Consider the following 144,179-nt stretch of genomic DNA (forward strand, 5'->3'; position numbering starts at 1 on the left):
AAATGTTACATTTTAAAGGGAAGGTAATAAGGCTTGTAGAAATCATAATTGGAAGCTACTTCCTCATTTTACCAATAAAAAAACTGAGAATTGCAGAGAGTTAAACAGTTTGTCAAGGTTTTACTGATATTTAGATTGTAACATTATAGGATCACACAATTAGAGCTAGGAAACATCTTAGAGACCATCTTGTCCAGCCATCTCACTTTATAGATGAAGAATTGATGCCTAGAGAAGTTCAGTGATTTGCCCAGTGATCTGGTCATAACTGGAAAACAACAGATTTGGAATTTAAATTTAAATCCTACATGGATAATTCTAAATCCAATACTAAACCAATTATCTTCCCACTGCAACACAAAATAAAAATGACCAAAGTAACGGGCATGGAGTCAGGAAGATTTCAATTTAAATTCAAACTCAAATACTTAAGTATATGAGCTAGGACAAGTCACAAAACCTCACAATATCTCTGCTATATCACTCAGTTGCAAAGTGGAGCTAACAGTGCCTACCTTTTAGAGTTATTGTGAGGATAAAATCATATAATATTTAGCTCTTTTTACAGAATCTGGCAATATATAGTATGTTCTACATATACTAAAACTATGCCATATATACTACAAAGCATAGTAGTCAATAACATAGATGCTATATAAATATTTATTCCTTCTTTTCCTCTCTTTCCTATTGGAGAAAAATATAAGATATTAAATATGCTATTTATGTCTAAGAAAGAAGATGTAAAATAAGAAGAAAGTTCTCATATACACAAAAAATATTTATAGCAGCATTTTTAGAGATTGCAAAGAACTGGAAACAAGATAGCTACCCATCAATTGGAGAAGGATTAAACAAACTATAGTGCAGGAATGTAATGGAATATTTCTATACTTTTAAGAAATAATGTATCTGAGAAATACAGAAAATTATGGAAAAATCTATAGGAATTGGTGAAGAGTGAAGTAAATAGAGCTAATACCTCATGCACTATTACTACAACAATGTAAATGGAAAGAACAACTATATAACAAAAGTGATGTAATAAAAATATAAAGATAAAGGAGAACATGAATGAAGAAATATGAAAGGATATCTCCAAATCACAATTTTAAGGTGTTGAGAAGATTATACATGTTACACAAAGTATCTTTTGAGGAGGGACATTTTCAATATGTTGTTTATGTTCCTCTCTCTCTCTCTCTCTCTCATTCTCTCTGTCTCTCTGTCAATACAACGTATTATATAATATGACTGTCTGGGTCATAGAAAGAGAAAAGACACTTGGGATAACTGTGGTGATGTAAGAAATAGAAGATAAAAATAAAACTTTCCATTGCAGGATACAAAATAAATCCATAAAAGTCATCTGCATTCTTATATATCACTAACAAAACCCAATAGTTGGAGTTACAAAGAGAAATTCCATTTAAAGTAACTACTGATTGTATAAAATATTTAGGAATCTATCTCCCAAGGGAAAATCAGAAACTTTATGAGCAAAACTACAAAACACTTTCCACACAAATTAAGTCTGATCTAACCAACTGGAAAAATATTAAATGCTCTAGGATTGGGCAAGCAAATATAATAAAGATGACAATATGACCTAAACTAATCTATTTATTTAGTGCTATACCAATCAGACTCCCAAAAAACTATTTTAATTACCTAGAAAAAATAACAACAAAGTTCATATGGAAAAACAAAAGGTCAAGAATTTCAAGGGAATTAATGAAAAAAAATCAAATGAAGGTGGCCTAGCTGTACCAGATCTAAAATTATATTATAAAGCAGCGGTTACTAAAACCATTTGGTATTGGCTAAGAAATAGATTAGTTGATCAATGGAATAGGTTAGGTTCAAAGGACACAACAGCCAATAACTTTAATAATCTAGTGTTTGACAAACCCCAAAACCCCAGTTTTTTGGATAAGAACTCACTATTTGACAAAAATTGCTGGGAAAATTGGAAATTAGTATGGCAGAGACTAGGCATTGACCCACACTTAACACCGTACACCATGATTATGTCAAAATGAGTTCATGATCTAGGCATAAAGAATGAGATCATAAATAAATTATAAGAGCATAGGATAGTTTACCTCTCAGACCTGTGGAAGAGGAAGGAATTTATGACCAAAGAAGAACTAGAGATCACTATTAACTACAAAATAGAAAATTTTGATTATATCAAATTGAAAAATTTTTGTACAAACAAAACTAATGCAGGCTAGATTATAAGGGAAATAATAAACTGGGAAAGCATTTTTACAGTCAAAGGTTCTGATAAAGGCCTCATTTCCAAAATATATAGAGAATTGACTCTAATTTATAAGAAATCAAGCTATTCTCCAATTGATAAATGGTCAAAGGATATGAACAGACAATTCTCAAATGAAGAAATTAAAACTATTTCTAGCCATATGAAAATATGCTCCAAATCATTACTTATCAGAGAAATGCAAATTAAAACAACTCTGAGATACCATTACACACCTGTCATATTGGCTAGAATGACAGGGAAAGATAATGTGGAATGTTGGATGGGATGTGGGAAAATAGGGACACTGATACATTGTTGGTGGAATTGTGAATACATCCAGCCATTCTGGAGAGCAATTTGGAACTATGCTCAAAAAGGTATCAAGCTGTGCATACCCTTTGATCCAGCAGTGTTTCTACTGGGCTTATACCCCAAAGAGATACTAAAGAAGGGAAAGGGACCTGTATGTGCCAAAATGTTTGTGGCAGTCCTCTTTGTAGTGGCTAGAAGCTGGAAAATGAAAGGATGCCCATCAATTGGAGAATGGTTGAGTAAATTGTGGTATATGAATGTTATGGAATATTATTGTTCTGTAAGAAATGACCAGCAGGATGAATACAGAGAGGCTTGGAGAGACTTACATGAACTGATGCTAAGTGAAATGAGCAGAACCAGGAGATCATTATATACCTCAACAACGATACTGTATGAGCATATATTCTGATGGATATATTTCTTCAACAAAGAGAAGATCTAACTCAGTTTTAATTGATCAAGGATGGACAGAAAAAGCTACACCCAAAGAAAGAACACTGGGAATTGAATGTAAACTGCTTGCATTTTTGTTTTTCTTCCCGGGTTATTAATACCTTCTGAATCCAATTCTCCCTGTGCAACAAGAGAATTGTTTGGTTCTGCACACATATATTGTATCTAAGATATACTGTAACATATTTAACATGTATAAAACTGCTTACCATCTGGGAGAGGGGAAAAATTGGAACAGAAGTGAGTGCAAGGAATAATGTTGTAAAAAATTACCCTGGCATGGGTTCTGTCAATAAAAAGTTATTAAAAAAAAACTTTCTTTAAAAATAATATGTGGAATTTACTGAAGTTTGAAAGATCTAAAGAATAGGGATAAGAAGTGAAGAGAGGAAAAAATAGGATCGTATTCCATATAGGGAGAAAAGCTTAAGCACTGAAAGGAAGAAATTAAAATTTTAGAACCATATCAGTGTAATCCTAATGAGAAATACAAAATATAAAATTACCATATTAAAACAACATACAGAAAGTTATGCATATTCTGACTAGGTTGAGTTTATAACCAGGAATGTTTGACATTAGGACACCTATGATAATATATTATATTATAATAAAAGTACAGTAAAAAATCTTATAAGCACATCAATAAATGCAGAAAAATTTGGATAAACCTTAATATCTATATTTTTAAAAATCCAAATTCACTACTCCTTAATATATAAATAGTTTTATCAAAACATCACCACTAAAACCAGGGTAAAAAAGGAGGTCCATTGTCATCATTGTTAATTAATATACTGCTATAAATGCCAACTATCACAGGAAGACAAGTTTTAAAAAAAGAGACAAAAATAGCAAAAGTATTGCTGTTTGCAAATGATATTATGGTTTTAGAAAAGCCTTCAGAGTTTAGTAAAAATTAATTGAAACAATTTCAGCAAAACAGTAAGACATAAAATAAATCAAGAAATCATCAACTTTTCTGTATATCAGCAACAAAACCCACTAGAAACAGCTAGAAAGAGAAATTGCATTCAAATAACTATAAAATGTCTACATATTTGTATGTCTACCAAAAACAAGAATTATCTAATATAATTGCTAAATATGTTTCATATCAATAAAGATAAATAGTTGGAGATTTTAATTGTTCTTAGTTGAACTATGGCAATATAATAAAGATAACAACAATACATGAATTAAGTTATTTATTGACTTATCATTTAAATTGCCAAAAGATATTTTTGTAGCTAGAAAAGCATAATTATGCTGATCAGGAAGAGGCAAAAATATAATTTCAAGGGGAAAATAGAAAAAAAAAGTATAAAGGAAGAAGACCCTCTAACACTAGATCTGAAACAATAATCACCATAAAACAACAACAACAACAACAACAACAACAACCCCAACACAACTATTTGAAACTGATTTAAAAATAGAAAAGTACATTGGAACCTATAGAAACAATTGCATATAATAATATTTTGTTTTGTTTTGTCTAAATATTAGGTATAATTTTTAGAGTATTTTTTCTTCTTGAGTATATATTTTATTTCACTGACATTTAGGTTCAGATTTGCGAAGTATTATATCATTCTGACTGTCTTTTGAGCTCTTTTGCTTTTTTTTAAGAAAATATTATTTCATCCTTTTCTGCCATTTCTAATGGGTATAAAATAGTTCTATATAACCTGTAGTTTCTTATATATTTTTTCTTGCTGAATTTTCTTTTTGTCATTTTAATTTTAATAATGACTATATATGTAGGACTTTAAAGTATAAGGTTTGTTTTCTCTTTATCTTAAATAATTTCTATAGAATAGGACAATACATTTTTTATATTTATTTTCCTTTGGTAGTGTTATTTGTTTACCTTTCCTATGTTCCTGTTATTTGGAAGTATTTACAAGGCAAAAAAAAAAAAATATGCTTAATACAGCACTAAACTGGTGAATGTAAGTAGCTAGAAAAAAAAGATGCACAACACACTTTTAAATGTATTATGCATTAATAATACTTTATCATTTTCTTAAGTTTAGATAATGAACACAATATTCAAAACAAGTTCTGATTTGAAGTATTTGCTAATTTCTGACATGTAAATTATCAGAGAATTTAACACTGAGAATTTAACAATCTGCTTTTAAAAATCAATTTTAGCTGACTAACACAGCCCTATATATGTTACTGTAGTGGCAGTAATTTTTGTAGTTGCTGTTGTTTCTATTTTGCAGGCATATTGGGGGTTCGGTGTATATCAGGTGAATTAAAATGGAGTCATCTTTGTGAGAGACAAGAAAAATAGTGCATTAATAGACAACCTTTATTGGCCTATTCCATGATTGTGAACATGCCTTTTCTATTGGCTTGAATTTTCAGAATTTATACTACCTGGTTGAACACATTCTTTCCCATACATTAATACCTGAGAGAGAAGGACTCCATTCACAGTAGGTGACAATATGTAATTAATAGTGAGGATCCCAAGAGGCAAGTCTCCTTTCTTCTTCCCAACTTAGTGCAGGTAGCACAAAGCATGGAACCGGATTTGTGCATTTGTTTTTATTTTTTGTTTTTGTCTTTTTAAGTTGAAAGTTAAGGGAAGTGAGTCCCTGCCCCAGAAATTAGACCCACAGGATTCAGGAACCCAGGAATCCAGGTCAATTGTTTCAACTTGCCCAGAAGTGAAAATCTGAGGAACAAAGGTCAAGCATAGCAGCCCATGAGCCCATGAATATGCACTTAGTGGAGAAAATGCTATTAAGAAATTCATTTAAGCTGTGAACCTAATTCCCTTTCATCCCCCAGAGACCAAGGTGATATAAGGGTATCATGTCCCTGAACTATTGGGGGGAAAATTTGAATAATTTTTCTTGCCATATCTTTGAAATAAATATTCCTTAGTAAAAGCTAATTTGATATTCATTGGTTAAATGGAATTGAAGTACTAGTCATTGGCCTTTGTAATGGGAAGAGCCCAACCAATGGAGGGTTAAGCCACAGGTATAACAGATTCCCTAACCTCTGTAATATCTTGGATAAACTTTGGGAGGAAATAGATTGGAACAGGCCTAGTCTCCTAGTCATTTAACTCAGGTTATGAGAGAAGATCCTTCCTTTTTTTCTTTTAGTTGATTGTCAGAGTGCTTTAAAAGAGAAAGATTTTCTGCTACATAAGCAAAACAAAATAAAATGAGTCAGTGATACTCATTTGCCAGATACTGAGGAAATTCTTTTAGCCCAGCTCCATGATATAGTTCAGGCTTAAGTCAGACTTGATATTTCAATTTGGGTATAAAAATAAAAAATAAGCTTCAATTTGTTCTAGATCTAGTTTTGTTCCTGTTCTAAGTTTTAGATCTTAATTCAGACTAGTAGACCTTAATACTCTGATTAATCACAATCATTACATTGAATGTTAATATTTGCTGCCTACTTAGTAGGAGCAATAGATTCAAATAAAACCCATGCAGTACATGAAATCAAAGTTTAAAACAGTATCAATCAGTATATATTTATCAAGCACTTAATAGGTGTCAGGCAGCAGATTTAACTAACAATGGCCAAGCTTCTTATGGAATAGTCATAGTAATCAGAGCACATAGTTTTCATTATTTCTGTCAAAAAATAGGCTCAAATCAAGCAGAAACAATTCAAGCCTTTACAGCTGCCCCTTATCCTTTGCTATTCTTTTCTGCTTGGACTTTTCATTACCAGACATGATTTTAATCAGTTTAGATCAGTAATATTCTTGCTATTCACTGAACTTGGTGCTATCAAATACCATTGAATTCTCATTGCTTACTGGAAGGGAGCCAAAATAATGCTGTCTAATCTAAAAATTCAGGCCACTTTTCTACAAGCCTTCATAGCTCTTCCCAAGTAGTACAAGTAGTTTATTGCATTCAGCCTAAGGCAAAGGCAAAAACTTTACTGTTTCTAATCTGCAAAGGGAGTCTTGGGAAGAGATACAAATACATTTTTCTGCCAGGGTTCTCTAAAGTGTGAAAAGGATAATATGTTAATCCATGGATGAAATAAAACTTTGAGAAAGAGCAAGTCTAGTGAGACTTGACAAAATTTTCCCTGAGAGTCATGCCTTATCCATGCAATCTGCTCCTGTATTTTGAGAGAAAGGTAATGCAAGAATTTCTGAACCTATGGTAATGAGAATAGAAAGGTGAAGAATCACCTTCACTTTTTTTTGTAGGTAGGTAAAGTGCTCTATGCCAAGAATATTTCTTCTGATGAATATATAATTTAGAGGCCATCCTTTTAGTTCAGAATAGTCTGTGCTGGACTTTCTTTTCTCTCTGTTTCTAAAAGAAAATCTAGTCCCTTGTATGTTCATCACACTTTTATCTCTTCTAGGACAGGCTCCTTCTTATCATTCCTCACTGAGACTCCCAGAAAACACACCTGTGAGTCATTTAAACTGCTAAGGGTAGTAACCAACTTTATCCTTTTTTCAGGTGGAGAAAATAGTTAAGGCATTCACTAGAGATAGTCTTGTATCTTAGCATCTAAAGTCATCATGTTGATTATTGTTTTTCAGTAAAATTTCCTTTAATCTCAATAAAGTATTATCTGTCTTCACTGATTTATTTTTAAAATTAGATAATAATATAGGAATAGTCTTTAATTACAGTTTAAAGGATGAACAAGATATATTAATTATGTCTAGTGATCTTTTCTCAGGTAAAATATCTTGTTACTTATATAATGTAGAAGGCAGTATTAGATTTGAAATCAGAAAAACCTTTTAGAACCCAAAGTTTCTTTTATTCTTTTTCCCTAGTCCTTTGGAAATAGGTCTAGTCATGATAATAAATTTAATTGTAGCCAGTTCTAGGGTATGGAGAGAAGAAAATAAAAGGAAATGTATACTTTATTATATATTTAAAAGGAATAGAAAATTGTATATAATCAATTTGTAGTTTCATGTGGAATCATTTTTTATTATACTCTTAATGGAAATGCTTTTTTTATTCCATAAACTTTTTTAAACCTACAATAGCAGAATGAGACATAAAAAAACCAATAAGATTTTAGATAATATCATTCTTTAGACATATATTAATTCTAGTGACTCCAGACAAGGGACTGAACCTCTTTCTACCTCACTTTCTTTATTTGTAAAATGAAAAGATTGAACAAGATGATCTTTGAGATGTCTCCCACCCTAAATCCATGTCCCTATTATAGTATATAGAAGGAAAAATTATGATCATTTCTTCTCTTTCATCCTCTGAGATGTGATTTTTGTGTATGTGCTACTTACTTCTCTATGGGACCTTGAACAAGCCTTTTTTCTTTTCTGGAAATATGAGAAAGAAGGACAATAACCTGCAAAATAGAGATAATAAGACCTGTTCTTTTTGCCTCACAGGGTTGTTGTGAGAAAACTGTTTGTAAGTCATAAGGGCTCACAAATATGAACCATTATTATTTGTACTGAGGTCCAAGGGAAAAAATGTGCTAAAAATCAGAGTTTAATAAAGCCAGAACTCAATTTCATTCCAAAGCAAGTAGAGAAAAATTCCAGCAGAATGACCACAGTGGTGGGTCATTACAATTCCCAGGCCTCACTTCATACATTGCCAATTTAAGACATGGTTTACTGTAGGGCTATATAGAGTTAAGTCTAGATTTGGTCAGGCAAGTCTCCTACTATCAAAACTAGTAGAGGCGATGCAACATAGTCCAGGATCTATAGTAGGAGATAATCCTAAAGCAATAAGTAATATTTTTGTAGTTTCGTAAAGTTTGCAAGATACCCTATATAATTTACTTTATTGAACCTCATTGTAATCCTGTGAAGTAAATTATCATTTCCCACATTTTACAGAGCTTAAGTACATGTTCAATATTACACAGCTTTTAAGTATTAGAAGTATTATTTGTACTCAGATTCTCCTTAATAGAAATCTAACAGGACTTAGTGACAGGAAGACATAAGTTTAGACCCAGATCTTAAACACTAAGTAATTATGAAACTGCTGGTCAAGTTATTTAACCTTTGTCTGCCTCAGGTTTCCTTGTCATTAAAATGGAGATAATAATAGCAGATACTTCCCATTATATATGTGAAGATCAAATAAGATAATATTTGTAAAGGTCTTTACAAACCTTAAAGACTTATGTAAATGTTAAGTATTGTTATTATTGTTTTTGTTATTCAAGTCTGTCTACTATCCCCTCATTTTCTTTATGCCCATATATTGCTTTTTATAAGTTTATAAACTGATATATGGTATTAAGTACTGAAAGAAAATTCAAAACATTTAATAATGAAGTAATATAATCACAGGGGACATATCTTCATATTTTCTTTAAGCTACTTTTGGTAAGTTTAAATTGTAGTAGTATGATGTAGGCATGGAAGTTTCTGATTTCATGAAATAATAATAAAATATTTTGATAATTTTATGTGGCAGATTATATTATTTTCAAGTTCCAGAAAGTAACTGGTATGTTATGATCAACTGTAATTTGGGACAGGCTCCATATTGCAGCACATTCTATTAAATAAATTGTCAGGAAACAAGTCATATTTGTGGTCATTTTAGCATATTAGTAAAGACTGAGAAAATAGCGTTCTATAAAGCATCCAAGTCCATGCATCTCTAAGCATAGAATAATATTTTCTATTAAGCAGTTATGTAATTTTACAATTTTACCTTTTTTGGAAGAAAAAATTTATAAAAGTTGTGTGTTATTATCTTAATGCATTAAAAGCCTTTGTTTTTGAAGTGGACATGGCATGAATTGTATTTATTTTATCTTGTGTAATTAAAAATATCGACATTTATTAAGTACTCTAGAAAGTGACGTGAAAGTTCAAATATGTATTTCTTCTTATCACCCATATTGGCAATGTATTTGAATAAGACTCCCTAATGACTTTCGATAAGTTTATCATGTGTTGATACTACAATCAGGAGATCAACAAAGTAAGCATGGTCCAAGACCTAGCAACCAGATATTTGGTTCCACAGAAGACATTGGGATATGCCAGATAAGCAGATTACAAAGACAGAGTGCTGAACTTGATGAATGATTAATATATAGGAATCATTAATAAATTCATAGATGGTAGACTGTGGATCAACTAAGTTTTACAAAGGGCTTTCCTCCCAAAAGAAAAATAAGGAAAGTTGACTGCAGATATTAAATATGGGAATTGCAGAAACATTTAAAAATATTTTTTTAGTCACTATCAAATTTCACCTTACCATTATGCCAAATTGGTGTGGCCTCTCTATTCAACTAGATATTAAGCCTATCTAGCTTAATAGCTTAAGGCAGCTAAGCTGCCTTAGAGTTTTATCTTAAATAAATAGGATCATAGATTTAGACCTGGAAAGAATTTTAGAAGTCAGTAAGTTGAATACCTTCATTTTATAGATCCAGAAAAGTTAAATGACTTGCCCAATGATTACTTAAGAAAAAACAGACATAATTCATTCCATGTCCACTTCAAAGGTTATTATGTATTTGAGTCAGAATTGGTATCCAGTTTCTTTCTGATTCACTATACCCCATCCTCATCCCTATTTCCAATCTCTTGAAAAGTTCTTTGTAGTATTGGAACTCTTCTTCTCAACTCAAACACTGCCATCAGTCTGGGCTATTGCAGTAGTTTTCTCTTGAATCTCCCTGCCTCAAGTCTCTCTCCACTGATCTACCCTCATTCTGTTAGCAAAGTGATTTCCCTGATGTGCAGGTTCTCCCATCAGTGATGCTTTATTATCTCTAAGATCAATTACAAAATTCTTATTTGCTATTCAAAGACTTTCATAATCTAGTCCCTTCCTACCTTTCCAGTCTTCATATACTTTCTCAGACATGTACTGTTTGATTCAATGACGTTGACCACTGTTTCACCAACAAAACACTCCATCCCCACAATACCCACAGCCTGCAACATTGTCCCTCTTCTTCTTCACTTCCTGGATTCCCTGATTTTCTTCAAGTTTAAATTAATACCCACATCTTCTATGTGAAGCTTTCCCCAATTCCTTTTAATTCTACTGCCTTCTTTCCATTAATCATTTCCTATTTATCCTTAATATATACAACTTGTATATATTTGTTGATTGTGAGCTTTTTGAGGACTGAGAAAGTGTGAGATAGTGAGATAGTTTCAAGACTATTTGAGACACTGAGACAGTGTCTACTGTCTTTTGCCTCCTTTTGTATTTCTGACATTTAGCACTATGCTTGGTTAATGATAGACACTCAATAAATACTGACTAATTGTCACCAAGACCATATAGTATCCTATACACTGTATCACAAGGTATCCATGAAATACTTAGATAGCCTAATACTAATCCAAATTGTTGATTAGTTACCTGTATAAGAATCTTATCTCCCTCATCCTTCTATTATTAACTCATTATAAACCCGAAGTCAGTTTTAACTAAAGGTGCAAAACAGCTACATTCACCAATTAACAGATTTTTGACATTTTTGAGAGCTGAATTCCATTGCCTGCTATTGATCTATTAATATTTTCTTACATTTCAAAGGTTCATCTTTGGTATTTGAAACAGGTCAGATTATTCAAATAAGCTCAATATCTTAGTCATTTGAAAGGTAATTTTCTCATTTTTTTTCTTCTGGTATTAAAAAAAAATCTTCATTTAATAGTATTTTGTTTTTCCCAATTACAAGCAAAGATAGTTTTCAACATTCATTTTTGTAAGATTTTGTGTTCCCATTTTTTTCTTCCAACCTCCTTCTCCTTTCCCCTCTCCAAGATAGCAAGCAATCTGATACAAGTTATAAACTTACAATCATGTTAAACATATTTTCACAGAGGTCATTTTGTAAAAGAAGAATCAGAACAAAAAGGGGAAAAAACATGAAAAAAAATAAACAAAAAACCCAAATGAAAATAGTATGATTTGATCTGCAATCAGATTTCATAATTAATATATACAATGTTCTGGTTCTGCTCACTGAATGCAGCATCCAGGTTTTTTTCTGAAATTTGCCTGTCCATCATTTTTAAAGCACAATATTATTCTATTACATTTTTATACCATAACTTATTCAGCCATTCCCTGACTGATGGGCATCCCATCAGTTTCCAATTTCTTACTTTTCTTCTCTTAAAAGAGCTGCTATAAATATTTTTGTACATGTAGTTTCTATTCCCTTTTAAATGGACTTTTTGGGATACAGATACCTAATACTTATATTGCTGCTTGTCCTTATGAATATAGTTCCAAATTACTCTCCACCATGCTTAAGATCAATTAACTCCAGCAATAAAATAGTAGTCTTCCAATTTTCTCATATTTCTAACATTTACCATTTTTGGTCATATTAGCCAGTGTGGGAGGTGTGAGGTGCTACTTCAAAATTGTGGTATTCACATTTCTCTAGTCATTAGTGACTCAGAGATTTTTTTCATATGATTATAGGTTTGATTTCTTTTTATAGATTTTCTTTCTATTCACATCCTTTGACCATTTATCAATTAGGGAAAGACATATTCTTATAAATTGTTTTGATGATTACCACTTTATAATTTTAAATCTGGTACAGATAGACCACCTTCTTTGGCATTTATTTTTCATTACTTCATAATATGAAAAGGATGCATTTAATATTTCTGCCTTTCTGCAATTTATTCTCAATTTTTTGTGGTCTAAAATATATTCAATATTTTTGTAGGGAGGTGCTATTTACTAATGAAAAAAGTATAGTCCTTTCTATTTCCATTCAATTTTTATTCAGTTTTCTCCAAAGATCTAACATATTGAATATTTTTTTACCTCCTTAACTTCTTTCTTATTTATTTTGAGGTTCAATTTATTGATTTCTAAGAGGCAGAGGTTGAAGTCCCCCATTAATATAGTTTTCTTGTCTGTTTCTTCATGTAATTCACAAATCTCGTCCTCTAAGAATTTGGATGCCATAGCACATGTTATATATATATATATATATATATATATATATATATATATATATATATATATATATATATATGTGTGTGTGTTTAATATTGATGTTATTTCATTATCTACAGTAACTTTTACCAAGAAGTAATTTCTTTCCTTATTTCTTTTTAGATTTATTTTTCTTTTTCACTTTGCCTGAGATCAGGATTATTGTCCTTGCATTTTTTTTTTAAAAACTTCATCTGAAGCATAATGTTTTCTGCTCCAGCCTTTTACCCTTACTCTATGTATATTTTTATGCTTCAAATGTTTCTTGTAAATAATATATTGAAAAAACTCTAATTTTTAATCCTCTCTGCTGTTTCAATGTTATGAGAAAGTTAATTCCATTCACATTCAGTTATGATTACTAACTGTGTATATTACTCCATTCTATTTCCCCCACTTTGTTTATGCTTTTCTCTTTTCACTCTATCCCTTCTTATCAATGTTTGGCTTTTGAACATCACCTCCTTTCATCTGCTTTTCCTTTTATTAGGTTCCCCTCCTTTTTTGCCTTTCCCCTCCTTCTCTAAAGAATGAAATGAATTTTTATACCAATCCTCAGTTTCTTGCAAAGCTTAATCTGAGTACCACCTCCCACTGCAGAGTTTTTCTGGTATCTCTAAATGCAAGTATCTCCTTCCCCAAAGAACTATGTGCTAAATAACTTATTTTTCTTTTTGATTGAGTATTTTCTTTGCAGAAAATGCTTTACTTTTTCTGAAGATGTTTCCCCCAGCACATTGCCTGCCAAACAGTAGATGTTTCATAAATACTTACTAATTGAATAATATTTATAGTCTCAGAGACTTCAAATCTCATTTTTTATTCTCCTTTACTTATTTGGGTATTTTTAAACTGATATCACTCAAATAAACTATCTATATATGATCGTATAGCTGCAGCCTAGACAATAAAAATAAAAATAAAAACAACAATTATACTGGGTTTACTATTCAAAGAGATCTGAATTCAAATCCTGATTTTGATATTTATTAGTTGTGGAATAGTGGGCAAATAATTTCTTTCAGTCTCAGTTTTCATCTCTAAATAATAATACCTGGATACTAACTTTAAAGGATATATACTTACCACAGAGCATTCAGTAGGTAGTACTATCACCATATATTTTAATAAGTATTTGTTCATTTACTGTCTAATAGGGCTATTCAAAGGATCAGATTTGAAATTTGAAACTTGTATAGTATGTCAATATTAGATATTACAATACATCATGCATTTTGGTCAGTGATGTTCTTTGATGATACATACATACATACATACATGTATATACACCTGAGGAAACAATGTCACAAAGTAATTAAGATATGAAATTTGCTACAAAACCACCACAGATTCTTTGAAAAAAAGAAAAACCAACATTCATTAATTATGTGGACAAGAAGCTTTCTGTCAGTTAATAATGGCAATTTTTAAGTCTGAAAGTATTTGCCTTAAGATGCTGTTTTATTAAAATAGGGCATGACAAAATAGATCCACAAAATTCTTTAATTAGAAAAAATAAAGTTTTCTAGTCTAATGCCTTATGTCATCTATTTATGTTCTCTAAACATCTGTTGAATCATTTCTAGTGATACAAAATTACCTACCTGACAAGGCTGTCCATTGCATAATAATGTAGCTTTATTTGTTCAGAAATCTTTCCTCCTAGTTAGGTAAAATTTGTGTCCTTGTGACTTCCACCTATTAGTCCTAGTTTTCCCTTCTGAGATTAAATATTTACACACACACACACACACACATACAAACACACACAAACAGACATACAATTTTATCTTTATTCTATATGACTCTCCAAATATTTGAAGATACTATATATGATTCCTTTATGCTGAACATTAATCTGAAAAGCCATGTTCTAAAGTTTCTTTAATATTCTTGTCACTCATTTGTGGTTATGCTACAAATTGTTTCTGTCCAAATTGTAGTACCCAGAGCATAATACTAATGATGTGGTCTGACCACAGCAAAGCATAGTATCACCATTTGCTCCTTAGTTCTGAATATTATTGCAATCTTTTTTTAGGGGATATCTTTTGTCTTTAAGAAAGCTTGGATATATTGAATTGGTCTGTTGTATAATAGGAGATAATAGGAAGGGATTAAAGATGAATTGAGTACTGGGAACAGTAAGAAAAGTTCCAAAACCCCCCCAGAAATTAGCAAAGAATTTTATAATAGTCAGAAAGCAGTAAAGAGAAATAGTGAACATATTTAAATAAGCAAACCACCAAACTTTTCTTCATGTTAAAATTAAATCGTTACATGAGGAGTATCAATAATATTAATATAGATAATTATTGTATTACATAGACTACTTGATTGCTTTTAATTTAATTCAAAAGAATGCCACTCTGTTTAATGGATATCTCCCATGTTTCTGGATGTTCCTTAAGTCAAGAAAAATGAGTTAATCCCCAGAAAGTATTCAGGCCTTTCATGAAGAATTCAAATACTATCCTAAGTATCCATTAGATATGTGATCCTGGAAAAGTAACTTGACATAAGTCTACCTCTGTAAAAAATGGATATTAATAGCATCTACCTCCCAGGCTTGTAGGACTGGGATGGGATGGAACTGGGATGGTAGGATGAAATGAGAATATTTTTCAAGTACTCTGAAAATAATGTGTCCTATAAATTGAGCTATGAGAATGATGACAAATATAATGATGATGATGATGATGATGATGATGATAGAAATAATATTCTCCTTTATAACTCCCAATTTACTAAAAATAATAGGGTTAGAAATGAAAACCTACTTGTACTAGGACTAGCAAAATACCTAAAATACACTTTTAAATTGTTCTGTTATACTTCTTGTATTTGAAAAATTGTCCTAAGATATTGGACTTACATGTTGAGTTTATCAGAAGGATATGTCTGCTCTTATCAAAATAGATACATAATTTTTTTTTCTAATGAGATTTTTAAAAAGTTAATTTTGAGTGATTAAAAGTGGAAAACAAGAAGCCCATGACTATAGATTTATAAATAGTTTTGATTTCTATTCTTATGACATCTGAACACATACATACACTTTTAGGTATTCTAAAAGGTACCTCAGAAATGTTTAACAAATTAGTCATTAGCTTTTGTGATAACTTATAGAAAAAGAAAACCAACTGAGTGGGTTAAGGTTGAAAATGGCTATATGTTTTAAGGATTAAACATATAAGATGGGAGTAATCATTTATATAGTGCCAAGCACTATGCTAAGTATTTTATAAAATATTATCTCATTTTATCTTTACAACAACCTATGATTAACAATATTTTACAATTGAGGAAGCTGAGGCAAAAAGATTTAAGTGATTGCTCAAGGTTACACAAATTTTAAGTGTCTGAGACTGGATTTGAATTCAGGTCTTTATGTGAGACCCAGTATTGTGTTTATCCATTTTGCCATTTAGCTGCTTTAACATAACATTGACTGTATATATGTATATTGCTATGATATGTATATATATATGACTATATATATTTATGAAAAGAAAAACATAGCTCCATAAATGAAGCCAAAATGCTTAGTATCATTGACAATATTATCATGTGATCGAACAGAGAAGATAATAGCAAGAACAGATTTGATGTTTTGAAATTTAGCCTTCTCTACTAAGATACTCATTTTCCAATTTCTGCTTTTGTCCTTTCTATTTTTTGCTTCCATTTTTATCTTTATCTGTCCTTATGATGAGCTGTTTCTCAGATAAATTATTACAACTACAAGTTCAATATGAAAGAAAAAAACTATTCCATAACAATATGCCATCTCTATTGTTTGTGTTATGGGACAGTTTTAAACTTTCATGGGCTTCCTGACAGTAAACACTGTCAAATAATAGCTCCATAAGAACTGAGCAGTCTCCATTGTATATTAACTAACAAATAAAAGAAAAACAGAGTGATGTCCTGAGAGAAAACTAAATGGAATCAGGATGTGAAGTTACAGCAGATGAGTCAGCATGCTTGGAACATGAAGATTTCATGTGCAGTTTTAAGAGGAGGAAAATGGAAGGGATATGTCATGGTTACTTTCCATTCGTTGCACCAGGACAAAATGAAGTTGGATAGAGCTGATAAAGTGTCTTATCTGTGACAGGCACAAGCAGTGGGCACAGCTTACAGACAGATCATTGGAATCAATCTCTGAAGATATAATGAATTGAGAAACATGTCTGTGTATGATTCCTGATGACATCTGGATCAGGGAAGTGTCTTAGGAGATTTAACAAAGTTTGAATTCTAGCATATCAGAAATTGAGAACTAGAAGAAATGCCAGAACCATCTAATCTACCAATATATGAAAAGAAGCCTCACTGTAGCATGAATGATAAGTGACTGTCTAACTTCTGCTTGATGATCTCCAAGTGGGTGGAGGAGAGTAGATATATCTGATTAGATTTCTAGTAAATATGATATTATGATAAAAATGAATATCCCAATCAGCCAATGGATCTACACATCTATGAATAATATCCTCTTTTTATAGTTTTTTATTAAAAAATGTTTTGGAAATCTTCTACCCCAGACAAGCCTGGAATACCATTAATTTAATCATCACCATCACCACCATCCCAACTACCACCACCAACAATAGCAATACACAAATGCAGCCCTATAGTAGGCTCAGTTTTGTATAGAAACCATACTATCTTTAGAAGCTTCTTAATCAACATAATGACCATCCAGTATAAAATATCATCAAATTGTGATATAGTAACTAAAATACTGGTTTAGGAATCATGCATTTAAATTTTTGGCTCAGACATTTGTTACCTTTAAAGTTGTGCGTAAAGGGCTGAAACTCTGAATCAGATAAAAGGGCACTTAAGGCTACCTATTCAATGTGAGACAATGGCTCTATTAGTATATATTTGGATGATTGCTCTCCTCACCATTGGTGCTTGCTGAATTTTTGGTGGTAAGATAATTGAGGGCAAGGATTGGAGGGTAAAGGGGGAGAAGGGAGAGGCTCTTGGTGGCAGGAGGAAGAGGAGAGAGACTGGATACTCTGGACTCCAGGATCCAGGAGACATCTTTGTCAAGCCACATGGTAACTTGCCTGCCTCCTTCACTTTTCCCCCTAAAGACCAAGGACTTTGATTTATCCTGACTCTGACTGACCCTGAGGCCCTCCAGGGAGCTAACCCATACTTTACAGTTATCAACAAATCATTTAGGACACTATAGAGTGCTGTGGAAGATAATGCACTAAGCCAGGGATCAGGAAAATCTGAGTTCTAATGTAGCCTCAGAGATTTCCTCTGCAATTCTAGACAAATTGTTTAATCTCCTTTGTTATCAGTATCTTCATCTGTAAAATGGGATAATGATGGTACCACATCTCATAGTTGCTGCGAATATAAAAAAAGATAAAATTTATGTCTAAGCAAATATTAAACATTATTATTGTTGTTACTTTATCAAACTCCCATTTTTCCTTGTAAAATAGTATGTGTATATATATTATATATATGCATAATGCATATTTGTATATGCATATGTGTGTATACCTCACTGTCAAGCAGGGTTGTTAGGAGAAAAGTATTTTAAAAATATATATATATATATATATATATATACAGATGTCTGTGTGTGTGTGTATATATATATGGTGATCATTAGCATTGCCAACTTGGAGCTTCTAGAAAAGGATAATAAGTTTTTGCTCCAAGGACTTAGTCTAATTTTAATTGAGAATTACAATTGCTCATTGGGGAAAAAGGCATATATGTACTCTATGCAATTCGATACATATTTATTTAACAGTCAGTATGTTTAAGGTATTGTGCTGGGTGGAAGGGGATACAAAGAAAAGGCAATTTAAAATTTCTGCCCTCACAAAGCTTGTGTTTTACTGTTCACTACAATTGATAAAAAAATACAAAAGTGATGCTATCACTCTGACTGGCATTATCTGAAGGATGGATAGATTAGATTTTCACCATTATTCTCTAAGGTTCTTTGGTACCCAGTTTGGAGAAAATTATTCCATGTCCAACTGATAGTATATCTTCAATTAGCATGAAGAGGTCTTATTCATTTATCCATTAACACTGAGATTAGCTTTTACAAAGAATTAAAAAAAAAAAAAAACTACAAATATACAAACTTGCTCCTCCAAGAAGTGGAAAGCATATTCCCTCTGTATGCACTCTTCATATTACTTCAGTCTCTGAGGAGGGAAAGGGGATTAGATTCATAGTTTAGTTCAGTTTCTAGAGAACACGGACCCAATTTCAAATCCAGCCCACCATTCACATTTTGAGTTCTAAGCACTCTAGCTTTTCAGGGCTTCCCTGCCAGCTTACATGACTGCATCACCCCACCCAGAATCCTGTTTACAAGTTTGTCATGGCTTGTGCTTCTGTCTCTAAGGGGGATCACCCAGAAAGACCCTGAGGTCAGCCAGCAACTGAAATTGAGAAGGGCAAATGACACAGAACAAGTACAAGTACCCGTGGTCTCAATACTCTAAGGTGAGGTATAAAAAAGAAAAAGTAGGGACAAGAAGTGCTTTCTCTCTTACTGATTGAGGTCATGGAACCTTTGCTATGGATGAACTGTGATTCTCACCCTTTGAGCACAAGAAGAAGACTAAGAGCAGATACACACACACAAAGACAGAGATAGTGAGAGGGAGAGACAGAGACAGAAACAGAGGCAGAAAGAAAGAGATCAAGGGATAGTCAGAGATAGAGATAGAGAGAGAAGAAAGAAAGAGAGAAAGAAAGAAAGAAAGAAAGAAAGAAAGAAAGAAAGAAAGAAAGAAAGAAAGAAAGAAAGAAAGAAAGAAATGAAGGAAGAAGGTTGGGAGAGAGGGAGGGAGGAAGGAAGGGAGGAAAGAAGGAAGGGAGGAAGGAAGGAAGGGAAGGAAGGAAGGAAGGAAGGAAAGAGGAAGGAAAAAAGGAAGGGGGAAAAGAAGGAAGGAAGGAAAGAAGGAAGGAAGAGCGATAAAGAGAAGGAAGTTGGGAAGGAGGGAAGGAAGACAGACAGACATCAGATAGACAGACTGTCTCATTCTCATTAGTCAGTCAAAGGAGGCTACACTAACTTTTTGGCAAGGGTTGAAGAGAGCCTCCATCTTAGGAGAGCTGGGTATACTCAGGCCAGACACAATGTCACCTTATGTTAGATGATCTTGGCATATTCCAAAAGCCCCATTGCACAAGCAATAAAACATCTAAGTAAATACTACATGGGAGATAGAGAAAAAAAACTAACAACTGAGGGAGTGAAAGGGTTTTTAGGTAGGATATCACATGTGACCTTAGTCTTGAAGGAAAATATGGAATTTACAAAGTAGAAATAAGGAGGAAATATGTATTTAGGGATGGAGGAGCAACGTGGTCATAGGCATGGTTGCAAGGGAAGATATAGTTAGTTGAGAAGACAGGGAACATACCAGTTTTACTGGAAAGCAGTGTTTGGGATGTGGAATAATATGAAATACTGTAGAAAATCTAGATTGCAAAAATCTCTTAACATTTAACTGAGAACTTGGTGCTTTATACTAGAGGAAATAAGTGGAGGGATAATCACTAAAACTATGATTTCACTGATTTAGGGAATTTCAGCATAAGAAATTGCTACCAATAAAGTTCACTTCCATCCATGCCATTACTGTCTACAGGAATGTTGTGAATTCATTTTCAGATAAATTGAGATGTAAACAAGACACACTTCCAGACTCATAATATAAAATTATGGTTATTAATCAGAAAAATAAATAATGCAACCATGATTAAAGATTTGATTAAAAACTTCAAGGATCTACTTTTGAATAATAAAAGTACTCACACTATGGAAAAAAATAATAGTATATGGGTTCTGGAGCTGTGAAAAGAGTGAAATATATTTTCCTATCTAGTTTTCCTTTCTCCTAATACTCTAAGATTAGGCCAAGCAAAGTAGGTGTAGGCAGGAGAAATATTTTCCTTCACTGCATAAAAAATTTTGTGGAGGTGGAAGTATAGAAACTTCTAAATTAAAGAAGTTAGTAAACTTTGTAAAATAAGACATATTTTATTTTTACACAATCCCCTTTATCATCCTTTGCTTATTAAAAAAATAAATATATGAAAAGGGAATGGAGAGTTAGCAAAACAAAATAACATAATTTAAAAAAATCTATTACTATATACACTATTCCATACCTATAATACCCTATCTCTGCAAAGAATGGTAAAAGTGATCTCTTCATACCTTTTCTTTGGGGGCAAGTGTGGTCATTGTTTTCATAATATTCAATTCCTAAAGCTATATAGTTCTTTCCATTTATATTATTATTTTAATCATTTATGTTGTTTCCAAGTTCTGCTAACTTCATTTTGCATCATTTCATAAAAAGTCTTTCCATCCTTCGTATCACATTCATTTATTTTTAAACAGCAGAATTATATTATATTACATTTCTAGGCTAAAACTAATCCATTCTGTAATCAGTGGGCATCTACTCCCCTCATCTAATTTTTTTTTTAATATAACAAGTGAAACTGCAAATATTTATTGTATATGCAATATTTCTTTTTGGCAAGAACTTCCTAGAGACATATGGCCAGATGATAGGTTCTATATATCAAAGGATTAAGACCAGATGTCATGAAACTTGACAGATTAGAAAAGAAAAGTATTATAGGTATAGGGTAACCAAAGAGAGATAAGTCTAAAAACACTCTTTATATTAATGAGAATCCAAAGAGTACTTGGGAAGAACACTATAAGTCTAAAGTAGTCATGAAAAAACATTGGCTTTCATTTATGGAGGTGATATTGGTGTGATATATTTACCCTTGTCAGCTTCTCTGTTCAGTACACATTTTTAATTGTTTGCTTTATCCTCAGGTATCTTTTATAAAAGAGAGCAGCTAGATTAGTTTAGTGCTTTTTGACCAAAAATGGCTACTGTTTCTATGTGTGAATGCCAGGTCCTCTCTTGATTACTATTGCAATTTAGAAATTCAGTAGTACTGAGGTAACATATATCAACATGCTCCCAACAGGGATCAAGTTTTCTCCCTTGATATCTAATTTTCCTTCCTTAGAACATTTTCTTCCTTAGGTTTGGAGCTGAATAACAAGAAAATCTTTGCTTATTATAGTTAGTGACAATACTTCTCTGAGAGTTGGGCAATGAATCTGTATCTTTGAAAACACTTTTAAACTGATCAAAATATAGGTTTTCCTAACTGCTAACATTTTGACAATCAAAATGGAAAGAAAACTAGGAATTGAAGGCCAAATTCCCCAGGAAGTTTTAATTAAATCTTATATAGTAGAAGTTTCCATTAAAGATAGTTTCCATCTTTATCATGTTAACTTTCCTTAATGTCTTCTCTCAGTTCCTTGAAAGCAAACCTATCTCTCTTTTTTGATATTTAGGGGGTTCTTTTTTATTATTATTATGACAAATATCCCTAATCTTAAACCTGACAATGCAGCATCTATAAGGAAACATTATGGTCATTCCCAAATAATATTGAAATGACAACAGCATCTAAGAAATTTAGACAGAATGTATAGTTCTTTTTTTTTTTTTTGCATTCTTTTCTGCTTAAGTGGTTATTTTATTATGCAGTATAGGAGATGGAAATAATAAGGTGTGTTATCATGATGAGATAATTTCTATTTTTATTAGCTAGTATCTTTTCCAAGAAAATCCCAAAAGGAGTAATAAAAAGGGTGACGTAACTCAAAACAATTGAACAATAAAAATGTTATTTTATATTTTGTAAGCAAAGAAGTACAGAGACAGATTTTTGCATTTACTCAAAATGACTTTTGAAATATAAATAAATTACTTTAAAATAAATATCAAGGCTGGGATTAATTGGATTGTGATTCTTTTAGCTTTCCATTTTTTCTAGTGAATTTATTTACTTAAGTCTTGATTTTTATTTCTTTCATTGGTTGAATAGTAATAGCTACTATTTTATAGTTTTTCCAGGTTTTCAAAATGCCATATATGCATAAACATATTATATATATATATATATGTGTGTGTGTGTGTGTGTGTGTGTATGTGTGTGTCTGTGTTTGTGTATACACATGAATATATCAAAAATGTCCTATATGCACATACATAGTTATACAAATATGGAACATACACGTATATATACTATGTCACATATAAAATATGTAATACAAAATATACTGTGGGAATCATGACAAATTGAAGGAAGTATAGATGACAGTAATGAATGCAATTAGCATATAGTTAAAGCAACAAGTATGTAATAGATGTAATAATGTTTCTAAATGGGTTGACCTTGGTCCAAATGGGCATTCATCATGCAGCTTTCCGTTTTTCTATGTGTATTCTGGATACTTTATCCAAGGATATATAAACCCAACATGGTGTCCTACTCCATATAGCCTTTTTCCTATTTATCTGATATTCCTTTTACTTTCTTGATTCATTTTATTCATGAGTTTTTTTTATCAGTCCCTGATCATCATTAAAGTTCATAATTGAGCTTTTAAATAAAAGTAGATTTTTAACATTTTTTAAATGGGTGCAAGAATTAAACAAAACATGCATTCATTTCCTAGTCTAACCTTTCAAAAGAAAAACAAAAAAAAAATCCCTAATTTTCGTGTTTGAACAAGTTTCCTTTACCTTTAGCTTCTTGGCTGCAGAATAGGAATGGGAGGGAGCCAACTAAGAATTTAAGATTTTTATAATAAAACAATATTTATTACACATACACACACACACACACACACACAGTCACACAAGGGAAGATCATAGCCATCTCTGTTATGGATAAATATTGGACTGAGCTCAATACTTCTCTACTGTGTTGCAGCAAACACCAGAAAATCAGGATTGCCACCTCCAGGATTACTTTATCTGTGGTAGAATATTTACCTTTCATTGTTCAGGAACAAAGTTATCCTTTTCCTACTCAGCCTATTGCTGATCTGATAGCTGTCAGAGCAGAGGAGGAAGGATAGGAAAATCTTTATGTATAGATTCAAGAAATAATTTTAACTTCTCTGGTTTTCCTAATTACCATTTTCCTCTGAACTTTTTACTCCAAAAATCTCACATGGAGCTCTATGTTTGATGTCTTCCCCTTCATTGACCAAAATGTCTACCCCATCCCATGCATACCTCATTTTGGGAGGCAAAAGCACAGATGAAGTTTGATCAGAATATTAGATTACTAGCAAAGGGTTAGGGTTACATAGGTACTTATTACACAGGTACCCTGTATAATTGCACACATTTTCAAGATCAGAAGAATTCCATTCTGAAGAAAAATGGGCACAAGTTATCTTTGAGGAATGATGAAGAAAATATTCCATTTTTATATGGAAGAGTAGGGCAAATTTAAACTATAGCTGATTATTTTGGTGCCAAGGGCAAGTAGTCCCAATGAGGCTTAAGTCAGCTTTTTAAAAGAAAAATGCACCTGGGCATGGGAAATGACTTCAGGGAAAGATCTTGAACTTTAGGACACAAAATCTTCTGGAAGAAGAGACTGTCGGTCACTGTTGGGAATAGAGTATATTGGGGTCAAGATAGATTGTAGCTTGCTTTGGGTGTGGCAACAAGGGAAAAAAGCACAATGACTAGTATTTTACTATTGTGACTAATTATTTCTCATGACAAGTTAAAATCGTTTTTACCTGCTTAAGGAATATATGTTATCAATAATCTGTGAACTGTAGTGACCAATATAAAAACCTCAGTCCCTTTGCCTTAGTTATTACACTATTATAAATACAACTAATGGTTTTTAATAATAATATCTAGCAAAATTAAAGTCTGGTTTATTAATCAAACATTTGTTGAGTACTTAGGGAAGCACATTAGAAATGTAAATACTAAAAATCAGCATGTTTTACTAAAGTTTAAGTATATTAAATTAGTTTCTTAATCTAGTATTATTATTGTCTATGAGACTCATGTATCAGAGAAATATTATAAGCATTCTGTTCTTAGATTTCTGTAGAGAATTTGCCATATTCTCTAATTGCAACCTTTTGAACAAGATGAGAAAATGAAGTTTAGATGACACTATAATTGAGTAGGTATTTTAAATGATGTTTTGGAAACATGTTAAACTCAATAAGTCTAAAATGGGAATAACTTACCTATGAACCTCCCTCTTCTGGACTTCCCTATTTTTGTGAAAGAATCTTTAAGTTCATAATCTAGGTATTATCTTCAATTCTTCTCTGCATTTAATTGCATATATTTAATTAGTTGTCAAATTTTGATATTTCTATCTTCACAAAAGCTACTTCATCCTCATGTTTCTCTGTACTCATGCACTTCCCATCTTAGTTCAGAGCCTCATTATGTTTGATCTAAATTATAGCAATATCCTCCTAATTGGCCTTTCCTATCTCAAGACTCTCATCAATATAATCTATATTACACAATGTTGTCAAAGTAATTTTCTTTAAGTGTCATCTAACTGTATTACTGCCCTCCCCAACAACTTCAATTGACTCCTTTTTCCCTATTAAAAATGAAATTCCTTTATTTAATTTTCAAAACTCTATATAACTTGATCTCAACTTATCAGGGGATATTGCTTTGGGATTCAGCCAAACTAGTGTACTTATTCATAGGACTCAATTCAGGTATCTGTGTCTTTTCTTGGTTATTCCTCATTCTTTAAAATGTGTTTCTTTGCCTCCACATTAGAGTCTCTCCCTTCCTTAAGAAGGAATTTTGTGGAGGACAAATTCCAGGATAAGCCCCTGGACCATGAAAACCTATTACAGGAAATCAAACTGATTAGAGAAATGTAAATTCAGACAACTTTGAGGTATTACTACATACCTCTAAGATTGGCTAAAATGACAGAAAAACATAATGAAGAATATTGGAGGTGATGTGGGAAAATTGAGACACTAATGCATTGTTGGTGGAATTGTGAACTGATCCAGCCATTCTGAATTGCAACTTGGAACTGCTCAAAGGGATATCAAACTGTGCATACCCATTGATCCAGCAATGTTTCTATTGGGTTTGTATCCTAAATAGATCATAAAGGAAGGAAAGGGACCCCTGTGGCAACCCTTTTTATAGTGGCAAGAAACTGAAAACAGAGTGAACTCTGTGGGAAAATGGCTGAATAAGTTATGGTATATGAATGTTATGGAACATTATTATTCTATAAGAAATGATCAGTAGTATGATTTTGGAGAAGCCTTGAAGCGATTTAATGAATTGATGCTAAGTGAAATGAGCAGAGCCAGGAAATCATTATTACAGCAATAGCAAGATTATATGATGATCAATTCTGAAGGACATGGCTAACTTCAACAAAGAACAAACCAGTTCTAATGGTTTTGTGATGGAGAAAGTCATTTGCACCCAGAGAAATGACTGTGGGGACTGAGTGTAGGATCGGAACATAGTATTTTCACTCTTTTTGTTGTTTGTTTTCATTTTGTTCTTTTTTCCTTTTTGATCTGAATTTTGCTTTGCAGCAGGACATTTGTGGAAATATGTATGGAAGAATTGCATATATTTACTATATTGTATTACTTGCCATCTAGGGGCAGGGGTGGAAGAGAAAAAATTGGAACACAAGGTTTTTCAGGGGTGAATGTTGAAGATTATCTATGCATGTATTTTGAAAATAAAAAGTTTTAGTTGCATATATGTATCTATGTACATACATAGATACATATAATCAACGTATAAAATGAAAAAAAAAGCCCTATCAGAGGACATTGAAGGAAATCCAATTTCTTGAAGAGTGGAAACAAAGGAAAAGGACAGAGAGATGATGTGGAAGTTGGCAATGACAAAATGGGTCCATTTTTCTAATTTACACTAAATATTTCTATTTATCTGGAACAATTTCTATACTTTATATATATATATATATATATATATATATATATACTTTATATACATATATACATATATATATTAAAACTTTAAATTATAAGGTCATTTCCTAGGATTCATTTATTTATATTACTTTGGATCTAATTGTATTGTAAACACCAACAGGCCCTTGGCCCAGCTTTACACATAAAAATCTGGAGCAAGATCAGCCCAATATAGTTATAAACTTGATGACTGACACTCCCAGTTGATTTTTCTTCTGTTCCTCTATAAACCCCCTTTTTATTTACCTGAAATCAGCACTGGAACAACAGGGGGCTAGATATTCTTGGAATCCACAATTAAAATAGAGTCCAGGATATATGTTTTTCCCTTAAGCAACACAACCATTCTGTTACTTATTCATATAACAACTTTCAAAAAGAACAATAAAAATGATCATTTTCCCATAGGAGTAAGATATCCTTGCCCACTCCCTTTCAGTTTTTTTTTTCTGTATTATTTCCCCACATTATATTGTGAGTTCTTCAAAGGTGGGAATAATCTTTTGTATTACTAGTGTATATATTTGTGTTATAGCACAGTCCCTGGCACATAGTAGGTACTTAATGAATATTTATTGAATGAATTACAAGAGATGGGAGTGAACTTGCCTACTTTTTACTTATTCTATCTCTTCCCAGACAACAGTGACTACTAATTTCTTTGAGCCTGAGGGTCAAGATTCTCCAAGCCAGCTATGCTTCAGAAAGTTTATCTAAAAGTAATAAATGAACACTGGGAGATTCTTTCTTATTTGCATAAAGCCCCATAAGGGGGAAAAACTCTGGAATTTTAGACCAAGGTTTAAACCTCTTTTTTAATATATACCTTTCTATACCTACTATGAGTTCTAGATCTCTTGAAATCAATCTATTCATAAAGATATAAAGATATAGAGATAGATAGATAGATAAAACATACTTATGGTTGATTTGATTTTATCTAGCCAGAAAATGTAAACTATTTAGACAAAAGTAAATGATAAAACTAATTTTAGATAGTAAAGATAAACTTTGGATCAGTTTCTGCCACATCTGGACACTGAGAAGGGAAAGATAATTTATAGCATGTCACGATTTTTTTTTTCAGATCTCCTGGAGAAAAATGAGTGAGTTTCAGCTTTTTTAAACTCTTCAGATTTCTAGCATCGTTTGAAAGCAGCCAATGAAATCAAGCTGCCCCACTATTCCTACATCAACTAAAAAACTGACAAATTCAATTTGTCCTTGTTCTTGCTGAGGCAATTCTATTCAATACTCATTATAACTTCCTAATCTCTTCCAGGATGGGAAGAAACAATACTGCCTGGATTTCTCAAAAGTTTACATAGTCTCTGAAATCTCTCTTTCTATCCATATATCTCCAAAAACACTTTTTCCCTTCCACATACTCTGAAAATCATTGATACTGATCCCTTATTTTTCCTTACACATAACATTTGATATTCTCTCATGACTACCCCTCATGTCTGGAATTTTCTCCCTCCTCATCTCCATTTCCTAGATTCTCTTGATTTATTCAAGTACCAGCTAAAATCCCTGTTTTGACAAGATACTTTTCCCAATGCTTCTTAATTCTAGTAACTTCTCAAAGTGGGGAATATCTAATTTTTTCATTTATATAGCTTATTTGTATAATAGTTATTTGCATGTTATTTATTTTATTAGATTGTGATCTTTCTGAGATCAAGGATTATTTTTATTTCTTTTTTGTATCCCTAGTGCTTAGCATACTTCACATTGCCTCTTGAGTGATTGACAAAAGACTATGCTGCCTTTCCAGATTTATCTGAAATTAATCCCCTTTATCAACTCTATAGTTCAGACAAATTGAAGACTGTTTTCTGAACCTGAAATTTTTTCACCTTTTTTCATAGTCCTTATGAATTGAATGAACTCTTCCCCTATATCTTTCTACCATATTGAATCTTTTTCTCCTTTCAAGCATCAATTAAAGTGCAATTTCCTCTTTGAAATCTGTCCTGACTACCACATGCTCCCTTCATTTTTTAGACATTCTCTTTCCTCCAATTATCTCATATTTATTTATGTTCATGAAATACACTCATTTCCTTGAGGGAAAAGACTTTATTTTTGTCTTTCTATTTCCTACAGACTACATTGCCTTTCATAATTGACTGATAATTAATTAATGTGGGCGAAAATGAATTGAATTGAATAGTGGACATGCAAAGAAAAACCTTTTATTAACTATGCAAGTGTTTTTGCTTTTGTTTTTGATTTTTTTTTTTTTTTGACAAGACAATTGGGGTTAAGTGAATTGCCAGAGTTACTCAGCTAGTAAGCGTTAGTATCTAAGGTTAGATTTGAACTCAGATCCTCCTTCCTGACTTCAGGGCCAGTGCCCTATCTACTGAACCATCTAATTGCCTCCAAATCCTTTATTCATTGAGAGGAGTGGGGATATCAACAAAAAGCTGGAGGGGAGAAGAGCTAATTAATATATCACTACTTTACTCTACATTTCTGGAGGAAAAAAAAATTACTCAGGAGGAAAGATTTCCTTTGAGACAATAGGGATCCTCCACTCAGAAAGTAAAAATTCTAAGCTGGGATTTTATCCCATCAATTGAATCTTTCCTGTTTTCTATCTCATATAAATACACTACATGGGGTCACAAAAATGATCAGAAATAAATAAAAGTTATTAACTTATTCATATACTTTGATTAATAGTTTATTACTAGGTTTGTTTAATAACCAAGGAAGTTAGTAACAACAAGAAATGATTTATATTTCAACAAAGTTAAAAGAATTATTAATTGTAATTAAAATGTGGAAATAAAATACATATGTGCCATTCATGGGTGGCTGAAAAATTATGACTCATAAATATAGTGACAAATTATTGTGCCTTAAGAAATGGCAAATATGAAGAATTCAGAAAACACAGGAACACTTGCATGTAATGATATAGACTGAGGAAATTAGAAACAATAGATCCGTTTTCATAATGATAACAATGTGAATAATCATAGAAAGGCTGAAAAAATGATCAAATGATCATTTGAAATCATCAAACTTAGTGCCATATTGTCAAAACTTTAAAGGATACATCTCTACCTTTAGTTCATGACTAATTAATGGGCCTTTGGGGAATATATGCTTTGGTGGTATTGTCTCAAAAAAAAAGTATCAATATTAAAAAAGATAGATTTCATGGAAACTTCAAAACCCATTCTCCTCTTAACCTAATAAAAGGATAAAGCTGTTCCTAAAAGAATTGGAACAAGAAATTAAAAAAAACAAAAACAAAACAAAACATGGACTTCTGGGAAGGTCCTCTCTGTTTCAAATTTGTGATTTTTCTAAAATTGTATTGGCAAAACTTAGATGAAATTTATTATCATCTTCTGAATCCACAGTCATTATGACAAGTCTTGTTTCTCCTTTGAACAGGTTGGTAGTTGACAATAGCAGATAGAAAGCCAGACATTTCACTCTAATGATCAGGTAGAAATGTAATTGTTATTATTTTTTTTTAATTTCTTTTTTTTTTATATTTTTTTTATTTAATAGCCTTTTATTTACAGGATATATACATGGGTAACTTTACAGCATTAACAATTGCCAAAGCTCTTGTTCCAATTTTTCACCTCTTACCCCCCCACCCCCTCCCCTAGATGGCAGGATGACCAGTAGATGTTAAATATATTAAAATATAAATTAGATACACAATAAGTATACATGACCAAAACGTTATTTTGCTGTACAAAAAGAATCAGACTCTGAAATATTGTACAATTAGCTTGTGAAGGAAATCAAAAATGCAGGTGTGCATAAATATAGGGATTGGGAATTCAATGTAATGGTTTTTAGTCATCTCCCAGAGTTCTTTTTCTGGGCATAGCTAGTTCAGTTCATTACTGCTCCATTAGAAATGATTTGGTTGATCTCGTTGCTGAGGATGGCCTGATCCATCAGAACTGGTCATCATCTAGTATTGTTGTTGAAGTATATAATGATCTCCTGGTCCTGCTCATTTCACTCAGCATCAGTTCGTGTAAGTCTCTCCAGGCCTTTCTGAAATCATCCTGTTGGTCATTTCTTACAGAACAGTAATATTCCATAATTTTCATATACCACAATTTATTCAGCCATTCTCCAACTGATGGACATCCATTCAGTTTCCAGTTTCTAGCCACTACAAAAAGGGCTGCCACAAACATTCGTGCACATACAGGTCCCTTTCCCTTCTTTATAATCTCTTTGGGATATAATCCCAGTAGTAACACTGCTGGATCAAAGGGTATGCACAGTTTGATAACTTTTTGAGCATAGTTCCAAACTACTCTCCAAAATGGTTGGATTCGTTCACAACTCCACCAACAATGCATCAATGTCCCAGTTTTCCCGCATCCCCTCCAACAATCATCATTATTTTTTCCTGTCATCTTAGCCAATCTGACAGGTGTGTAGTGGTATCTTAGAGTTGTCTTAATTTGCATTTCTCTGATTAATAATGACTTGGAGCATCTTTTCATATGACTAGAAATAGTTTCAATTTCTTCATCTGAGAATTGTCTGTTCATATCCTTTGACCATTTTTCAATTGGAGAATGGCTTGATTTTTTATAAATTAGAGTTAATTCTCTATATATTTTGGAAATGAGGCCTTTATCAGAACCTTTGACTGTAAAAATATTTTCCCAGTTTATTGCTTCCCTTCTAATCTTGTCTGCATTAGTTTTGTTTGTACAAAAACTTTTCAGTTTGGTATAATCGAAATTTTCTATTTTGTGATCAGTAATGATCTCTAGTTCTGCTTTGGTCATAAAGACCTTCCCCTTCCACAGGTCTGAGAGGTAAACTATCCTATGTTCCTCTAATTTATTAATAATTTCATTCTTTATGCCTAGGTCATGAACCCATTTTGACCTTATCTTGGTGTACGGCGTTAAGTATGGATCAATGCCTAGTTTCTGCCATATTAGTTTCCAATTTTCCCAGCAATTTTTATCAAACAGTAAGTTCTTATCCCAAAAGCTGGGATCTTTGGGTTTGTCAAAGACTAGGTTGCTATATTTGTTGACTGTTTTATCCCTTGAACCTAATCTATTCCACTGATCAACTAATCTATTCCTTAGCCAATACCAAATAGTTTTGGTAACTGCTGCTCTATAATATAATTTTAGATCTGGTACAGCTAAGCCACCTTCATTTGATTTTTTTTTCATTAATTCCCTTGAAATTCTTGACCTTTTGTTTTTCCATATGAACTTTGTTGTTATTTTTTCTAGGTCATTAAAATAGTTTTTTGGGAGTCTGATTGGTATAGCGCTAAATAAATAGATTAGTTTAGGTAATATTGTCATCTTTATTATATTTGCTCGCCCTATCCAAGAGCATTTAATATTTTTCCAATTGGTTAGATCAGACTTAATTTGTGTGAAAAGTGGTCTGTAATTTTGCTCATAAAGTTTCTGATTTTCCCTTGGCAGATAGATTCCTAAATATTTTATATTATCAGTAGTTACTTTAAATGGAATTTCTCTTTGTAACTCTGACTGTTGGATTTTGTTAGTGATATATAAGAATGCTGATGACTTATGTGGGTTTATTTTATAACCAGCAACTTTGCTAAAGTTGTGGATTATTTCTAATAACTTTTTAGCAGAATCTCTGGGGTTCTCTAAGTATACCATCATGTCATCGGCAAAGAGTGATAATTTGGCTTCCTCATTGCCTATTCTTATTCCTTTAATCTCTTTCTCAGCTCTTATTGCTATAGCTAGCGTTTCTAATACAATATTAAATAGTAACGGTGATAGTGGGCAACCTTGTTTCACTCCAGATCTTATTGGGAATGGTTGCAGTTTGTCTCCATTACATATGATGCTTACTGATGGTTTTAAATAGATGCTGCTGATTATTTTAAGGAAAAGTCCATTTATTCCTATACTCTCAAGTGTTTTTAATAGGAATGGATGTTGGATTTTATCAAATGCTTTTTCTGCATCTATTGAGATGATCATATGGTTTTTGTTAATTTGGTTATTAACATGGCCAATTATATTGATAGTTTTCCTAATATTGAACCAGCCCTGCATTCCTGGTATAAATCCTACTTGATCATAGTGTATTATCTTGGAGATGATTTTCTGTAGTCTTTTTGCTAATATCTTATTTAAGATTTTAGCATCAATATTCATTAGGGAGATTGGTCTATAATTTTCTTTCTCTGTTTTCAGCCTACCTGGTTTAGGTATCAGTACCATGTCTGTGTCATAGAAGGAATTTGGTAGGACTCCTTCATTCCCTATTTTATCAAATAATTTATATAGCATTGGGGCCAATTGTTCTTTAAATGTTTGGTAAAATTCACATGTAAATCCATCTGGTCCTGGGGATTTTTTCTTAGGGAGTTGTTTAATTGCCTGTTCTATTTCTTTTTCTGAAATGGGACTATTCAAGCAATTTACTTCCTCCTCTGTTAGTCTGGGAAGTCTATATTTTTGGAGGTAGTCATCCATTTCACTTAGGTTATCAAATTTATTGGCATAAAGTTGAGCAAAATAACTCCTTATTATTTCTCTAATTTCCTCTTCATTGGTGGAAAGTTCTCCCTTTTCATTTTTAAGACTACTAATTTCATTTTCCTCCCTCCTTTTTCTAATCAGATTTACCAAAGGCTTATCTATTTTATTGGCTTTTTCATAGAACCAACTCTTAGTTTTATTAATTAGTTCAATAGTTTTTTTACTTTCAATATTTTTAATTTCTCCTTTTAATTTTAGAATTTCCAATTTAGTATTTGATTGGGGGTTTTTAATTTGGTCTTTTTTTAGTTTTTTTAGTTGCAAGCCCAATTCATTAATCTTTTCTTTCTCTGTTTTATTCAAGTAAGCCTCTAAGGATATAAAATTCCCTCTTATTACCGCTTTGGCTGCATCCCACAAATTTTGGTATGATGTCTCATCATTGTCATTATCTTGAGTGAAATTATTAATTGTATCTATAATTTGCTGCTTCACCCAATCATTCTTTAAGATGAGATTGTTTAGTTTCCAATTACTTTTTGGTCTATTTCCCCCTAACTTTTTGTTGAATGTAGTTTTTATTGCATCATGATCTGAAAAGAAAGCATTTACTATTTCTGCTTTCTTGCATTTAATTTTGAGGTCTTTATGTCCTAATATATGGTCAATTTTTGAATAGGTTCCATGAACTGCTGAGAAGAAAGTATATTCCCTTCTATCTCCATTCAATTTTCTCCAAAGATCCAACATACCTAATTTTTCTAATATTCTATTTACTTCTTTAATTTCTTTCTTATTTGTTTTGTGGTTTGATTTGTCTAATTCTGAGAGTGCAAGGTTGAGATCTCCTACTATTACAGTTTTGTTGTCTATTTCTTCTTGCAACTCTCTTAACTTCTCCTTTAGGAAGTTGAGTGCCATACCACTTGGTGCATATATGTTTAATATTGATATTGCTTCGTTGTTTATGCTACCCTTTAGCAGGATGTAGTTTCCTTCCTTATCTCTTTTAATTAGATCAATTTTTACTTTTGCTTGATCTGAGATAAGGATGGCTACCCCTGCTTTTTTGACTTCACCTGAAGCATAATAGATTTTGCTCCAGCCTTTTACCTTTACTCTATATGTATCCCCCTGCTTTAAATGTGTTTCTTGTAAACAACATATTGTAGGGTTCTGACTTTTGATCCAGTCTGCTATCTGCCTCCTCTTTATGGGGGAGTTCATCCCATTCACATTTACGGTTAGAATTACTAAATCTGTATTTCCTGCCATCCTAATAACCCCAGATTGTGCTTTACTTATTCTTGCCTCCCCCAACCCTCTTTCCCCCTTTTAAACTTATGTACCCCTCTTGTATCACGATACTTATCCTCTTTATAATCCCTCCCTCCCCCCCTTTGAGTCTTTCCCCCTTCCTTCCCTTATTACTCTTTTTCTTTTCCCTTTTCCTCTCCCCCGTTTTTAATGAGGCGAGAGAGAATTTTCTCTAAAACAAATGTCAATTATTTTTTCTTTGAGCCAACTCTGATGAGAGTAAGATTCACACAATGTTCCTCCCCCTCTCTAAATTCCCTCAGATATGATAAGTTTCCTTAGCCTCTTTGTGGGATGTGGTTTCCCTCTTTTTATCCCTCCTTCCCACCTTATTCTGCCATCATCCCTTTTCCATATCTACTTCCCTTTTTTATGTTATATCAGTACAATCAAATTATACATGTATTCTTTTTGTATATCCACAACAGAAATACAATTCTCAAGAGTTATTTTTACCTTTTCTGCATCTCTTGAGTTCTATTCTTGGAGATCAAATTTTTTGTTTAGTTCTGGTTTTTTCTTCAGAAACAAATGGAATTCATTTGTTTCATTAAATGTCCATCTTCTTCCCTGGAAGAAAATGCTCAGCTTAGCTGGGTAGTTTATTCTTGGCTGCATCCCAAGTTCTTGTGCCTTTCGGAATATCATATTCCAGGCCCTTCTTTCCTTTAATGTAGAGGCAGCCAGATCTTGGGTGATCCTTATTGTGGCACCTCGGTATTTAAATGGTTTTTTTTTGGCTGCTTGTAAAATTTTTTCCTTAATCTGATAGTTCTGAAATTTTGCCACAATATTCCTTGGGGTTTTTATTTTAGGGTTTCTTTCAGAAGGTGTTCGATGAATTCTTTCAATGCCTATTTTACCTTCTGATTCTATTACATCTGGGCAGTTCTCTTTGATGATTTCTTGTAAAATAGTATCTAGGCTCTTTTTTTCATCATAGTTTTCAGAAAGTCCAATAATCCTCAGATTATCTCTCCTAGATCTATTTTCCAAGTCTGTCGTTTTTGCAAGTAGATAATTCATGGTTTTTTCCAGTTTGTCATTTTTTTGTTTTTGCTTGACTGATTCTTGCTGTCTCAATGAATCATTAGTTTCTATTTGTTCAGTTCTAATTTTTAAAGAATTATTTTCTTCATTAGCTTTTTTTACTTCTTTCTGTATATGTCCAATTGAGTTTTTGAATGTATTGTTTTGGTCTGTGGAATTTTTTTCCATTTCACTAATTTTTTTTTTTAGTGAATTATTTTCTTTTTCCAATTCACAGATCCTACTTTCTTGCGTGTTCTTTGTCTTTTCCAATTCACGGATCCTACTTTCTTGCGAGTTCTTTGTCTTTTCCAATTCACAAATCCTACTTTCTAGTGAATTCTTTATTTTTTCCAATTCACAATTCTTACTTTCCTGAGATTTTTTTACTTTTTCCAATTCGTTTTTCAGGAAGTTGTTGCTCTCTTGTAAGGCTTCTCTTTCCTTTCCCCATTTATCTTCTAACTCTCTTTTGAGACTTTTAATGGTCTCTTCTATGAGAGCATCATGTAAAGGAGGACAGTCTGATGCATTTTTGCTGTTTGAGGTCTCTTCAGGTTTGCTGACCTGCTCTTTTTCTGCATAGAAGCTGTCGATCATTCTTTTCATCTTTTTATTCATGTTTTAAAGCTTTTAGTGTAGGTCTCCTAGGCAAGGGGGTTACCAGCTTCCTTTGCAGAGCAGGGAAAGATGTAAACCGATTTCCGGCTCTGAGGTATGGGAGTGCTCTGAGTGAGAGTTTTCCCTTCCCCCAACAGGAAGTGGATTCAGCACTGGCCGAGCTATCAAACTGCTTAGTAGGGCTGTGTGGGTTAGTGATTGCCCTTGGCTAGAGACTAAGGGATGAAAGTGTCACTGCCCCAAGCCGGAGCCTCTTGTGGGACTGTGAGTATTAGCAGCTGACCACAGACCGCAGACCGCAGACCGCAGACCGCCCCGAACTCTGCCCCAGTGTCTCTGCCCAATGCAAATCGTCCCCGGAAAAGCTCTATGGCCCCAAGCCGAGCTCCCCACTGCGCAGATTGGAGGCTAACCCGGGCTGTGTCCTCCTGCCTTGCAGGATCACAACTGCCCCAAGGAAAAGCCCGGTACTGCGGGTTGGGGCTGTGGCTTGTGCTGAGATCTGTGCTTTCACTTTCGGTTTGAGACTCTCCTCGGAACCTAATTTCTCTCCCTGTCTGGGCTGATCTCCCCCCTGGCCCCGGAACCAACCTTTTTTGGCGAGTCTGCAGATTTTCTTCGGCCGGTGAGTTCTACTTCTTATCTTTACAAATTGTGGCAGTCAAGACTATTTTTGAGGCTCGATATAATATTGATAAAGAGGGTAAGAGAAGAGCTTAGAAAGTCGGGTGTGTCTTCTCCGCCATCTTGGCTCCGCCCCCTGTAATTGTTATTTTAACAGTAATAGATGATAGCCTAATCAGTAGTTCAGAATGTTTTTATTCTAGACTTAGAAACAATTACTACTGGGTTTAAACAGTTCTTACTTTGGACAAATGAAGACAATGTGTAAAGTAATAGATGTCCCAAATTTTCAATAGGTTATTAATCAATAAATATGTCTAGGATCAGGAATTAGATACATGACTAAAACTGAGAGAAATTATGAATGATTACAAAAAAGTGTTGTATGCAATAGAGTGTTTGTCTTTAATGAATTTGTGGATTAAATCTAGTTTAAGTATTCCAACAGTATTTTTTGTTTTTTGTTTGTTTTGTTTTGTTTTATGAGTTATGTTGGGAGAGAAGAATCAGAAAAAAAGGGAAAAACCATGGGAGAGATTGAAAAAGCAGAAAAAAGTAGTGAACATAACATGTGTTGATTTACATTATCTCCTTAGTTCTTTTTCTAGATACAGATAATATTTTTTTGTCCAAAGTCTATTAGGATTGCTTTGGATAATTGAACTATTGAGAAGAACCAATCCTTTCACAGTTGATCATCTCACATTCTTACTGTTATTGTGTACAATATATTCCTGATTCTGATTGTTTTGGTTAGTATCTATTCATGTAAATCCTTCTAGGCCTTTCTATAATCAGCTAGTTCATCATTTTTTAAAGCAAAATAATATTCCATTACTTTCATATACCATAATTTGCTTAATCATTCCCCAATTGATGGGCATCTATTCCTTTCCAATTATTTGCTACTGCAAAAAGAGCTGCTACAAACATTTTTTGCAAATGTGGTTTCTTTCTCTCCCCTTTATAATTTCCTTGGTATATAAACCCAGTACTAGCACTGCTGGGTCAAAATGTATACATTGTTTTATAGTCTTTTGGGCATATTTCCAGATTGTTCTCTAGAATGGTTGGATCATTTCCCAACTCCACTCCATTCATTAGTGTCCCAGTTTTCCCCCATCCCCTCCAACATTTATCATTATCTTTTTTCTGTCATTTTAGCCAATCTGAAAGGTGTGAGTTGGTACCTCAGAGTTGTTTTAATTTGCATTATTCTAATCGATATTGATTTAGAGCATTTTTTCATACAAATACAAATGACTTTAATTTCATCACCTGCAAATTGTCTGTTCATAGCCTTTGAACCTTTATCAATTGGGGAATGACTTACATTCTTATAAATTTGACACAGTTCTTTATATATTTTGGAAATGAGATATTAATCAGAAATATTGGCTGTAAAGATTTCCGCCTTCCCCCAGCTTTGTGCTTCTCTTTTAATCTTGTTTTTATTAGTGTTGTTTGTACAAAATCTTTTTAATTTAATGTAATCAAAGTTGTCTATTTTGCCTTTCATAATGGTTTCTAGCTCTTCTTTCATCAAAAATTCCTACCTTCTCCAAAGATCTGATAGATTAATTGTCCCTTGTTCTCCAAATTTGTTATGGTATCATACTTCATGCCCAAATTGTGTATATATTTTGGCCTCATTTTATTATGGGTGTGAGATGTAGGCCTATGTCTAGTTTCTGACATATTATTTTCCAATTTTCCCAGCAATTTTTGTCATATAGTGTTTTTATTCCAAAAGCTGGAGTTTAGGGCTTTATCAAATATATATTGTATTGTGTGTATCTTATCTTTTCCACTGATCCACCAGTCTACTTCTTAGCCAGCACCAAGTGGTTTTGATTACTACCACTTTATAATATAGTTTTAGGTTTGGTACTGCTAAGCTACCATACTTACAATTATTTTTCATTAAGTCCCTTGATATTCTTGGCTGTTTGTTCTTCCACATGAATTTTGTTATTATTTTTTCTTGTTCTGTAAAATAATGTCTTGACAGTTTGACTGGGATGGCACTGAGCAAATAGATCAATTTAGGCAGAAATGCCATTTTTTATTATATTAGCTCAGCCTAGCCATTAAAAATGGATATTTTTCCAATTGTTTAGATCCTATTTTATTTGTGTGAGAAATATTTTGAAATTGTGTTCATATAGTTCTTGGATTTGCATTTTTTTTTAGTAATCTGTGGCTCTTCATGATTCTATTTGGGATTTTCTTGACAAAGATATTAGAATGGTTAGTCATTTCCTTCTTCAGCTCATTTTACATGAGAAAACTGAGGCAAAAAGGGTTAAATGACTTATTCATGGTCATAGTTAGTGTCTAAACATTTTTTAAAAGTAATATCTTTTATGAAGAGAGACATTATGATGTAAATAGAATAGCAGAAGGACTGGACTCTGAACCAACCGACCAAGAAATAAATCCTGCTTCTTCCAATTATAGGTAGTGCATTGTGGGCAAATGACTTAATTCATCTGAGCCTAATTGGCTCTATACTTCAAATAGGGATAATAATATATTCTTTGCATACATCACATGGTTGGCATGAAGCTCAAAACTGATCTTGTCTGTATGGGACATTGTAACCACAAAGAAAAAGAAAATACAACATGTATAAGTTGTATTCAGACACATCTCCCAAGTCTATCAACTATCAACTGAGAAACCAAAACACTTCCCAAAAAAATGAGTTTTAGTGAATAAAATTTGCTTATATTGTGAAATGTACAGCTGAATTTGATAGAGTAGGCCAAGATGACGAATCATTATTTCCATTTCTCTCAGGCTGTGTATGTTCAAAAGACACCATTTGGAGATGCATTTGTGATAAAATATTTTCTGTTAAATTTGCAGTTGATTACTAATGACAGTTTTTAAATCCAAAACCCACAAGGCAAATTGCACTGATCCACCCACAAAACATAGACCAATAACAGATGCATACAAGGCATTAAATTAAGCTACCATAATTTGTGTTTGACACCTCCACACCAGATATAAACCAGAGGTTTTCATGGTGTTTTTGGTAATTAGTTCTATCTTGCCACTTTTTATGTTTATGTAATATGCTGATTTAATGTAAAGCTTTCTTGTCTCAATATTTGACTTAAGGGAAAAAAAAAACTCATTGAAATCAAAACATTGCTGTGCCTGCCAGTTACCCAAGGCAGGGAGTAAGAAAACCTGGATTGTAGTCCCAGCTCCACCATTAATTAGTTGTATGATCTGAGAAAGAAATTCTACTTTGGACTTGCTTCACTTTTTTCCAATGTAAAATGAAAGAATTTGGACTAAATCTTGCATAGATGATCCACTCAGTGATTTGGCAGCTTCCCTCTAGGTCTTTTAATATCTTGCTGGCAACAGTGACAGCACTCCAATTGTCCATCTGTTCCTCTTTATTGTCACACACCATTCTTTTCAGTCACTCTCCCAGACAGGTTATCATTGATAATGTGCTGCAATCTACTTATATCCACCATGTGACTTTACATTGTTTTGGAGTCTCTGGAAACTGCAATTCTGTTCCAGAGTTCATCGTCATAGAGCATTGCTGGAAAAATATTGGAACTAAAATGATAGATTGTGGGGGCAAGATATTATACTGATGGCATAAGCCCTGGAATATACCAACTCCAATTGAGATGAATCATCTCTCAAAGAAAACTAGCCTAATTATCTAAACAGGGAAAATTAAAAGACTGAAAATGACTACATCCAGATGTATATAAAATTGGAATTACTCTCTCAGTCCATATATTTTGAACAGATGCTAAAATATATTTTCATCCTTTCAGTCTACATAGGATAACAATACTGATATGATTCTCAATTTCTTCTATCTCACTTTATATAAAATAAAGTAATAGTAAATTAATAACAATTACATGTAAAAAGCACTTTAAGTTTGCAAAACATTTTACTTTTGTTATTTCACATGATTCTTACAATGTTCCTGGGAGGTAGGTACTATTATTATCCCCATTTTGTAGATGAAGAAACTAAGACCAAAAGAAGTTAAATGATTTATCTTGGGTCATATAGGTAATAAATGTCTGGGGCAAGATTTAAAATCAGATTTCCCAAAATTAATTCAAACATTTTGTCCACTGAAAATCTTGTCATTTTTTATCTTCTTACAATTCATTTCTATACACTTTTCACTTCTCAAACATCCAGCACTTTAGTTATCACCTCTTAATAATAGTCTCACCATTGGTCTTAAAGTCTTTGTTATTGCTGCTATTGTTGTTTTCCATACATTTTACAAAATGGTAGACATAAAGCTAATTCAAATATACCACATTGTGTGGGTCCACAGTCACCCAAAACCAAAGCTAATAAGTCTTAGTTAATGAATATATTTATATCTGCCAACTAGAGGGCATATTAGCTCACTAAATTAATATAGCAAATAAGGTGACAATAAAATCTCTTCCCATGAATACAAAAGTACATTTTCCTAGATATCACTACTGAAGAAGGACACAAGCACAGGAACATGTATAACCAGTGAGCACATGTGGAAGACATACATGTGGTGGATATATTTGTAATTAGGAAAACATCAAAAGGTACTTATCAAATACCAGGGACAATGGCCAAGAAATGTGGATAAGAGGCAGGCATGTAGGGACATTGTGTGACCATGGCAACTAATGCTTCTAAAGCTGCAGAGCTGATGATGTCCTCTGGTAATATCATCCCACTGCTCTCGGCTGGATATTGAATTGAGTATTACATCTCTGCTCTTCAGTGGGCAAAATGTTTTCTCTGTTGGACATTTCCACTGCTCTAATCACCAAATTAATTTTTTTCTTCTCCTCTCTGCTGAGTTTCATTTCTTTGAGCACTTCAGGATCATCAACTAGTATTCAAGTGGCTAAAAGGACTATCCTTGACAAGGGTGCATTGATGATCTTTTAGTGAATGGCTAAGGACTATAAGCCATCACATTGAGTTGGGCAATCAGCAATCACTAGCAGAAACCTTCAAGCTAAGATGTTTTAATATTTTACTACTTTTTCACTGGTGGCAGCTTAGGGTCCCTGATCCAAGACAAGTTTTCAACCTATAGTAAGAAATTTCTTTCTAATGTCTATCAATTCTAATTGTGGTATTTGTTATAAGTCATTGTGAGATATGGTACACACCTCTCAGAAGACATATTAGTTCAAAGCAAATAAATGATGCTGTTGATGAGGATAATGAAAATGGTAATAAGGAGGAAAATAATGGAATACTATGGTAAAGAAAATATTCTCCCCAATCCTAAGCATATTTTCCCTAAGATTATCATGCTATTTAAGAGTGCTGAATTTACACACATACACTAACACAGATACACACACACACACATACACACGACTAAAGAATAAACATGGAGGGTACAAATATAGTGAATGGGGCTAATTGGATGAAGTATTTCTCAGTACATGACTTGTGGGAGACACCCAACATTGGTGAACATTGGTCAAGGATGGTTACATCCTTTTAATCTATCCAATAAGAAGCACTCGTGTCTTTTGCCTTTAAACCCTGGATAAGCGGGAAGTTGGTCAGGTTCCAGGATCACATGGTGGGAGTTGGGATGGCTCCTAGGTGTGTTTGGGCCACTTCCTGTAGGGAATAAATAAATGCTTTCTCTTTGTACCTGAAGCTGTCTCTTGAACCAGACTTGTCTCACACAAGAGTAAACATATGTCCATGGAATAGGCAGAAAAAGGTACCTATGAAGACTTATGCATATATGAGCAGCTGTTATTCATATAGTAAATAGATACAGGATACAGGTAGTCAGAAAATATATAGGAACAAATCATACCTCTGATATTGCAGAGCACCATAAATTACATGCTGATGTATTTTTACTCTTTTTTGAAAGTAATTGAATTGGATAGTATATATTACAAATTGAGTGACAAATTGGCTCTTCTAGGGATCTCTGCAAGTCTTCTTTTAGTATTTTTTTTAGAATTTCTGAGTTTCTTCCATTTCTTGTCCAACTGCTATTCTCTGCTACCATCTTCCTGAGTGCAGTGTCTATAAAGCCTCTCTCTAGCAGGAAAAGTCATAACTTTTTTAGGGATCTTTTAGCAAAGCCCAAGCTTTGGGGTGCTACATTCAGGCATTCTAGGTAGCAAGTAACTAATATAACTCTTTGACTTCTGACTGCTATTTTATTATGAATGAGAAGTTTAATTATAATTTCTAATAAGACCCTGATTAGGAATCTGCAACCTTAAAGATCTTTTCTTAGATCCTACCAAAAACAAACAAACAACAAAAACAACCCTTAGGGGAGCTATACTGTATAGTGAAATGGATGTTTAAGGTACCTTTTCTTATTTTTATTTTTTTGGGGGCAAGACAATCAGGCTTAGGTGACTTTCCCAGGATCACACAGCTAGTGTCAAGTGTCTGAGGCTGGCTTTGAAACTCAGGTCATTCTGACTCTAGGGCCAAGACTTTATTCAGTTCACTTTTTGAGAGTGCCTGAGATATTCTTTTAAAACTTAATCTAAAGTATTAACCAAATTATAATAAATCAAAGATACACTTATGTTACTTTCCCCTAAAGGGAAGTTTGAAATAATGAGTCAAAAGAGAGGGGCAGAGGGGAAAAAATGGAGAGAGGAAAATGAAGAAAAGAGAGAGAGAGGAAGGAAAGGGAAGCAAAAAGGGAGATAGGGAGGAAAGGAAGAGAGGGAGGAAGGAAGAATTATAGAGAAAAAAGAGGGAGGAAGAACAGGAGGGAGAGAGACAGAGACAGAGAGACAGAAAAGAAAGGGGGAAACATTCAGTGAGAGACAGAGATGATGTGAACATAGACAGTTTCCTTTAGCTTATTATTTTTTTTTATTTATATAAGATGTACTAATCTATACCCCATTGTGAAAAAGGAAGTATTTAATTGGTGTTTATATGGGGAGAATTACGTGAGTTTCACTATCTTTTGTTTCTAGAGTTCTATAGATATGTTAAAGGCAAAAGAGATAACTGAATAGTGAATAGCTAAGGACTATGAGCCACCACACTGGAGATAGGACATTTGTTATTCATCACAAAAAATCTCTCAGTCTCAGGTTTTTCTTTCATTGGCACAAAACTTTCCAGATCTTAAAGTACAAAATTATTATGATTATTCAAATTTATATTTCTCATTTATTTTATAACTTTGAGAGAATCAGTGTAGAAAAAGCCAACAATTTATTGTTCTTCAGATCACTAAAAAGATGGATACTATTTTTTGTTTGTAATAGAATCAAGTATTACATTAGAAGCAAATCTAAAGGTTCACTTAAGGGATCTTCTTGTGGGGAAAATCACTTTTATTAAGCTTATTATCATGAATCTCTCATTTTCAATGGTATTAAAATAGAAATAATAAAGGGTTGTCACTATTCTGCTATGATTTTTTTTAATACTTAATTCTGTGGATTATTTAGTAGATTGATTAAAAACTAGAAAATAATTACAAATACTATTTGTATAATGGAATGGAAATATTGATTTGAGTTCTCTTTTTAAAAAAAAAAGTTTTTTACTGATGTCATTGTTATATTGATGAGGTATGGATCGTGGCAGGAATATGGGTTGGTCTCCAAAACACCAAGTTAGGGCGGGTTCAGGGAGACATGCTACCCAAAAGTTTGTGATAAGAAAAGACATTTTATTAAAGGAAAGACCCCAAGATGTTCTCTTAGTGGGCAATATCAAATAATTGCAAAGAGACATTTTCTCAGGGCTTACTTATATACAGAAACAAAACAATTTGGGTTTTGCATCTGAAAGGAACATACTTGAGACAGGGTGTGGGAAAAGAGTCTTTCCCAGGGAATGTAGGTTTTGCATCCAAAAGGTGCATAATGTGTGGGAAAAGAGTCTTTCCAAGGGAATTCAGATGCTCTTCTGGATGAGGCTGTATTGTCCTCATCAATATCATCATAATTACCCCCAAGAGAAGTATCCCATATAATAAATAATATTTTAAAGACAAAAATTATTGAAAAAAAAAAACATACCACATTCATGTACCTTCCACCTCTACAAAAATCACTTGAATAGTTAAATTCCAAACTGCTTTACAAAATAGCTGTAGTAATTCATAGATCCATCTTCCCAAAACCCAACCAAAATTGACTGTTCTCAACCATTATTATTGTGATCAATTTGCAGCATGCAAGGTAAAATCTTGGGGTTCTTTTGATTTGCATTTCTCCTAATAGTGATTTTGACCATTTTCCCATATTTTTAATATTTTATAATTCTTCTTCTAAGAACTGTTCATATATTTTGGTAGGTAATCTATTAAGCAATTTGAGTATAGATAAATGCATATTAGCAACACATGTCCATAAACGTAGATGCATATATTAAACATACACATATGCACATATATACACACAAATAACAATATATATATATTAATGTGTGTAGAGTACTATCATTACATACATACATATGTCTATATACACTTATATATATGTGTGTCTATAGATCTCTATATGCAAATATACACCTTTTAATTCATTGTTTTTGCATCTTAAATGCTATTGTTTATAAATCATAGCTATCAGGCCATTTTTAGTGACTGGATACCAAGATTACTTTTCCAATTCTTTTCCAATTTCATTTCTTGTCCTAAGAGCATTAACTTTCTTCAGAAGCTTTTCAGTTTTATGTAATCAATTTTATCTTTCCCAATTGTTTCTTTCTCTTGTTAAGAATAGTTATGAAGTCTTTGTGATCTCTTTTTCTTCTAATTTTAATTAAATAATATTTAATATTAAAGTTATGTATATATTTTGAATCTATTGTAAAATAAGGTTTTAGATATTTAAGATAGGGCTAATTTTTTTCCTCTTCTTTCCAATTTTTATTGTTTTTTAATTAAAGCTTTTTATTTTCAAAATATAGACATAGATAATGTTCCATATTAATTCTTACAAAAACTTATATTCTAATTTTTCCCTTCCTTCTCCCCAGCTCATTCACTAGATGGCAAGTAATCAAAGAGATATTAATTTTTCTATACATATTTCCACAAATATCATGCTGTATAAGATAAATCAGATCAAAAAGGAAAAAAAATGCAAGCAAACAACAACAAAAAGAGTGAAAATACTATATTGTGGTCCACATTCTGTTCCCATTGTCCTCTCTCTGGGTGCAGATGTCCTTCTTCAATCCAAGAACATTGGGACTGGACTTAATCATCTCCTTGTTGACAAGAGCCATGTCTATTAGAACTGCTCATTGTATAATCTTGCTGTTGCTGTGTATGTTTGCTTTGTTCCACTTATGTCACTTAGCATCAGTTCATGTAAGTCTCTCCAGGCCTCTCAGAAATCATCCTACTGATCATTTCTTATAGAACAATAATATTCCATTACATTCATACACTATAATTTATTCAGCCATTCTCTAATTGATGGACATCCACTTAGTTTCCAGTTTTTTGTCACTACAAAAAGGGCTACTACAAACATTTTTGCACATAAGGGTCCCTTTCCCTCCTTTAAGATCTCTTTGGGATACAAAGCCAGTAGAAACACTGCTGGATCAAAAGGTATGCACATTTTGATAGCCCTTTGGGCAGAGTTCCAAATCCCTCTCCAGAATGGTTTTCCTGTCATCTTAGGCAATCTAATAGGAGTGTAGTGGTACCTCAGAGTTGTATTAATTTGGGTTTTTCTGACCAATAATGATTTAGAACATCTTTTTTCATATGATTAGAAATGGTTTTAATTTCTTCATCTGAAAAATTGTCAGTTCATATCCTTTGACCATTTATTAATTAGAGAATGGCTTGAATTCTTATAAATTTGAGTCAATTTATTTTATATATTTTAGAAATAAAATCTTTGTCAGAATCCTTGAATGTAATTTTTCCCCCAGTTCATTGAATCCATTCAAAACTTGTCTACATTGGTTTTATTTGTACAGAACCTTTTTAACTTAAAATAGTCAAAATTATACATTTTGTATTGAGTAATATATTCCAGTTCTTCTTGGGTCACAAATTCCTTTCTTTTCCACAAATCTGAGAGATAAACTGTCCTTTGTTTTTCTATTTACTTTTACTTGCTTACAATGTCACTCTTTATGTCTAAATCATAAACCCATTTCAACCATATCTTAATATATGGTGTTAGGTATGGGTCAGTGACTAGTTTCTACCATACCAATTTCCAATTTTCACAACAGTTATTTCACAAAAACTTATCCCAATAACTGGGATCTTTGGGTTTGTCAAACTCTAGATTACTATAGTCATTGATTACTTTGTTCTGTGAACTTAACTTATTCCACTGTTTCCCTACTCTGTTTCTTAGCCAGTACCAAATGGTTTTGATGACCACTGCTTTATAAGATAGTTTTAAGTCTGGTACAGCTAGACTACCTTCATTTGCATTTTGTTTCCATAATTCCCTTGAAATTCTTGCGTTTTTCTTCTTCTAGATGAACTTTGTTATTATTTTTCTACATCTGTAAAATAATTTCTTGGAAGTTTGATTGTTATAGTACTGAATAAATAGATTAATTTAGGTAGTAGTGCCATTTTTATTACATTAGCACAGCCTTTGTATGAACAGAATATTTTCCCAAGAGATTAGATCTGACTTTATTCATGTGGAAAGTCTTTTGTCATCATGTTCATATATTTCCTGACTTTATTTTGGCAGATAAACTCCCAAATATTTCATATTATCAACAGTTGTTTTAAATAGAATTTCTCTTTCTATCTCTTGCTGCTAGACTTTCTTGGTAATAAATAAAAATTCTGATGATTTATGTGAATTTATTTTGCATCTTGCAACTTTGCTAAAGTTGTGAATTGTTTATTACAATTTTTAGTTGATTCTCTAGGATTCTCTAAGTATACTATCATATTATCTGCAAAGAGTGATAATTTGATTTCCTTATTACTTACTCTATTTCCTTTAATTTCCTTTTCTTCTCTTATTGCCAAAGCTAACATTTCTAATACAATGTTGAATAGTAATGTTGATAGTGGACAGCCTTGTTTCATCCCAGATCTTCTTGGGATTGGTTCTAGCTTATCCCAGTTGCATCTGATGTTTGCTGATGGCTTTAAATAGATGATATATATCATTTTAAGGGAAACTCCATTAATTCCTATACTATCCAGTGTTTTTAATAGGAATTGGCATTGGATTTGATCAAATACTTTTTCTGCTTCTATTGAAATAATTTTATGGTTTTTTATTAGTTTGATTATTGACATAGTCAATTATGTTAATGTTTTTCCTAATATTGAACCAGTCCTGCATTCCTAGTATAAATCCTACTTGGTCATGGTGTATTATCTTGAGGATAATTTATTTTGCTAATATTTTATTTAGGATGTTTCCATCGATATTTATTAGTTGGTCTATAATTTTCATTCTCTGTTTTCACCCTACCTAGGTAAAGTATAAGCACCATGATTGTGTCATACAAAGATTTTGGTAGGATTTCTTCTTTCCCTATTTTTCCAAACAGTTTGCATAATATTCAAATGAATTTTTTAAATGTTTGGTGGAATTCACATATAAATCTATCTGGCTCTGAAGTTTGTTTTTTTTTTCCCCTTAGGGAGTTGGTTAATAGCTTGTTCAATTTATTTTTCTAAAATGGGAATATTTAAGTAATTTATTTCCTCCTCTGTTAATCTGGGCAATCTATATTTTTGCAAATACTCATCTATTTCACTTACATTATCATATTTATTTGCATTCAATTGGGCAAAATAGCTCCTAATTATTGCTCCAATTTCCTCTTCATTGGTGGAAAGTTCATCCTTTTAATTTTTGATACTAATAATTTGATTTTTTTCTTCCATTTTTCTGATCAAATTAACTAAAAGTTTATCTATTTTGTTGATATTTTCATAAAACCAACTCAGTTTGGTTTATTAGTTTTATAGTTTTTTTTTAAATTTTCAATTTTATTAATCTTCCCTTTTATTTTCAGAATTTCAAATTTGGTATTTAACTGAGGTTTTTTAATTTGTTCTTTTTCTAGCTTTTTAAGTTGCATGCCCAATTCATGCTTCTCTTTGTCTATTTTTATGCAAATAAGTATAATGTGTGGGCTAGCTCCCGGGAGGGCCTCAGGATCAGTCAGAGTCAGGATCAGTCAAAATCCTTGGTCTTTAGGAGGAGAAGTGAAGGAGGAGGGCAACCTGCCATATGGCCATATGGCCATAAAGATGGATGCTGGACTAGGGAGTCTGGAGCCTGAAATCTTTCTTCCTGAGCATGCTGCAGCAGAAGAAAGAGTCTGATGCTCTGCCTCAGTGCTCCAATCCTTGCCTCTAATTACCTCATCACAACACATTCAGCAAGTGGGAATCATAAGGAGAGCCATCACATCACCATATGTTTATAGAACCATTATCATACAGTGAGTAAGTAATTAGCCTTAAGTGCTCTGCTCTCTTAGATTCAAATACACCTTTCAGAGCTTCATTCCTCTACAAGTAAGCATCTAGAGATATAAATTTCCCCTAAGAATTGTTTTGGCTGCATCCCATAAATTTGGTTTGTTGTCTCATTATTGTCATTCTCTTGGATGAAATTATCATTTGCGTCTATTTGTTGTTTCACCCACTCATCCTTTAGGATCAGATTATTTAGTTTACAATTAATTTTGTCCTATTTTTCCCTGACTCTTTATTACATGTGATTCTTATTGCATCATGATCTGGAAAAGATGCATTTACTATTTTTGCCTTTTTGCATTTGTTTTTGAAGTTTTTATGCTTTAATAAATGGTCAATTTTTGTGTAAGTTCCATGAACTGCTGAGAAAAATGTATCCTCCCTTCTGTTCTTTCGAGTTTTTTTTTTTTTAAACAATTTTTATCACATTGGAAGTTTTCTTTCCAAAGTATTTTGTGTTTTCCAATTTATCAAATATTGGGTTATTGATCACTATTATTTCTATTTTGTCTTATTTACTTTTCATCACCTTTTTTTAATTCAATACAGGATGCTTTTGTGAACTCATGTTTCATTCATTTATTTATTTTATTTCTGAGGCAATTTGGGTTAAGTGACTTGATCAGGGTTACACAGTTAGGAAGTGTTAAGTGACTGGGGCCAAATTTGAACTCAGATCCTTCTGATTTCAGGGCTGGTGTTCTATCCACTGCACTACCTAGTTGCCTCTGAACTCATGTTTTATAATATAATTTGCATTCTGTTTTATCCTACTTGTTCCTATTAATTATTTCCTTTGACAATCTAGATTTTTTAGTTTTTCCAAATTTTCTTCTTTTTTAGTTTATTAATGTTTTTGTGCTTTAGGTATATTACTTGTGAACAACAAATTGTGGGTCTTTTTAAAAATCTAATTATTTACTCTTTTTGTTTTATTGGATTATTTCATCCATATACCTTTTAAAATGACTTGAATTATGTTTGTAATTTCCATCATCTGTCTCTAACATTGTTTTTCATCAGACTGGGATTTTTTTTATGTTTTATCCATAATAAATGCAGCAGTTTTTTTTATGTGAATCTTGATTAATTATTAATATCTGTGTTTCTATTAGCTATCACCCTCTTTCTCTCAAGTTATTGTGCCTCCCCCTCTTTTGATCCTTTTTTCACCCTTTGTTCTAGAGTTTTGTTTAATTAAATAGTTCCATTTTCTTTCTTTTATGTAGCTATTTAATTCTTCTCCTCTTTTTATTTTGCTTCCATCAATATGTTTGCTCTTACGTGAAATATTTTTTTTGTTACCTATGCTTAATTTATCAAATTTTTAAAAAAATGTTTTTTGTCCTTTTCTCTTTTGTTGCATTAATTATTAATTTGTTATTTATTATATCTTTTTTAGGAATTTTGGACTGGAGTTGTGATTCTTCTCCTGAAGTAGAATGAGTGGTATCTCTCTGTACCAAATTTTTGCTGACTCTGTTAATTGTAAAATTCCCATGTAATCTGACTAACAAAATGAAGGCTAGATTCTGTCTTTCTTATTCAAAATTCCTCAAACCTCTGTAACATTAAATTTGTGCCCAAGAGATAAAAACAATTCCATCTGCCTCCATGGTCTGTCACCAAAATCATAATAAGGTAAAACTATGTTAAACTAAAAGCAAAGAAAATTCCCAAATACCCTTATTCAGCCCTCTTCTCCAATGAACCACCATCAGTCAGAGACCTACAAGCTAATGCATGGGATTGTAACAGAACTCAACTATGTTACCCTTTTCCCCCTGTACCATAGAAAACCAAATAGAAGCTTGATCAGGTTGGGACAACAGTGAAGCAGTGCACTGAGCTACAGTAGATCTCTCAGATAATGGAAAAACACAAAGAATTAAAGGATGACATCAGAGTATGTGGCTGTATGGTGCTCCATTAAGCCTGAGGAAAGGAGCTCAGTGTCCAGACACAGTCAGCTCTACCACCTTCATCAATCTCCTTTAAAAGAAGTCACGTGGAGCAAAAACTGAGGTTCATAAACATTGAAATTTCCATAATAAGAGGAGGCAGAGCTGCAGTATAGAGAAATGCAGTAGAGAAAAGTACTGGAATTGTCATCTGAGGAACTTGAATCCAACCTTAACATTTATGTAGCAATAAGATCCTGGCAAGTAACTTAATCTTTTTCAGAGTCAATTTCCTCATCTGCAAAATGTGAATAATAATAACACCTTCCTCCTAAGTAGTTGGGAAGATCAAATGAGAGAATATATATCAAATGCTTTTGCAAACCTTAAGATGGTATATGAATGCTAGTTATTATTATTATTGTAATTCTCAAAGAGGAACAACAAATGACTAATTTTGAGCAAGAACAATTGGTGTTAAGAATTGAGATGTGATAACTGAAGGATTGTGACAGGAAGGTACAAAAAGAAATGAGGAAGAAGAAATAGCAAGAGATAGCAGAGAATGAAATTTGAGGTAGTAATCACAAAGTGTAGATATTTAGACGGAAGAGAAAGAGAATAACAGAATATTAGAACTGTTAAGGCAACTTTTTGTTTATTTTGTTTTTCATTTCCAAGATATGCCTCATTCCAGAACTTCTAGGACCAAAAGTATTTACTTGACTTATGTCAACACTTTTTTTCCCTGATTTTCATTTGCTAGCAATTGCCCTTAGAGTCACAACATATCAAGACCATCTCTAGTTCATTTTCATATTGAATGCAATGAGTTAAGATTGTTAGCAGAAGTCATGGAAGATAGAAATATTCATATGAAAATGCAAAAAAAAAAATCAATCAGTTTTTATGAGGTCCAAGATGTTATATAAATGTGGAGAAAATACTCAGATGAAATGAAATTAAAAAAAAAAAAACAACTTTGCAAATGAATGCTTGCTATAATTTTAACCTAGCTATAATTTTTGATTTGTAATACTTTTTGCTACTGGATCTCCAGGGACTCTAGGACTGGAATTATTATAAATTCTTCTAGGCAATTGTCTCATCCAAAAACCTTACCAGTCTAGTACTAGTAGCTTTTTAATAGCCATTAAATGATTTTTCTCTTTGGAATTTGGCAAGAAAGCCAGAAAAGTAAGAACCAGAGAGATATAAAATTTATAATCTAAGCTCAAAAAATTAAAAGGGGGAAAAAAAGAACTTTGCCAGCTTTTATAACTCAGATTAAGCAGATGAAATGGTCCTATGGAAACATTTCACTTTAGTCAGAAGTTATATTCTATCAAAAAGTAAAGGCTCATATATTGGTATGTTAATGAATATTCTTTGATAGGATTGATGTGACCTTCTTTCATCATTTTCCAATTCCCACTATTCTTTATTGATTCTTTTTAAATGACATTTTGGAAGCTACAAAATACAGCATAATCAAAAGTTGGATAGAGGAAGGAATTAAACTCTTTGCTTATTAAAAACTGCTTTCTTTTGAAAGCTTAGGCCTTTGTTTACTTATCTGGCAGAAGACAATTCTGAATAGTTCTCAATGCTTCCTTGTGACAATGAACATTTTCCCCTAAATTTAATTAATAAAATGTAGTTCCTATCTTAATATATGGCAAAGATTATTTCTGTCATATTTAAATTCCACCTAAAGCCATTGTCTGAAGCAGAGAACAGTTTATAATATTAATCAGTAGCTTATTCAGAGCTCCTAAAGATATGTACATATAATACATAATTCTGCATACAATGACATTATAGTGAATTCTTCTAGAACATTGCTGAAATCAAAAAAGACCAGACAAACTATAAAACCCAACCCTACAGTAAATTAATTAAATTTGGTAAGAACATTACTATGTTATTCAGGCATAATAAAAAATTTCATGACCAGAAGAAAATGGGTAAGCCATCTCACTTCTAAATACTTTCTAGCATATAATTATTGTTCTCTCATGTTCATGCTAAATATGTATGAGGCAACTGAGAGGGAAAAAATAGACAAATAATTGGACCTGAGCAATTTTATTGCAATGGTAAAATATTCAAATCATAGTAATAACCATAATGACCAATATTAAAATATGACCAAAAACTAGTGACTTGTCTAGTCCTAGTTATAATTCGTGTGAGAAAAACAAAAAAGCAAGAAACTCACTGGGGAGAAAAAATTTAATAAATGTAGGATGAGGATACCTCTTGTTTTCAAATTTCTTGTTGCCAAGGCCTTTGCTATTCCCATTCATTAAAACTCTGAAAAGATTAAAAATTCTCCAGGCATCATTCGCCACTCATTTGGAAACAGCTTCTAGTATCAGAATATTAAAAATATCTATCACTTCAAAGTAGACACTCCGTGTGTCTTTGTGAGCTCTTTAGAAAAGTACAAAGAAGGGGAAAGCTAAAACATCAGGACAAACTTATATCCAAAGAATGTCACTTTGGGAATGGGAGTAATTGAAAGAAAACACATTTAAGCATGTCTCTGTTTCAGATTTTAAGTATGATTTCTACCTTACATCCAAGTATTGTAATTATTGAAGTGCTCTTGGAGAAACCAATTAGATATACATATTTTTAGATTCAATAAGTAAACTTTCAACGTACTTACAATTCAATGTGTAAAATGTAACTAAGTTTAAATTTCTCTTAATTTTTCTCCATCCTTCCTTCCCTCTTCCCACCCTTCTCCCCTTTCTTCATTCCCTCTGTCTCGCCCTCCTTCTTTCTTTTCTTTCTTTCTCTCACTCACTCCCTTCCTCCCTTCTTCCTTCCTTTATTAGATCGAAGACTATTGGTAGGGAGTAAAGTGTAAGAAGAATAGAATGATAGGAGACATCTAGTTTATAGACTTTAAATGCCTAAGAAATAATTTTAGTTTTGATCGGGTGATAGAGAATGACTGCAGTTTACTGAAAAGGAACTAACATGGTTGGATCTGAAACTTTCAAGAAGCTCCTCACATATTTTATTTTTGGGTGAATTTATTTAAATAAACACTAAATGATCAAAAGTGTCTATATTTCAGCAGTTCTATCACCAGGCAATTACAATCACAATATAAGGAACCAGTAAAGGCTGTTAGGTGTCACTTGGAAAAGTGAGTATTTGGGATTATTGTTTTTAAGAACATGTCCATGTCCAACTCTTTATGATTGCATTTGGGGTTTTCTCAGCAAAGATATTAAAGTAATTTTCTATTTCCTTCTCCAGGTTATACTAAAGAAGGGGAAACAGAGATAGAATAGACTTAAATGACTTGCCCAGAGTCACACAACTAGTAACTGTGTGAGACCAGATATGAATTCAGAAAAAAGTTTTCCTAATTCCAGATCTGACACTCTATATACTTCACTACCTAGCTTCCCTTCAATATTTGGAGCATCACATTCAATATAATAAAAGTGGGATAAATAGGTCAAGAGAGAAAAGTTTTCAAATGTGAATTGGGCCATAATAATCAAAAAGATTTGTAGTAGTACTTTGTCACATAATTGTCTTTTGAGTTTCTTTGGTTATTAAATTTAAAGAAGACTACACATATCTGGTCATCTTTCCTCAACCTGTTCAGCTACTTGATAAATGTACTTCATAGACTCTGTCCAGACTCACTTATTGTAATTATCCTTCAAGCATGCCTTTTCTAGTTGGATGGGGGTAATTCTTTTGAATTATAAGTTCTTCAAGAAAAAGTGTTATTTTACTTTTGTGTGTGTATTTGCATTTCCAACTCCTAGCACCCCTAGCATAAAGTATGCATCTTATATGTGTTGAATTTATATGGAAATCCACATATCCTGGGGGTTTAGCTCTCTAGCAAGATGTTTTTTATTACTGTTGCCCACTGGAAGGCCACATCACTCTTTGACTATATGGCAATTGATTGTTATTTCTGCCCTTTACAACATAGGTATTGAGTTGTTGGAACATCTTTTTTGAGCCTAGACATATGATTTAAGGAATTATAATTGTTCTGTAAGTAAATGTCTTACAGAGTTGATGTGAATGTGCCCTGAAAGGTTAAATGTTTTGCCTATGATCAATGGTTTCCTTTAAGTCTCTGCTGAAGTCCCATCTTCTTCAAGAATCCTTTCTCAGACTTCCTTAATCTTCTTGTCTTCTCTCTGAAATTATCTCTGGAAAGCCATTTGGTATTGAGTCACTCTGAAACAACCAGTCTAGTCCATAGACAAGAGATGATTACGTAGCATCCTTATCTTATTTAGTGTCTGTCCAAATTTGTATGACCTCAAATCAATGTCTGAAAGAAAAGCCTTTGTAAAGCCACAGCTATCTCTATATCATGATAAGGCATAAGGTTAAGGCTTCAAAATACTTAAATATAATGATAATAATATTTCATACAACATTTAGCACAGGAATATCTCCAGATTCAGGAGTGTGCTGGAGATGACATCTAAAAGGTCACAAGAGTTAATTGTTATCTATTTTTTGAGTTTAAGTATTTACACCTCAGAAATCAGCAAAAAATTAGAAATGGGACTTTTAATTGTTTTGTTGATTGTCTGAATTTAATAAAGTGATAAAGAAAATGCTATTAATGCAGTTTAATCTCAGAAATATGTCATGCATATATTTTACCCCAGAGTCAATTACTAAATATATATCCTTGTTAATTTGCTTTTTAAGATAATATTAATGACTTACTAGTGATCCTATTCATTAATAGCTTACTTCAGTGTCTCTGAGGCAACCTAAAAATTATCTCATGTTAGTTCTTTGCCAAAAAATATGAATATCTTCCATTGTTTTTCAAAAGATATGAATTAGTCATAATTTGAAAAAACTGATTTACTATATGTTTATATGTGCATAATGTTTTGGGCACACAAACTCTGAGAAAATGGTCGATTGACAATGTCATCATTTCATTTCTATAGCATGCTCAACACAGGGTATTTAGAGATAAAAATAAAATTATGGTAATTACTATAATGTCATTATCACATTAATCATTGCAGTAGATTTGAAAAAAATAGTAAACATTTTCTTAGTGTTGAAAGTGAATTCATGTATTAACTATATTGTTTATATAGCTAAATGAGAAAGAATTCAGAACAGTATCGATTTTAATGGATGTTTTTATTCTATACATTGTTTTATACACATTGTATTATGTGCATACTATATATGTATTTTATGTACATTATTAAACCCATTCTAATGACTACCTAAAATAATTGATTTTCCAGTTTTTTATTAGTATATACATAATCACAATTTTTTACAAAGTTACCAAAGTATTATTAAATATGAGAGAACAGAATTCTCTGGAAAATGTAAACATTTCAAATGCCACTTATATTTAATATTTGAAGAAAAGATGTATCCACCATTTTAACTGTTCATCTTGTTCTTGATTTGTACATCTCCTAGGCTTAAAAATGACTGCAGCAGAAGATTAAAGGAAATAAAGCTAAAGTTAATTGCTTCAGGCTAGAAATGAGGCATCCTGAGGGCCTTTACAGAATCCTGCTGGCACTTGACTCTATCTTTAGTTTAGCTTACTAAAAACATCACAATATGTCCTCATTTCTGGTAGACTGAGACCTTATCAGCTCTTTCAGGCTAAAAGGATATTTAAAATATTTTCAGGATATTTCAGGCTAATATTTTATTTTAAAATTTCAAGCTAAATATCATTTGAATTGAATACTACATAATGAGAAGACTTGTAAAGGATCCACTAGAACCATGAACAGTCATTCTATTATTTAACAGCCATCCTATTTTTTCATGCTTTAACACTATCAGGAACTGTGCTCTCTGATGAGTTGCTTGAATAGATTGAAAATTGAATAGAAAAATCATTTATTATTATTAGTGTAAGAAAAAAACAGTTTTAATTTCTTTTAAAAATGCAGTGAAGAGAAAGGGGGTATAATGATTATGAGCAGTATATTTAAACTGCTAGAAAGAAGAAAGAATTAAAAAAACATAAAACTGGTGAAGATAGTTAAGACAAGGAAGGTAGCACTGATTTGGGAATACTAAACTCATAGAAGCAGAGAATTTTAGAGCTGAATAAAATATAGAAATCATTTAGTATAGCTTTATTCCTTGTTTAAGAATAGGAAAATGAGGCCTCAAGACAATTAACTTTATGCAGTGAGATAAGTTCAGTTTTAGACATGTTGAGTTTAAGGTGTCTACCAGGCAAAAGTTCAAGATGTCCAATAACTAATTGGAGATGTAAAACTAGATAACAACAGAGACATTAGAGCTAGTTAGCTAGATAAATACAGAGATGAAACTTTAATCTATGGTAGTTTATGAGATTATCATATAAAATTGCATAAAGGGAAAAGAGAAGAGAGATCAAGACAAAATCCCTCTGGGATTTCCAAGTTTATTAGAAATGATCTGGATAAATAACTGGCAAAGGAAAATAAGGAATGACCAAAAATGTTAGAGGAGAAAAGAGTTTCATTAAAACCTAAAGAGAAGAGAATATCAAAAAGAAATTGATCAAGAGGTCAAGAAGGATTAGGATTGAGAAAAGACCATTTCAGTCATGATTAAGTCTTTGTGACTTCTTTTTGGATTTTCTTAGAAAAAATACCAGAATGGTTTGCCATTTCCTTTTAAAGAAGAGGCAATTAGATTTGAATATTAAAAGATTCATAATGTGCAGAAAGCAGTTTCAGGTTGAATGTTAAGTCAAGAAGGCAGAATGTAGAACCCTTAGAAGAGAGTAAGGGAAAAAAAAAAGAAAATGTACACACCTATGAGAAAGGAATTTCTTAAGAAATTTAGCCACAAAAGGAAGAAATGTAGAAAGATAGCTAGGGTATGAAGTATCAAGTGAAGATTCTTTGAGAATGGTCGAAATGGAGATACACTTGCAGGTAATAAGGAAGCATCCAGTAGATAGAATGAGATTGAAAATAAGCAAAAGAATGAGGAAGATAGAAGAAACATTTTGTTGAATAAGATGGTTTGTAATGAAGTCACTTTCACCTGTAGACATGTGGAAGAGTTTGTTTTGACAAGGAGAAGGGCCATCTCTTTATATGAGATCATGGCAAAGAAGAAGACATTGGTAGAAAGCATCTTAGTCAAGTGAGATGAAAGGAGGAATAGGGATTTGCTCTCAGAAAATTGTCTCAATTTCATCAATAAAAGCCCAAAGTAAGGGCTCAAAAACTAGTTTTTAAAAATCAAATAAGAGAGACAGAAGAAAAAGTGGGAAGAGAAATAAGAGTGATGCAAGAAATTCATTAAAAAAGAGTCAACAGCTTGTTACAGGAGACATAACACAAAATATTTTTTTAAAAATAACCCCTTAAAAAAAGAAAATAGGTCAAATGGTAAAAGACAAAAATTCAATAAAGAGAATTCCTGAAAAAGTAGAATTCACCAAATGGAAAAAGAGGTTAAAAAGATCACTGAAGACAATAATTTCTTAAAGTTAGAACTGGGTAAGTGGAATCTAATGACTTTATGAGACATCAAAAAACATGAAACAAAATCAAAAGAATGAAAAAATGGACGAAAATGTGAAATATGTTATTGAAAAACAAGTGACCTGGAAAATAGATCAAGGAGAGAGAATTAAAGACCTGTTGGACTACATGTTAAGTCATGATCCAAAAAGACCCTAGACTCATCTTTCAAGAAATTATAAAGGAAAACTTCTCTGATAGTCTAGTATCAGAAGATACAATAGGATTTTTTAAAAAAAATTACTGATCTTTTCCTCAAAGAGATCCCAAAATGAAAACTCAAAGGAATATTATAGCCAAATTCTAAATCTCCCTATCAAGGAGAAAATAATGCCAGCAGCCAAAATAATAATTCAAATATTATGGAACCATTGTCAGGATAAAACAATATTGAGTAGCTTTTACATTGAAGGATCAAAATATTTCAGAAGGCAAAAGAGCTAGGATTACAACCAAGAGTCACTTACTCACCAAAATAGTATAATCTTTCAGGGGAAAAAATGGATATTCCATGAAACAGAAGACTTTCAAATACTATCAATGAAAGAAATGTAAATTAAAACAACTCTGAACTAGTACTTTATACCTGTCAGATTGGCTAATAGGACAGAAAACTAAAATTACAAAGTTTGGAGGGGAAATTAAAACACTAATTTTCTATTGGTGAAGTTATATATTGACTTAAGCATTCTAAAGTGTAATTTTGAACCATGTCCAAAAATCTATAATACTATGCATATCCTTTGCCCAAACAATGTAACTACTAGGTGTATATCCAAAAGAGATAAAAGGAAAATTAACAATGTGTACAAAAGAGAGACAATTCTGTAGGATTTACAATGTCAGATGCCATCTCTCTGCAAAGAAAGAATTGGTAGAGCCTGAATGCAGACCAAATATACTTTATTCCCCTTTATTTTTCTTGTAGGTTTTTTTTAATGTATTTTTTTTTCACAAAATGATAGACATGGAAATGTTTTGCAAATGTATGCATATATAACCTATGGCAAAATATTTTCCTTCTTGATGGGGGGGGGAGGAAAGAGTGGATAAGAACTTGGAATTCTTTCACTTTAAAGTTTTTTTGGTGAAAAGTTCAAAGTAGAGGGGGGAAAACTGTGAAATATAATTAAAGGGAATTATTCTGGGAAAATTGTGGCATAGGTCAGAAAACTTGTGGCTCTCCTAGTTTCCTGCATGAAAAAAAATAACCTCTGAGTGAGCATAGAGCAGCAGGAATAAATACAAATCAGAATGTTGTTTGTCCTTTGTTTTTTGAAAAGGACTGATGACATCAGGTGGGTGCTGTCTTGAATTGCAAGTGAATTGGATTTAAGTGAGGCAGAATTGTACAAAGTTATCAGCTTCACTCTCTCTAGAGTTTTCTGAATCCAATAGCAAGACATAGGTTAGGATGACTGGAGATGGAGTCTGACACCAGGAGTTGGGATAAAGTTGCTGCCCTTCTAAGACAACTTGGGAAGACTTCAGGAATGACTTGACCTCAAGGTACTGAAGTTTAGAAGTCAACTCTGCAAAATTAACCCACAAAAGGTAGCTGAATTGAGAAGCAACCTTAGTCTCAGGAACTTTCACCTCACAGACAGTGTGGGGGTCGAACAATGACTAGAAGATTGAAGTGTCCCCATCAAGTGTGTCAAGCACAATTATGCTAATCTCACTGGAGATTCTGGGCCTGGAGGAAGTTGTTGGGGGAAGAAGGAGCTGGCACACACATAGTAAATGTTGCAGTAGAGAAGGTGGGTATCCTACTGGCTGTGGATATATGCAGCGGAGTAATGTCTCTGGTTTCAGTACCAGGGCACAGGAAACAGTTAATGTTTGAAGACCCTTGGGACCACAGGGAGCAAAAGCATTTGTGGGACACAGGGCTGGGGGCTCTGGACAGAGTTTAGGGATAAAAAAAGTGGTATACACTGGGCCTCAGGCATAGGTGTGAGTTGCATATGAAGGGATTAAAATCTAAACCATAAAATTAAAGGCTGAGAGAGTAATGTACTAAGAGAAAGTGAAAGGGAGAGGTGAAATGGTGCAAATTATCTGGCATAAAAGAGGCAGGGAAAAAGCTTTTACAGTGGAGAAGAGAGGAAGGAAGAGGAAGTGAGTAAACCTTACTCTTCTCAGAATTGGCTCAAAGAAGAAATAAAAAATACACTCAATATGGATATAGAAATCTATCATGCCCTGCAGGAAGGGATAAAAGGATAGCACCTAAGGGGAAGGGAGTGCAAGAATAGGGAGGGTCATAGAAGAGGGGCATATTAGGAGAAAGGATGGTCTCAGAAGCAAAACATTCTTGAAGAACGACAGAAAGAATAGAAGAAGAGGTTAGAAAAATTGAGGTAAATTAGCAATAGTAATTGTGAAAAGAATTTTGAAGCAAGTTTTTCTGATGAAGTCTCATTTTTTATACATATAAGGAATACTCATATATATGAGTCAAATAAACAATAAAAGCAATTCCTCAATTGATAAGTGATAAAAAGATATGATCTATGCCCAAAGGGCTACAAAATCATACTTATCCTTTGACCTAACAATACCACTATTAGACATGAATTTCAAAAGAGATTTTTAAAAAAGAAAAGGAATTATATGTACAAAAATATTTAGAGCAGCTCTTTTCTGGGGCAAAGAGTTGAAACTTGGGGAATGCCTATCAATTAGGGAATGTCCAAATAAATTGTGGTATCTGATTATGATGCAATATTATTATTCTATAATAAATGATGAGCAGAGTGCTCTCAGAAAAACCTGAACTTGGGTAAAGTGTAAAAAGTGATAGCAATGTTGTTCAATTATCAAGTATGAATGACTACTATTCTCAGCAATACAATGATCCAAAACTACGCTAAAGAAACATAATCAAAAATACTTTGCATACCCAGAGAAAGAAATGATTATATGTGAATACAGATTGAAGTATACTTTTTTAAACTTCATTTTTCTTGACTTTGTTTGTTTCTTTGTTTGGAAGGAGGAAATCTATGTTTTATTTTGCAACAAGTTTTATGGAAGTATTTTGCATAACTTCACACAAGCCTTTTCCATGGGGGTAGGCTAATGAAGAAGGGAAAGAATCTGGAACTCAAAATTAAAAAAAAATGCTAAAAACTGTTTTATATGTAACTGGGAAAAATAAAATATTAAATAAATAAGAAAAAAAGGTTGGGCACTGGAACAGAGCTCAGAAGACAAGAATAAAAATGACTTGAGGTCTGAGCCATCATTCACCACACCTTAGATAAAACTTGATTATAGTAAAGGCTGCCAACAACAAAATAAAAGTAAAATTTAGTAAACAAAGAAGAAAGAACTCAAATATAGATAGCTCATATGGAAGCACAGAAGGTCTAGCTTCATATTCAAAGGAAGATAAAAACTAAAAAGGTACTCCTTTTTTCTTTTCTTTTTTATTTATTTATTTAATAGCCTTTTATTTACAGGTTATATGCATGGGTAACTTTACAGCATTAACAATTGTCAAACCTCTTGTTCCAATTTTTCACCTCTTACCCCTCCCCCCCTCCCCCAGATGGCTGGATGACCAGTAGATGTTAAATATATTAAAATATAAATTAGATACACAATAAGTATACATGACCAAACCGTTATTTTGCTGTACAAAAAAACTCAGACTCTGAAATATTGTACAATTAGCTTGTGAAGGAAATCAAAAATGCAGGTGGGCATAAATATAGGGACTGGGAGTTCAATGTAATGGTTTTTAGTCATCACCTGTAGCTGAACCTGTAGCTGGTTCAGTTCATTACTGCTCCATTGGAAATGATTTGGTTGATCTCCTTGCTGAGGATGGCCAGGTGCATCAGAACTGGTCATCATATAGTATTGTTGTTGAAGTATATAATGATCTCCTGGTCCTGCTCATTTCACTCAGCATTAGTTCATATAAGTCTCTCCAGGCCTTTCTGAAATCATCCTGTTGGTCATTTCTTACGGAACAATAATATTCCACAATATTCATATACCACAATTTATTCAGCCATTCTCCAACTGATGGACATCCATTCAGTTTCCAGTTTTTAGCCACTACAAAGAGGGCTGCCACAAACATTCGTGCACATACAGGTCCCTTTCCCTTCTTTATAATCTCTTTGGGATATAAGCCCAGTAGTAACACTGCTGGATCAAAGGGTATGCACAGTTTGATAACTTTTTGAGCATATAGTTCCAAAGTACTCTCCAAAATGGTTGGATTCGTTCAAAACTCCACCAACAATGCATCAGTGTCCCAGTTTTCCCGCATCCCCTCCAACAATCATCATTATTTTTTCCTGTCATCTTAGCCAATCTGGCAGGTGTGTAGTGGTATCTTAGAGTTGTCTTAATTTGCATTTCTCTGATTAATAATGATTTGGAGCATCTTTTCATATAACTAGAAACAGTTTCAATTTCTTCATCTAAGAATTCTCCGTTCATATCCTTTGACCATTTTTCAATTGGAGAATGGCTTGATTTTTTATAAATTAGAGTTAATTCTCTATATATTTTGATAATGAGGCCTTTATCAGAACCTTTGACTGTAAAAATATTTTCCCAGTTTATTGCTTCCCTTCTAATCTTGTCTGCATTAGTTTTGTTTGTACAAAAACTTTTCAGTTTGGTAAAATCGAAATTTTCTATTTTGTGATCACTAATGATCTCTAGTTCTTCTTTGGTCATAAAGACCTTCCCCTTCCACAGGTCTGAGAGGTAAACTATCCTGTGTTCCTCTAATTTATTAATAATTTCAATCTTTATGCCTAGGTCATGAACCCATTTTGACCTTATCTTGGTGTATGTTGTTAAGTGTGGATCAATGCCTAGTTTCTGCCATATTAGTTTCCAATTTTCCCAGCAATTTTTATCAAACAGTAAATTCTTATCCCAAAAGCTGGGGTCTTTGGGTTTGTCAAAGACTAGGCTGCTATATTTGTTGACTGTTTTATCCCCTGAACCTAACCTATTCCACTGATCAACTAATCTATTCCTTAGCCAATACCAAATGGTTTTGGTAACTGCTGCTCTATAATATAGTTTGAGATCTGGTACAGCTAAGCCACCTTCATTTGATTTTTTTTTTTCATTAATTCCCTTGAAATTCTTGACCTTTTGTTTTTCCATATGAATTTTGTTGTTATTTTTTCTAGGTCATTAAAATAGTTTTTTTGGGAGTCTGATTGGTATAGCACTAAGTAAATAGATTAGTTTAGGTAATATTGTCATCTTTATTATATTTGCTCGCCCTATCCAAGAGCATTTAGTATTTTTCCAATTGGTTAGATCAGACTTAATTTGAGTGAAAAGTGGTCTGTAATTTTGCTCATAAAGTTTCTGATTTTCCCTTGGGAGATAGATTCCTAAATATTTCATATTATCAGTAGTTACTTTAAATGGAATTTCTCTTTGTAACTCTGACTGTTGGATTTTGTTAGTGATATTTAAGAATGCTGATGACTTATGTGGGTTTATTTTATAACCAGCAACTTTGCTAAAGTTGTGGATTATTTCTAATAACTTTTTAGTAGAATCTCTGGGATTTTCTAAGTATACCATCATGTCGTCGGCAACGAGTGATAATTTGGTTTCCTCATTGCCTATTCTTATTCCTTTAATCTCTTTCTCAGCTCTTATTGCCAAAGCTAGAGTTTCTAATACAATATTGAATAGTAACAGTGATAGTGGGCAACCTTGTTTCACTCCAGATCTTATTGGGAATGGTTGCAGTTTGTCTCCATTACATATGATGCTTACTGATGGCTTTAAATAGATGCTGCTGATTATTTTAAGGAAAAGTCCATTTATTCCTATACTCTCAAGTGTTTTTAATAGGAATGAATGTTGGATGTTGTCAAATGCTTTTTTCTGCATCTATTGATATAATCATATGGTTTTTGTTAATTTGGTTATTAACATGGCCAATTATATTGATAGTTTTCCTAATATTGAACCAGCCCTGCATTCCTGGTATAAATCCTACTTGATCATAATGTATTATCCTGGAGATGATTTTCTGTAGTCTTTTTGTTAAAATCTTATTTAAGATTTTAGCATCAATATTCATTAGGGAGATTGGTCTATAATTTTCTTTCTCTGTTTTCAACCTACCTGGTTTAGGTGTCAGTACCATGTCTGTGTCATAGAAGGAATTTGGTAGGACTCCTTCATTCCCTATTTTATCAAATAATTTATATAGCATTGGGGCCAATAGTTCTTTAAATGTTTGGTAGAATTCACATGTAAATCCATCTGGTCCAGGATTTTTTCTTAGGGAGTTGTTTAATTGCCTGTTCTATTTCTTTTCTGAAATGGGACTATTCAAGCAATTACTTCCCTCCTCTGTTAGTGTGGAAGTCTATATTTTTGAGGTAGTCATCCATTTCACTTAGGTTATCAAATTTATTGGCATAAAGTTGAGCAAAATAACTCCTTATTATTTCTCTAATTTCCTCTTCATTGGTGGAAAGTTCTCCTTTTCATTTTAAGACTACTAATTTCATTTTCCTCCCTCCTTTTCTAATCAGATTTACAAAGCCTTATCTATTTTATTGGCTTTTCATAGAACCAACTCTTAGTTTTATTAATTAGTTCAATAGTTTTTACTTTCAATATTTTTAATTTCTCCTTTTAATTTTAGAATTTCAAATTTAGTATTTGATTGAGGGTTTTTAATTTGGTCTTTTTTTAGTTTTTTTAGTTGTAAGCCCAATTCATTAATCTTTTCTTTCTCTGTTTTATTCAAGTAAGCCTCTAAGGATATAAATTCCTCTTATTACTGCATTGGCTGCATCCCACAAATTTTATATGATGTCTCATCATTGTCATTATCTTGAGTGAAATTATTAATTGTATCTATAATTTGCTGCTTCACCCAATCATTCTTTAAGATGAGATTGTTTAGTTTCAATTACTTTTGGTCTATTTACCCCTAACTTTTGTTGAATGTAGTTTTTATTGCATCATGATCTGAAAAGAAAGCATTTACTATTTCTGCTTTCTTGCATTTAATTTTGATATATAGTCAATAATTGAATAGGTTCCATGAACTGCTGAGAAGAAAGTATATTCCTTTCTATCTCCATTCAATTTTCTCCAAAGATCTAACATACCTAATTTTTCTAATATTCTCTTTACTTCTTTAATTTCTTTCTTATTTGTTTTGTGGTTTGATTTGTCTAATTCAGAGAGTGCAAGGTTGAGATCTCCCACTATTACAGTTTTGTTGTCTATTTCTTCTTGCAACTCTCTTAACTTCTCCTTTAGGAAGTTGGATGTCATACCACTTGGTGCATATATGTTTAATATTGATATCGCTTCATTGTTTATGCAACCCTTTAGCAGGATGTGGTTTCCTTCCTTATCTCTTTTAATTAGATCAATTTTTGCTTTTGCTTGATCTGAGATAAGGATAGCTACCCCTGCTTTTTTGACTTCACCTGAAGCATAATAGATTTTGCTCCATCCTTTTACCTTTACTCTATATGTATCTCCCTGCTTTAAATGTGTTTCTTGTAAACAACATATTGTAGGATTGTAGGGTTCTGACTTTTGATCCAGTCTGCTATCTGCCTCCTCTTTATGGGGGAGTTCATCCCATTTACATTTACGGTTAGAATTACTAAATCTGTATTTTCTGCTATCGTAATAACCCCAGATTATGCTTTACTTTTTCTTGCCTCCCCCAACCCTCTTTCCCCTTTTTAAACTTATGTACCCCACTTGTATCATGATGCTTACTCTCTTTAGAACTCCCCCCCTTTGAATCTTTTCCCCTTCCTTCCCTTATTATCTTTTTCTTTTCCCTTTTCCTCCTCCCCTTTTTTAATGAGGCAAGAGAGAATTTTCTCTAAAACAAATGTCAATTATTTTTTCTTTGAGCCAACTCTGATGAGAGTAAGATTCACACAATGTTCCTCCTCCTCTCTAAATTCCCTCAGATATGATAAGTTTCCTTTGCCCCTTTGTGGGATGTGGTTTCCCTCTTTTTATCCCTCCTTCCCACCTTATTCTGCCGTAATCCCTTTTCCATATCTACTTCCCTTTTTTATGTTATATCAGTAAAATCAAATTATACATGTATTCTTTTTCTATATACACAACAGAAATACAATTCTCAAGAGTTATTTTTACCTTTTCTGCATCTCTTGAGTTCTATGCTTGGAGATCAAATTTTTTGTTTAATTCTGGTTTTTTCCTTAGAAACAAATGGAATTTATTTGTTTCATTACATGACCATCTTCTTCCCCGGAAGAAAATGCTCAGCTTAGCTGGGTAGTTTATTCTTGGCTGCATACCAAGTTTTTTTGCCTTTCGGAATATCATATTCCAGGCCCTTCGGTCCTTTAATGTAGAGGCAGCCAGATCTTGGGTGATCCTTATTGTGGCACCTCGGTATTTAAATTGTTTGTTTTTGACTGCTTGTAAAAATTTTTCCTTAATCTGATAGTTCTGAAATTTGGCCACAATATTCCTTGGGGTTTTTATTTTAGGGTTTCTTTCAGAAGGTGTTTGATGAATTCTTTCAATGTCTATTTTACCTTCTGATTCTATTACATCTGGGCAATTCTCTTTGATGATTGCTTGTTAAATAGTATCTAGGCTCTTTTGTTCATCATAGTTTTCAGAAAGTCCAATAATCCTCAGATTATCTCTCCTAGATCTATTTTCTAAGTCTATCGTTTTTGCAAGTAGATAATTCATGGTTTTTTCCAGTTTGTCATGGTTTTTTCCAGTTTGTTTTTGCTTGACTGATTCTTGCTGTCTCAATGAATCATTAGTTTCTATTTCTTCAGTTCTAATTTTTAAAGAATTATTTTCTTCATTAGCTTTTTTTACTTCTTTCTGTATATGTCCAATTGAGTTTTTAAATGTATTGTTTTTGTCTGTGGAATTTTTTCCATTTCACTATTTTTTTTTTCAGTTAATTATTTTCTTTTTCCAATTCACAGATCCTACTTTCTTTGAGTTCTTTGTCTTTTCCAATTCACAAATCCTACTTTCTTGTGAGTTCTTTGTCTTTTCCAATTCACAAATCCTACTTTCTAGTGAATTCTTTATTTTTTCCAATTCACAATTCTTACTTTCCTGAGAATTTTTTACTTTTTCCAATTTGTATTTCAGGAAGTTGTTGCTCTCTTTGTAAGGCTTCTCTTTCCTTTCCCCATTTATCTTCTAACTCTCTTTTGAGACTTTTAATGGTCTCTTCTATGAGAGCATCATGTAAAAGAGGACAGTCTGGTGCATTTTTGCTATTTGCTGTCTCTTCAGGTTTGCTGACCTGCTCTTTTTCTGCATAGAAGCTGTCAATCGTTCTTTTCATCTTTTTATTCATGTTTTAAAGCCTTTAGGGTATGCCTCCTAGGCAAGGGGGTTACCAGCTTCCTCTGCAGAGCAGGGAGAGATGTAAACCGGTTTCCGGCTCCAAGGTATGGGAGTGCTCTGAGTGAGAGTTTTCCCTTCCCCCAACAGGAGGTGGATTCAGCACTGGCCGAGTTATCTAAGTGCCCAGTTGGGCTTTGTGGGTTAGCGATTGCCCTAGGCAGAGACTAAGGGGTGAAAGTGTCACTGCCCCAGGCCAGAGCCTCTTTTGGAGCTGTGGGTATTAGCAGTTGACGTAAACCCTGATTCTATAGGAATTCTGCCCCGCAGTCTCTGCTCCAGTGTCTCTGCCCGCCAAATCGGTCCTGTGAAAGCTCTATGGCCCTAAAACGAGCCCCCACACTGTGCAGATTAAAGGGTAACCTGGGCTGTGCCCTCCTGCTGTGCAGGTTCGCAACTGCCCCAAGGAAAAGCCCCATACTGCGGGTTGGGCCTGCGAGCTTGTACTGAGATCTGTGCTTTCACTTTCGGTTTGGGCTCTCCTTGGAACCTAATTTCTCTCCCAGTCTGCGCTGATCTCCCCTGTAGCCCCGGAATCAACCTTTTTTGGCAAGACTGCAGATTTTCTTTGGCTGGCGAGTTGTTCTACTTCTTATCTTTACAAATTGTAGCAGTTAAGACTATTTTTGAGGCTCGATATAATATTGATAAAGAGGGTAAGAGAAAAGCTTAGAAAGTCAGGTGTGCCTTCTCTGCCATCTTGGCTCTGCCCTTTGGTACTCTTTTTTTCAGTGAGGAATGTCAAATGGTTCCAAACCCAAAAGGAATTCTTGGAAGAACTTTAAAAGAATTTTAAAAATTAAATAAAGAAATTAAGGAAAAAATAGAAAAAAAATAAGAGGAACCTAAGAAAATCAATAAATTAAGAAAAAATAAACCAACTGAAAATTTAAAAAAATCAAAATCTTAAGGAAAAATAATTCCTTAAAAGCTATAATTGGACAAGAGGAAGCTAAAGACCTTATAAGATACCAAGAAATAATAAAACAAACCAAATGAATGAAAAAATTAGAAGGCAATATGAAATATCTTATAAAAAACCAACTGATCTGGGGAGAATAGATTGAGGAGAGACAAGATATGAATAGTCAAACTATCTGAAAAAGATGATTGAAAAATCTTGATATAGTATTACAAGATATAAAATAAAATTGCCTTGAAGTTTTAGAACAAGATAATATAACAGAAATAGAAAAAAAATCCACTAATCACAATTTGATCCCTGGAGGAAAACTTACAAAAATGTCATAGCAAAGTTCTAAAAACTCCCAGGTTAAGAGGAAATGTTGGAAGTAACAAGAAAAAAAACATCAAATATTATGGAGCTAAGATCAGGATTACACAAAAACCTAGTAACTACTATATTGGGGGTAAATAGGTCTTAGAATACTGTATTTTATATAACAAAAGACCTGAGTAACTTACCTAATATATATATATATATATATATATATATATAATCCCAAATGTTTTTTTTTATTTGTTTATATATATTTTTATTAAAGCTTCTTAAGTTTCAAAGCATATGCATGGATAATTTGTCAACATTAACCTTACAAAAAACTTGTTTTCCAATTTCCCCCACTTCCCCACACCTCATCCCCTACATGTCAAGTAATCCAATATATGTTAAATATGGTAAAAATATAGGTTTAATCCTATACATGCATATATATTTATACAGTTATCTAACTGCACAAGAAAAATCAAACCAAAAAGGAAAAAAAAAATGAGAAATGAGAAAGAAAATAAAGTACAAGCAAACAATAACAAAAAGAGTGAAAATCCACACTCAGTTTCCACAGTTCTCTCTCTGGGAGTAGAGTGCCATCTTCATCACAAGACTTTTGGAATTATCTCATTCTTGTAAAGAGCCATGTCAATCAGAACTGATCACCATACAATCTTATTTTTGCTGTATATAATGATCTCCTGGTTCTGCTCATTTCAATTAGCATCAGCTCATGTAAGTCTCTCCAAGCCTCTCTGAAATCATCCTTCTAATCATTTCTTATAAAACAGTAATATTTCATAACATTCATATACTATAACTTATTCAGCCATTCTCCAATTGATGGACATCCACTCAGTTTCCAGTTTCTTGCCAATACAAAAAAGGTTGTCCCAAACATTTCTGCACATGTGGATCTCTTTCCCTCCTTTGAGATATCTTTGGGATATAAGACTGGTAGAAACACTGTTTGCACATTTTAATAGCTCTTTGGGCATAATTCCAAATTGCTCTCCAGAATGGTTGGATTAGTTCACAACTCCACCAACAAGGTATTAATATCCGAGTTTTCCCACATCCCCTCCAACATTCATCATTATTTTTTCCTGTCATCCTAGCCAATCTGACAGATATCTAGGGGTAACTTAGAGTTGTCTTAATTTGCATTTCTCTGATCAATAGTGATTTAGAGTAACTTTTCATATGACTAGAAATGGTTTTAATTTCTTCATCTGAAAAGTGTCGGTTCATATGCTTTGATCATTTTATCAATTGGAGAATGACTAGAATTTTTTACAAATTTGAGGCAATTCCCTATATATTTTAGAAATGAGGCCTTTATCAGAACATTTGATTATAAACATGTTTTCCCATTTTATTGCTTCCCTTCTAATCTTGTCTGAATTAGTTTTGTTTGTACAAAAAATTTTTTAACTTAATATAATCAAAATTATCTATTTTTTTGTTTAAAAAAGTATTCCAGTTCTCCTTTGGGCATACATTCCTTCCTCCTCCATAGTTTGGAGAGGTAAATTATCCTTTGTTCTTCTAATTTGCTTATTATACCACTCTTTATGTCTAAATCATGAACCCATTTCAACCTTATCTTGGTATAAGGTGTAAGGTGTGGATCAATGCCTAGTTTCTGCTATACTAGTTTGCAATTTTCCCAGCAGTTTTTGTCAAACAGTGAGTTATCCCAAAAGTTGGGGTCTTTAGGGTTGCCAAAAACTAGATTACTATATTCATTGACTACTTTATCCTGTGAAACTAACTAATTGCACTGATTGACTGCTCTCTTTCTTAGCTAAATGGATTTGATAACCACTGCTTTGTAACATAGTTTTAAATATGGAATAGGCCACCTTCATGTGTGTGTGTGTGTTTTTTTTTCATTAATTCCCTTGAAATTCTTGACCTTTTAGTCTTCCAGATGAACTTTGTTATTATTTTTTCTTGATTTGTAAAATAATATCTTGGGAGTTTGATTGGTATAACACTGAATAAGTACATTAATTTAGGTAGTATAGTAATTTTTATTATATTTGCTTGGCTTACTGATGAACACTTGATATTTTTCCAATTGATTAGACCTGAAATTATTGGTATAAAAAGTGTTTTGTTGTTATATTCATATATTTCCTGACTTTGGCTTGGCAGATAGACTCTCATATATTTCAAAATTTTGACAGTTATTTTAAATGGAATTTTATTTGTATCTCTTGCTGTGGGGCTTTGGTGGTAATATATAAAATGCTAATGCCTTATGTGGATTCAGTTTGTATTTTGCAATTTTACTAAAGTTGTGAATTGTTTCTAGAAGTTTTTTTAGATGATTCTGTAGTATTCTCTAAGTACACCATCTAAGTATCATCTGCAAAGAACGATAACTTGATTTCCTTATTACCTAAACTAATTCATTTAATCTCTATCTAATCTTCTTGTCAAAACTAATATTTCTAATACAATATAGAATAGTAATGGTAATTTGGTCAATCTTGTTTCACTCCTGATCTTATTGTGAATGGTTCTAGTTTGTCCCAATTATATATGATGTAATGGTTTTAAATAGATGGTACTGATCATTTTAAAGAAAATTCCATTAATTCCTATACTCATTAATGTTTTTAATAGGAATGGATGTTGGATTTTATCAAATGCTTTTTCTGCATCTATTGAGATAATCATATGTTTTTTGCTGATTTGTTATAGATATAGTTAACTATGCTAATAGTTTTCATAATATTGAACCAGTCCTACTTTCCTGGTATAAATCGTACTTGGTCATGGTGTATTATCCTGGGGGTGATTTTCTATAATCTTTTTGCTAATATTTTATTTGATATTTTTGCATCACTATTGATTAGGGAGATTGATCTATAATTTTCTTTCTCTGTTTTGATCCTACCTGGTTTAGGTGTCAGTACCATGTCTGTACCATAAAAGAAATTTGATAGGACTTCTTCATTCTCTATTTTTTCAAATAGTTTATATAGTATTGGAGTTATTTTTTCTTTAAATGTTTGGTAGAATTCACGTGTAAATTTATCTGCTCCTGGGGATTTTTTCTTAGGGAGTTGATTAGTAGCTTGTTCTATTCTTTTTCTAAAATGGAACTAATTAAGGAATTTATTTCCTTTTCTGTTAATCTGGACAATCTATATATTTGTAAGTATTCCTCCATTTCACCTAGATTTTCAAATTTATTGACATGTAGTTGGGCAAAGTAACACTTAATTATTGCTTTAATTTGCTCTAGATTGGTGGAAAGTTCTCCCTTTCCATTTTTGAGACTAACAGTTTGATTTTTTTCTTTCCTTTTTCTAATCAAATTAACTAAAGGTTAATCTATTTTGTTGTTTTTTTTCATAAATCCAATTCTTAGTTTTTTTGAATTAATTCAATAGTTTTCTTACTTTCAGTTTCATTAATCTCCCCATTTTTTCGGAATTTCAAATTTGATATTTATTTGAGGGTTTTTAATTTGTTCATTTTCTAGCTTTGTAATATGCAAGCTCAAATGAATGTTTTTTTTTAAAAGGACATCTAACAAACTTAAAGACTTTCAGGCAATTCAAAAACATCAGAACTTAATGGAAAATTTGCCATATACAGAAGAAAATATAAGGCAAACCCTAAAGATCATTTATAAGGCACTTAATAAAGTCAGAACGTTTACTACTTTTATGTAAAAATCTTATCTGTACTTTTATGACTGTCATTACTATATTAGTAGTTTGAAAAAAAGGCAATACTGTGTAAGGAGAAACAAAAAGAAGTAATTATGTCATACAAATAAGACATTAAAGGAAAAATTGACACAGAAGAATGATAATGGGAGGATGGTGCTGGAAATTTACGCTAATCTGAAATTTGTTAATTTCAATTAACAATTGAATGATGTGTATGTATGCATACATACATACATACGCCTTCATGAACATCTTCTAAATTGAGAAATAAATAAGAGGATGAGGGAGTAAGCTAGGGAGAGAAGATAAAGGAGGGACTCTTAATAAGATAAGTAGTTTCAGGAATGGAAGGGCAAGATGGTGGGCAGAAAAGTAACAAAGTAGTGAAGAGAGATACAGTAAATTGGATGAGAAGGATAATGAGAAAAAAAAAAGGAAAGAAGGACATATACAATAAGAATTATAATTTAAAATGTGAAGGAGATTAATTAATAACCCTGAAAAAGAAATGGATAACAAATCAAAAATCTGAATTCAATAAATATATTGCTTTCAGAAAAAATAATAAAAATAAGAGATACATGTTGGAATCTTTACAAACTGTTAAGTCATTAGAGTTGATAGAGACAATAATCATCTAATTTAGCATGGTTCAGTATGGTTGAACTGATCCTACGAGGAGGTGTTATGGGCCAGAACTTGAAACAAGGTACTAAGTATAACTGATAGAAACAATGCTTGTGTTCACACCTTTAGAGAACTCATATTAGCAAGAAGTATTTAAGTACTCATTGGAGTTCACATGTTTGGGAAATTTCAGGGTTTAGTATGAGATATCGGAATTCACACCTCCCTTGAAGCTCTTAGGACCAGAGAGCATGCTGGGAAATATCCCACAATCCCATTCTTTCAGAGGAGGAGTTAACTTTTGGGAGATTATATACATAGAGGAAGCTCTTAGAGCTGGAAGAGAGTTACTTGGGAACATTCCCAGGGGTCGGAGAGGATCACTCTGGGAGGAAGCCTACAAGCCCTCTCTCAAAGGCAAGAGAGATTCATTGCATCTGCCATCTTGGTGTTGGCTGGAGGCTGAAGAAAGCAGAGGCAGAAGCCAAGGACAAAGCTGCAAGAGCTCTTTGAACCAAGCAGAGAGATAGGCCTTAACTAACCGGGCTATTTTGGAAGGAGAAAATAAACGTTTGCATTTTTACCAGCTGGCTGTGATTTTGGGCGATTATTTACTTTTAGCTGAAACTAAGGCTGCCTCCAAAAAACCTCCCCAAGAAACCTCTCCCAGAGAGAACCATCATATTATTATATTTTAAAGAAGAAGATCACTACAGATACACACAAAAATGAAATAAAGAGCTTCAGTGTAATTTGTTTTGTTAAAAAAAAAAGCAGGGGTGGTAAAATATAATTTTAGGATGGAAAGAATGCAAGAAATTGGGCAAAACTTTCATAAAAAATTCCTCAGATATAATATGTGTATGTTGAAATACTGCTGTGTTTTTAGACATGATGATTTGGTTGATTTAGAGAAACCATGGAAGGTGTTAGACTTAGAAAGGAAGGTGCTATCCATATCTATAGAAAGGGGTAACAAGTGGACTTATAGTACAGCCTTACATATAAGTGTGTGAATGCACATATGTATATATTTTTACATATCTATTTATATATATACACACCCATTATTAATTATAGCCTTTTTAGCGTGGAGTGGGGAAAGAAAGGAAGGATTAAAAAAAAATAAAAAGGACACAATAGAGAACAGAAGAAAACCCAGAAGGAAGTAAGGAAAAGCTGAGAAGTTTTGAAATCAGTGTATAGTATTTATTATATAGATTTTTGAAATGGAAATTTATTGCTTGACATTGAAGCTTCTCTTATGTTATGTTATGTATATGGAATTTTTCTTGTTTTTTATTTAAGTTCAAAATGAATAAAAGATTTACCAAAAACAGAACCTTAAAATTAAAAAAAAAAGACATAAAATTACAGGAGTAAAAAAAAAAATAAACTGGTAAATATGCATCCGTCTACAACTGGGAGAGACTAAACTTGGATGAGTGGCAGCTAGATGTTGCAGTAGATAAAATGTTTGACTCTAGAATCAGGAAGACTCATCTTCCTGAGTTCAGATCTATTCCTATGTCTATATCTAAATGTACTAGTTGTGTGACCCTGGACATATCACTCAACCTTGCTTTCCTCATTTGTAAAATTAAGTGGAGAAGGAATTGACACACAACATCAGTATATTTCAAGAAAACTCCAAATGGGTCACAAAAAATTGAATGCTTCTGGAAAAAAAGACTCAACAACAACAAAATGGATGATGGTTATTTTTTATTAGGCTGAGTTTCTCTCATTTCATAAATATCATTGAATGAATGAAATATAATGGAGGCACTGAAAAGTTTGGTTATATTTTGATGATCTAAAACAAAAGGAAGGAAAGAGAGGTAAAAGAAATGTATTAAAGAAGGAAGGTTAAATAGTAGGGGAATTGATCTTACAAAATTAGAGGGCAGGCTGAACAAGTTGTGGTACATGAAGGTCATGGAACAATTTTATTCTATAAAAAATGATGAACATATTGATTATTGAAAGATTTACTTACTGGAAAGATTTACATGAAGTGATGCTAAGTGAAACTAGCAGGACCAGAAATACATTGTACACAACAACAGTAAGAATGTGAAATGAGCAACTATGAAAGACTTGGTTCTTCTCAGTGGTTCAGACATCTAAGGTCAATCCCAATAGACTTTCAACAGAAAATGCCATCTGCTACTAGAAAAAGAACTTAAGAGACTGAATGTAGATCAACACATACTATATTAACTTCTTTTTTCTATTTTTTAATCTCTCCCATAATTTTCCCTTTTGCTCTGATTTTTCTTTTCTAAAATGATTCATAAATTAATGTGCATTAAAATAAACTTACTACAACAAGAACAAAAATAATCAGAGGCCACAAGAATATACAAATAAGAGGGATGAGTGATGGAACTTGCATCATTTGAAACCCATTTTCATCTGAACTGACCAAAGATAAAATATATACCTAGATTTGTATTTAAGTTAATAGTGTAATAAGATTCTAAGAGAATAGGGAAAAGCGGGAAGAAATAAGAATGAGGTTGATTCAAGGAAAGATAGTCTTAAATGAAACAATTTCTAACTTCAGCAAATACAGTGTGGTAAAGAAAGAGTGGGTATGAACCTGACATTTTCCTCTAGATAAGTGAAAGAAAAGATGAATGGAAGTCTAGAAGCAGATTTCAACAAACATAGAAGTCTAGTACTGAAAACACTCCTCTCTTAACATGGCAGTAGGGTGTGGCTATGCTTATGGTAACAGTCACCATCATAGTCACAGTCATGATATTTTAGGGCATCCTGGGAAGAAATTATTTGTAAGGCAGTATAAAAGTGCCCCAGACACCCAGATTTTCCAGAACAAACTCAGGATCCTTTTAATGGCTAATGTAGAATTTCTGGAGAATAGGCACCTTTCAACCTTGAGAATTGCAGGTTTCTGGTGTCAGTGTAGATTATAATGTCTGAGCCATGGTTTTAGTGAATTTAAGGATCTTTGGGCTGTGTTGAATGACTATACATTATTCCATAAGCTCTGACTATAAGTAAAGTGCAACAGTGGCTCCACAAGAATTATAAAAAGCCCTGGGGATCATGGAATTTAGATTGAGCCCCAAAGCAGTGATTTAAATTTTAAAATAATACAGCACCAATGGAAAAAATGACTTTTGATGATTGCATTGCTAGTGACATAAAATTTGGAGCTTTCACTAATAATTTAAGAAGGGATATAGCACAAAGTGTTGTGTATTTCCTCTATGAAGTTTTTATAGTGTGATTAGTCTCTATATCAAAGGAAGAAGATGGTAGACATGATAAACTTTTTTATTTTCATTTTGCTTTGTTTTTATTTATATGTCATCTGTAATGTATGCTACTTAATGTTAACAAATTCTCAAAGACTCATAAAATATTATTATTTTATATAAAATTAATGTTTGGGAAGATTTTTTAAGTGCTTATGTAAAACTAATTTTAGTAACTTAACATCAGTCCTAATAAATCATACTTTGAGTTTGGACATTTCCATGAGCAATTGTTAATAATGCTTTTTTTGTTGTTTGTTTTCTATGTATAAAACTCTTTCTTTTTTTAAAAACTTAATTGTATTTTATGTTTTCAAATTACATGCGAGCATTCATTTTTATAAAATTTTGAGTTCTGATTTTTTTCTCTCTCCTTTCTTACCTCTCCTTTTTCCAACACAGAAAGCAATCCAATATAGGTTATACATGAACAATCATTTTAAACATTTGCATATTATTTATATTGTGAAAAAATTAGAACTAAAAGGAAAAACCATGAAAAAGAAAAAAAAAAACAAAAAAAAAGTGAAAATAGTATGCTTTGCTCTACAGTCTCCATCGTTCTCCCTTGTGTTGTGAATAACATTTTCTGTAACAAAGCTGTTGGAATTGTCTTATTGTATTGCTAAGGGAAACTGAGTCTATAATAGTTGATCATCACACAGTGTTGCTATTATTGTTGTAGAGTGTTCTCCTGGTTCTGTTCATTTCACTCAACATCAATTCCTATGTCTTTCCAGATTTTTTTTCTAAAATCCACCCACTTAGTATTTCCTATAGAGCAATAATTTTCTATTACATTCATATACCAGAACTTTTGTAACCATTCTTCAATTAATGAGCATCCCCTTAATTTCCAATTCTTTGCCAGCACCAAAAAAATAAAGCTACTACAAACATTTTTTGTACATATGGATATGTTTTATTTTCTTCTTAAGCTACTATTATGTAAATTTAAGACGGTAATGTGCTTGAGTTATTTTCTATTATGATCTACTAAAGCATTTTAATGGGAAAAGGAAGGGTAAGAAGCAAAAAAAAAAATAAAAATAAAAGGGAATAGTATAGACTAAAATGTACAATTAATAATTATAACTATGAATGAGATAATTATCCATATAGTGGAAGAGGATAGCAGAATAGATTAGAAAGCAGGAACCAATTAATAATAAACATGCTTGAAGTGATGGACTGAAGATGCAAAATGAGATGCATTTTTTTTGACATTGTTAGCATGGATATTTGCTTTGTTTAGCTAGCATATTATTATGAGGATTTTTATTATTATTTTAATTTTCTGTTAATTTGAGAAGGGAGGCCAAAGAAAATAAATTTTCATTAAAGAAAAAAGAATGATCCTAATTTCAAGGTCTTCTTACTTCTGTTGCTTAATTATAAATATTCTAGTTATTCTGTGGATAATGAACTATTCTCTTACTTTTTTATAGAAAGTTATGTATTTCTTAACTTTTCATCTGATGACAAGTTTTTCTTTACATTTTGGTCCTAGATACTGTTTTACATGGTGACCTGATGTACATGATTTGTCACTACCAAGCAGCTGTAAATGGGAGAATGATGAATATTAGGAATATATATAATCATATATAAACACTAAAGATTAGTTTCTACTTTTTTAAAGAAATAGTATGGAATAGTAGGATTCTTATCTTAGAGATAATGTTGGATTTGAATTGCTTCAAGCAGCCAGATAGTACAGTGGATAGAGTGCAAGGCCCAGAGTTAATAAAATTTAAATTTAAATCCAGCTTCAGGCACTTAAAAATTTTGTTACTGGGGATATCATTTAACCCTTTTAGTTTCTTCATTTGTAAAATGAGCTGGAGAAGGAAAGGCAAACCATTCTAGTATCTTTGCTAAGAAAACCCAAATGCAATCACAAATAGTTGTACACAATTGAAACAACTAAACAACAAGCACTAACCATCCCCTAATAAATACTTTGAATAAGTCACTTACCTTTTTATTTCCTCAATTGTCTGAATTTGTAAAAAAGCAAAATTTGGATTTTATGGCTCCAGATATCCCTTATAAGTCTGAAACAATGTTCATATAATCTCCAAAGAAGTGTCTTCTAATTCTGCACTCTCCATAGTGTTTTCTCCCTCTAAAAATTACCTACTTGCACAGAAACATTTCAAGACTTACATCCTACTCCCAGTACAATGTAAACTTCTTGATATAGGGACTATTTTATTTTTGTCATAATCAATCCAGTCCCTGAAACAATGCCTAGCATATACTGGGTATTTAATACATGTTTGTTATTGAACTAATTTGTTTTCTTTCACCAATATCCTATGGTGCAGGTTCAGTAGAGTATGGGAATGATACAAGTTATCATATGAACAAAGTAACTTTAGTGGAAGATCAAGGGGACCAAGCTATATAAGATGCTTTAACTCTATGATTAAAAAAAGCATAGTCGATTTATGAATTATGTAAAAGAAATCAATATGTTTTAACCTTAGTTAGTTTCCTACAGAAATAATGTAATAACCCTAGATTCTATCTTTATACATATATATCCTTTTTCATGATAAAATACATTGATAGTCTGACTTATCCACAGAGAAAGCTAGGGAAATCAATATGAATGCAAATTTGTTACTACTACCAAATTCAGAAATTCAATTAAAACATCATCTTGACAGTGAGTCAGAAGTATTATCACCACATGGGGCGGGGGGAATGACTAGTGAGACTATAGGAATTTGATGTAAGAGATGGAAATGTCCTGGAGAATGAAAATGAATGATTAAGTGATTTAGGGGGATTAATAAACAAAGTTGAATAGAAAATGATATACTTGATGAAAACTCAGAAATTAGATGTGATTGGAGCTTTCAAAATGGTAAAAGAGATATGGAATGTCAAATTAATCTTTGAAATTCACATAATTAAAGTAATGTGGACCTCTTAGAAGACTATTTCTCAAGCTCAATTCAAATAACAATGGAAATGCTTTGTTGTAATGTTCTGGTTTGCTTTCTGGAGGTCTTGGGACCAACCGTGTTTCAGCAGAGTAATCACCACAAAAATAGCCAGGAATAAAGTCTAAAAGTCTGTATTGTCTTCTTCACAGTCTGTCTCTTTGCCTGGGGCCCAGGTTAGCTCTCTGGAGGCCCTTCAGAGGGTCTTGGTCTCAGCAGGGGAAGCAGATGAGCCACCATGAGGCTGAAGAAGATGGAATGTCTCTCCTCCAGTCCTTCTTGGCTCTTTTATACTCTATTATAAGTACATCATCGTAGGTGTCAATCTTGTAGAATAGTTATCAATCTTGTAGAACTATATTAAGTACTCAGTACATATACTGAACTAGAGAATTATTAAGCATCATAATAAACTAGATAATCCTTGTCTTATCAATTCCACTGAGTTATCACCTTTTCAAGTATACTTCTCCAAAGTTCTGCCCTTTACATTTGTGGTTCACTTAGAGGTCTGTAAGTAGAAGATGAAACTTTGAAGAAGGCAAGAATTATGAAAAGGATGTGGCAGATGGAATAGTTTGAAGGAAAAAAATGCCAGTAGTTAATTGGAAATAAGGACAAAAAATAGGCATTGCCCCCCAATTTTTTGTGAAAATAAAGTCTCATCTGTGGGATTGGAGTAAGAAAGGGGAGAGCTACTATCAAAGGGAATAAAAGTAGCTGATTATAAAAAAATGTCTTCATAGTGCATTGGAAAAAGTTTTCATTTAGCACAATTTTTAGCTTCTTTAGATCTTGTTTGACATTCTAAATAGTATGGATCTAAAGAAAAGAAAGAACATATAAAGACAATATATGGGAATTTTATGGTTCCAAGGGGGATTGGATTGAGAAATGAAAATGCATAGAAAACAACTTGGACATGAATTCTAAGGTCAAACAATTTAATAATTCTTTTCTAACTTGAAATTTTAAGAGAAACAAGAACGATCAGCATAGGGGTAAAGAGGGGAGAGAAAAGTAAGAGTTTTTCTCCTATTGCAGTTCTTGTAAATAAATATACATAATAAATGCAAAAATGTGGCTATGAGGTTATTAGTCAATGAATTTTCTTCTTTCACTTATAATTTGCTTACATTCATATGCATATTAATTAAAAATCTTGAAATGAGCTGGACTTCAATGGCCCAAGCAATATAATACATATAGCTTGTATGTGTTTGTTTGTGTGTGTCTTTGTGTGTGTGTGGTGTTGGTGTGTTTTGGAGTGTGGAGGCAGTAAAGTCCCTAAAATGAGTTTTCAAAGGAACAGCATATTCGCCAGGGATTAAGCAAAACTTTTTTTCCTGCCTATTTTTTAAATTAAAACTTTTTATTTACAAAATATATGCATGGGTAATATTTCAACATTGACCTTTGAAAAAACTTGTGTTCTAAATTTTTCTCTTCTTCCCCCTATTCACTCCCCTAGATGGCAGGCAATCTAATAATCTAATATATGTAGAATATGTTGAAATATATGTTAAATCCAATATATGCATACATATTTATAAAGTTATCTTGCTGCACAAGAAAAATCAAATCAAAAAGGAAAGTAAATGAGTAAGAAAACAAAATACAAACAAACAACAACAAAAAGAGTGAGAATATTATGTTGGGATCCATATTCAGTTTCTACAGTCCTCTCTCTGGGCATAGATGGCACTCTTAATCATAAGATCATTGGAACTGGCATCAGTCATATCAGTCATCTCATTGTTGGAAAGACCCACATCCATCAGAAGTGATCATCGTATAATATTGATGTTGCCATATACAATGATCTCTTGGTTCTGCTCATTTCACTTATCATTAGTGCATGTAAGTCATTCCAGGCTTCTCTAAAATCATCCTCCTGATCATTTCTTATAGAAAATAATTTCCATAACGTTGATACACCATAACTTATTCAGCCATTCTCCAATCAATGGGCATTCACTCAGTTTCCAGTTTCTTGACATTACAAAAAGGGATGTCACAAACATTTTTGTACACATGGGTCCCTTTCCCTCCTTTAAGATCTCTTTGGGATATAGGCCCAATAGGAACATTTCTGATTTGGTTGATCTCATTCCTGAGGATGGCCAGGTCCATCAGAATTGGTTATCATATAATATTGTTGTTGAAATATATAATGATCTCTTGGCCCTGCTTATTTCACTCAGCATCAGTTTGTGTAAGCTTCTCCAGGCCTTTCTGAAATCATCCTGTTGGTCATTTCTAACAGAACAATAATATTCCATAATATTCATATACCACAGTTTATCCAGCCATTCTTCAACTGATGGGCATCCACTCAGTTTCCAGTTTCTAGCCATTACAAAAAGGGCTGCCACAAACATTCGTGCACATACAGGTCCCTTTCCCTTCTTTATGATCTCTTTGGGATGTATGCCCAGTAGTAACACTGCTGGATCAAAGGGTATGCACAGTTTGATAACTTTTTGAACATAGCTCCATATTGCTCTCCAGAATGACTGGATCCATTCATAGTTCCACTAACAATGTATTAGTGTCCCAGTTTTCCCACATCCCCTCCAACAATTGTCATTATCTTTTCTTGCCATCTTAGCCAATCTGAGAGGTATGTAGTGGTATCTCAGAGTGGTCTTAATGTGCACTTCTCTGATCAAAAGTGATTTACAGCATTTTTTTATATGACTAGAAATGGTTTTAATTTCTTCATCTGAAAATTTTATGTTCATGTCCTTTGACTATTTATCAATTAGAGATTGGCTTGGATTCTTAAAAATTTGACTTAATTCTCTATATATTTTAGAAATGAGGCTTTTATCTCTTAAACTCTTAACTCTTAAATGTAAAAATGTTTCCCCAATTTATTGCTTCCCTTTTAATCTCATTTTCATTACATTTGTTGGTACAAATTTTTTTCAACTTAATATAATCAAAATTATATATTTGGTGTTTAATGGTGAGTTCCAATTCTTCTTTGGTTGAAAATTCTATACTTATTCACAGATCTGAGAGGTACACTACTATCCTCTGTTGTTCTAATTTGCTTATATCACCCCTAATGTCTAAATCATGGATGCATTTTGATCTTATTTTGAAATATGGTGTTAGGTGTGGGTCAATGCCTAGTTTCTGTCATACTAGTTTCCAATTTTCCCAGTATTTTTTGTCAAATAGTGAGTTCTTATCCCAAAAGTTGGGATACTAGATTGCTATAGTTATTGACTATTTGTCCATTATTCCACTGATTGACCACACTATTTCTTAGTCAGTACCAAGTGGTTTTGATGATCACTGTTTTATAATATAGCTTTAGATCTGGCACAGTTAGGTCACTTTCACTGACATTTTCTCTTCATTAATTTCCACGAAATTCTGGACCCTTTATTCTTCCATATGAACTTTGTTTTTATTTTTTTTCTAGACCTACAAAATAATTTCTTGGGAGTTTGATTGGTAGCACTAAATAAGTAGATTATTTTACATAGTATTGACATTTTTATTATATTTTCTCAGCCTTTTCATGTGCACTTGATATTTTTCCAATTGTTTAGATCTCACTTTATTTGTGTAGAAATTGTTTTGTAGTTGTGTTCATATAGTTCCTGACTTTCCCTTGGCAGGTAGATTCCCAAATATTTCATATATCATCAGTTATTTTAAATGAAATTTATCTTTGTATCTCTTGCTGCTAGACTTTGTTGATAATATACAAAAATACTGATAATTTATGTGGATTTATTTTATATCCTGCAACTTTACTAAAGTTGTGGATTATTCCTAGTAGTTTTTTAGTTGATTCTCTAGGTTCTCTAAGTATGCCAATATATCATCTGCAAGAGTGATAATTTGGTTTCCTCATTATCTACTCTAATTCCTTTATTTTTTCTTCTTTTATTGCCAAAGCTAACATTTCTAATACAATGTTGAATAGTAATGGTGATAGTAGGCAACTTTGTTTCACCCCTGATCTTATTGGGAATCATTCTAGTTTGTCCCTCTTACATAAGATGCATGCTTTTGGTTTTAAATAGATACAACTGATCATTTTAAGGAAAACTCCATGTATTCCTATACTCTCTAGTGTTTTTAATAGGAATAGGTTTTACTAGGAATAAAATTGGATTTTGTCAAATGCCTTTTCTGCATCTATTGAGATAATCAGATTATTTTTGTTAGTTTGGTTATTGATATAGTCAATTATACTAATAGTTTTCCTACCAGCCCTGCATTCCTGGTATAAATCCTACTTGGTCATTGTGTATTATCTTGAGGATGATTTTCTGTAATCGCTTTGCTAATATTTTAGTTAAGATTTTTGCATCAATATTCATTAAGGAAATTGGTCTCTAATTTTCTTTCTCTATTGCCACACTAATTGGTTTAGCTATCCACAACATATCTGTGTCATAAAAGAAATTTGGTTGGATTCCGTTCCCTATTTTTTCAAATAGTTTATATAATATTTGAATTAATTGCTTTTTAAATGTTTGGTAGAATTCACATATAAATCCATATGGTCCTGGAGATTTTTTCTTAGGGAGGTGATTAATAGCTTGGTCTATTTCTTTTTCTAAAATGTGACAGTTTAAATAATTTATTTCCTCTTCTGTTGACCTGGCCTACTTATATTTTTGTAGATAATCCTCTATTTCATTTAGATCATCAAATTTATTGGCATATAGTTGAGCAAAAATAACTCCTAATTATTGCTCGAATTTCCTCTTCATTGGTGGAAAGTTCTCTCCCCCTTTTTTTTAGAGACTAATAATTTGATTTTCTTCTTTCCTTTTTCTAATCAAATTAACCCAAGGTTTATCTATTTTGCTGGTTTTTTCATAAAATCAAGTTTTAATTTTACTTATTAATTCAACAGCTGTCTTACTTTCAATTTTATTAATCTCCCCTTTTATTTTCAGAATTTCAAATTTGATATTTAATTGGAGGTTTTTAATTTGCTCTTTTTTCTAGCTTTTTAAGGTGCAAGATCAATTCATTGATTTTCTCTTTCTCTACTTTATGCAAGAAAGGATCTAGAGATATAAAATTTCTCCTTATTACTGCTTTGGCTGCACCCTACAAATTTTGGTATTGGAATATTTGGTATTCATTATTGTCATTCTCTTGGATGAAATCATTGATTGTATCTATGACTTGCTGTTTCACTCATTCGTTTTTTAGGATTAGATTATTTAGTTTCCAATTAATTTTTGGTCTATTTTTCCCTGGCCTTTTATTGCATGTGATTTTTATTGGAATCATAATCTGAAAAAAATTACACTTAATATCTCTGCTTTTCTACATTTGATTTTGAAGTTCTTATGTCCTAATACATGTCAATTCTTGTATAGGTTCCATGAACTGCTGAAAAAAAAAACCAATAAACTCCTTTTTGTCTCCATTAAATTTTCTCCAAAGATCTATCATACCTAATTTTTCTAAAATTCTCTTGACTTCCTTAATATCTTATTTATTTATCTTGCAGTTCAATTTATCTAGCTCTGAAAGAGCAAATTAGAGATCCAACACTAGTATTGTTTTGCTGTCTATTTTGTCTTGCAACTCTTTTAACTCCTCCTTTAGGAATTTGGATGCTATTCTACTTGGTGTATATTTGTTTAGTATTGGTATTGTTTCATTATCTATGGTACCCTTTAGCAAGATACAGCAAAAATTGATCTAATTAAAAGAGATAAGGAATTTCCTTATCTCTTTTAATTAGATCAATTTTTGCTTTTGCTTGATCTGAGATTAGGATCACTAACCTTGCTTGTTTTTTTTTTTTTTTTTAACTTCACCTGAAACATACTAGATTCTGCTCCAGCCTTTTACCTTTACTCTTTACTTATCACTGTGCTTTAAAAGTGTCTCTTGTGAACAACATATTGTGGGATTCTAGTTTTTAATCTAGTCTCCTAGCCACTTCTGTTTTATGGGAGTGTTCATTCTATTCACATTCACAGTTAAAATAACTAATTCTGTATTTCCTGCCATCTTATTTACCCCAAGTTATGCTTTTCTCTTTCTCTTCCCCCTTTCCTCCTCCCCAGTATTTTGCTTCTGACACCACCTCTCTCAGACAGCCCTCTATTTTTAGAGCCCCTCCCCCTTTCTTGCACCTTTCCCCTACTACTTCTGTTTTCCCTTTTACTAGCTTCTCCTTTCAGTTCCCCTTTTCCTCTCCCACTTTCCTATAAGGTGTTTTAAGTTTCTCTGTGAAATCGAGTATGTCTGATGTTCTCTCTTGGAGCTAAATCTGATGAGAGTAGGATTCACACCATGCTTACTCCCCTCCTTTCTTTCCCACAATTATAATAGGTCTTCTTTGACTATTCATGAGATGTAAATTCCCTTTTTTTACCTCAATTTTCCTCTTTTTCCAGTATACTCCCCTTTCTGGGTCTTGTTACTTTTTCATATTATGATAATAAAATCAAATTATACCCACACTCTTTAAATATAACCATAACAGAAATATAGTTATCAAGGATTCTTTCCTTTTTACCTTGTTATGCTTATCTTGAGCATATTGTATTTGGACATCAAATTTTTTTGTTCAGTTCAGGTTTTCCATCAGGAATAGATGAAATTTACCTGTATCATTGAATGTCCATCTTTTTTCTTGAAAGATAACACTCATTTTAGCTGAATAGTTTATTCTTAGCTGTAATCCAAGTTCTTCAACCTTTCAGGATATCTGGTTCCAGTCCCTTTGATTCTTTAAGGTGGAAGCTACAAGGTCCTACGTAATCCTGATTGTGGCCCCTCAATATTTGAATTGTTTTGATTTTTTTTTTTGGATGCTTGCAATATTTTTTTCCTTGGTCTGATAATTCTGAAATTTAGCCATAATATTCTTTGGGGTTTTTAATTTGGTATCTCTTTCAGGAGATGATCAGTGAATCCCAGTTTCATTTAATAATTGATATGGATTAACTTTTACAAAGGGATAATTGATTCTAAGATATAGCTCAAACACATGTACAAGTATTTTTTCCTCTTTGTTCCCCCATTCCTACATTTACCTTTGTTCCTATAAATGTGCTTCTTAATGAAGGTAGAGAAAATTGCAGAACCAATTTGATTAGTTGTGAAAATTGAATGAGTTTAGTTTCTCCAGAGTTAATGAAACTTAAATTAGAGAAATGAAACTTAAATAGGAAAATAAAGAAACTGAAAGCTAAGAAATAGAATCTAAACTTTGGGCCAATATGAAATAAAGGGGGGAAAAACTTTATGGGGAAGACATAAATTAGAATAAGAAACATTTTCTAAAACTTAAGCCAAGATGAAGACTCAGACTCAGGAAGGAAGATGTAGTCAGGGGTGGGGACTTATACTCATTGGAGGGAAGATGTAATTAAGAGTGGAAACTTATGTGGGGAAATTAAGCTTTTCAGATAGCCTATAATCATTATAATACCTAGCCAATGGGAAATCATAAAAGGGACTGAACTATGTCTAAGAAGTTGAAGGCCAAGAGGAGATGTAATAAGGGGTGGATATTACTATAAGAAAATTAGAAACTTTGGATAGACTGTAACCTCTGTTGTACCCAGTCAATGGGGAAACAGGAAAAGAACTTGCATTTTGGGATAGGAGATTTAAAAAAAAACAACAACTGTGCTTTAACACTTCAAAAGTGTACCTACTAGCTTAGATACCTGTTCTAGAACATTAAAAAATAAAATCTTTTCTTAATTCATCAGTGACTCAGTGGAGTTTTTTTTTTTTTTCTTACATAGGATCAACTACGGATTTATGTTAAACAACTTCAACCAAGCTCTCTGTATTCTTAAGCAATTCTTTCTACACTGGACTTATCAACTCACTATCCCATGGTTCACAGCAGTTCTCCCCAACGGTCTCATTTTTTCATAAGCATTTTCATGAGAATTTCTCTCTTTTCAAACAGCATATGACACCTATTCACCTTATCCCCTGAAGAAAGTACCTTACCTCATATTTTAAAGGGGCTGTCTCCAAAATAGAGTTTTGACTCTAACTCCTAGATTTCTATGACTTATTCTCCTAACTTTTAGAAATTCAAAAGATCACACTTTTAGAAACGAATGCTCATTTCTTTGATCCACATGGTTTCAGTGGGTAGAAGGCTCTAAGTCTTCCTCTCGTACACCAAGGTCTCTCACTGACCCTGTAAGTGAAGGAGTCACTGAATGAAATAGAGATGGCAATGCTGATGAAAACCTTTTTAAGAAAGCACTGTTTTCTCTTTCTGGATGAAAAGTCAACTTTCAAAAGATATTCCCAGTCATGTGGGAATGAACCATGTACAAAATATCAGTTCATGCTCTATAGTCATCCTTATATATCATAATGAATCACCCAGAAATAGACATGCCAGCTTTTCCACATAGATAAGTTCCATCAGCCAACAAACCCAGACTTTGGTTACATAAGGAATTTCTATCCCTATCAAATCTATTTTTGGTAAAATAGATTCTGATTACACACCAGATATAAACATATAATAACCATTGCTGGGTTCACGGGACTGGAGTTATGTGCTCTCAATCTTCATTAAGACTTCCTTTTTCCTGAACTCATGAAAGTGGTAGACCAGGTTAAATCCTAATTGCTAACCACCAAAAAGACTCCTTTCTTTATAATATTTGCCTTGTTGTATGCCTATTTGCCAACCTTGAAACTTCATATAAATTTACTTAAAACTTTGTTTTGTCTCATACCTAAGTCTTCTTAAACATTAGAGCATAAAGATACTCAATCTAAAATGTAAATCAGGTATGGAATAGAAATTTATTTCCTTTATGAAAAATGAATGTTTGATGCACACAAAAGCCTCTAGATAAGCATTGACAGAGAGACTTAAAAGAATACACACTAATAAATTTGACATTGATATAGTACTTACTTTGTGCTAGATACTACACTGATGACTTTATTATCTTATTTGATTCTTATAACAACATTGGGAGATAGGTGTTAGAATATAACTATTCTTAAATTTTTCTAGATGGCTGATAGTAAAATGACCAAAACATAAAACATTTCTCTAGCAAGACTATAAAAGGAAAAATTAATTTAATTACAAAGAGAAAAAGCATAAGATTTGGGGACCTCAATTTATCCCTCATAAATTGAAATAAATTTAACCAAAAAAATGAAGAAATAGAAGAAAATTTTAGAAAACTTAAATATGATAGATCTCTGAAGAGTACTGAAAATGTATAATAATAAAAATATGTCAAATAAAATAAATTTGAAACGATGATTAAAAATTATTTGGAAACTAACAATCCAAAAAAAAAATGAGTAGGTGAAAAAAGCGAATCATAAAAATTACTATTAATGTCATTAAAGACAATTACAACTGAGGTGGAGCTAAGATGGCAGAGTAAAGGCAGAAATTGCGCAGCCTCTTCCACAAACTGCTCCAAATTCCTTTAAATAATGATTCAAAACAAATTTTAGAGCATCAGAACACCCAAGAAGATGGAGTATAATATTTTCCAGCCTAAGGAAACTTGGAATTTTGCAGAAAAGGTCTGTAACATCAGGGTGGAAGTCCAATGTGCAGTCCCAAGATAAGGTGTGCCAGCATAGCCCCACACCCACTCCAGCCTTGTCTATTCTTGACCTCTAAATAAGAACCAGAATTGGTGATTTCCAGACCTCTCATCCCAGAAACACCAAAGAAAAGCAGAAAAAGGTCTGTGGAACCAGAGTAGAGGCCAGTACACAAATCTAGCTCTGGCTGAGACACCAGCATCAATGAGGGGAGATCTCTGAATCACCAGTGGTGCTGGAGGTTTCTGGACCTCTCAGCCACAGGGACACTAGGGAAGACTCAGGTCAATAGAGAGGACCTAAGGCAATTTGTGGAAGTCTGATGTGTACTGTAAACACAGCCCCTTCAGAAAAGCCCCAGCCCCAGCCAGCACACTAGATCTTACAGCTACAGTGGGTCAGGGACACAATTAAATAGCTCTTGGGCAGAAAAGTGTGCTTATGGTCAGATCCTAGAAAAATTTCTGAAAATAACTGTACAAAACTCCTGAAGCTTGGAACAGTGCACATCCCACCCTGGGAACAGAGACCTATTTTAACAAAAAGTTAAAAGCAAAGTAATGAGCTAGGAAAATGAGTAGAAAACAAAATAAAAATGTTTCTGACCATTAAAAGTTATTATGGTGACAAGGAGGATCAAAATGTATACTCAGAAGATGATAACAAAGTCAAGAGAGATAGAGGAAATAATAGGGAAAGAATTGAGAGAGGTGCTAAAGAAAATACAAAAAGCTAATGAGGAGAAGAATACATTAAAAAGCAAAATTGGCTAATTGAGAAAGGAAGTACAAAAGCTCACTGGAGAAAATAATTCCTTAAAAATAGAATTGAGCCAATGGAAATTAGTGACTTTAGAAGAAATCAAGATAAAATAAAACAAAAAATAAATAAAAATAGAAAAAATATGAAATATTTCACTAGAAAAACAGCTGATTTGGAAAACAGATCCACAAGAGATAATTTAAAAAAAATAATCAGTCTATCTAAGTCATAATAATAAAAAAAAGAGTGTGAAGATGACAGGAAAAGATAATGATGAATTTTGGAGGGGATGTAAGAAAACTGGGACACTGATACATTTTTGATGGAACTGTGAATGGATCCAACCATTCTGGAGAACAATTTGGAACTATGCTCAAAAAGTTATCAAACTGCATATCATTTGACCCAGCAGTGTTTCTACTGGGCTTATATCCCAAAGAAATCTTAAAGGAGGGAAAGGGCCCCACATGTGCAAAAATGTTTGGAACACCCTTTTTGTAGTGGCTAGAAACTGGAAATTGAATGGATGCCCATCAATGGGAAAATGGCTGAATAAATTGTGGTATATGAATGTTATGGAATATTATTTTTCTGTAAGAAATGACCAACAAGATGATTTCAGAGAGGCCTGGAGAGACTTACATAAAATGATGCTAAGTGAAATGGACCAGGAGATCATTGTACACAGGAACAACAAGATTATGAAATAATCAATTCTGATGAATGTCGCTCTCTTCAACAATGAAGTGATTCAAACCAATTCCAATTGTTCAGTGATGAAGAGAGCCATATACATCCAGAGAGAGTACTGTGGGAACTGAGTATGGACCACAACATAGCATTTTCATTCTTTCTGTTGATGTTTGCTTGCATTTTGTTTTCTTTCTCAGGTTTTTTTTTTCCTTTCTTGATCTGATATTTCTTGTGCAGCAAGATAACTGTATAAATATGTATACATATATTGGATTTAACATATATTTTAACATATTTAACATGCATTGGACTACCTGTCATCTAGGGGAGGGAGTAGGGAGAAGGAGGGAAAAATTTGGAACAGAAAGTTTTGTAAGGGTCAGTGTTGAAAAATTATCATGCACATGTTTTATAAATAAAAAGCTTTAATAAAATTTAAAAACCCATATATTTGAAGACATTAAATACAAAAAAAAACTATAAAAAAGAAAAGAGCCTGGACATAATTTTTCAAGAAATTATCAAGAAAATATCAGGATATTCTAGAATCAAGGGTAAAAATAGAAAATGAAAGAATCTTCTTTTCACCAACTAAAAGAGATCCCCAAATGAAAACCTACAGGAATATTATTGTCAAATTCTAGAATTCTCAGGTTTAGGAAAAAAATATTGCAAGCATCCAGAAAGAAACAATTCAAGTATAGTGGAGCCACAGTCAGAATAACTTTATTTTAGCAGCTTCTACATTAAAGAACCAGAAGGCTTATATTTTGATATTTTGGAGAGCAATGTAGCTAGGTTGCAACCAAGAATCACCTACCCAGCAAAATTGAATATAATTTTTCAGATAAAAAGGAGTTCATTCAGTGAAACAGAGGTTATTAAAACATTGATGATGAAAAGACCAGAGATGAATAGAAAATCTTGCTTTCAAATATAGATCTCTGGATAAGTATAAGGAGATAATCAGAAAAGTGATATCATAGGGAACTTAATAAGGTTTATGCATTTAAATTCCTACATGGAAGAATGATAGTTGCAACACATTAGAACTTTCTCATTATTATGGCAGTTAGAAGGAGTATATATAGACAGAGGGTGCAAGTGTGAGTTGAATATAAAAGGATAATATCTTTTTTTTTAATAAAGAATGATGAAACAGGGGTGAGAATGGAATGTTTTGGAAGAAAGGGAAAGGGAGAAGTGATACGGTGCAAATTATCTGCCATAAAAAAGAGGCAAGATAAAGCTTTTACAGTGGAGGGAAAGAGGGGAAGAAGATGGTTAGTGAGTGAAGATTACTCTCACCAGAACTGATTCAAATAGGAAATAACATACATACTCATTAGGGATACAGAAATCTACCTTACCCTGTATTGAAATAGGAGGGCAATAGGATAGATGGGGGAGTGATAAAGGAGAGGGGAGTGATCAGTAGCAAACCTTGCAGCTTGAATGATCAATGTGCCAAACCAATTAATTACATTTTAAAAAATTAATCTAAGATTCCATAAAGATTCAGATGAGAACAAGATTATCAAGTGGGTTGCATAGGCCCATTATCTATGACTAATGGCTAGAAATATTCATTAACAGTCGTAATTGCATTTTTCTGGTTCCCCCTAAAACCATTAGTCCACTTTGGGGAGACTATGCATATGTCAAACATATTTTAAGTGACCTTCTTTGAGGCTTATATGTTGACCATAATGAATCAGATCTTGACTCACTCTGGATGGAACCCAGTTCATACATGAACCTGGATTAGGGGTTCCTTAGCAGAAAGGGATGGTAAATGTTCATCTATTCATCTGAGACATTATTCATCTGTTATACTAAATGATTCAGTTTTCCACCTAGAAATATCTCCCTTTTTATAAAGAATAGAAAATGTATGGACAAAATTAAAATAGAAAGGTATTAGAGATTAAGAATAGAACAAATGGACAATTTTTAAAATATTCCTTTTTACCAAAATCAGTAAAATATTTTTTATTTGAGGAAAAAAAAGTTTTTTTGTTCTTCTTTTAAACCCTGTGAGAGATGTAGGAGACTTTCAGCCTTTAAAAATAATATTTTTCATGAGGTTTACTAGATCAGGGTAGACCAGAAAGTCAAATAGGTAAAGATAATACACACCAGGGGTGGAAAAATATATATAATAAATAATATGTATTGGAATGTGTAAATAATATAATATAAATACACACACACAAACACACACACACACACATACCCCACATTGAGAGAGTGGGAGTAAAGGGATTAGCTACTTTATCATAATCACAAAAAATGAGCTTGCATAGCTCTTGCTTCTACATCTTCTCTTTTCAGGTTATATAGCTAAATAGAGTTTTCTTATTCCCAAAAAAGATCGAAATGGATGCTAAATGTCTCAGTTGATTCATCATTTAGATAGTATTTATTCCAATATTTTGAATAGTCTTAAATAGAAAAGAATTTCAAATAAGAATATCAAATATCAAATTTCAAATGACTTTTCAATATCCTTTAATAGAAAAAAGACAAAAATGAAAATTTGTCTCTATCATAGTAAGAATTTTTAATTTCTTTTTAGATTTTTCTTTTTTAAAAATAAGCTTTAATATGATTAGTCAATCTGAAATTATTCACTAATATGACATAATGATTGCCTAGATCATCTTGATTTCACTATTTGACAAGTTCTTGAAAGGCAATCTGGTCTAATGGAAAAAGCAGTGGACTTCAGATTATTACTAGAAGGATTTGATGATAGCTTTGAGCAAATTTTTTAATTTCTCTAAGCCTGGTTTTCTCATATATAAATAAGATGGCAATACTTTTTTTCTGCCTTCTCCTGTGGTTGTTTTTTTTTTGTTGTTGTTTTTGTTTTTGTTTTGTTTTGAATGAGTACCAGTGATTTGCTGAACTGGCTCCAGTACTCATTCTTCATCATGCAGTGGGAGTATTTGCACCTCAGAAAACAGGAAATACCACAAATCACTAGTTGATTTGATGGTATTTTGGTTATATGGGCTTAATAAATTTCATTATTTTAATATTATTAATGTTAATAATTGATTAATAAAGTGTTCAAAAAGGAGATTAAACTGAACTATGTATCCTGTGCATATTTTTCTTTGTTTGGAGTGGTAATTGTTAAACACTTTTGACTGGGGGACAATGTGAAAACTTTTTGCTGCTCATAATTTTAAAATTGAACTTTAATATTTGTGTATTGCCACATGAGGCAATTCAGTTGAGATTAAGATTCACTTTTCTTGGATGGAAAAAAGTGGAAAGAGAATATAATCAAAATCAATAAAGTCATAAATAGTACAGTTGAGAATATTACATTTTTTCAAGTTACACTGCTAGAACAAGAGAAAGTATTCCTTAAAGTTTGAAAGCAGCAAGTTTATTGCAATCAGGCAGTTCAGACCAGAAATATAAGTATTGCTCCTCACACTTTCAAAATGTTTAGATATATTATAGAAAATAGATGTAGAATAGTTTCTTAAGATAAGGTTAGGGTTAAATTCCCATTGGAAAATGATTGGGAAAATATGTTATATGAATAAAGTGGACTCCTCTTTTGTACAATGTGAAATGGCAAATATGAAGAAATTAAGGAAATGCAATTTATATGAACTGATACAGAATGGAATGACTAGAGCTAGAAAATATGTCATAAAAGCACAATAACATAAAAAATTAAAAGACAACATAACAATGAAAAGTGATTAAAATTCAGTGGACTGTTAGTAAAGACTACTTCTTTTTTTTCTCAGGGGAGAGAAAGTAGACAATATATTGGGAATAAAGTTTTATTTTTTTTCAGATATAGTGTATAGGTGTCTTCATTTGTACTTTATTGTAAGAGAGGGTCCTATGAGGAAGAGGAAAAGTCAATTAGAGATGATAGTGATATAGAAAAAAAAGAAGCATTATAATAATAATTTAATTTTGTTTAAAAAGTTATTTTTTTTGCCTGGTTATAATCAAGAAAAATAATGTAAGCTCCCCAAGGTGCCCTTGTGTGTACCATGATTTAAAAAAAATCACTGAACTGGATAAATTATGTTGTGACAATTTTTTTTTTGTTTGTTTTTCTTTTTTATTGGAAAATGTGATCTGAAAGCTAACAATATAGATTTAGTGATTTTGCTTTTGGTTTAATAGTCAATTAATTTGTTTTGATATCTAACCCAATCCCACCTCCCAACCATGGGTAATCTATTCAAAAATTATTAAACTCAGTGAAAATATCTATTATTCTATTTGATTGACTTGATATAGAGTAAAAAAGTGACTGTACATTTTCCATTTTCCAAACTATTGTTTTGGTATCATGTTTGCTCACCTCTCAGATCTTTTTTCTTCCTGGTGTTCAGATCAAGGTAAATGTGCTGTGGGATGTCTTTAAAAAGAAATTAAACAGTGAGGTTCTCAAAGGAAAAGCGACAATCACATAATTGAAAGATTATGCAATCTATCCCTATTGCTGCAATGGAGAGGTTTTTAACTGGCATCCAAGGAATCCCTGGATAGATTTCAGGGAAATTATGAATTTGAATGGGTGAAAAACAATAACCTTTTTATATTTTTTTTCCTTTTTAGTTCCTTGGCAAACCTATTTCCTTTTATTTACTTAAAAATATTTCTTGTAAATTGACCCTTAGATTTCATCTAATTTTTGTCTATGACAAAAAAGATTCAGAACCCCTGTTGCAGTGTAATATGTTTCTTGAAATTTTGTTTTTGACCACGTTATCTTTAGGCAGACCATCCAATTTTAAAATTTATTGCTAAATTTCCCTATTCTCTTAATATTATTATATTCTCTCTTACTAGTATAAGACCTTAATCTATTTACTATTGTTACAAATACCTTCACATGCAGAAATTTCTCTAATTCTGCTAAATTTCCATTCTTTCTTTTCCTAAAACAATAGAATAAATAGGAAAATATAGTTTTATGGTAAATTTGCATCTAATTTATTTGACTTTCCTGCCTTTAGATTAGTTTTTCCTCCCTTCATTTCTTCATGGCTTTATTAACCTCCTAAAAATAAAAATGTCTATGTTAGAAAAAGAATCAAGGCTTATGGCTCAAGTATACATCAATCTAAATATATTTTTACTTAATTTGGAGTCAATATGGTACAGTGGATAAGGAAAGCTGTAATTAGTCATTTTTATGCCTGAGGCCAATTGAAGGAGATAGTCCTCAAATGCTACTGAGGAAGCTACCAAGGGAATGGGGATAGATTAGACCATAATATTAGAGATGAGTTCAGATGGAGTGGAACCCAACTGGGGTCTATCTGCTGACAGACACCATCTGGTAGTTTACTATTTTATCAGATTAACCTTGCTATGCTCCATTGTTTCTATGATGCTATGTGATCTATAACAATGTACATATCATCATTAATACATTAATACATTAATACATAAAAAGAACAGACTGGTAAAAACATAGTATTACATTTTGACAGTGCTGAGAAATCCTTGGAGAAAACTAAATTATTTTATACTTTGTCTTTAGCAACACATCTGGTGATACAGTAGAAAGAGCACAAGGGAGGGACAAAAAAAAATGGAAATCAAAATTTTATAAAAGTGAATGTTGAAAGCTATGTTTACATGTAACTGGAAAACATACTACTAATTGGGAAAAAATAAAGAATGGACTAGATAGATAGATACATAGATATAGATATAGATATGTTTCTTTATTCCCCAAATTCTGCATAGAATCAATGGGTCCAAAATGATTCAATGGATTTGAAACCATGCAAAAAAATTCCATTGTTTTTAATCAGAAAATATTCACTAATACAATAAAATTTAGGGTTCATAATTTATAAAGTAATTTTACTTACTATAATCTTTGTATGGACTGAAGGACTATATGATAAGATTTGCTTGCTGACCAAGGAACCTTGAATAACCAATCTTAAATGCATAATGTCTTTGGAAAGTCCTACATATGTTTGTGATTTACCTTTTTTCATATTGTTTCAAAATTCAGTTTACTTTTTTAATTAACAAAAATCTAATATATCTCCCTCAAACCACTCCCTACCTTGGAGAAAATAATAATGGTACATAGGATTTATATAGCATTTGCTATGTATCAGGAATTATACTAAGACATTTATAAATACTGTCTTATTTTATCTTCCCAACAACCTGGGGAGGTAGGAGCTATTAATATTCCTATTTTATGGTAGAGAAAACAGAGCCAAACACAAGTTATATGATGTTCACAAGATTTCACAGCTAGTCAGTATTTGAGGTTTGCTTTGAATTCAAGTCTTCTTAACTCTGGGCCCACTGCTTTATCTACTGTATCACCAAACAAAATAATATTTATAGCAAATAAGCATAGTCAATCAAAAAAAACCCCACAGATTATAACCAAATATCCAAATCTATATTTATTCTTCAACCTGAGCCTATCATCTATTTGTAGGGATTCAGAACAACATTATTTATAATTAGCTTTCTGGAATTGCATTGTTGTTTAAAAATTCTTAAATCATTCAAAGTTGTTTGACTTCCCAGTGTTCTTATTTTGTGAATTGTTTTGATTTTTCTCACTTTACTCTGCATCAGTCCATATATGTTTTCCTATGTTTCTTTGAAACCAACCTTTTGCAATTTCTTTTTCTTTTCCTATAGCATAATTCATTCAACAATCTCCCTATTGAGAGGGTATTACTTTCCTGCTCACCCCAGTTTTTGGCTATCACTCACACACCATTCCCCCTCTCACATACCATTTAGTATCACTAAATACTTTTGTTAATAAGTCACTTTCTTTGGTGGATAAACCTAATAAATGTATAGGAAGATCAAATGATATGCTCAGTTGAACAATTTAGTTATTAAATATAATTCTGAATTGATGTCTAGAAAACCTAGACCATGTCAAAACTGCATCAGGAGATCCATTAATGTTCCTTTTTCCCCTTTAGTATCTTCAACATTTGAAATTATGGGAAGAAAATGATTAAAGTACTTATAACTTTTAACCCAGATATTTCATTGCTAGGAGTATACCCAAAGAGAGTCAATAATAAAAAGAAATGTCCTATGTAAAACCAAAATATGTTCATCAGCACTTACTGTATTAGTAAAGATCTCACAACCAAATAGATGTTCATTAACTGCAGATAACTTTTAGGTACACAGAAAATAGTGTTGTTGTTCAAAAAGTTAAGAGATGTTCAAGTGTTCAGTAATAAGAACTGTTATTGCTTTTCCAATTCCATTCCTCCTAAAGACTCCCTACTATCTGATAAAGCCTACTCTGGTTTGAATATCTCCCAGAATTATAAGGTTATTCTCTTTAGATACATTGATGATGGAGATTTCCAGTTCTTCATAAAATTTTTCTTGGATCTCATGTAGGTTTGCCATGAACAGACACACTGATAATGCTACATGGTACTTTCCTTCAAGTGTTAATCACATCATCATGAATCTATTGTTCATTCCTTTTGGAAGTCATACAAGATGGTTGACTAGGTTACAATTGATTGTGAAACCTCTGCCAGATTCATAGTGCTCCTCATCACTGCAGCCATTCCAGAAAAAAAAAAATGTGTATCAAATTCTGGTTTTAACAACAGGGATCTCATTTTCCAGCCTTGTTCCACTCAAGGCTACTCTTTGGATGCAATACTGTTTATGGGATTTTATTTTATCCATAAATGTGCACGTGTTCCTTGTACTAATAGTGAGTAAAATCATCTTCACAAAAGCTTTTGTACATATTTTTGTGTTTTAACCACAGAGTAGGATCTGCCTACCATGGCAAAGAGACCAGATTTAAGTTAGGTGAAGTAGACAAATTTTAGTATACCTTTTCTATCTCCTTTCTCCTGCCAAAAAGTAAACAGTGCAATCCTTAAAAAGAGCTCTTTCAGACACTCAAAAAGCTGCCAAATCCTTCTGTTTCTTCAGTCCTGCAACTACCCTATGGCCTGGGTCACCTGTGTCGTGTTGTGAATACAGCTCCTGGCATATCTACATCTGATGCCTTGTCATTTGTTAGTCACTACAGGACTTTGAGGTAGAAAAAAATGGTAAAAATGTTATCAATGATATCTTTTGGCTAGTATATAAATTGAATTCAAGTGAGGCATAAATAACTGCATGAAATTGCCAGATTTACTTTTCCTTCCAGTCCTTGAATTCCATTAATAAGACAAAATTCTGATAACTGATAATGACAGAGTACAATGAATGACCTTGGAGTGCTTAATGTCTAATCATGTTCTAAGTTCTTCAGAGTATCTGCTTCTACAATCTTCTTAGCTCATTGACACAAATTGTTAACATCTGGCTGGGGATGTTTTTATGTTCTTGAGATAAACATCCTTCTCCCAAATTTACCAACAGGTTTGAGGACCTTTGATTACTCCCAGCCTGGTTTAGACACTCTGTTTACTAGGGTATGACCCTTGTGCATGCAACAACTTCTTAGAGCCATAGGTGAAAGCTGGCTCAGATGAACACTAACGGTGAAGGCAGCTGAAAGGGGGGTTTGGCAGCCCTTACACCAGAAGTAATAATCTTTGCTGGACACCTGTTCACTCCCATATATAATAATCACTTAATAAATGCTTTTTGACTTTGCAAATCCCAACTTGTGTTACTCATATTGCCTTTCTCCTTTGATCTTATCTATGCTCTATTCAACAGTTAGAGGAAGTCCCCCAACCAATCTACCTAGGTCCACTACTATTTAGTATTATCTAGTTTTAAATAGACCCTCACTGAATTAAGTCTATCCTTTATCCATCATTTATTTCTCTTTAATTAACTGAGTTTCTAATCTACTCACTATAAAAGCTATTTCCTCCTCAAACTTAGGTTACCTTTTCTTTATTACTTTAGTGGTAAGAACTGTTGCTATTGCTTTTTCTAACTCCATCTCTCATTTAAGGAACTAATCATATTCTTAGACTAAGAAAACAGAAGTCATTCTTTAAGAATTGTTCCTTTTCCTATTCTTTACATGTTAATCTCTAAAAGAAAGTTCTTGTAAGTATTGCTTTCCTTACTGTGTTCTATAGGACCTGAAGATTTCAGAGCGGTTTATCCAAGTCAGGTTCCTCATTTCTCTTTTTCTTTCATAGGCCATGTGATATGGGAAAGATCAATGAATTATAAATTAGTGTTCTAATGTTTCTATATTTCTAAGACATTGAATTATAAGTTCAAATCCTAGTTTGTAGTTTAATACCTTAGTGACCTTGGACAAACCATTTAAAATATATGGACCCTAGCATGTAAAATGAGAGAGTTGGATCAGACTATTTCTATAGACAATTCCAATTCTAAAAACTGTAAAAACAATCCTTTTTATTATTCTCTGCACTATTGCTCACAATATTTATTTTTAAATAATATTTTATTTTCCCAAGTACATGCAAAGATAGTTTTCAACATTCCCCTCTGAAAACTTTGTATTCCAAAATGTTCTCCCTCTCTTCTCCTACCCCTTCTTTAAGACAGAAAGCAATCCAACATAGATTAACTTTTTGCAATTCTTCTAAACATATTTCCATATTCATCAGGCTGCATAAGAAATCAAATCAAAAGGAAAAAAAATGAGAAAAATAACAAAACAGCAAAAAATACTCTGCTTTGATCCAGATTCAGTCTCTATAGTTTTCTCTCTGAAGAGAACTTGGCTCTTTCTATCACAAGTCTTTTGGAATTGTCTTAAATCACTTCATTATTGAAAAGAGCCAAGTTCATTAGAATTGATCAAAACATAATCTTTTTGTTGCTGTATATGGTGTTTTTTTTTTGTTTGTTTGTTTGTTTGCTTTTTGGTTATGCTCACTTTACTTCATGTGTTTATGTAATTATTTCTAGACTTTTCTGAAATTAGCCTGCTTATTATATCTTATAAAACAGTAATATTCCATTATATTCATATACCCTAACTTATTCAGCCATCTCCCAACTGATATGAATATAAGTATATTTGTAGGTATCCACTCAATTTCCAATTCCTTGCCACAGCAAAATGTTGCCCACAACATTTCCAGTACTTGGGGTAACCTTCTTCCTCCTCTCTGACTATCCAAATATTGCAAATCTTAAAAGATCCAGGTCATATTTGGAATCATTTAAAGAAAAAACACTTTCCTCTGAATATGGTAGCCTATACTTATTCCTACTTTCTGTATTAAGAAGATATTTTGACATAAAACAGGGTTATTATGAGAGAAGTAATTATCTTATACAGATGAGAAGCCTGAGGTCTAGGAAAGGGAAATAAGATGCTCAAGTTGCAAAGATGGTAAATGGCTGAGTAAGGATTTCCCAACTAGGTCTTCTGATTGAATGAAGATTGTCTCTTTTGCCTAGTCTACATGTAATTGCCCCATTTAAAAAAAAACAACTCTCTCAGGTTCAAAATTAAAGGCATGTTCCAATTTAGTACTGGATTCCCAAGATAATTCTCTTCCTGAATTACCTTTTATATTACTTTTAAATAATTAAAAATGTTTTTCAGCAAAGGAGGCCCCAAAGATAAAAAAAAAGGTTAACTTCAAAGCAACATTACTTACTCATCTAGACAAAATAAAATTCATAAAAATCAAAATACTTGAGAAGAATATAGTTACATTTTTTAAAAAATGGATATAATTTGGGAAGAAGAAAAAAATTCACTAAGAATTTGTAAGTTTTCTTTTACTCTTCCCCCAATTATAAAATCTCCATTCTTTTCCTTCCATTTATTTATTTTTTGGGTTCTTTTTGTTTGTTTGTTTTGCTGCTGAGGCAATTGGGGTTAAGTGACTTGCCCAGGGTCACACAGGCAGGAAGTGTTAAGTGTCTGAGGCCGGATTTGAAGTCAGGACCTCCTGACTTTAGGCCTGGCACTCTATCCATTTTGCCACCTGGCTGCCCCCTTTTCCGTCTATTTAAATGCAGTTAGAAGTATTTAAGAATCTGAAGACTAACAGAACACAGGAAACAATAAAAATTAGCCACTGAAAATAAATTTCAAAAAACTTTGTTGTTCTTTCCAGAAAATTTGATATATATTTTTTAAAAAGTCACTGCTTAAATAGGACTTCAGATTGCTCTGCATTTTCCTTTTGGATATGTCAGAATGAAATGATGCTATCAGAAAAGAAAAATGCTCATTTAAATATTAAAAAATAATTGGAACCTCATTTCCCAGTTTCCCCTCTGCTCTTGTTCCTTTCCATACAAAGTAATTTTAGGCAGAATGAGAGGCTTTATTGTCACTATTCTTCCAGACTGAATGTCAACTAGGATAATAAGGTTTCCTGAAAGGTTAATAAATTATAATATGAGAGAACTATTAATACTTATAACTACAATTAGAAGCTGTCCAAATTACCATAGTGTTTATTTATTTATTTTTTTTTAACTTTTTCCTCTGATTAAATTAATTTGCTTCTGGCAGAGGTTATCTCAGATAGCATTTGAGAAGCAAAATAACTAATTAAAATGCAAATATACATTCCAAGTCTACCTAGAATGAAACCAAATATAGTAACACACCAGTCTTGCTACTAAGCAAAACAAAATGCTGATCATGCAATGTTGCAAAGGAAACTCTACATCTCCACTCAACCTGCCCCTTCTACCTCCCTCCTTTCTGTTAATGGAAATACCATTGGCCCAAGTCATTTAGCTTTAAAACTACTGAGCCATCAGATGTTCTTGATTCTTCTTCACCTCCCAATTAAAGAAATAATGATAATAATACAGTGTTATCTAACATTTATGTAGTGATTTAAGGTTTGCAAAGTATTTTACATATGACATTTCATTTTAATATTTCAATGACCACTATCCATATTTTATATTTACATATATATATATATATATATATATATATACACATATGTTCTCATTATATATTTTACTGTGTGCCAGATACTATATTAAGCTTCAGGATAAAAAAGCAAACAAAAGAAAAGAAAAACATTCCTTGCCCTCAAGTACTTTAAATTCTAGTATAAGATACACAGACACATAGTATATGTCAAAAATAACTTGGTAGGGGAAAGGGTATTTAAGCTGTTTTGTTTTGTTTATTTTTGATGGGGGGATCTGTCTCCCTAACTCATTAAGGCTAAAAGCACAGCAGACACTCACAATTCAATCCAAATATTAATTGGCATGGGAGCACTGACCTACTCTGTTTTTCAAATTTGGGCAAGTTTACTTCTCTTTAGGCAGCCTGGCAATCTCTGCTCCCAAAGGATCACCATATTGGCACCAGATTTTGTGGCAATCCCAGATTGTCTTTAATGCTATTATAGCCCAGAACTCCTAAACTTAAATTATATACTGGCCTCAGTCTCTCATCAGAGAATTCAGGCTCATCTTTTGTCTTTTCTTTTAACTTAATCTGAGTCTTGAAAGAAAATAGTAATTCTAAGAGGCAAAAATGAGGAGTAAGAATGTTCCAGAAGTAGAGAACAGACTGTATTAAGGAGGGTAGGGAAGAGGCCAAATATTATGGAAATAACCAAGTAATCTGACCATAGGGCATGAAAAGGAGAAATGGATTATATGTCTGGAAAGACAGGTTGGAGTTGGAGAATAAAGAATTTTAAATGTCAAATGGAATAATAAAAAAAAAAAAGTCTAGCTCAAAAACCCATTTTGGCCTTCTCTTGGTATACCATGTTAAATGTGGGTCAATGCCTAGTTTCTGCCATACAAGTTTCCAATTTTCCCAGCAGTTTTTATCAAATAATAAATTCGTATCCCAAAAGCTAGGGGTTTGGGGTTTGTCAAACAGTAGATTGCTATAGTCATTGACTATTTTGTTCTGTGAATCTAACCTATTCCACTGATCAACTGCTCTATTTCTTAGCTAGTACCAAATGGTTTTGATGACCACTGCTTTATAATATAGCTTTAGATCTGTTACATTTAAGCCACCTTCCTTGACATTTTTTTTTCATTAATTCCCTTTAAATTCTTGATATTTTGTTCTTCCATAGGAATTTTGTTGTTATTTTTTTTTTAGGTCAGTAAAATAGTTTCCTGGGAGTTTCATTGGTATAGCACTAAATAAATAGATTAGATAGTATTGTCATCTTTAATATATTCAATCTACCTATGTATTATTCTGGTTAGCTTTCTGGAGAGCCTTAGGAGCAGCCTTGGTTTCAGCAGAGTAATCACCATGAGAATAGTCAGAGGTAAAGTACAGAATAGTCAGCAATAAAGTCCAAAGTCTTTATTATCTCCTTCATAATCTGTCTCCTTTGTCTGGGGTCTGGCTAGTTTTCTGGAGGTCCTCCAGATTGTGTCTTGGTTTCAGTGAAAAATTGTAGGAGGCAGGGGAGCCAACACAAGGCTTATCAAGATGGAATCTGTGTGACTAACTTTGTCCTCAGTTTAAATATTCTGTTACAAGTACATCATCATAGGTTTCAATCTTGTAGAATAGGTGTCAACTTGTAGAACTATACTAAGTACTAAGTACATGTAAGCTAGAGAATCATTATCTTAATTCTACTGAGTTAACACCTCCTTGTAGGATTAAAACAATTATACTGAGCCTTAGGTATATTTCTCCAGAGTCCCTGCCCTTTACAGACCTCTCCAAGAGCACTTGATATTTTTCCAATTATTTAGATCTGACTTTATTTGTGTGAAAAGTGTTTTTGTAGTTTTGCTCATATAGTTCCTGACTTTCCCTTGGCATATAAATTGCCAAATATTTTGTACTATCGACAGTTATTTTAAATGGAATTTCTCTTTGTATCTTTTGCTGTTAGATTTTGTTAGTGATGTATAAAAATGCTGATGATTTAGTGGATTTATTTAGTATCCTGAAATTTTGCAAAAGCTGTGGATTATTTCTAGTAGTTTTTAGTTGATTCTCTAGGGTTCTCTAAGTATACCATCATATTATCTGCAAAGAGTGATAATTTGGTTTCCTCATTACCTACTCAAATTTCTTTAATCTCTTTTTCATCTTTTATTGCCAAAGCTAGCATTTCTAATGCAATATTAAATAGTAGTGGTGATAATGCACAATCTTGTTTCACCCCCTGATCTTATTAGGAATGCTTCCAGTTTACCACCATTACATATGATGCTTGCTAATGGTTTTAAATAGATGCTACTGACAATTTTAATGAAAAGTCCCTTTATTCCTATACTCTCTAGTGTTTTTAATAGGAATGGATGTTGGATTTTATCAAATGCTTTTTCTGCATCTATTGAGATAATCATATGTTTTTTGTTAATTTAGTTATTGATATAGTCAATTATGCTAATAGTTTTCCTAACATTGAACCAGCCCTGTGTTGAACCAATACACCTTGATCATGATGTATTATCCTGGGGATTATTTTCTGTAATCTTTTTGCTAATATTTTATTTAAGATTTTTGTATCAATGTTCATTAGGGAAATTGATCTATAATTTTCTTTCTATGTTTTTGTACTATTTGATTTAGGTATCAGTACCATGTCTGTGTCATAAAAGAAATTGGTAGGAGTCCTTTGTTCCCTAATTTTTCAAATAGTTTACCTAGTATCGGAGTTAATTGTTTTTTCAATATTTGGTAGAATTCCCATCTGGTCCTGGGAATTTTTTCTTAGGGAGTTGATTAATAACTTGTTCTATTTATTTTTCTAAAGTGGGACTATTTAAGTAATTTATTTCCTCTTCTGTTAATCTGGGCAATCTATATTTTGTATGTGTTCTTCATTTTCACTTAGGTTATCAAATTTATTGGCACAAAGTTGGGCAAAGTAACTCCTAAAGCTCTAATTTCTTCTTCATTGATGGAAAGTTCTCCCTTTTCATTTTTGAGACAATTTGATTTTCTTCTTTCCTTTTTTAAATCAAATTAACTAAAGGTTTATCTATTTTTTAAAAAAATAAAACCAACTTTTAGTTTTATTTATTAATTCAATAGCTTTTTAAATTTTCAGTTTTATTAATCTCTCCTTTTATTTTTAGAATTTCAAGTTTGGTATTTGATTGGGGATTTTAAATTTTTTTTTCTTTTTCTAGCATGTTTAGTTGCAAGCCCAATTCATTGATGTTCTCTTTCTCTATTTTATGCTAATAAGCATCTATAGATATAAAATTTTCCCTTATTATTGCTTTGGCTGCATCCCACAAATTTTGGTATGTTGTCTCATTATTGTCATTCTTTTGGATGATTAGTTGTGTCTATGATTTGGTGTCTCTTGCATTTGGTCTCACTCATGCATTCTTTAGGATGAGATTATTTAGTTTCTAATTATTTTTTTGGTCTATTTTCTCCTGGTCTTATATTGCATGTGATTTTCATTGCATCATGATATGAAAAAAAATTTACTATTTCTGCCTTTCTGCATTTGATTTTGAGATTTTTATGCCCTAATACATGTTAACTTTTGTATAACTTCCATGAACTTGACTGAATTTATTCAATTTTCTCCAAAAATGTATTATACCTAACTTTTCTAACATCTTATTTACCTCTTTAACTTCTTTCTCATTTATTTTGTGGTTTGATTTATCTAGGTCTGAGATAGCAAGATTAAGATCCCCAACAAGTATAGTTTTGCTGTCTGTAATAGCAGTATTTTCATTTTGCATGAGCTCATGGAGAAATTTTCAAGTTTTTCTGAGAGCATCCTGCTCTTCATTACTTATACAATAATATTATTCCATCATAACCCCATACCACAATTTATTTAGTTATTTCCCCAGTTGATAGACATCCCCTCAATTTCCAATTCTTTGCCTTGAGAAAAGAATTGTTATGAATATTTTTGTAGATAGAAGTCTTTTTCTCTTTTTTAAAATCTCTTTTTGGATACATGTCTAATAATGGTATTGTTTGTTCAAAAGCTATGCATGGTTTTATAGCCCTTTGGGCAGAGCTCCAAATTGCTCTACAGAATGGTTGAATCAGTTCACAATTCCCCCAACAAGGAATTAAGGTCTCATTTTCCCCATCTGACCTCCAGCATTTACCATTTTCCTTTTATGACCCATTAGCCAATCTATTATATACGAGGTAGTATCTCAGAATTGTTTTAATTTGCCTTTCTCCAATCAATAGAGTATTTTTTAATATGGCTATATATAGCTTGATTAGTTCATCTGAAAACTGCTCATATTTTTTGATCATTTATCTATTAGAGAATGGCTTTTTTTTTTAATAAATTTGACTGAACTCCTTATAGATTTGAAAAATGTGGTTTCTTTAGAGAAACTTGCTTCAAAATTCTTTTCACAATTGCCAACTCCATTTCATCCTATTTATTCTATTCTCTCATTTCATTCTGTCCCTCCTCAAGTGTTTTGCTTCTGATCAACCCTACCTTATTGATTCTTTTCAAGAACACTGGATGAATAGCAACAACAACAATTCCTTAGTCCCCCAACAAATACTCTTCAATCCAGATGCATTGGCCTATTCGGTTGTTCCTCCAACACATGACTCTTGGTTATGGACATTTTCTCTGACTGGCTCCCATTCCTGGAAAGTCTCCTTCCTAAATAACAATTCCCAGGGTTTCTTTAGGTCCCTACCAAAATCCTACTTTCTACAGTAATTCTACCTCAACTCTTAATTCTAGTGTCTGTCTTTACTCTGTTAATTATTTCTTATTTATCTTGTATACAATTTGCTTTCTATTTTCTGCCTCATTATAAACTTTTTTTAAAGCAGGGACTGTCTTCTGTATCAAAGCCTTAATAGTAGGCATTTAAAAATGTTTATTGATCCCTTGTCTGATACTCTTGGATCCAGTGACTCTGGCTTCCCAACTATTTCATTAACAAGACACATTCTCTCTTGGCTTTGAATATTTTCTCTGGTTCTTTTTTAAGCCTGGAGTATCCTCCTTCCTCATGTCTGCCTCCTGGTTTCTCTGTCTTCCTTTTAGTCCAAACTAAAATGTCATTTTCTATATAGTGTTTCCCACCTGCTCTGAATTTTAGTATTTTTATTCTCTAAATTATGTATTTATTCTGCAAGTAACCTTTTTTGTATATATTTCTGTCCCACATTAGATAGTGAATTTCTTGAAAGTAAGCAATGTTCCATGATAAATGTGGAAATATGTATTATAGAGAAATTTCACATATTTAACATATATTGGATTACTTGCTATTTAGGGAAGGGGGTGGGAGAAAGGGAAGGAGAAACATTTGTAACATAAGGATTTGCAAGCGTGAATGCTGAAAACTCTTTGCATATATTTTGAAAATAAAAAGCTATTAAAAAAATGTAAGGGCTATCTTTTGCCTGTTTTTAGGTTCGCAGTACTTAGCAAAATTCCTAGTATATTGTGAGTAATATTATTTTTCTTTCTTCCTTTCTCCCTTCCTCCCCCTCTTCTTTCTTTCTCTCTCTCTCTCTCTCTCTCTCTCTCTCTCTCTCTCTTTTCTTTTCCTTATTCCTTCCCTCTCTCTTACTTCCTTCCTTTCTCTTCTCCTCCTCCTTGTTCTCTCCTTTTCTTCCTTTTTCTTTTCCTCCTTCTTCTCTTTTTTCTCTTCATTCTCCTCTGTATGAAGTTCTGGTATGTAAATACATAATATATATACATATGTGTATGTGTGTGTATATATCTATATAGATATAGATATATATGAATGGGAATGATTGGATGAAGTTTTCTCATTTTATGAAACTAATATATGAGACTAGACCTAAGTGGCATGATCCCTATTCCCAGAGCTAGATAAGACTTGGGCCTCAGTTTTCAGGAAGTCACATGATCTCTATTCTCTGTCTTTAACCCTAACTTGCAGGGAGTCACGTAGTCTCTGAATGCCAGACCCTCAAGTGATGTGACCCATAGGAAGCAGAGAACATTTGCCAAGGATGGTTATGTCTTTTTAGTCTGTTCAGTAAAAAGGCTCTGGTCTTTTGTTTTGTAAATCTTGGACAAGCTGGAAGGTGGTTAGGTTCCAGGGGTACATGATGGGAGTTAGGATGCCTCCCTGGTGTGTGTCTGGCCTCTCCCTGTAGGGATTAAATGAATACTTTTTCTTTGTACCTAAAGATTTCTCTGATTAATTAATTTGGGAAAGGGCTCTGGCACCCATCTCACAGAGTTTACAGGGTCTTGTCCAGGATCTGTGGCTTCCCAGAGAGATGGTTGGGATCCTGATTCAAGGCAGGTGCTATGTTGGGTTTTCTCTGACTGACCTTGAGATCAAATTCTCATACTGCCCTTTTGTGAAGAATGGGCCTAGGAAAGACACTCAGATAGAAATAGAAAGCACACAATCTTCAAAGATGAAGCTTGGGTAAGAGAGATCCAAGTAACTTATGCATGCATAATCCACGTTGGCACTGTCTGTTAATATATTCTTGAACTGTCCTTAAGTGAGTGGGCCCTGGGATCATCATATCTTGGATGATCCAGGTTAAGGGATAGTGCCAGGAAGAAAGTTCTGTTGATAGCACAGGACTGGGGTTCTCTGGGGCCAAGAAGGTAGGCAACTCCTTCTGAGCGTGATCTGCTGGGTCACAGGGTAGAAGGGAGGGAAGGAAAGGGGGGGAGGGAGGGCTTTGCTCTGCATTTTGCTGGAGATCAGGTTATGATGAAATTGGATACTCTGAGAGGGGGAAGTCACACTGAAATCTTCAAAGCAAAAAAAGGAAAAAAGAAAGTGCACTTGGATATTTCTGTTGTGTGTGGGGAAGGAATGGCTCTCCTCCATTAATTTTTATCTGTGTGCAGAATGTCTTTGCCATGTCTGTTCTGTGAGCTAGAATTTGTTAGAGAGAGGGAGAGAAAGAGAGAGAGAGAGAGAGAGAGAGAGAGAGAGAGAGAGAGAGAGAGACCTGATTTTCCTGTAGATTCTAACTCTGGCCAAAGTTGGAACTTCAGGAATGTCCATTGAGAGTAATGATTGAGGAATTTGGCAATTGGTCATTTCAAAATTCCAAAACAATTCAATTAAATTGGGGCTTCTTAGAGGAGGATAATACACAGTGTAAAGATGATCTCTTTCTTCCCCTTTAACCAGTTACCTGACTGCAGCAGAGACACATGGGGCCAAAGGCAGAGAAAGAAACTATGCTCAATCAGTTTAGTGAAATTTGTTATTTGAAATATGATAGCAAAGGCAGTTTTATGTTATTGGGAATTTGAGAAATTTGGCAATTGGTTATTTCAATATTGCAAAGGTGCTGAAAAAATGCTGGTAGTTTTAACTTCTCGTTGGACTCAATTTTAATCCGTTCATACTCATTTGAAAGAAAAAAAGGAATAGGAAATAAAGTTTGCCTGCTTTTAAAATCTTGCAGGGAAGCTTGTTAGAAAAAAAGGGGGCAATAAAACCTTATCTGATTCAAATTGCAGCTCTGCCTGGGTGGGAGGTAAGAAACAAAACAAAATTGCTTTGGATGAAAAAAAAAAAAAAACAAAACTCTGCCAAAAAAAATAAATATCCTCTTTATCTAGTCAAACTTCTGAGAATCAATTTAAATATATATATACATATATGTGTGTGTGTGTGTGTGTGTAGATATATCTATATACACACACATATATATGTATATATACAACCAAATGCTAATTCAATTTGTCTATGATTAGAATTTAGGATTTAAGTGGGAAAAAGCCATATTCTTATGGCTTGTTGGTCTATTGAATTTTGGGAGTTTAGTTTTTATTTAAAGTGGTACTGTGATTCTGAAATTGTTGGAGATAACTACTATTCCCTTGTGTATGTTAGATTAGTTTATTCTGGGTATAAGACCTTAGGAATTTGTTTGAATATTGAACCATTACTACTGACAGACAAAACTTTTTAAGTCTATTTTTGATTTAATTCATTTTAAAATATAGGTTATTAAAACAAAATGCCAGTAGCTTACCTTAGTGAAGGTCATGTTTGTATCCCCCTAAATAGATGGCATGTTGCTTTCTAGAAGTATTGGATAATTTGTAAAATGATGAGTTATGCCTTAAAATTTTCTTAGCTCTGCTGGATACATCTTTTCTATGTATAAGTTTTATGAAATTTGGTTCAAAGTTATTTAATTGTGAATCTTATAGTTTAAAATTTTAAAAAGAAGTGATTTACAGACAAGGGACAAGAAAGGTTGATTTGGAAAAGCAATTAATAGTTTAAATGGAGCATCTATTTAGAAGGGTTATTGGTTTGGGAGTATGTTTAAAAAAGGGGGAGAGAAGAGTGTGTCAGAAAAGGAATGAGAATGTTGGCATTGGGAGGAGATAGAGAGAGATGAGATGGGACAGGGGAAGAGATGGCTTGAGATAAAATGGAAGAAAGGGAAAGGAAAATGGTTTGTTGGAAATTGTAATGTTCAGGCTAGCTTTCTGGAGGTCTCAGGACCAGCCTTGATCTCAGCAGAATAATCACCACAAGAATAGTCAGGAATAAAGTCCCAAATCTTTATTATCCCTTTCACAGTCTGTCGCCTTCACCTGGGGCCTGGTTAGCTTTCCAGAGGTCCTTCAGAATGAGTCTTGGTTTCTTTGGAGGAATGTAGGAGGCAGGAGTGTCACCAGGATGGTGGTCAAGTCTTCTCTGTCAAAGTGCAGGAGGCAGGAGAGCCACTATAAGGCTGATAAAAGATGGAATTTCTGGGGCTGACTTTGTCTTCAGTTTAAATACCCTATTACAATTACATCAATTATAGAACTATTACATCACCATGCTAAGTACTAAGTATATGTAAACTAGATAACTATTGTCTTATCAATTCCATTGAGTTAACACCTTGTAAGAATCCTTGTTTCAAGTACATTTTTACAGAATTCTGGCTCATTACAGGAAATATGGGACAGAAAGGCACAAGCTCCTCCTGAACTTGCCATTTGCCAGGGGAAAGGATGTTGGGTTCTGCCTTTTGCAGGCAGATTAGGTCCTGAGAGACTTGGAACCCTAAAAGGGATAGCTATGAGTAGTGAGGGTCGGGAAGCATGGTGGAGTGGGGGGAAGGGTACTTTGTCAGATTAGATTGTCATGTAACAATCTAGTTTCCTCCTTCCCATATCAGGTGTGGTGCAGCTGCTTTGCAACAAACTGCAGCTCTTTGCTGATTGAAACAATAGTTGCCTATATTGTGTAAAGGAACAGTCTCCATTTACATGATGTTAATAACTGAAAATTTTATTTTTATTTTTCAAGGGGGGAAAATATAGCTGCTCTATATCTATAGCTATAGCTGCTATAGCTGCTCTAAGAGGTTTGTTGGAACTGCAAGTTTTCCTAAAGTGACTTATTTGTACTAAAGTATTCCATCTGTGTTCAGCAAATTAGTTAATGTTTATCTAAGTGCATAATGACCTCCTTGTTTAAAGAATATGATTAAAAACAAACAAACAAACAAAAAAAAAAACCTGGAGCGGAATTTTAACCTGATCTGTTATTTCCATAGGGTTATTTGTTGATAGGGCTATTTCCAAAAAGTTTATAGGGACTCCTTAATTGAAGGAAGTTTACTTAAGATTTTGTTTTTTTAAAAATGAAGATATTGTTAACACTGATAAGGTTCTTTTATGTGAAATTAAGATTCTATATTCTGTATGAGTTTTAATTGATTGTATTGAATCATCTTAAAGTTGTACCCATTATTTAAAGAAATTCCGAGGATAACAGTTTTTGGCTTTGTCCCTTTGAAAATGTTTCTGTTATGGACATGATGAAATTTAGAATTTTTCTATGTATTGTGTATTTTAAAAGCAAAATGATCTGTATAAAGTTGAACTTAAAACCATCTACTTAGATATGAAAGATAAGCTGTGAACTTTCTAGGATGAATCTATTATTGTGATCCTTGAGCTAGATTCATTTGAAACTTTGATTAATGAGAATTGCTATTGGAGATTAAAATCTCTTGGGGATTGCAACTGATATTTATTTGGAGTTTTAAATTCAGGTATGATTGTTTCATAGATCATCACGTCAGTAATCTCCCACATGAAAGGAATATGCCATAAGCTAATCAGAAGGATTTGTTACAGGTGAAAGTTAGTATCTGGAAACAAATTAGGAAGACAATCTTGGCCTCTGCTGAAGGTAAGATCTTTCTGACTCAATTTTCTAGTGGTCTTTTAAATGTGAACCCACCTGATTATTCCTGAGTCTGGTTAAGAAAATTGTTAAATTACTTAAAGTAAAACTGCTTTAAGGATGCTTTATCCTATATGTGCTTTCAGGGCAAGACTTAAAGGCCCAGTTTTGATACTATTTAAATCATGTCCCTGATTTTTCCTTTTATAGCAAATTTCTATAATCAGAGGAAATGGTCAGTGGAAGATATACAACACAATACAAGTAAGTATATAGATGATGTTCTGATTTTCAACCCAGACCTGGAGGATTCTCCGGTCTTTAGCTTTAGCTTTAACATCTTTTAGCTTTAATTAGAGAAATAATAAGAAGTTATTTTGCCCAATGTTATGCCAATAAATTTGATAACCTAAGTGAAATGGATGACTACCTCTAAAAATATAGACTTCCCAGATTAACAGAGGAGGAAGTAAATTGCTTAAATAGTCCCATTTTAGAAAAAGAAATAGAACAAGCTATTATTAATCAACTTCCTAAGAAAAAATCCCCAGGACCAGATGGATTTACATGTGAATTCTACCAAACATTTAAAGAATAATTGGCCCCAATGCTATATAAATTATTTGATAAAATAGGGAATGAAAGAGTCCTACCAAATTCCTTTTATGACACAGACATGGTACTGATACCTAAACCAGGTAGGTTGAATACAGAGAAAGAAAATTATAGACCAATCTCCCTAATAAATATTAAGCTAAAATCTTCAATAAGATATTAACAAAAAGATTACAGAAAATCATCCCCATAATAATACGCTATGATCAAGTAGGATTTATACCAGGAATGCAGGGCTGGTTCAATATTAGGAAAACTATCAATATAATTGGCCATATTAATAACCAAATTAACAAAAACCATATGATCATCTCAATAGATGCAGAAAAAGCATTTGATAAAATCCAACATCCATTCCTATTAAAAACACTTGAGAGTATAGGAATTAATGGACTTTTCCTTAAAATAATCAGCAGCATCTATTTAAAACCATCAGTAAGCATCATATGTAATGGGGAAAAACTGTAACCATTCCCAATAAGATCAAAAGTGAAACAAGGCTGCCCACTATCACCGTTACTATTCAATATTGTATTAGAAATGCTAGCTTTGGCAATAAGAGTTGAGAAAGAGATTAAAGGAATTAGAGTAGGCAATGAGGAAACCAAATTATCACTCTTTGCTGATGATATGATGGTATACTTAGAGAACCCCATCCTGCCATCTGGGGGAGGGGTGGGGGTAAAGAAGGGAAAAATTGGAACAAGAGGTTTGGCAATTGTCAATGATGTAAAGTTACCCATACATATAACCTGTAAATAAAAGGCTATTAAAACAAACAAACAAACAAACAAACACATTTTTAGCTTTAATTCTTTGGCTTCCTGGGTCTAGAGTTTCTTTATCTAAAAGCCCACTTCACCTAGTATCTGGGGCCACTCCCACTTTCTCTTTTGTTCATTGAGAGGAAGCAGGCAATCTTATCATGCCCAGATCAGGGTAAGGTTTTTTTTTAAGAACCCTGAAAGCTAAACTAATCTGCCTAGAGCCTTTTATACTGTGTTGATGGAAAGCAGGGCTAGTTCCTAAGGGTCTCTGGAACCCTATCCTAGACCCCTTGCTTACTTCTCAAATATGTATATTGACTTCAAATGCATTTTTCATGTTTTGTATGATCAGGTGGCTATCTGGGAAAGAAAAGGGATTTTTGACAGCAAACAATTCGCCATTAATTATTCAGGGAAAACAATTACTGCCAGCTGCCTATGGACAGGTTTCTGTTGTTTCCTAAAGGAAGGGGGATTCACTTCAGTGGAGGGAAGCAGGCTTACAGATCAGGTCTCCATGTAGTTTATTGTTGCCCCTGACAATGGCAACTTAATTCCCCAATTTCTGACTCCTGCATTTCCTCATACAGCTCCCAGGGAGGTAAATCCTGAATGGATTATTAAAAGGGTCTGCACATGTGTCCCATGCAAGGGCTTCAAACTGCTTTCAGTTTTGTGAAGACCTGTATTAATTAGATAAAAACCTGCCCTTTTAAGGCTCTAGGGTTTTTCCTGGGAGAGATCATACTCACTGAAGGTCCCATTGCACCTACTCCTTTGAGGAAACAAAAGCAAGAATTTGGGGAAAGCATTCTTTGGTATTTATCCTAGGAAAAACTGTTTGGACAAGAGGCATTTATGAGAGTTTCATCTCCACTCCCACCCCCACCCCCAGCCTTCCTTTGGATGGGTTTCTGGTTATTATTACTATCACTAGTAACCTCCATATTAACTCTACTTTTGTTTATTCTTTCTCTTTTGCTCATATTTAGTCCTTGTATTTTTAATATAATTGTGAGAGTTGCTTCTTCCAAACTCTGAGTCATGAAATTCCAACCACTTGGTCAACCTGAAATCACCTGAGGCCTGATTCTGACAATCAGCACCGGATGCTGCTGCCACCACCTACAAGTCACTTGTCTTCCTTCTCAGTCTAGACCTCACTGGGGAGGGCCAGCTATATGCCCTTTTGTTAGCCTGAAACAACTCCAGAAGATGAGACCTTTGTCCCTTTGTCTCAAATGAGTCTGGGTCTGGACGGCAATGGTGTGACAATGGCTTTGAGGAGCAGGCCTCCACAATGCTGTAGATCTACAGATAACTGGCTGCCAATCTGTTCTGTGATGACTGTTTCTAAGACAGATAGTGGGAGTTGGTGGAAGTGGGGTCCCTGATTCATGCCCATTGTTATAAGTAGCAATATCCTGTCACCCACTTGCTCATACATTTAAGCAGTAGAGAAGTTCAAGATTTAGCCAGTTCAAGAGTAGTTAAAGTGGTTGCTGAAAGCTTCCACTGATATGCAGGTGTTGGTTCTAAATGATAGAGGCCAGATTATGTTAGTACTGAAGAGGGACCAATCTGAAGGCCTAGATCACAAATATGCCCTAGTGGAAGATACACACACACACACACACACACACACATATCTATATATATGTGTGTATATATATATATATATACAGACACACATATGTATATATATATATGTGTCTATATATACATATATATGTATATACAGACACACATATGTATATATATGTATACATATATATATATTGGGGTGAGAAATCTTCAATGGATGAAAAAGAGGGGGGACTGAATGGGACTCATTGGATAAAGTTTTCTCAGTTTATGAGACTAGGCCAAAGTCATATGATCCCTATTCCCAGAGCCAGAAGATGAGGTATTAGGCCTCAGGTTTCAGGAAGTCACATGATCCCTATTCCCAGTATTGAACCCTGGGTTGCAGAGAGTCACATGGTCTCTAAAGGCCAGACCCTTAAGTGACATGACCCACAGGAAGCAGAGAACATTGGTCAAGGATGGTTACATCCTTTTGATTTATTCAATGAAAAGACTTGGGTCTTTTGCTTTTTAAATCTTGGACAAGCCAGAAGCTGAACAGGGGCACATGGCAGGAGTTGGGATGGCTCCCAGATGTGTGACTGGGCCTCTCTCTTCAGGGATTAAATAAATGCTTTCTCTATACCTGAAGATGTTTCTGATTAGTTAATTATATATTCTCTTCATTAGCAATCCTTTTCCCCCTTCTCTCAGGAAATTAAATGTCATCCATTAAATATGGGCATTTTTATGGTAGCAGGTCAATGGTGACTAAGAAGAGCCTAGACAACTATTTCCTGTCACTTCTGGTCTCTGATAGATATATTTCAGTATGATGGAACATGTTTCCTTGATGTAATTGAAAAACCTCAAAGAATCTAGGAAACTACAGTTTATGAAATCTTGAGAAGTTTTTATTGTTCCTAGAGAGTAATAACATTGAAAGTTTGCCATGTATTCTTGATGATTAAAGAAAAGAACTGCATAATTGCTTTTGTCCACCTGGGAAATAAATGAGTCTCATAATTTCTAGTTGTTTTCTGTTTATTGTTTTGTTCAGATGGAATTAATTCAAATCTATTCTTATTTAATAATTGCTCCTTTCTTACCTCTAATAATAAAAAATCTCTGCAGTCAATTTAAGATCTTTTTAAAAAGGTGTCACTATTAAGATTATCTAACACAAAAATGTCTTAATATTTGATTTAACAGGAAATGATTTGTTTTATAACATTTTCCTTGAGAGATTTTATTAATCATAAAAAATGCATTTTCTTTTGCAAGAAAAAAGTAAAAGTAAATGGCAATTTTTTTTTTTTTAAATTCTGGTGAAAAGCCTTATTTCTGGACTTGCCTCATGGGGTAATTTTTGTGTTAAGATAAGAATAAATAAATAAGATAAGATAAGAATAAATAAATAAAACAGGAGGAACAGATTAGATATTTTGTCTGTATGCAAAAACCTGAAAGGTAAATAAAAGACTTTTAAGGACCTAAAGTAGATAATTTATTTTGAGTTTGTTACTCTAAGATGTGCTCTGAAGTAAAACAGTATCTAATTATTATTGATGGCTAAAAATTTGAAGTTGATCTGATCAATGTCATCAATGGTTTTGGGGTAAGACAACAAAGGAGAGACAATTGATTATAAGTGATCAACTTTAAATTTCTTGTCAGTCATCTTGATGATATAATCTAAGAAGAGGAAAAAAAAAACATTATTGGAGATGTAGGTGACAGGGGAGGGAGTAAGACTTGGAAGTTATGGGAATGTTAAAAATGCAATCTCTTTTTTCCCCCCACTACTAAATTGAGTTTTCATCTACTGAATCTTCAGCTGTAAGTTCTTCACAACACAACTTATATGATGAAGTCAATGCCTCTGGCTCACAGTAAAAACAATAGAAGTATATTTTAAAAGAGATAACTTTTTTTTGTATTATAAGCTCAATAAATGCAGAAAAAGCTTTTGAGAAATACAGGAAGCTTTTCTTAAAATAATAAGCGGTATCTATCTAAAATAAACAGCAAGCATTATTTGTAATGGAGAGCATATTTGGCGCATTCCCAATAAGATCAGGTATGAAACAAAAATGTCTATTATCACTACTATTATTCAACATTGTACTAAAAATGCTGGCTTTGGCAATTAGAAAAGAAAAAGAAATTAAAGGAATTAGAATGCACAATGAGGAAATAAAACCATCACTCATAGCAGATAATATGATGATATACTTAGAGAATCACAAAATATCATCCAAAAACCTACTGGAAACAATTCACAGCTTTAGCAAAGTTGCAGGATATAAAACAAACTCACATAAATCCTCACCATTTCTATATATTACTGACAAAGCCCTTCAGCAAGAGAAAAAAAAAAGAGAAATTCCATTTAAAATTGCAGTAGACAAAATAAAATATTTGGGGGTTCTCCTGCCAAGACAAACCTGAGACCTATATGATCACAATTACAAAACCCTTCTCACACAATTAAAGTCAGATCCAGACAACTGGAAAAATATTAGTTGTTTATAGATAGGCTAAGCTAATGTAATAAAAATGACAATTCTGCCTAAATTAGTCTACATATTAAATGCCATACCAATCAAACTATCAGAAAATGTTTTATAGAAGCAGAAAAAATAGTAATAAAATTCATCTGGAAAAATCAAAGAACAAGAATATCAAGAGAATTAATGACAAAAAATATAAATGATGGTGGCTTAGCAGTACCAGTCAAAACTATATTATAAAGTAGCAGACATCAAAACTGGGACTGGCTCAGAGGTGGGTCAATGGAATAGATTAGATACATACAACACCATAATCAATGACTATAGTAATTTAGTATTTGATAAACCCCCAGTCTTCAGCTTCTGGAATAAAAACTCACTATTTGACAAAAATTGCTGAGAAAACTGGAAAATAATCTGTCAGAAACTCGATACAGACCTATATCTCATACCACAAACCAAAATAAAGTCAAAATTGATACATGATTTGAACATAAAGGATGATACCATAAATAAATTAGGAAGGCAAGAGATAACTTACCTATTAGATCTTTGGAGAAGGGAAGAATTTATGTCCAAAGAAGAACTAGAAAATATTATGAAAGTCAAATTGAACAACTTGGATTACATTAAATTAAAAACCGTTTTGCACAAAGAAAATCAACAGAAACAAGATTAAAAAGGAAGTACAAAGCTGGAAAAAAATCTTTATAGACAGTGTTTCTGATAAAGGTCTCATTTCTAAAACATAAAGAAGTGAGTAAAATTTATTAGAATACAAGTCATTCCTCAATTAATAAATAGTCAAAAGATATTAACAGACAATTTTCAGATGACAAAATTAAAACTATCTGTAGTAATATGAAGAAATGCTCTAAATCACTATTGATTAGAAAAATGTAAACAAATTAAAACAACTCTGAGGTATTATTTCACATCTTTCAGGTTGGCTAAGAAGACAGGAAAAAATAATGGTAAATATTGGAAGGGATGTGGGAAAACTGGGATACTAATGAATTATTGGTGGAGTTGGGAAATGATCCAACCATTCTGGAGAAAAATATGGATATATGCCCAAAGGGCTATAAAACAGTGCATAACTTTTTATTATTATTATTTTTTATTATAGCTTTTTGTATACAAAACATATGCATGCGTAATTCTTCAACAATGACCCTTGCAAAAACTTCTTTTCCTCTCCTTCCCTCCACCCCTCCCCTAGATGGCAGGTAGCTATTCATGTTAAATATGTTAAAGTATATGTTAAATACAATACACACACACACACACACACACACACACACACACACATCTATACAGTTATATTGTTGCACAAGAAAGATTGAATTTAGAAAGAGGGTAAAAACAACATGAGAAGAAAAAACAAAAATGCAAACAATAACAGAAAGAGTAGAAATGTTATATTTTGGTCCATACTCATTTCCCAGTGTTCTTTCTCTGGGTGTAGCTGGTTCTGTTCATTACAGATAAATTGGAACTTACTTGGATCTTCTCATTGTTGAAGAGAGCTACATCTATAAGAATTAATTATCACATGATATTTTTGTTGAAGAGTATAATGATCTCCTGGTTCTACTCATTTCATTCAGCATCAGTTCATGTATGTTTCTCCAAGCCTTTCTGTATTCATTCTGCTGGTCATTTCTTACAGAACAATAATTCTATAACATTCATATACCACAATTTATTCAGCCATTCTCCAATTGATGGGCATCCATTCAATTTCCAGTTTCTAGCCACTAAGAAAAGTGTTGCCACAAAAATTTTTGCACATTTGGGTCCCTTTCCTTTTTTTAAATATCTCTTTGAGATATAAGCTCAATAGTAACACTGCTGGGTCAAAGGGTATGCACAGTTTGATAACTTTTTGAGCATAGTTCCAAATTGCTCTCCAGAATGGTTGGATCTATTCACAACTCCACCAACAATGCATCGGTATCCCAGTTTTCCTACATCTGCTCCAACATTCGTCATTATCTTTTCCTGTCATTTTAGCCAATCTGACAGGTATGTAGTGGTATCTCAGAGTTTTCTTAATTTGCATTTCTCTGATCAATAATGATTTGGAACACCTTATCACATGACTAGAAATAGTTTCAATTTCTTCATCTGAGAATTGTCTGTTCATATCCTTTGACCATTTATCAAGTGGAGAATGGCTTCTTTTCTTATAAATTAGTGTCAATTCTCTCTATATACTGGAGATGAGGCCTTTATCAGAACCTTTAGCTGTAAAAATATTTTCCCAGTTTATGGCTTCCCTTCTAATTCTGTCCACATTAGTTTTATTTGTGGAAAAGCTTTTTAATTTAATATAATTGAATTTTTCTATTTTGTGATCAATAATGACCTCTAGTTCTTTTTTGGTCACAAATTCCTTCCTCTTCCACAGGTCTGAGAAGTAAACTATCCTTTGTACTTCTAATTTATTTATAATCTCATTCTTTATACCTAGATCATGAACCCATTTTGATCTTATCTTAGTATACGGTGTTAAGTATGAGTCAAAGCCTAGTTTCTGCCATACTAATTTCCAATTTCCCAGCAATTTTTGTTAAAATATGAATTTTTATCCCAAAAGCTGGGATCTTTGGATTTGTCAAACACTAGATTGCTATAGTTATTGACTGTTTTGTCCTGTGAACCTAACCCACTCCACTGATCAACTAGTATATTTTTTAGCCAGTACCAAATGATTTTGGTGACTGCTACTTTATAATATAGTTTTAGATCAGGTATGGCTAGGCCACCATTATTTGATTTTTTTTGTTCATTAGTTCCTTTGAAATTCTTGACTTTTTGTTTTTTCATATGAATTCTGTTGTTATCTTTTCTAGGTTACTAAAGTAGTTTTTTGGGAATCTGGTTTCTATAGCACTAAATAAAAAGGTTACTTTAGGTAGTATTGTCATCTTTATTATATTCACTTGACCTATCCAGGAGCACTTAATATTTTTCCAATTGTTTAGATCTGACTTTATTTGTGTGGAAAGTGTTTTGGAGTTTAATTCATATAGTTCCTGACTTTCTCTCAGCAGATAGATTCCCAAATATTTTATAATATTGACAGTAATTTTAAATGGAATTTCTCTTTCTATCTCTTGCTGTTGGATTTTGTTAGTGATGTATAATAATGCTGATGATTTATATGGATTATTTTGTTTCCTACAACATTGCTAAAGTTGTGGATTATTTTTAATAGTTGTTTAGTAGAATCTCTGGGGTTCTCTAAGTATACCATCATATCATCAGCAAAGAGTGATAATTTGGTTTCCTTATTACTTACTCTAATTCCTTCAATTTCTTTTTCATCTCTTATTGCTGAAGATAGCATTTCTAATACAATATTGAATAGTAATAGTGATAGTGGGCAGCCTTGTTTCACTCCTGATTTTATTGGGAATGGTTCCAGTTTATCACCATTACATATGATGCTTACTGATGGTTTTAAATAAATGCTACTGACCATTATAAGGAAAAGTTAATTGATTCCTATACTCTCTGATGTTTTTAATTGGAATGGGTCTTATATTTTATCAAATGCCTTTTCTGCATTTATTGAGATGATCACATTTTTTTTGTTAATTTGGTTATTGATATAGTCAATTATGCTAATAGTTTTCCTAATATTGAAACAGTCCTGGATTCCTGGTGTAAATCCAACTTGATCATGATGTATTATCTTAGAGATGATTTTCTGTAATTTTTTTGCTAATATTTTATTTAAGATTTTTGCATCAATGTTCATTAGGGAGATTGGTCTATAATTTTCTTTCTCTGTTTTTGTCCTACTTGGTTTAGGTATAAGTACCATATCTGTTTTATTAAAGGAATTTGGTAGAACTCCTTAATTCCCTATTTTGTCAAATAAATTATGTAGCATTGGAGTTAATTGTTCTTTAAATGTTTGGCAGAATTCACATTTAAATCCATCTGGTCCTGGGGATTTTTTTTTTTTAGGGAGCTGATTAATAGCTTGTTCTATTTCTTTTTTTAAAATAGGACTATTAAACCAACTTACTTCTTCCTCTGTTAATCTAGGCAATCTATATTTTTGAAGCTATTAATCCATTTCATTTAAGTTATCAAATATATTGCCATAAAGTTGGGTAAAATAACTCCTAATTCTTTCTCTAATTTCCTATTCATTAGTGGAAATTTCTCCCTTTTCATTTTTAAGACTATCAATTTGATTTTACTCTTTCCTCTTTCTAATAAAATTTACCAAGGGTTTATCTATTTTGTTGTTTTTTTTTCATAAAACCAACTCTTTGTTTTTTTATTTATTTTGTTTTTTTTTCTTTCAATTTTTGTGATCTCATTTTATTTTTAGAACTTCAAATTTAATGTTTGATTGGGGTTTTTTAATTTACTTTTTTTCTAGCTTTTTTAGTTGTAAGCCTAATTAATTGATTTTCTCTTTATCTGTTTTATGGAAGTAAGCCTCTAGAGATATAAAATTTCCTCTTATTACTGCCTTGGCTGCATCCCACACATTTTGCTAGGATGTCTCATTATTGTCATTCTCTTGGGTGAAATTATTAATTGTGTCTATCATTTGCTGTTTCACCCAATCATTCTTTAGGATGAAATTATTAGGATGAAATGAGATAGGAGGCGTTTCCAATTATTTTTTGATACATTTCCCCCTGGCTTTTTATTGAATGTAATTTTTATCACGCTGTGATCTGAAAAGGATGCATTTACTATTTCTGTCTTTCTGCATTTGAATTTGAGGTCTTTATGTCCCAGTATATGGTCAGTTTTTGTATAGGTTCCATGAAATGCTGATAAGAAAGTGTACTTCTTTTTATCTCCAATCAATTTTCTCCAAAGATCCCATTCTATTTACCTCTTTAACTTCTTTCTTATTTATTTTGTGATTTGATTTATGTAGTTCTGAGAGTGCAAAGTTGAGATCTCCCACTATTATAGTTTTGCTGTCTATTTCTTCTTGCAACTCTCTTAACTTCTCCTTTAGGAATTTAGATGCTATACCACTTGGTGCATATATGTTTAGTATTGATAATGCTTAATTATCTATGCCACCCTTTAGCAAAATATAGTTTCCTATCTTATTGCTTTTAATTAGATCAATTTTTCCTTTTGCTTGATCTCAGATCAGGATGGCTACCCCTGCTTTTTTGCCTTCACCTGAAGTATAGTAGATTCTGCTATAGCCTTTTACCTTTATTCTGTATGTATTGCCCTGCTTCAAGTGTGTTTCCTTCACACAACATATTATAGCATTCTGGCTTTTAATTCAGTCTGCTATCCACTTTTGCTTTATGGGGGAGTTTGTCCCATTCACATTTATGGTTAAAACTACTTATTCTTTATTTCCTGACATCTTATTACCTCCAAATTATGCTTTTCTCTTTCCTTTCCCCCTTACCTCCCTCCCCAACATTAGACTTATAAGCACCACTTGCTTCACACAGCCCTCCCTCTTTAGGATCCCTCCTTCCCCACTTAGAGTCCCTCCTTTCTTAAACCTTTCCCTTACAATTTCTGTGTTACCTTCTGTTTATCCTACTTCTTCTCTTTCTGCTTTTCCCCTCCCATTTTTCCATGAGGTGGGAGAAGTTTCTCTATAAATGGAATCTGTCAATTATTTTCTCTTTGAGCCAATTCTGATAAGAGTAAGATCCACACTATATTCGTCCGTTGTTTTTAATATAGATAAGTAGCTGAGACAAACAATGTTAAATGACTTGCCCAGGATCACATAGCTACTAAGTTCTTGAAGCTAGATTTGAACTCAGGAAGATGCATCTTCCTAATTTCAGGTCCCAAACTTTATCAACTACATTAGCTAATTGCCCCAACTATTGTTCTACACATTGTTTAATGGTTATTTTTTTTTCAAACACCCAGATAGGAATCAAACTTGTCTATATGTTCAACAGCTCAACTGCTCCCAAAGCATTTCTGTACATGACTACTAATTAAACTATATATCCAGAGTCTAAAACATCTGAATACTATATATTCATGACATGATAAGAACACTAGATGGGAAAATTAGAATTGTTTGAGAGTATCAAATATTCAAATCTTTGACAAGAATACCAAAATGTAGTCACAAAAATTTAGAAAAGCTGAAATGACTAAACAACAAAGAACAATCTACATAGTAGATGTTCATTCTTTACTGTTTGGATGGATAAACACTGATGATTCCCTTTTTATAATTAGAAAATCAAACAGTTTATTTTGGGGAGGAAGGAGTTAAAAGTATGGGAGCTAGACTAAATGATCTCATAGACTTTTTCAGTTCTAAAACTTTCTGAATATTTAGCCATAGACTTACTTGACAATATTAATTGGTTTTGTAAAAATGGAATGTCAGGAAAAATAGCATTGCTTGGGTATTCCAATGAATGGTGGGAAAGATGGAGACAGTCATCAATAGAGCTTATTTTTATGCTTTAAAGTTTACAGTACATTTTAGAAAGACAGGAATTTATCATTAGTTGATCAAAGCTAAAATCCCAATTGCACAAAAATAAATAGCTGTGGTGATAGTTGAGAATGAAAGAAATATTTATGCAGGACTTAGAAACATATAGAATTTCAAAAGGTTTTCCAGTTTGTTACACTTATATAAATTCATTCAAATGATTCATAAAAGAAACAAAAATGATATTGAAGAAAATAAAGATGGGAAAATCGGTAATTACAAAACTTGATAGAACCAATTATATTAAATACTGTTATCAAAATATACATAAAGAATGATGACATTGGAAATAATTAATTTTGAGGGTGTTAAAAGATTAATTCTCAGGGTGTTTGAAGCAGGGAAGATAACAAAAGTGTGTGTGTGTGTGTGTGTGTGTGTGTGTGTGTATGTGTGTGTGTGTGTTATTCCAAACTTTATTATTACTAAATGATAAACAAAAATCAACAATGAGAATATCAGTAATGACTGATCCATAAACCTACTTTCCAATCTACATCAATGATTTTTATGAAAATGATCTATAGATACATCAAACACATCCTTTACAAGACTATTCAAAGACAAGAGAATTTTTAAAACATCATTCTTTAGGAAACTGCACCTTTACCATTACAAAACTGACTGAACAAAATAGACACTATGCAATATTCTGTATTTTAATTCATTTGCTAACTATGAGATTTTTGTTTCATAAAGTAAAATATCACCTTACAAGTTTTCTTTCAACAAGATGTTTATAATGAATGTGAAATAATTATGTAAGATTAAGTCAAAATCTAATAAGTTAAAATTCAATAACAATGGAGGAACAAAACAGAGAGATATAAGCTTATTAAAAGTATTCACCTCTGTTCTGAATGAGATACAGTACAGATACAGTTAAGATTTTCTAGCAATGGAAAGACCTTTCAGTTGCTCCTGCTTTCAGATGATTTTGTTTTGGTGCCAGAAAAACCAGCAGTTCTGCAGATCCTCTTAAGTGAGACCCATCACCACTTAAAAAAAAAATGTGCCCTAACTAGTCACATAGGAAATACCAAATTATAAAAAAAATTGTACATCATCTAGACTGATTTGCAATTAGATGGACAATCTTTAGAGTTCATGCATCTGTTTAAGTGTGTACACACATACACATATAATGTGTATATATATACATGTATACACGTATATGCAAATATACTTAAATACATAGTCTATGAATAACTCAAAGTAATCTTTTTTAGATACACAAAATAAGATATGTCGATTTACCAAGGCAACCAATTTATTAAATAAGTGTATGAAATTAAAAAAAAAATGTTACCAGGCCACTCCTACTCTAGACCTTATGTTGCTATGAAGATATTCTTTCCCACTTCTTTCCTTTTAATTACATCATTGTCTCTACTTGGAATGGCTTAATCCCTTATCACCTGCAAAAATACCAGGCATTCTTATAAATATGGCTATTTATTATTTATGTATGTATGTGTGTTTGTATAAGGTATGGGATAAAATGTTACATATCTATAAAATGAATGTACATATGTATCTATATAATATGACATAATATGTTTCTACCTGATGGGCCCATTTTTAAAATATTGATTTTCTTCTAGTCATGTTATATGTACTATTAGAAAAATTGAAATAGACAATCATTCAAAGATAATGTAGATATGCATGGTATACATGAGCATCATGTTACAGACAAAGAATTAAGGCAGAGTGTACAAGGTGTTATCAAAAAATACTTGATTAACTCAAATACAGCAGGAGGAAGCAATAGCCAATTAAGTGTTTTTTAAACTCTTCACAAACTTGTCCTATCCTATCTTTCCAGTCTTATTGTACCCTATTCTCTGTCTTGAATTATGTTTCTCTCTTCCTCAAACAGAACTTTTCTTTCTTCCTCATACAGAAAATTTTATCTACCTTCTCTATGCCTTTACAGTGGCTTTTTCCTATGCCTAGAAATGCATTTTCTCCCTCACTTCCCTTTAAGACATAGATCAACATCACTTCTACATAAATTCCTTTCTCATTCCCCCTTCCTCCAACTGCTTGTGTTACCTTCCATATTGATTTTAAATGGTTTAATTTATTTTCTTCATATTTATTTTACATATACATACACATATGGATTCCTCATTAAAATGGAAGCTCTTAAGTGTAGGAATTGTTTGGCTCTTTTATGTATTATTATCATTATCACAGTTCTTGGTTTGTAGAAATGCTTTAATAAATGCCTGTTGATTGTTCAATAGTATGAGAGCTTTGTGGCTTTACAATATGAAGAGAACCAACTTGGCTTCAATTCCTATGAAGAAACTCTGGTAGAATATGAGTAAGAATAAAATAGGCTTCAAAAATATGTATAATTGTGATCTGTATCTTTGGAAGGAATGCCCACATTGATAATGTCAGAGAACCATTGGAGTGCTGAAAAACAAAAGCATTGTAAATTAAGAATAATTTTCTCTAAAGTAACATTAATGACCCAGACACACAAAAGTTCTACTGTCCAATTAAGTTTTGTCATAATGCCAAATATTCTTAAATCTGAGAGACAGTGAAAGAGATAGAGACAGACAGAGAAAAATAAAAAAGAGAGATGGACAAAGAGAAACAGAAACAGAGAAACAAAGACAAAGAGACACTAAGAGACAGAGAGGTAGAGACATGGAGAGAGACAGAGAGAGAATAAATGTAAAGCATCATGCTAAATTCAAAAAGGCATTTTTATGATAATTCTAGTACTTGAGAAATTTGCACTCTAGGAGAGAAGTAAAACCCATTAAATAAATAAAAAAATAATTATAATCCATTACAAAATACCATCATCAAATGGTATGAGCAAATATTAAAGATGTTCAGCCAAAGAAAGTGATTGTTTCATAATAATGTAGTTCCAAGTAGAGTTCTTAGAGGAAAAATAATTTAAATATTGTTTATAAGGATGGATAGAATTAATACAAGTGGCAAACTAGGTAATACACTAGACAAAGTCCTGGCCTGGAGTGAGAAAGACTCATCTTTGTGAATTCAAATTTAGCTTCAGATATGTGACTCTGGGCAAGTCACTTACCCTTATTTGCTTCAGTTTTCTCATGTATAAAATGAGCTACAAAATGAAATGGGAAACTCTTACAGCATCTCTGCCAAGAAAACCCCAAATGGGGTCACAGAGCGTTGAATAAGCCTGAAAATAACTGAAGAACAACTGGATTAATATGGGTGAAGTTAAAGGGTTAAGTTATGCCAAGGGGAACTAGTGACATTTTCAAAGACAGAAAGATGGAAAAGAAGAGGTTCACACTACTATAGTGTGAACACCCAACCTAGGCTAGTGATTGAAAAACAAAATTGATAAAAGTTGCTGTTATTGTTCAGTTGTGTCTGATTCTGTGATTCCATTTGGGGTTTTCTTGGCAGAGATACTGGAGTGGTTTGTCATTTTCTTCTTCAGCTCATTTTACAGATGAGAAAACTGAGAGAACAGAGGGAAGTGACTTGCCCATGGCACACATCTGAGGCTAGATTTGAATTCTCAGACATGAGTTTTACTGATTCCAAGTCCAGCATTCTCTGCCTGCACCATCTAATTGTCCTTAATAAAAGTATTTCAATATAAATTATTTTGTGAGGGCCATAAGCTTCCCCATAAGCCAAAGACATTTATGACAGACACACAAAACTTTGCCTTCGAGAGATGGAAGGGATCTTAAAAATCATATTGTTAAGCCTCTTCACTTTACAGATGAAGAAACTGAGTCTCTTGGAAAAATAGTTGTTAATAAACTTTGTACATCACAAATTTGATATTGGCCAGGACTCAAAATCTTTAGATTTTTAAATTTTAGTTTTTGAAAAGAAAAAAACTATGAAACAAAAATAAAAAAAATTTCTCTACAAATAAATAAATAAAACTACAGGAGAGCCTCATCAACATCCAAACCCAAAGCAAATATTCAATCAATTAATAAGAATTTATTAAGCCTGTACTAGATGCTAGGCACTATACTAAATGCTTTACATATCTCAAGTTTTTCTGAACAGTACAGAAAACAGTCCATTAGTGAAACTAGAGCAAGTTATTCACCTCATTTGAAAAATAATGATTTCAGGGCATTAGGCTCATTTAGTGAAGTATAGCTTCTGCTCATTGAAATACACTGTTTTCATCTGAAAGTTTCATATCAATAAAAATACTTATAGAAAGATATAGATAGGTAATAGATGTAAATATAAACATACAAATATGGACAATAGAAAAATATAGATTTAGATCTCGGTGGTATGAATATAAATAGAATATATAAATAAAAGAGAGATATAGACAAAATGTATATAGATATAGACAGGTAACAATCTATATATTTAATTGATACACATATAAATTAAATGGATATCAATATGGCATAGATATTGATATAGATCATATAGGTATAGATACACAAATAGTGAAATGTGTCTCTGTTCAGATATAACTGGTATGGTATATTACCTATAGATGTATATATTATATATTAATATAAATGATATGTGTGTGTAACATTCTTAATGTATATATATATATATATATATATATATGTGTATATATGTCTATGTATATACATGTTTTCCACTTTTATTGTTAAAATTGATCCTGCATCTTTTATTTATTGATCCTATTTATAATTGCTTGATTTTTTAAATATACCAGCTTTTGTCTTGTAACTGATTAAGTTGTGGTTCTTTGTCTCTGAACTTAATTCAGAGATTGATCTGGCCTGTAAAGTGTTAAGTTTAGAAATCTAGCTCTCCTGCTAATCAATGATCTATTCCTGCCTCAAGGAATTTAACTGACCTTGGAGAATTCATGAGAATACCAAGGAAACAAGGTTTAATATCTTTATACCACCAAGCTTTCCTTCAAGGATGTCTCGTTTGTTGTGCAGAAAAGATTGTTGGATAATAAGTACTTCTCATAAGACAGGAAAGAGCAGTTGTTGCAAATCCCAATTGCCAAAGTTCCAAACAATCATGCTCTTCCCTGTGCCTCAATTTTGTAACCAATCATATCATTCCCAATCTTAATATGTCATCTATCCTCTTCTGTTCTTTGTTTTGTACTATCCAAAACATATAAAAGGGGAACAGTTCATCTGCTGAGGGTCTTTGGCATTGATCAAACAGCTTGTTCCTGCTAATAAACATTATCTTGCTTAAAGAATTGTACCTTTTCTTATGTTTCAAATGCAATACCACTAACATCTTATAAAAGGGATATTTCATTTTTCTAATTATTAAAATTGTTTGAATAAATTACTTAAAATTAATGATAAATTACATATAATAAGAGAAGTTATATATTTGGCTATAAAGATTTTAGACATTTTTATAATAAAAATGTAAAGGCTATAAAACACATATAGTAGTGGTATTTTCTAATGCATCCACTTAATTGTTTTTGTCTGGACCCATAAACCTACTTCAAAATTGCATCATACTTTGGGAAAATTAGTGTAGGCATAAAATAGTATAATCCCTTACTTGTGGACCATTTATTCTCTACTAAGTTAAGCATGTATAAAAACTAGTTTTAAATACTGCATATAAATGAATGATTAATGATATGCAATGATATTTATTCTCTAAATTTTGAAAAGTTATTCACCCATTAGTCTTTTGATAAATGTTGCCCTTGACCTTTTATTAACCATGTTTTCTAGAACCTCTATAATATTCAGCAAAGGTAGGAAAAATTAGAATGAACTTATATATATTTTTTCCACATAGATGAGAAATCTAAGAAAGCCAGATGTATTTTCAAAGAAAACACAGAAAAAACAAAAATAATTCTAATTTATAGCTCTTTTTAAAAAAAAAAAGTCTATAGAGATTTTTTTTTGGTAAAAGAGCCTTACTTTCTTAGGATTCCCAAATGTCACTTGAACTTAAAGTATGCCAAAATAAATTTTATCATGGAATAACTTTCTAGAATGTACAGTCAGTTAGTCAATCAATAAATACTTTTGAAATGCTTTCACCTATGTGCCAGGGATATGTTACCCCTTAGAATAGAAAGAAAGGGAAAAGACAGTTCTTTAGTTCAAAGAAATCAAAGTCTAGCACAGAACTGTGCTAACATGAAAACAACCTACTTAGAAACAAGTTGTATATAGATTAAATTAGAGAAAATCAACACAGAAGGCAATCAAATTGAGGATGAGTGGCAGAGGTTTCTTGTAGAACATGGAATTTTAGTTTATACTTGAAGGAAATCAGACTGTAGAAGAGGAAGAGAAATCTAGGGATGAAGAATAAAAGGAAAGAGAGGAGACACACAGCTATAAAGACATAGGAAGAGATAGATACATACAGATAGAAGTAGAAAGGGTGAGATGGAGAAATGAAGAGAGATATGGGACATTTGTTTTTTTTTTTTTTAATCAAAATAGTTAATATGATGAAAAAATTCATTATATATGGCTAACAAGAGAGAATAACTTTTTCATCACTTATACCTGATATCTTTAAAAAAACAAAAGCTAACTACGCTCCTCTTCATCCTTTATGCTATTTAGTGTCTTACTGGAAATTTTAATTTTCAAACTGGGATTTATTGACAAAATGGATGTAAGGAATCCTAGTAAATAAGGAATCTTAAGTCTCATCCATATCTTTTGTGTAACGTCTTTTTGTTGAGAACTTTAAAATGTATTCCTAGTTATCTAATAGTCTCAGGAAGCATTAGGAAGATTGGCCATTCTCCAAGTGGCCTAATTAATGAATATCCTTTATGGCAGGTCTGTGTTAACTCCAGAAACCTGGCCAATTTCAGGAGTAAACATAATCCTCCTAAAAAAGTAAACAAATATTCTCTTTGATGCATCTCTTGTGATAGAAAATACTTGTACCTGAGAGTAGCTGTTCTGTCTTAAAGGCCACATATCAAATGAAAATATTTAGTGTAGTGCTTTCTTTGTTCTCAGCCTATAAAAACCCCTTTGTGAAAGGGACTTTTAGAACTCGGGAAGTTTGGTGCCATTTGCCTAACAAAGCCTCACACTTGAGACTCTGAATAACTATGACCTGAGTTCTCCCAGCTGAGGAATTCAGATATTGTTGATTCCTTGTACTGATTATGATGTATGTTGCTTATTATTTGTTTGTTTGTTTGTTTGTTTCTTATATTGTCCTGGTGATAACCTTGTTTGTTAACTGTGTATTGCCTTTATGCTATGTTTCCTTTTTTCTTATATCTTGTTTAAATCAAGGTTCTGAGCAGTAATAAACTTTTATACACCCTTTGTAAAACTATGCCTGTCGAATGCAAATTTTGAACCTAGATTAATCCCATAATTGAATAAGTGAAAACTCCTTGGATGCCAGTGGAATCATTCTAGAAGCAGAAGTTCATAAGGTAATTATTACATATTGCCAAACTTATTAATTCCACCTTAACAAACATTTATTTATTGATGATGAGCATTATATCTAGAATAGATGGGGCAACTAGGTGGCACGGTAGATAGAGTACCAGCCCTGAAGTCAGGAGGATAGAGTTCAAATCTGGTTTCAGACACTTAACACTTTCTAGCTGTATGGTCCTGGGCAAGTAACTCAAACCCAATTGCTTCAACAACCACAAAAAAATCTAGAATAGATTTTGCTTTTCTTGGTTACTTTGTTTTTTGAAATAATTACTACTTCATTACCTTATTTTTTTTCATTAAGATTGAGAAAGTAAACTTGAAAACAATGAGTCAGCCCTAAAACTGGACTTCTCCAGGGAAGAATCATCTCATGGAAGTCTCAGAGAAAATGGTGATTGTGTCTTGAAGCTGAGAGAATTTTGAAAATATGATGGCTGGTCAGAAAAGTAATAGGACAATGAGCAGAAAAGTTTGAGGAAAATACTTTCCATGAAATGAACCTGAACATAAATTATACATCTATTCAAGGAAGTCATACTGAAAAGAATTTAGAGATAATTTCTTCAGAAAGCATCAGAAAATTCACAGTGAAGAAAAGTACACTACTTACATCACACCCTTTGTCCTGGAGTATAAGTTTATGGAAGAAATATATGAAGAAAAGACTGCCTAAATAATTCATACTAAGGTGTGTGTGTTTGTGTGTGTGTGTGTGTGTGTGTGTATGTGTGCATGTAAACATGAATACAATGACTGTTGATTTTTTGCTAGAACATGGAACATACTCAATACCAGAGAACACATCTTATAGAACAATTAAATAAATTGACTAATTAAGGAAAACCTCTTCTCTAAAAGAAATATCTTATTCTACATTCATTCATAATGGAGAAACATATCAAATATAGAAACTATTTCAGATAGAGCAAAGAACTTACTGAAATTAATAAAATTCAAACCAGAAAGAAATACAAATAATATGAATATAATGAATAAAGGTGGCAAATCATGAAACTGACAAATATTGGAAGGGTTGTGGTAGAAGCACACCAATATTTGTAACTTTTCTTAATCAAACTCCTTGAAAAATCTGTCCTTGTTTTTACTTCTACTCAGTTCACTCAGTCTGTAAACCTTTACAACCTGACTTCCAACCTCAACATTCAATTACATTATTCTTTCCAAAATGACTTAATATTTCTTAATTGACAAATCTAAAGATTTCAGTTCAGTCCTCACCCTGCTTAATCTGTAAGTGCTGAACTTGATACTGTTTAGCTCCTAGATATTCTTTTATTTATGTTTTTGTGATAATATCCTCCTCTCTTAATTTTTCCCTGTTTGAAAATTTTTTCAGTCTCTTTTGTTGTTCCAGCATTCCTTTCTTTATATTTGTGGATTGTTAAACCCAGACAATTATTAAATTTTCAGCGTGAATGTTTCACCATGGATATCAGTAAATAATATAAGTCAGGGCTTGACTTGTTTATTGACTTATTAGACTTAAAAAAGTGATGCAGAAAATGTGAATTATGCAGATTAAACCTAGAAGTATATCTCGCATCTCTTCCCTTTCCCCTAGAAAGGCAGTTGTTAAACATCTATCAGCACCCTCTTGTCCCAAAACATTTAACTTTCTAACTTTATTAGTTCTGAAATTTTCATCTCTTCTTAGATTTATATGTCTAGTGCTACTCTCTCCTCAAATTTTAATTTTATATTACCAAATGCTAAGTGGACCTTTCAAGCTGGATATACTGGAGACATTGAAACTCATATCTAAAATGAAATTTATTTTCTTTTCCCCAAATCCTCTCTATTCCCAGATTTTAATATTTTAATTGGACATTTCATCTTTTCAGACCCCAGGTTTATAAACTCTGATACTATATTTTCCATCACCACACATTTTTAATCACCATATTATTGTTTCTAATTATCTAATTTCTTTTTTCAATTTTATTTTTAAAATAGCATTTTTAAAATAGCATTTTACTTTTTACCAATTACATGAAAAGACAATTTGCATATTAATTGAACATTAATTTTTCATATAAAATTTTGAGTTCCAAATTTTCTTCTTTCATCCTTTCTTAAGAGGGTATGAAATTTGTATCTTAATTTAGCATAGCTTCAAGCTTAGTTCAGTTTCTCAAGAATTCTCTATGGATTTTTTCCTTTTTTTTTAATTTGGCACTCTACATAGTCCTTGGCTCTTCCATATCCCTTGAGAAGGAACACAATATGATATAAATCATACATATTAAGTAATGCAAAACATATTTCAATATTAGCCACATTGAAAAAGAAAACACACACACATAACATGAAAAATAAAGGAAGTTCTAAAAAAAGTGTTGTTGTTGTTGTTTTTTGTTTTTTGTTTTTTTTTAATCTGCACTCAGAGTCCATAAGTTCCTTCTTGGGAGGTAGAAAGCATTTTTAATCTTGGATCCTTTGAAATTGTCTTAGATTGATGTCTTTATCTAACTGTCTTTCACAGATGATCATCCTTACAATAATGCTATTACAATGTGAAATGTTCTTCTGATTCTGATGGCTTTATTATGCATGAGTTCATATTCCCAAGTTTTTTGAAACTTTCCTATCATTTCTTATACATATATACCTATATGCATATATGCACACACACATCCCTCCATATATATATTTCCCTTCCTCTTTCTTTGATCTTTTTGATGTTAAGGCTCTTTCTTTTATAACAGCTTTCAGAGAATCCAATAATTTTTAAATTACCTCTTCTTGATTTATTTTCCAGGTCAGTTTTTTTTTAAGTCACATTTTAAAAAAAAATAAGATATTTCACATTTTCTTCTATTTTTTCATTTTCTTAATTTTTTTATCATTTCTTGATGTCTCTTGTAATCATCAAATTCTCCTGGCATAATGTTAATTTTTAAGGAATTATTTTCTTCATTGATCCTTTGTGTCTTTTCCCTTCCTTTTAGCTAATTCTTTTTTTAAAAGTTACTTTCATCAGTGACATTTTGTACCTCCTTTTCCATTTGGTTGATTATGTTTCAAAGTGTTATTTTCTTTGGTATTTCTGTGCCTATTTTACCAAACTATTAATGATCTTTGAAAAATAAGTCTTCCCTCTATCTATGATTTCTTTACTCATTTTCCCCCTACTATTCCTATTTCATTTTGAAAATAATTTTAGATCTTCCAAGAATTATGCTTAAGAATTGTCTTCAATAGATATTTTTTTCCTCTGAGGCACCACTTATAATTGTTTTGAGATTATCTTCTTTTTAGTTTTTATCTTGATTTTTCCTGTTATCATAATAGCTTTTTTATGTTCATATAATTTCTTGTTTTTTGATAATTTTTTCCAGTCTATTTCTTGACTTTGAGCTTTCTGTTAAAAGCAGGGCTCTTTTCCCAGTGTGTATGTGTGTGTGTGTGTGTGTGTGTGTGTGTGTGTTAGAGAGTGAGAGAGAGAGAGAGAGAGAGAGAGAGAGAGAGAGAGAGAGAGAAAGAAGAGAGAGGAGAGGAAAGAAGAGGAGAGAAGAAGAGAGGAGAGGAGAGAAGAGAAGAGAAGAGAGGAGAGGAGAGGAGAGAAGAGAAGAGAGGAGAGGAGAGAAGAGGAGAGGAGAGGAGGAGAGGAGAGGAGAGGAGAGGAGAGGAGAGGAAAGGAGAGGAGAGAGGAGAGGAGAAGAGTATAGGCAAGGGGAAAAACTACCCAAAAGTTCAGGTTTTTTCACATTGCTGTTTTCAGAATTCGTTCTGAGGATTTGAAGTTTTTAATATTTATTTCTTCCTTCTTTCTTTAAAAAAATCATTTTAGACATATTTCCATATTTTTCATGCTGTGCAAGAAAAATCAGACCAAAATAATTAAAAAGAGGGCAACTAGATGGCATGATACATAGAACACTTGCCCTGAAGCCAGAGAGACCTGAGTTCAAATCCAGCTTCATACATTTAACACTTACTAGCTGTGTGACCCTTGACAAGTCATTTAACCCCAATTGCTTTGCAAAAAAATTGAAAAAAAAAAAAAAGAATAACCATAACAAAGGAGGAAAAAAAAAACATGAGAAAGAAAAAGCAAGCAAGCAAACAAAAGAGAAGAAAATGCTATACTTTGATCTACATTCTGTCTCCATAATTTTCTCCTGGATGAAAATGATGTCTCCCTTTCCAAGTCTATTGGAATTGTCTTGAATCACCATCTATCTGAAAAGAACTAAGTTTATCATCATTGATCATCACATAATCTTGCTGTAACTGTGCATAATGTATTCCTGGTTTTTCTCATTTTGCTCAGCATCAGTTCATATAAGTCTTTACAGATTTTTCTAAGAAAATGCTGCTCAACATTGCTTATAGAACAATAAAATCTATTATATTCATATATTATAACTTATTCAGCCATTCTTCTATTAATGGACATCAGATCAATTTCCAATTTCTTGCCACCACAAAAAAACAACGTCAAATATTTTTGCACATGTGGGTGGGTATTTGTCACTATTTTATGATCTTTTGGGGATACAAACCCAATAGTGAGATTGCTGGCTTAAAGGATATGCACAGTTGTATATTTCTTTGGGTATAGTTCTAAATTGCTCCCCAGAATGGTTGGATCATTTCATAACTCCACTAACAATACATTAGTATCCCAGTTTTACCACATCTTCTCCAGCTTTATTATGATCTCCTTTTGACATATTAGCCAATCTCAAAGGTGTGATATGACACCTCAGAACTGTCTTAATTTACACATTTCTAATTAATAGTGATGTAGAGCATTCTTTTCATATGACTAGAAATAACTTTAATTTCTTTATCTGAAAATTATCTATTCATATTATGTGACCATTTATCAATAGGGTAATTACATATTCTTATAAAGTTGAGTGAGTTCTCTCTATATTTTAGAAATGAGACCTTTATCAGAGACATTGGTTGGAAACATTTCTCCCCTCTCCCATTTTTTCTGCTTCCCTTCTAATCTTGGCTGCACTGGTTTTATTTATGCAAAATCTTTTTAATTTAATGTAACCAAAACTACTCATTTTGCATTTTATGATGTTCACAAGTTATTCTTTGTCCATAATTTTTTACCTTCTCAATGGATCTGACATGTGGACTTGTCTATACTAATTTACTTATGCTATCACCCTTTACATTTAAATCATAAATTTATTTTGACCTATTTTGGTATAGCATACGAGATGTTGGTCAATACCTAGTTGCAACCATACTATTTCTCAATTTTCCCAATAACATTTGTCAAATAGTACGTCCATTCTTTACCCAGAAGCTGGAGTCTATGGGCTCATCAAACAGTAGATTATTATTGTCATTGATGGTTTTATCTTAAATACCTAGTTTATTCCAATTATTCCTTACTATATTTCTTAGGCAGTATCAAATGAGTTTGATGAATTCTGCTTTATAACATGGTTTTAAGTCTGGTACAGCTAGGCCAGGACCATCTGCATTTTTTTTCCTCATTAATTCCCTTGTCCTTTTGTTCTTTCAGATGAATTATGTTTTCATCTACAAAATAATTTTTGGCAGTTTGATGAGTATGGTACTAAATGAATAAATTAATTTAAGTCAAATTATAAATATATATACATATATGTATATATACATATATATGCATATATATAATTTTTATTATATTAGTTTGACATACCCATGAGCAATTGATATTCTTCCAATTGTGATCTGATTTTATTTGTGTGAAAAATGTTTTGTAATTATTGCAATTATGTTCATATAGTTCCTGGTTTTGTCTTCACAGGTAAACTCACAGATATTTTGTATTGTCTACAGTACATGGAATTTCTCTTTCTATTACTTGCTGCTGAGTTTTGTTGGTAACATATTAAAAATATCAATAATTTATGGGCATTTATTTGATATACTGAAACTTTGCTAAAGTTGTTAATTTTTTCTTATACTTTGTAGTTGATACCCTAGAATTCTCTAAATATACCAGGGTATTATCTGCAGAGTGATGATTTTGTTTCATCACTGTCTAATTTTGCAATTTTTTCCCTTCTCAATGCTAAAGCTCACATTTCATGTTGAATAATGATGACAATAATGGGCATCCTTTTGGAATTGTTTCTAACTTATCCTCATTTCATATATCACTTGCTGATGGTTTTAGATAGGTGCTATTTATCATTTAAAGGAAAACTACATTGTTTCCTATGCCCTCTAATGCTTTTATTAGGAATGGATATTATATTTTGTCAAATGATTTTTTTTCTTATTGAAATAATCATATCATTTCTGTTAGTTTGGTTATTGATATGATTAATTATGCCAATAGTTTTTCTGATGTTGAACCAGCTCTGCATTTTTGGTATAAATTTCACTTGCTTATGGTCCCTTATGCTAATAATCAATTGCTGTAATCTCTTTATTAATATTTTATTTTAAATTTTTGCATCAATATTCACTAGGGCAATTGGTCTATAATTTTCTTTTTACTTTGGCCCTTTCTAGGTTAATGTACGAGCATCATATCTGTGTTATAAAAGAAATTTTGTAGGATGTCTTCACATATTACCCCAAACAGTTTATAGATTATTGGAATTTATTGTTCTTTATATGTTTGGTAGAATTCACTTGTAAATCCATCTGACCCTGAGGATTTTTCTTAGGAGTTCATTGATGGCTTCTTTGCTTTTTTTTTTTTTTTAAATGGGGCTATTTTCAATATTTTATTTCCTCATCTGTTAATCTGGGAAATTTATATCATTGTAAATATTCATCCATTTCAAATAGATTTCCAGATTCATTGGCATACATTTGGGCAAAATAGGTTGTAATTATTGCTTTAATTTCCACTTCATTGGTGATAAGTTCTCCTTTTCATTTTTGATACTGATAATTGTGTTTTCTTATTTCCTTTTTTGACTGAAATTAAATAAAAGCTTATCTTTTTTTTTGTTTTTTTTTTCATAAAACTAACTCTTTGTTTTATTTATTAGTTCAATAGTTTTCTGGCTTTCCACTGCATTAATCTGTCCTTTGATTTTTCAGAATTTCTAATTTGGTATTTAATTGATTATTTTCAATTTGTACTTTTTCTCACTTTTTTAGTTGCAGGCATAATTAATCTATTCTTTCTCTAAATTTATTCATGTAAACATTTAAAGACATAAAAATTTCCCCAAGAACTGCTTTACATGCATCCCATAAGGTTGATGGTTGTCTTTGGGTGTAGCTGCTTCTGTCCATCATTGATCAATTGAAACTGAATTAGGTCTCTTTGTCAAAGAAATCCACTTCCATCAGAATACATCTGCATACAGTATCGTTGTTGACATATATAAGGATTGACAGAAGCAGCTACACCCAAAGAAAGAACACTGGGAAATGAATGTAAACTGTTTGTATTTTTGTTTTTCTTCCCAGGTTATTTTTACCTTCTGAATCCAATTCTCCCTGTGCAACAAGTAAACTGTTGGGTTCTGCACACATATATTGTATCTAGGATATACTATGACATATTCAACATATATAGGACTGGTTGCCATGTAGGGAAGAGGGTGGAGGGAGAGGGGGGAAAAATCAGAAGAGAAGTGAGTGCAAGGGATAATGTTGTAAAAAATTACCCTGGCATGGTTTCTGTCAATAAAAAGTTATTATAATAAATAAAAATAAATAAACTAATAAAAAGGTGGTTGTCTCATTATCATTATTTTCTTTGATAAAATTAATTACTGTTCTATAAATTCTTGTTTCCCTCATCCATTCTTTTTTTTATATCTTTTTTTCCCATACCTTTTTATTTACAAGTTATATATATGGGTTTCTTTATACTCTTTTATTTACAAGATATATGCATGGGTAATTTTTCATTTTTCAGCATTGACAATTGCAAAACCTTTTGCTCCAATTTTTCCCCTCCTTCCCCCACACCTTCCCCCAGATTTCAGGTTGACCAATACATGTTAAATATGTTAAAGTATATATTTTTTTTCTTTTTTTTTAAAGCTTATTATTTTCAAAACATATGCACGGATAATTTTTCTTTTTTTTTCTTTTTTTTTATTTAATAGCTCTTTATTTACAGGTTATATGTATGGTAACTTTACAGCATTGAAAATTGCCAAACCTCTTGTTCCAATTTTTCCCCTCTTACCCCCCACCTCCTCCCCCAGATGGCAGGATGACCAGTAGATGTTAAATATATTAAAATATAAATTAGATACACAATAATATTCATGACCAAACAGTTATTTTGCTGCAAATAGAATCAGACTCTGAAATTTGACAAATTAGCTTGGAAGGAAAACAAAAAGGCAGGTGGGCAAAAATATAGGGTTAGGGAATTCAATGTAATGGTTTTTAGTCATCTCCCAGAGTTCTTTTTGGGGCTGCTGGTTCAGTTCATTACTGCTCCTTGGAAATGATTTGGTTGATCTCATTGCTGAGGATGGCCAGGTCCATCAGAACTGGTCATCATATATATTTTGTTGGAAGTATATAATGATCTCTTGGCACTCTCGTTTCACTCAGTATCAGTTTGTGAAAGCCTCTCCAGGCCTTTCTGAAATCATCCCATTGGTCATTTCTAACAGAACAATAATATTCCATAATATTCATATACCACAATTTATTCAGCCATTCTTCAACTGATGGGCATCCATTCAGTTTCCAGTTTCTAGCCATTGCAAAAAGGGCTGCCACAAACATTCGTGCACAAACAGGTCCCTTTCTCTTCTTTATGATATCTTTGGGATATAAGCCCAGTAAAACACTGCTGGATCAAAGGGTATGCACAGTTTGATAACGACATAGTTCAAATTCTCTCCAAATGGTTGGATCCATTCACAGTTCCAAACAATGTATTAGTGTCCCTGTTTTCCCCATCCCCTCAACATTCCCATTATCTTTTTCCCTATCATTCTAGCCAAACTGACAGATGTGTATGGTATCTCAGGTTGTCTTAATTTGCTTTTCTAATTAATAATGACTTGGAGCATTTTTTCTATGATTAGAAATGGTTTCAAGTTCTTCATCTAAAATTGTCTGTTCTATCCTTTGACCATTTTCAATTGGAGAATGGCGATTTTTTATAAATTAGAGTTAATTCTCTATATATTTGGAAAATAGGGCCTATCAGAACCTTTGACTGTAAAATGTTTTCCCAGTTTATTGCTTCCCTTCTAATCTTGTCTGCATTAGTTTTGTTTGTACAAAACCTTTTCAGTTTGATATAGTCGAAATTTTCTATTTTGTGATCAATAATGATCTCTAGTTCTTCTTTGGTCATAAATTCCTTCCCCTTACACAGGTCTGAGAAGTAAACTATCCTATGTCTCTCTAATTTATTTATGATCTCATTCTTTATGCCTAGGTCATAAACCCATTTTGACCTTATCTTGGTGTATGGTGTTAAGTGTGGATCAATGCCTAGTATCTGCCATATTAGTTTCCAATTTTCCTAGCAATTTTTGTCAAACATTAAGTTCTTATCCCAAAAGCTGGGGTCTTTGGGTTTGTCAAACACTAGGTTGCTATAATTGTTGACTGTTTTGTCCCTTGAACCTAACGTATTCCACTGATCAACTAATCTGTTCCTTAGCCAATACAAAAGGTTTTGGTAACAGCTGCTCTATAATATAATTTTAGATCTGGTACAGCTAAGCCGCCTTCATTTGATTCTTTTTTCATGAATTCCCTTGAAATTCTTGACCTTTTGTTTTCCATATGAATTTTGTTGTTATTTTTTCTAGGTCATTAAAATAGTTTTTTGGGAGTCTGATTGGTATAAGCACTAAACAAATAGATTAGTTTGGTTAGTATTGTCATTTTATTATATTTCCTCGCCCTATCCAAGAGCATTTAATATTTTTCCAATTGGTTAAATCAGACTTAATTTGTGTGAAAAGTTGTCTGTAATTCTGCTCATAAAGTTTCTGATTTTCCCTTGGGAGATAGATTCCTAAATATTTTATACTATCAGTAGTTACTTTAAATGGAATTTCTCTTTGTAACTCGCTGTTGGTTTTATTGGTGATATATAAGAATGCTGATGACTTATGGATTTTTTTATAAAACAACTTTGCTAACGTTGTGGATTATTTAATAACTTTTAGTAAATCTCTGGGGTTCTCTGTATACCATCATATCTACAAAAGTGATAATTTGGTTTCCTCATTTCCTTTCTTATTCCTTTAATCTCTTTCTCATTTCTTATTGCCAAAGCACTTTCTAATCATATTAAATAGTAACGTGATGGGACAACCTTGTTTCCTCCTCATCTTATTGGGAATGGTTGCAGTTTGTCCCTATTAATTATTTGATGGTTTTAAATAGATGCTGTTATTTTAAGAAAAAAATCCATTTATTCCTATACTCCAAGTGTTTTTAATAGGAATGGATGTTGGATTTTATCAAATACTTTTCTGCATCTATTGAGATGATCATTGGTTTTTTAATTTGGTTATTAATATGGCCAATTATTTGATAGTTTCTAATAGGCCCTGCATTCTGGTCTAAATCCTACTTGATCATGCGTATTATTTGGGGATGTTTTCTGTGTCTTTTGCTAATATCTTTTGAAGATTTTGACATCAATATTCATTAGGGAGTTGGTCTAAAATTTCTTTCTCTATTTTCAACCTACCTGGTTTGGTTAATACCATGTCTGTTCATAAAAGGGAATTTGGTAGGACTCCTTCATTCCCTATTTTATCAAATAATTTATATATTGGGACCAATTGTTCCAAAATGTTTGATAAAATTCCTTAAATCCATCTGGTCCTGGGATTTTTCTTGGGAGTTGTTTAATTCCTGTTCTTTTCTTTTAAATGGGATATTAAACAATTACTTCCTCCTCTGTTATATGGAAGTCTATATTTTTGGGTAGTCCTCCATTTCAAGGTTATCAAATTTTTGGCATAAAATTGGGCAAAAAACCCTTTTATTTCTCTAATTTCCTCTTCATTGGTGGAAATTTCTCCTTTTCATTTTAAGACTATAATTTCATTTCCTCCCTCCTTTTTTCTAATCAGATTTACCAAAGCCTTATTATTTTATTGGCTTTTCATAGAAATCTCTTAGTTTTATTAATTAGTTCAATAGTTTTTTTTTTTTACTTTATTAATTTCTCCTTTTAATTTTAAATTTCAAATTTGTATTTGATTGGGGGTTTTAATTTTGGGTCTTTTTGTTTTTTTAGTTTGATCCATTTTAATCTTTCATTCCCTGTTTTATTCAAGTAAGCCTCTAAGGTATAAAATTTCTTCATATTCTGCTTTGGTGCATCCACAAATTTTTTGACATCTCATCCTTGTCATTATCTTGGTGAAATTAATTTTCTATAATTCTTTTCACCCAATCATTCTTTAAGATGAATTTTTAGTTTCCAATTCTTTTTGGTCTATTTCCCCTAACTTTTTTTTTAATTAGTTTTTATTTTGTGATCGAAAAAAGCATTCTTTTCTACTTCATTTAATTTTGGGGGTCTTTATGTCCAATATGGTCAATTTTAATAGGTTCCATGAACTGTGAAAGAAATATATTACTTTATGTCTCCATTCAGTTTTCTTTCTTTTTGTTTTGTGGTTTGATTTGTCTAATTCTGAGGTCAAGTTGGATCTCCCACTATTAATTTTGTTGTCCAATTCTTCTTCAACTCTTCTTCTTCTTTAGGAAGTTGGATGCTATACCCTTGGGATATATGTTTAGTTTGATTTGCTTCATTTCTATCTACCCTTTGAAGATTAGT

Source organism: Sarcophilus harrisii, chromosome 4 (assembly GCF_902635505.1).
Source record: "Sarcophilus harrisii chromosome 4, mSarHar1.11, whole genome shotgun sequence".
In the NCBI taxonomy this organism is placed as follows: domain Eukaryota; kingdom Metazoa; phylum Chordata; class Mammalia; order Dasyuromorphia; family Dasyuridae; genus Sarcophilus; species Sarcophilus harrisii.